Genomic DNA, 134,126 nt, shown 5'->3' on the forward strand with positions numbered 1-134,126 from the left:
CAGGGTGAAAGGAAAAGAGTTTTCCAGGAATCTGGTAAAAATCCTTGCATTATTTTGTATATTATTCACATTTTTTCTTTTTATTAAGATTTATATTACATATGAGGTTTATATGAGGTTTGATTATTCAATCAAAACAAATGGCTTATTAAAACTATATAAATTCAGATTTTATATCTTCTTTTTTCTTCACATCATTGGTTTTTTTAAATAATGCAAAAAGAGAGAGAAAATCTTACAGACCAACTGCTGCAGAATAGAATTTTCCTAGCACTTTGTATATCCCAAATATGAAACTTTTTAAGTACTTTCCAATTCGTGAAATTTGAGGCAAAATTTGCTCTGATTACTATAAATTGCATTGTTGATGTTCAATATGTCTCATATCAGTAATTTGGTGAGCAAGTGTTAATATATCTAAAAATAATAAGTGATTCCCTCTTAAAATAATTCCCACTCCAGCTATTTCCTCCTCCACCCAGTAAATCTCTGGGAGAGGAAAAGAGTATGAAAGGCAAATTCAAACAGAGTTATGGGCTAATTTCTACTCTGTTTTTTTGTTAATTCGAAGTAGCAGTGGCAATACAGATAGCATGGTAAAAATTACAATGGAATTGTGCCTTTCATTTTGCTTGTATCTTTTCCATTAATAAAAACAAGCAGAATTTGCAGGTCTATAAATATTTAGAATTTCATATATAAGAATATCATCTCAAAATGGTTGCAAAGGTTATCATATGGCTAAATATACAACATGAAAAGGCCTGGTCAAATATTCTTTGTATATACAAATTCTACGAAATTACACATATGCAAATTACAGCCATTTTTCCAATCCATAGTTATAATTGCAATAAGTTGTTTTATTTTCCCATTTGTAAAGTACAAACCATTTAAATGCTCTGTCTTTAAACTATGTTGAATTCCCATTGCCTGTAATAATTTAAACAGGCAATTGATTGAAAACAGGGGGGCGGGGTACAACCCACGGTTTACATCCAGCTCCCAAAGAGGACTGGGAAGGCCTCTATACTTTCCCCAGATGGTTCCTCCCCACTTTCCATTCCATCATACTATTGCCAATGCTGTACTTTCTTGTCCCTTTCTTCTCTCTTTTCCCTTTCCTGCTTAATCCACAATTCCATCTTGTTGGAATACAATGTTCATTTATTTTGTACAACTACAGAAGTAGCCAGTAGGTGACAATGTTTATAAATTTGCAGTTGTATCTACAGTATATATTCTATGTATTTTTTTCTGAATAAAAAAAAATTTCTGGCTTCTTTGTTGCAGTTAAGCAGAAAAGCACATATGGACTGTGCACTTTTTGCTCTGTAGAGCTGTTATGTAGAATTTCTAGCACATCTCACTGTTGTCTTGTTACTCTCCCCATGAAGAAGCAGAAGTTCTATTGTTTTTGCTGCAGCAGCAACAATGTTCAACCTCTTTCACTGGGAGGAATGGGAAACAACAATTGGACAATAAGTTAATTGCTGTACTTCCAGGGATTTTGTGAAGCTTTAGAGCAAGGGTCTTCAAACTTGGCAAGTTTAAGACTTGTGGACTTCAACTCCCAGAATTCCTAAGTTAACATGACTGGAGGAGGAATTCTGGGAGTTGAAGTCCACAAGTCTTAAACTTGCCAAGTTTGAAGACCCCTGCTTTAGAGAGAAGGAGTGGCTAAAAGGTATAGGGGTAGAGTTCCAGGAGATGCCTTGTTGCTGATATTTGAACAAGGTTCCCCCCCACCCCTGCATTTTTTATATACAGTAGTAATAGCCAATATCTGATATTTTTCTCTCTCTCCTGCATCTAAATCTCCTCCCAATATCTCCTTCCATTTCAAAATATTTGGAGAGTACTATCATATGTCATTTAGAAGTGATTCACATACATATGTGCATCGTGTGATGCACAAAGGCAACACAGTCACATAAATAAGAAGAGTCCCTTTAATACCTCCAACTTTGCCCCCAATAATCCAGGTTACCTTTGTCTGGAGAAAAAACTCTCCCAAGAACAGTCTTTAAGTGGAGGAAATTCAGTCCAAAAACAAAGCACATACAAATTGTAAATAAAAATCCACACAAACCACGCTGCAGCAATTGACTTGACAGGGCAGGATAAGGAATTGCAGACTTGAAAGGCCAACTAAACACACAGTTGGGAGGATTCCAGGAACCCAGATAAGCCTCAACAATAACAGATAACTCACGATTTGCTTCCAACAAGTTGCTGTGTGCAACTTTCCTTTTTAAACGCTGTGTTCCCAGCTGCAGCTAATAAAGGGAATCAGGGCCCTTTCCTCCCCCATAAGCCATGCAACTCACATTGTTCCCTTCTCCATTCCTCCCTGCGTGCCTTAGGATGAAGAGGGGGTGGGCCTGAATTCGGTCTTCCTCCGAATTCCCTCTGCCTTGCTCTACCTCTTCTCTGCTCTGCCCAGCCAGACTGTGCCCTTCCCCAGTTTCTTCCACAGCCAATGGACCCACACTCCCACTCCCTGTCAACTGCTCGGCCTCCCCCTTGGAATCAGATTTTGACAGGGGCATGACACATCACTTGATGACTGAAACTCTGAACAATAGACAACATTATGCTACTATTGTTGGAAATGCCCAGCCAGGCAGCAGGAGGAATCAAGCCAGGAATCAGCCCTGAATCATTGCACAGCTGCAAGAAATCCAGGACTGACCCCCCCCCCCCTCCCCGACTCCCAAACTCCATGGAACCTTATCTATCTGTTCCCAATGGAAGGCAAGCAGTCTAAGGAGACTTTTGTATTACAGGTAGAATACAGTAATTATCTCAAACTCTACCGGTAGATCTGGTTGCTTCCACCTGACATTCACTGATAAAATATTTGTTCCATCCTTGTCATCTTACCCACAATGTCTTCCCATTACATTTATTCACATTTCAATCACTATAGTAGTCATTAAGCAAGCAAGTGATGAGAAATAGTATGCACATTATAAATCAACACAGTAATTATAACTCTTAAGGTTTATAGTCCGGAAAGGCTTTTGCTATAACACATATATTAATTGTTATATATTGTAAGCCCATTGTTATTTTTTTTCCTGTAATAGATTATTGTAGAGTATTGTATTCTCTCTTTTCTGAAAATTTCAATGAACATGAATGTTTGAAAGCCTGAACTGAACTCCTTTCTTTGTATATTTTGTTCCTTTACTTAGGGATTGTCAGGTGTGAACAACCAGACCCAAATGCACAGAGTTGAAGCTAACTACTATATTATATTCTGCCTATAATATAGGAATCTCCCCAGGCTGGTAGCTAATTTTGGGAACAGTTAGATAAGACTCCAAGGAACCTAGGGAGAGGGTTCAGTCTCAGTCCTTTTGCAGTTATGCAGAGACTCCAGGCTAATTCCACACTTGATTCTTCCTCCCTGCCAGGCTGGGTGCTTCCCAACAGGGATGGCAAAATGTAGAGGGCATTTTTACCTCTTTGTGGGGTAAGGTAAGAGTTGAATGTTTTGAGAAGGTAACATGCCTTCAACTTGGTGTTGATTCTTAGTGACCACATAGAGGGATTTTCTATAGGATGATCTATATATCCAATCTGACCCTTTGAATGGCACACTCACTGCCATTGCAATAAAGTCCATTCCTTACATGTTTGGTTGTCCTTTTCTTCTCTTTCCTTCCACCTTTCCCAGGGTTATATCATTCGCAATAGATGACCCATGACTTAGCTTGTCTTTTCAAAAATATAAAAGTCTTTCCTTTAATTAAACATGTATGCCCTCTGTTTTATGAACAAAAATTACATGTTACCATCAGCCTATGGACAACTTATGCTTTCTTGTGGTGAAATTTATTTTCCCTTAGAATTAAATGTGTTGGAATTCTTGATAATAAGAACTCTTTGCAATAAGTTCAGTTACCTTTGGATCTTATAATCATATAATGTTTACTCTCTTGTAATTCCTTCCTCTCCAATCTCTCCACTTTGCAAGAGAACAAAACAACAGGTCAGGCAGAGGACAATGCATAATGACTGTAATGGTGATAATGTGATTGATGGATGCTGAGATGGCCATAAATATGGGCATTGGTCATAACGTTATTTTTCAGCACTACCGTAACTTCAAGTAGTTGCAGTCTATATAGGAAGGGTTAGATTTTCTGCTTTGATATGTTGTATAAACACCTAAATTGTTAGGTGTTCCCTCATTATATGTAAAATTCTCTGGGTTCTTTAGAAAGATAACTGGCTATAAAGTCATGAAAGGACTTGGTATACATACAAATGTCCTCAAATAGAACAGGGGTGTCAAACTTGATTTCATTGAGGGCTGCATCAGGGTTGTGTTTGACCTTGGAGGGCCGGGGGTGGGCATGGCCAGGTGGGCGTGGCCATGGTGGGGTGACACAGGACTTGTGTCAGGGGCACCTGTGGTGGCCAAGTGCTAAGGCAGGACTTTCCTGAGACCCTCCCTCACTTCTATTATAATCTTCCTTCCTTCCTTCCTTCCTTCCTTCCTTCCTTCCTTCCTTCCTTCCTTCCTTCCTTCCTTCCTTCCTTCCTTCCTTCCTTCCTTCCTTTTCTTCTTTTTCCTTCCCTCTTCATTTTCCTTTCTTCTTCCTTCCCCTCCTTCCTTATTTTTCCTTCCTTGCTTTCTTCCCATCTTCCCATCTTTTTCTTTGTCTTTCCTCTTTCCCTTTCTCCTTTTCCTGTCCCTTCTTGCATGCTCAAATGCAAAAGAAGAAACCTTTCTCCTTTTGTTTTGCTTTTAATCTGTTTTGATAGATAGCCCTCTGCCAGCGAAAACAGAACCCAGGGAGGCTGCATGCAGCATCCCTGCACCCCATTTTCAGCTGCGATGGCCTCCTGCAGTCCTCTGCTAGCAAAAATTGGGCATGGGGTGGTGATGCGTGCAGCCTCCCTCAAGCTCCATTTTCACTGGCAGAGGCACCATGGGCCGGTCCTTTGCTCTTTCCAGACCGGCCCCACAGGCCAGATCTAAGCATCCTGCAGGCTGGATATGGCCCATGGGCCTTGAGTTTGACACCCCTGAAATAGAACACTGATGGATTTCTGAAAACATTATCACGTTTATACTGCTACCAGCAGATGGCATCCATTGTAAGCAACCAGCTTTTCTTTATAAATGTTATGGCTAGAACTAGAACGAGGACTAGAACTAGAACATTCTCCAGGTTTCTAACTGATGTCTTTATCACTACAACACATTGGCTCTGATTGATGCCATACATAGATAATTAAGCAGTTTTAAGGGTTTTGCTAGTTAAGAGACATCAACTGCAATCCCAAATGCACTGACCACACTGGCCAAATCACACCAGATTTGATGTCATTTGGTAGGTGCTCAGGATCTTTTTGAATTTTTTCAAGAGAATTGTTTATTCATAAATCATAATTATGCATATAAAATTCTATTTTAAAAAAGAATCAATGCAAATTAACTTTTTTCTTAAAGCCAGTTTTTTTCATTACAAGAAGAGCTAAGCCAAATCCCCACCTTTTCCCAATTTCATCTTGACAAACTAGTTGTCTAGAAACCCTATGGCAGAGGACAGTGGTGGGATCTAACTTTTTTTTAACCACCGGTTCTGTGGGCATGGCTTGGTGGGCGTGCTTTGGGCGCATGTAGAGGATTTGATATTGACCTTCTCCTGCAATCCTGCACTCTCCCTAGTGTCTTCAACAGCTGACGCACGGCAATCTGCTGTGCTGCACGAAGCAGCTGAGCTTCAAAAGCAGGAAATAAAGGTCATATAGAGCCGAGGCGGATGGGAGGGCCCAGCAGCTTATTGTCAAAGGGAATCGGTTTGCTCACAGATGATCCTCGGAGCTACCGGTTTGGCTGAATCAGGCCAAACCAGTAGAATACCACCACTGGCAGAGGACACCAAGATATGAACATTGCTCATGTATGCAAACCCCAATCTCTGTCAGAGGTGGTCAAAACCAGGGGTGGGATTCTACCAGTTCGCACCTATTCGCTAGAACCGGTTGTTAACCTTCTAAGCAGTTTGGAAAACCAGTTGTTAGAAGAAATTACTGGCCTAATCCTGTAAGGAAGGCAGGAAGGAAACATTCTGGTGTTGCTTACAGAAACTGCCTCTCCACTAACCCTTATTACATTCTTGGCAGGACTAGACTTCCTGTCTCTGGAACATCTCTGGAGTTTTCCCCCCCTCTTTTGCTGGTACTTTGCTTGTGTGGAGTGACCATTGAAAAAAGTGACTTATGACCGTTTTTCACACTTACGACTGTTGCAGCATCCCCACAGTCATGAGAGGTCAGGCGAGGAGATGCATGCCTCGATTTGAGTGATGTTGAGTTGGCCACGCCCAGCCAGTAACATGACCATCAAGCCATGTCCACCCAGTCACAGGACTACCAAGCCACACCCCCCAACTAAGCCACACCCACAGAACCGGTTGTTTAAAAATTTGAATCCCACCCCTGGTCAAAACCTTTCTGCCCAATCTCTGACTAAGACAGCTGATCTAGCCAAGTGTTCTGACCAAGGCTTCCTGAGACGCCAACAAACATAAAATCTCAAACCCTTTTATTTTAGTTCAATGGCTATAAATTATCATCATTCACAGCCTAGAATGAGTTTCAACCAGTTATAAATAGTCCCAGGAATGTCTGCCAAAGCTCTTTGAAAGAATTCTGATAAGAATGCACCTTATCTGACTTGAAGTGCTGCCAACAAATAAAGTCCCAATTAGTCTTTCAAAACCAAAACAGAGAACAAATTAAACACGGAGCTTTCAGAGTCCAAACTGATCAGAGAGAATGATGTTGCTTCCTGCAAAGGTTTTCCTACCTTTGCACTTCCTTTATACCTTATGGGAGGGATAATCACCTCCAAGCCTTACTCCCGAGTTGCCCCTTTTGTCTTAGCTGCTCTTGCCTTCTGGCAGCTCTGTGCACATGTGCACTGGGAACAGGCTCCCCTTTTTCCTCTGCCTCGCTGCTGCCAGATTCTGGAGGCTCCGGAGTCAGCACATAACTCCCAGGTGGTCCTGGCCCCATCTCTGTATCTGATGCAGGACCCTCATCCGAGTCCTCCCCAGACTCCCAGACTGGTCCCTGTTCTTCCAATTCTGCTGCTGTCTGCACAGGCTGCCGGTAAACCACAACACCAAGGCAGGAGAAATATGTTTTGGACTTAGATGAGAAATGTGTGATAATTTAATAACAATGTTTTAAGAACCAAAATCAACTGACTAAATAACACTGATTGTCCTTGAATTCTATTTACCTGTTTTGAAGAACTTATGCACTATTTAAAAGGTGGATGTTTCTATTTTTCAAAAATAGAATTTCTCGAATGAATTTAGGAATATAAACTGGCATGATGGAATAAATGTAGCAAGACTCTGTGACACAGTATGACAACGCAAGACCTGTTATGACATTGCTTTGTAAGCTCTCCTTTGCTTTGATGTGTCATGATATCTCTCTGGATCAGTGTTTGTGTAATTAACATCAGCGTTAATGCTGCAAAAGCACAACTTGTTCCTTTCTTATTGGCAAAAGAAAGATTGGCCAGTTCAGATGGGTATTTTTTTTTGTTGGTAATTGCCAATTATTGTCTGAAAGCAGACTGGATGGAACCCCTGCTTTCCCTGTTTGTTTGTTTTCCTATCATGGAATAATTAAAGTGCCATTTTTACTTGATCTTTCTGTTTGATTATATTTTAAGAAAATATTTCTGGGAATCAAGTTATAACAATTTCAGGTGTTATTACGTAGAAACCCTTGCTACTATGAACTGCAAGTAGACAGGCCTGAGTTTAAACACTTGAACAATGTTTCAATATAGCAAAACGGTTGTTTATTTAATAATAAGATTTATAACTCTTGGCATGATATAGTTGTTATAACATTATTAGTTAGTCTCTCTCTCTCTCTCCCCATCCTTCCCCCTAGAATCTAGAGGCAAATTCCATGGCACCAAGTAAATGTATATCTGTTATTTGAGGATTTATGAGCAACAATTCATTTGGCAGGTATTAAAAATAAAACAAGGTTGTAGTATGTGCCTTAAGCAGTTTATTTAAATGTACAAGTATTTATTTTCTTGGATACAAAAGATGTTTGACTGCTTTAACCAGTTTTAAAATAATTGTAGTTGTGGAAGAAAGAGGAATCTAAAGGTCTAAAATGATCATAGATAACAAATGTATAAATATGTGGAAATAGAATTTAAATCTCTGGACCCCTCGCAGTCAAGTTTCAGGTCTGGAAATAGGATTGAAACAGCAACCTTTACAGGCAGTTCTCAACTTACAAACTTTTGTCTAGTGATATTGAAAGTTACAATGGCACACAAAAAAGTGACTTATGATCAATCCTTGAACTTATGACCATTGCAGCATCCTCATAATCATGTGATCAAAATTCAGGAGCTTGGCAACCAGCGTGTATTACAATGGTTGCAGTGTTGGGGAGTCATGTGATCATCATTTGTGACATTCAGGGCTGTACATTCAATGAGGGAGGCTGGATTCATTTAGCAACTGGGTGATTCACTTAACAGCTGCAGTGATTTGCTTAACAACCATGCCAAACAAGTTGTAAAATCGGGTGTGGTCAACCATATTGCTTAGCAATTGAAATTTTTAGTCCCAATTGTGGTTATAAGTCAAGGACTACCCATGTAGAAACCAAAATTTCATCATATACTGTTTATAGGACATTAAAGCCAACTAAAGTAGAAATGGTGAGAGTAGTTTAATTAACAATCTCAGGATTACGGAGTTTTGTATCAACAGGACACCACAAAAATAACACCTTGCTTACACTGCAGTCAGGCAGAGCAAATCTTTCACTTAGCACAATAAGATGCCCTATAACAGGGGTGTCAAACTCACATAATCATGGCGGTGTCATGTGATGTATCAGGACTTCCCCCACCATTCACTAAACTGGGTGGGGGCATGGCCAGTACATGACGCTGGGAGTTTGACAGCCTTGCCCTATAGCAGAGGTCTTCAAACTTGGCAACTTTGAGACTTGTGGACTTCAACTCCCAGCATAGCAGGTTGGAGAATTCTGGGAGTTGAAGTCCACAAATCTTAAAGTTGCCAAGTTTGGGGACTCCTGCCCAATAGCATTCCAAGACTTTATCAAAGTTTTTGTAGCCTTTTATTGTCATCAAAAACTTGACTTGTCATTCCAATATGTTATTATCCTCTTTCCCTACTGGTGATGCTTATACAGCAACCCATTTTGTCAAATTGACTTTACCAGAGGTTAGTAATATAGTTTTAAAGTGTGCACATGACATATGACTTACAAGGTGAGTCACTGCAAGCAATTTCATGTGTGTGCAGTTGATAAAATACCATTCATCCTTGGGAAGGACACAGGGATGCCCACAGAAATGGTCAAAATGTCATGACAGTGGTTATGATCATGCAATTGATAATAGATAGTCACGTCTGCCAAAGGGTGGAGCTTCAGTTGCATAGTTACAACTGCCATTTTGACTTTTTTGGTCATCCTTCATGGACTCTCTTGGAAGGACAGATCATCCTACATCTGTCATGCTGACCATTTCAGGAGAAAATCCAAGGGTGTATTTTCCTAATGTAGCCACAGCTGGTTCCAGCTTCTCATCTGCCACACTCCTCTTCTTTCAAGCAGAACCAAATCCTTTGTCTAAATCTGCACACTTTAGCCCTTATTGAGCACTCAGTCTATTCCCATGTCACTCTTTCGCTCATCTCAAAGGCTAGAAGGGTATTTAGAGTGCTTAAAACCCTCCGCTCCCAATAATGATCTAATGAAGGTAGTCCTCGCTTACTGACTGACAGTTTGGGAACTGTTCAAAGATACAACTGTGTAAGAAAACTTAGCTTTGTGACCAATCCTCACATTTATGACTGTTACAGAATTTTGTGATTATGTGATCACCATTTATGTGCTTCTCAACCAACTTTCACCAACCAGTTAACAGACAACGTGGAAGTAAAATCATAAGTCATGGCCAGGCAATGTTTCACTTAATGGCTGAATGGAAAGTGAGGTTGGAACCTTTTTGTGGTCATATGATTTTCTGCTTAGTGACTGTGGCACTTAGTGACTGAGTTGCTGGTCCCAATTGTGGTCACTAAGCAAGGACCACCTGTGAAGGTGCCATTATTCAAACTGCACAGTGCAATGGCCTCTCATTGCAAGTCCCCAGTTGTGGATTAAGGCTCACTGGCGCTCTAAGTACTGACAAATCTTGGTGCCCTCCTCCTTTGTATATACTGTACAAACGAAGCCATGTTCTCAACTTTGTGGTGCCCCCTTTTGGGCCTGGTGCCCTAGGCACGTGCTTAGTCTACTTAATGGTTAATACACCACTGATTGCCCCTCTGAAGTAGGCCAGGAAATGCTCAGGCTTCCTAAAATGGATTGACCAACCAGCACCAGGCCCCAGTGGGATTCCCTCAGGATAAACCTCAGCAATACAAAACAAAATTTAACTAGTTCAAATAAATCGATTAGATAACACCATTGAGTAGATCTAAGCAAAGTCCCACTTATGAGTACATTGAACATGTTATTTGACACTAATAAGGCCTTAGGATTGTCGAATTTGAACTGAATTGTGCTAATGTTTCAAAGGCCAGTTATTCTCAAAAAGTAATTGTTCTGTAGTATCTCATTAAAGATTTGGAAGCAAATTCTATAGTATTGCTGCTGGCTATGTCTGAACACACCTGGAGGTCACCAAATTATTTATCTACCTCTATGAGGGATATGGATGGTTGAAAAATGTGGCAAAATAAAGGAATAAAAATACATTTATGTAGCAGACCAGAGTAAGGACTTTGAGATCGGCAGCCATATAAACTGAAATCATAAATAAATAAATTAATTGGGGGACATGATTCATTTGTATTCTGAGTACTCCCTCTTCCTATCAAATGCTGAAAACTCCATGATAAACTTGTTGGCAACAGAGAACCCAGTTCTCCCTAAATCATAGACATAAAAAGATTCCCCCCTTCTAATCTACCCCATAAGATAGTTGCTGTGACAATAAAAATGAAGCAAGACCATATATACACTGAACTCCTTAGACCAGAGAGAGATTAAATGGTAATGAATTAAAATATATACAAGTATCAGACTGCATTTTCATATGGAAATTTCTATACAGGTAGTAGATAGCAAGTCTACTAACCTTATACTGGATCTCCAAAACCCAGTCCTCCACCCTAAAATGTTTCATATATTAACTCTATTCTTGGGTCTACGCTCTCTTTTTCCTGATTCTCTGACTTTCTGTCTCTGCAAACTGCAGAATGGGCCATATTTATGGTAGACTCAGCATAAAAATATAATCACTGACTGGATACTCTGACTTCATTCATATCTGACTATGTGGCAGCAGTCTAGCCTCAAATTAACCAAGATGATTACCTCAACAGGCTAAGGAAGAGAGGGAGGGAACTATGTTTCTGGAATTCAGAAAGAGGTGTGGTCATGAATCATGTTTTAAAACATCTTGTCTCCTTCAGTCAGGAGACTGTCAGTTGTGGATTTTATTGCTGTTTCCCATTCTCAGCTCCTGGAGTGAACTATATGCAATTGATACTACCATGGGTGCAAGGTCCAGTTCATTTGAGGTAAGAAAATCTCTTGTTTTTGTTTCTACTGTTGCTTTTGTCTCTACTGTTTTAGAAATGTCATGTAATATTTATGCTTCTTTTCCATTGAAAAGTTAGACAGACTATAGAAATCCTTACATACAGAATATAGAATAACAAAGTTGGAAGTGACCTTAGAGGCCATCTAGTCCAAACCTCTAATCAAGCAGCACAACCTATTATAGCATTCTGGACAAACGGCTGTCCAATATCTTCTTAAAAACCTTCAGTAATGGAGCCCCCACAAACAATATTAATGGGAAAATTGTGGTACTCATATGCAAGTAAATAATTGAAAAGGATCAAATGAGTATTTGAAATTAGTGTTTTAAATATATGTATTTTGGTTTTTCTTTAGGGCATAGCCAACATAGCCAACAATCGAGAAGAGCTGGAAAAGGTATGTACAAAATGGATGATTGCTGAGTTAAAAATGATCACAACTATATTTTGTAGTTCTCATTTAATTTTAAACAAAAATGCTTTGGGAAAAAGTGAATTACTCTGAAAAATGGACAGGCATGGATTGTTGTGTTTATATAGTAGATAATGGGTTCTGTGGATGTAACCTGTCTTTCACTGAACAATTGACATCTTCTTTGCAAGCATCCATTAAAGCTCAAGGCTAGGAATTGTCAGGAAACTCCTCTCTGTGTTCTTCTTCAAATCAGGAAGTACTTATACAGATAGGCAGAAAGACAGAGTGACGCAGAACCATGAAATTCAGGGACAGCAGCAATAACAGCAACTATAACAAAACTGCAATTGTAAGATTATTTTGAAATTTCTACTAAACTTTTGAAGTCCTCAGATCCTCTAAAGTAAGGTGACCAACTTTTTTACAATTAAAAGGAGGACACAAATAAATTGAAGAAAAAAACCAAAGTCACTTGTGCACGGCACACTTTTGCGCACGGTGAACTCTTGTGTGCGGCACACACTCTCAAAACAATTCTCCTGTGTGGAACGCATGCGTCTCATCATCGCGTCTCGCTGCACTGTACCGAGCCTTGATGAATTGTCATGTCAAATACAAATACGTCACATCACACACAATGGATCGGATCGGCATCAATCAAATACGGAGAATTACAGATTAGTCTTCAAATATCAAAAAAGGAGGACATGTAGGAGGACACTTTTCGAGAGAGGACAGAACTTACAAAAGGAGGACTGTCGTCCCTAAAGGAGGACGGTTGGTCACCTTATCTTAAGTAGGCAGAGTTGAAATTTTCAGTCCCATTTTTTGGTTAAGAGTTCAGGAGAATACAATAGGTGTGAATAGGTCCCTTAATCCTTTCAGATCATGAGTCATGAGCCATCACGAGCCACGAGCCCAAAGTAGGCTGATTTATAAATTAGTACTGTTTATATCAAGAGCATATATGGGGTCCCTAATCGTCAGTCTGCGGCCTGGTGCTGGGCTGCTACCCATTCAAAACTGGGCTATGGAAGTGGTGGGTAAGCATGTGTGTAAAATCATCCCCTTTCCCCCTGCCACTGCCACTGCCTCCACTTTTCCCAGTCCACTGAACTGGTTAAGTTGGAGACTACTGTCTTATAAGGTCCTTTTTTCTTTTCTTTTCATTTTTCTTTTATTTATAGGTGATTTCCTTCCCCCTCTTTATATACTTTTCTCATTCTCTTATTCTTAGCTTATTTCATGGATGTATGAGAATCTTTTAGGAAGATGTACAATGTACATTTCATTATATTTATGCACGTATCCCATCTCTTTGCCTCTCCATTTTCAGGTACTAGTTCTGGTGCACAAGTACAGAATGTGGTGTAGAACTGTACGGATGATACCCAAATTGTTCTTGAAATCTTGAGATCCACCTTGAAAATATATTTGCACTCAAAGTTACCTTTATTATAGGTACAAAAACTTTTGAATTGTTTTATATAAATAGCACATACCGCTGGACCAAAATAGCAATAAAGTAATAAAACCATTAAAGAATAAGTAAAAAATAGGCAAGTTTTGTTAGCACGCTCTGTTGGCCAATTAACATTAAATTAAATTAAATTAATTTTTCATCCTCCTTCCACACAGATTTTTAACTTCAGTTGATAGTGTCTTTTTGTTTTATGTGAACAGTAAATATCAGTGTCTGCTATTCATAAGAGTCTGCCTTATTTGACATATCTGACATATTGAAATTCACAAATGCCCATACTTCCAAATTCCAATTAGCACTAACTCTGTGCTCATCTGCAATGTTAAACCACAACAGAGTGTGATACATTGTGGTCAAATAGTCACCCAGATGGAGTGAAGAGACAACAAGCACATTCAGGTGCACTGCGGTATTCTATGTTTCTATTGGAGCCCCAGGTACTTAATTTCTATCTTTTCTGCTTGTTTTCTCTTGAAAGTGAACATTCCATATCCTTGGAATATGCATTGGATCTAATGAGTTATTTTGCTTTGCCCCTGTTGGAGTTTTTGTAAGTGCCAACTGAAAGCAACTACTACATGATCATGTATTGAATTAAATAACTGTTGTAATAGGTCTATGGAGATTCTCAGTCATCCAAGTCAAGGTAGTTCCAAAGGTGCTGTTTCAAGAGGTAACCAGACTTTCTGGTTTTCCTTTGAAGATGTTTATAACATCTTCAAAGAACATATAAACCCTTCCTTCTATTCTCCACCATCCAGCTGAAGAAGCTTCTTTGATGAGAAGCAAAATGTCTTCAAAGAACAACCAGAAAATCCAGTTGCCTCTTGAAGAACTTTTGGGACAACTGTTATAATTAGTTCTCCTATTTACTTTTGCTGAAACCATCATCTCCTTTCCTAGAGGTTTTTGCAAAGCAGCTAAGCTGGAACTTTGTAGAGGTTGTGTCTTACAGTCCCAGGCTGTAATTTCCAGGTTTAAAGACCCAAGGTGATATTTGATGACATGATCCTAAACATACCTGACAATGAACATGTGTCTTTGAATTAAACATTAGATGCACACAGGATTGCATCACAGACTTTTATAGTTGAATATCCATTCCCTGTGGCATGCTAGGAAAAATTATATTTGTTAAATGTTGTTCTGTCACAAAGCTGTTTAAAAAAAAGTCATTTCCACACATATAATTGATAGTGATTTATAGCATTTCCCATCCATCGCTGTTTCCAGACTGTGTATTGTCATCCTTGGTGCTGCTGTAAGACATTATAAATGTTTGGATAAAAATTACAATGCCACTTTGTCTCCTGCTTCCAGGGAAGTTTGTAAGGGTGTGCACATGTAAAAATGTGCACACAGTGTGTACATTGCACACTGATAAATTTATCTTCTTGAGAATATTTACTTTCTTGGCACTGTCCAACAGACAAACCATTTATGTATCTTTCACTTCAGAAGATTATTTTGGGGTAATATTTTTTTTTCAGTTTAATGAATCTGGTCATGATTTTCATAAATTTGTAGGCTAATTAGTTAATGAAGTTTCCCCTTTAAATCCTTTTCTGGGCTGCCATTCCACATTTGTTTGTTATTTGATGAGTCAAGGCATGATTTGCATTCAGCAAGAGGAGAAAATAGAGGAGTATACAAGGTGTGGTTAAAAAAAAAGTCAAGATTAGCACATGTGACACACATAATAACCAGTGGAGCTTCTCTATATTAATTGTAGCCACCACCTTGACTTTTTTATCACATCCTGTGGCATCCCTGAGAAATGATGTAATGGCATTGATTATGCTCATTTATCTTTCTGTTTGTTTGTCATAGCAATTCTTGCTTCATATGATGGCAGCTGCAGACAGAAACATTCAGGAAACACTAGATTAGAAAGACTGTTGAATTTTATAGGTGCTAATTGAGTCTCTTCAATTTGCTTTGTATATAGCTCTTTGATTATATAATTAATTCCATTCAAGTTTCAATCTGTAGTATAAGGCATGCTGTTTTTATACTTTTAATGGTCAGAGTTTAAATCTGAATTAATGCTAGTGTATGCCCCTTTTCTGCTTGTGGTTTTTCCAGAGGATGAGGTTAGTTGGCTACAATAATTTGATAATAATTGTTGTAATTTCTACATTTTATAATATGTGTTTTAATTTTCAAGTGGTGGTAATGTTTTTTCTTAAACCAGAAGCGTGATAATCTTCCTCCTTTAGCATTAAGTATTACTGAAGTAAATTAAACAAATATTTGCATTTCTTAATCTTGGACCTGACTTTGATTACATCATAGCCAGTAACTTGTAGCTGAAATGATTTGTAATAGCCAAAAACCCATCAATCTTATTTTCATTTTAAATCTTCTATTTTTTATTTCTTTGGAATATTATTTACCCCAGTGGAAATATCTAGCATCTTTTAGGGTCATTATTGTGGCAATAGTAAAATAGTGAGGACAGACTTTATATTATTTCAATAAAGGCTGAATGATGCAAATAGTTTTGGTCTTTCAGACTGGATTTTTGATAAATTTTGTACTTGATGTAAAGTAACCATGACAGCAGAATGGACAATGTGCTGTTAAAACACTGGGAGTGGTGTGCTCTAATGTTTTAAACAAAATAATATTTTGAAATATACTTTCTTTGACTGAGTTCACACACATTAAGTCATAGCATAGTTTATTCAAGTTTGTTTTAGTGTTACCAGTGGTGGGATTCAATTTTTTTTTACTACGGGTTCTGTGGGCGTGGCTTGGTGGGCATGGCAGGGGAAGGATGTTGTAAAATCCTCATTCCCTCCCCATCCCACTAATCTGCTTTCCAGCTCCGTTCTCTTGTGCAGGGCAACAAAAGAAGACCCAGCCAATCAGCTAGGACTTGGGAGGCAGAGAATAGATGGGGGTGGGGCCAGTCAGAGGTGGTATTTGCTGGTTCTCTGAACTACTCAAAATTTCTGTTACTGGTTTTCTGAACTACTCAAAATTTCCACTACCGGTTCTCCAGAACTGGTCCGAACTTGCTGAATACCACCTCTGGTTACCACCCATTATCACATATTGTATGATTTTAATGTTACCACACATTTTGTCTTATAATCCATGATGGAAGAAGTTATCTACTTGTAGTTTAATAAAAAAAGAACTGTTAAGCAAATCATGGGTTAGAGCAGGGCTGTCAAACTACTGGCCTGTGGGCCAGATGCATCATGCACTGGCCACGCCCATGCCCAGTTTAGCAAAGGGGAAGTCCCAATACATCACGTGACACCACCATGATGATGTGAGTTTGATACCCCTGGATTAGAGAAATGTATGTGCCAGGTCATTTTGTGAGTAGTTGGAATGGGAGGGCAGAAATTTTAATTACTCTTTTTTTTTAATGTAATATTTGAATAATAAAAATACATTGAGATAGTGACCACTGAATTACTGATTAATGGTTTACTTACTTGCAGATTCAGTGGCAATGAGCATGTCCAAAAACCATTTTATTGTGTTGGATCTTTACTCTTGTCTCCATATTTTGTTTCCCTCCATCTCTTTGTGGGAGGAATATACTCGACTACGATTGTTGAAACAGTCACCAGGAGTGTCTCTTCCTCCATTTCATACTATTGGTATCCATACATAAGCAATGTGATACAACTTGACATGGAAGCTGATTCACACAGTAATTTTCATATAGTTGGCTTTCCCCACGAGTTGGATGGGGAGTGCTAATTTCACCTTGTGAGGTCAGAATGGAATAATTTGATGTGATGTCTCATCATATCCTGGGCCAGCCCCAGTTTCCTACTATTCAGGATGTGTTTTGTTGTAATCACTACCACGCTGATTTCACAAGACCAGGGCACTTGGCCAGAATTCTTACTGCATAGCAAGTTCATCAAATTAACCTCTAGCCCACAAGAAGGCAACCACACTGCATCCAGTTTTGTTCACCACACTATAAAAAAGATGTTGAGACTCTAGAAAAAGTACAGAGAAGAGCAACCAGGATGATTAGGGGACTGGAGACTAAAACATATGGAGAACGGTTACAGGAACTGGGCATAGCTAGTCTAGTGAACAGAAGGACCAGAGGAGACATGATAGCAGTCTTCCAATATTTGAGGGGCTACCACAGAGAGGAAGGGGTCAAGCTTTTTTCTAAAGTGCTGTAGGCCAGACAAGGAATAATGGATAGAAACTGAACAAGGAGAGATTTAACCTGGAAATAAGGAGAAACTTTCTGACAGTGAGAACAATCAAGCAATGGAACAGCTTGCCATCAGAAGTTGTGGGAGCGCTATCACTTGAGACTTTCAAGAAGAGATTGGACTCCCATCTGTCAGAAATGGTGTAGGGTCTCCTGCTTGGGTAGGAGGTTGGACTAGATGACCTACAAGGTCCCTTCCAACTCTGATTATCTGTTATCTGTTATGTGAAGCAATTTATTCTGTACAGATTGCTTTGCATATTTCAATCCCAGGGAAGTCAGAATAGAACTGTGGCTATTTTGCATTTGTAGGGATTAGCATTTGTCATGGGAATATTGCCATTTTTGTCCTAATAGTTGCCGCTATTGGTTTGCTGCTGGCTGAGTTATTTTTTGGCTTGTAGATCAATAATATTCAAGAATGAGCAATTAATGATTTTTGGAGGATGGGGGATTCTATATACATGTTTATTCTGAACAGACCACTAGAGAAGCAGGAGAAATGATATCCCTTTTTATACAGTGTTCACAGCTGATGAAGCTGTTTGTTTATCATTACTGCAATTTGAATGTTCAGCCAAAGAACCCAGACATGGAATTGGACTGGCACTCCGATGTGAATACTACATGAATTGAATAAGTCTATGTGTGGTCGCATGCACACTTTTTTTTGCATTTGAGGACTATACTCTGATGGTTTCTGTTATGCAACACTACCAAGATTATCTAATAATATTCATATTTATATGTCTCCCTCCAGTAAATCTCCATGGCTGTGTCTTTGGGCTGAACATTCAAAATGCAATTTTGCTAGTGGTTTTCTCTGATTTTTTTTGCAGGGGTGTGTGTTGTTATCATATCTTCATAGAGGCTGTGGGACATACGTTACAAAATATGTTTTATGGTATCATAAGGCAAACATTGCCCCTCAAGTGTTTGTGTGCACCCATAAAAAAAATATTTTTAAGGAGAGACAAAGCTAACATCATGAAATCACACTAACTCTGCTCACTTTTAGGAAAATTGTTAAGATCTGGCTCTTCCTCCAGGCATTAGGGACCAATTGACACTGAGAGCCCCTTTGGTTATTTTGTTACTTTACTTGGTCACCATTATGCATTTTACATTTAGATATTATATATAGTTTGTGTTATATAGTGTGTGTATGTGTGTATGTGGGGTGTGGGGGGGAGGGAGTTGACTATTTGTTTAATGTTGTATGCCAGGCCAACCAGAGTCACACTGTTTGAACTGGAAAGCCTTATAAACCTTGTTAATAACGAAATATAAATATGTCATCTTGCTGTTATTGTGTTTAGAAGCATATGCCAATGTTACTAATAGAAAAACTAATATATAACAGCAATAGCTCATTAGGAGATTTTCCAGACATAAATAATAAACCCAGCAAGATGAGCCCCCTTATTAAACAATACACTATTTTAGTCAGGGACTGTCATGCCCTTGTTAGAGTCGGACTCTGAGGGAGAGGAGGAACAGCCGATAGGGAGTGAAGGTATGGCTCCGCAGGTTGTGGAGGAAGCTGGGGAAGGGCAGAGGCCGGCTGGGCAGTCAGAAGAAGAACCAGGCCCATCCCCTCTTCATCCTAGGACACGCAGGGAGGAACGGAGAAGGAAACAACTTGGCTTACGAGAGAGGAAGCGGCCATGATCCCCCTCATTGGTTGCAGCTGGGGAGAATAGTATATAAAAGAGATGGTTAAAACACAATGTTGCCAGAAACAAAGCATGTTTTATTTTGGGCTGAAGTTATCTTGGTTGGAGTCCTTCCAACAGAAAGTGCATTGTTATCTCCTTGAAGTTGGTAATTACTTATCCTGGTCTGTTGTGGAATTTCTTTCATTGTAGTTTGTTTTGGGTTTTTTAATTTCACCTCTACCTGCTCATTAAGTTCGGACTGTATTGCTTTCTTTTAAAGACTATTTTTGAATAAGTTTGATCTCCAACTGAGAATTATTGAATAGTGGGACCAAGTTGGAGGCATTAAAGGACATTTATTTACGTTTTGAATTTTGTTACATTTGTGTTACACTCCAGGTCATCACAGGGACATTCAGCTGCAAGCAACTTTGAAATATAATCCTGTTGGTCTGTTGTGTTTATGGACAGGAAAATGCACCTTCAAGGCAGTGAACACTTAAGAAGTGGTCCCTGTGCTTATTGGAGGGTTTTTGGGGTTCATCCCGTTCTTGCTTAGAAGGGTGCTGGTATATACTGAAGAGTTTCCAGCACAAGCCACACTAGGAACCTGAAAGACAGCACGTAGAACATAGGGAAAGGCTAGCAATTGAGTCTCTTTTATTTTAGTGAAGGGATAACAATTTAGACTTGCTGGGGGCAGCAAAACCAGTCACTCTGCTACTGATGTGCTTGAGGAATTCTTGGCCAGAAAGGCTGAGTGCTGGTTGTCTAGTGCAGTGGTAGCTAACCTTTTTGGGATCCTGTGCCAAAAATTGTGCATGCACCAGTGCGCACATACTCATGTGCCAGCACCCAGAATGCAATGTGTGCCCCCTCTGCCACGCCCCCTGCGCATGTGGGCGCAATCCCCCATGCCACCCCCTTACCTGCACTGCTACTCACAGCTGATTTTTCGGCTGGTTTGAGGCCTTTTTCGGCCTCCCAGAGGCTTGGAAAAAGCCTCTGCAAGGCTTCTCAGGCCGAATTATAGGTCCATTTTGTCACTTCCCGTTACAGGAACTGATGAAACAGGCCAATAATTCAGCCTGAAAAGCCTTGCAGAGGCTTTTTCTAAGCCTCTGCGAGGCCGAAAAAGGCCTCAAACCAACCCAAAATATTTTTAGCTGTGAGGAGCGTGCATGCGCAGTGAGGTAAGTTTGCCTGCGGCTGGCGTGCCAGCACAAATGGCTCTGCGTGTCACTTGTAGCACGCATGCCATAGGTTCGCCATCATGGGTCTAGTGCTTCTCTGTGAACTGTTGTCCAACAAATAAAAAGTGCCTGTGCTCATGCCATCTACACACCCAAATAAATATTAAAACAGTCCAAGCAGCCTGGGTCAATTCCAGGTAGGTTTTCAACATTTGCTCTGATACAAATTTTATAGGGTCTTACCTTATCTGGAGAGGGCACTCTGTAAACCAACTCTGGTTGCTATTAACTTTTATCCCGTTCTGACCGACCATTTGGATTGTGCCGAGCTTTAGAATGGAAGAAAAAAGGCTTTTTTGATGCAGCAACTCCTTAAAGTAGCTGTATCGGAAACTCCTCCGCATATTGCAGTGTGATCATTGGAAAGGATGCCTTTGAGCTTAAGACATTATTGGGACATGTTGGGTGCTATGTACGGTACTCAGGAGGGCCTTTACCCCTCTAACTCTGAAGCTTACATACAGTTTCTTCTCCGTCCCATTCGTAGTTCTCCATATCTCCAAATCTAAACACACAAATACTGACGTTTATATGTTGCTGTTGTTTTATTAACAGAGGGAAGAAACTCCATTCAGACTCCTCACAGTTAGAATATTGAGAGCCAGAAATATAAAGAAGGCAGACATACGTAAGTATCTCTGTTGTTGATGGAACCCCTATAACACTAGCTGGATCATTCTTTGTACACATAAATTACATTGACAAAGATACCTAAAACTTATGGAAGAAAGCAGAAGATACAATTCATAGTATAATTTCTTTATAACTGCCACTATAATGTTCAACAATATCGATTGAGATTCTCAGTCATCCAAGTCATGGTTGTCTAAAAAGATGCTTTTTCAAGAGGCAACTAGACTTTTTGGCTTTTCTTTGAAGACATTTCGCTTCTCATCCAAGAAGCTTCTCCAGCTCTGACTGGATGGTGGGGAATGAAAAGATTTATATTGGACAGGTCATTTGGGTTGGAAATTCTGTAGAACAGATGGAAAGGCATTTATTGGACAGTCAATCCTTACTCATATCTAGAAAGTTGTCTTGTACTGAATTGTTTATTTTGAATTTTGGGGTTTTATAGTATATTAATGAACAGGGAAAACTTTTACCTATACTTACCTGCTCAGAAGTCACTGTTGCAAAATGGATGGCCATATGGATGGGCATATAAATAAATGAAATAACTTGGGTGCCCGACCTATAACAATCCCATTTTAAAATGAAATATAATGCCAAATAAAATAATGGTATAATAATCACAGAATTAGTTATTTGGCATAAGCTAAAATAATCAGCTACTTATTTTAAATAAACTGAAAATGGAAGCTGAATGAAAGTAGTATTTTCTCTTCCAATGTTTGGTTACTGTTCTGGATTTGAAGAAACTGAACTGACAGAAGAGTCAGCAGAATACAGAATAACAGAGTTGGAAGGGACCTTGGAGGCCATCTAGTCCAACCTCCTGCCCAAGCAAAAGAGCCTATACTATTTTGGACAAATGGCTGTCCAATCTCTTCTTAAAAACTTCCAGTGTTGCAGCACCCACAACTTCTGAAGGCAAGTCAATTCCACTGATTAATTGTTCTAACTGTCAGGAAATTCTCCTTAGTTATATCTCTCCTTGGTAACTTTCCACCTGCTACTTCTTGTTGTCATGCCTCTGTCGGAGTCTGAATCTGAGGAAGAAGCCCGAACAGCTGACAGGGAATAGGAGTGTGGCTCCGTTTGGCTGTGGAGGAAACTGGGGAAGGGCAAAGTCTGGCTTGGCAGAGCAGGGGAGAGATAGAACAAGGGAGAAGGAGCTCAAAGGAAGACCCAGACCCACCCCCTCTTCATCCTAGGGCATGTAGGGTGGAATGGAGAAGAGAGCAATGTGGATTGCGTGGCTTAAGGGGGAGGAAAGGGACAGCTGGGAACACAGTTTATAAAAAAGGCAAGCTGTGTGCGGCAGGCTGTTGGGAGCAAACGTGACTTTATCTTGTATTGTTGTAGCTTATCTGTGTTCCTGGCATCTTCCCAACGGTGTGAGTTTTGCCATGCTTTCAAATCTGAAATTCTTGCTCCTGCCCTGTCAAACTAATTAACTTCAATTTGGCTTGTTTGGACATTCAGTTACAGTTTGGGTTTACCTTGTTTTGGACTGAATTTTCTGCAGTCAAAGGCTATTCCTGGGAGAATTTTTCTCCAGCCAGAAGGTAACCTGGACACTGGGGGCAAAGTTGGAGATAATGAAGGGACTCTTATTGCTTATCTGACGGTGTTGTCTTTGTGCCATGCCCTAAGTCATCACACTTGTCCCTGCCCTTAGCTGCTTTGGAGAATAGGTTTCCCCCGCCTTTGTGACAGCCTCTCAAATATTGCAAGGCTGCTATCATATCACCACTAGTCATGTCAGACTCTTAAGAGGCTTAAGACAATACATTTATGAGGAAATCCATGGTCCTGTTTATATTACATGTTTCAAGAAGATAGGGGAGAGAAGCCTGTGTGTTATGCAGATATGAGGGTCTCTCTAGAAATGCTCTATTTGTGGCCATTTTATTTTCATTCTCCTATATGTCCACTGGAAGGTGAAAAGGGAGAAGAATGCATGATAACTCACCAGACCCTGTCCAGTATGATGCTGGTTCCAGCTATACTAATATGCTGAGGTTCCTTCCCCAAGGGAGAAAAATTCAAAAAAAAAAGTGTGTGTGTTGGAGGGGGAAGTAAAGGCTAGAGAACTAAAATATAGCCAGCCAAATCAAAAACCCCTCAGTTTGTGATGACCACAGGTGAAAGTGAATGAATTGACTGAAGAAAAGATCATTAGGTTAATAGTTTCACGAGAAAAGGCTACTGATGTATTGGGAAAAGAAGAAGAATAAGCAAGGAACAAAAACCATGGCACATACTGTATGTATTGACTTTTTTAAAGAGAAAAGAGATCAATTCACAAAATCAAAATTCTAGGAGGACAAATTTCTCTCACATCATGGCTTCCCTTAAAATGGACCCTCTGGAAGATCCCAAATAGTAAGAAGAAATATTCTGAAATCCACTGCTTTCCTCAAATATTGCAAACGGTTATATTGAAAAATTGTATAATTTAATCCATTGCTGGACACTGAGAAATTAATCATGATTTATTATAGCCATTATGGAATTACTGTAATAATATCTATACAGTCCTTCAAGAACAAGATTCAAGAACAACACAAGAGCAAACAATAGATACAAACTCACAGTTAATCACACCAAACTTGACTGCAGGAAATACGACTTCGGCAACAGAGTGGTCAATGTCTGGCATACTCTACCTGACTCTGTGGTTTCTTCACCAAATCCCAAAAACTTTAACCTTAGACTGTCTACTATTGACCTCACCCCTTTCCTAAGAGGTTTGTAGGGGGCGTGCATAAATGCCCCAACGTGCCTACCGTCCTTGTCCTATTGATTCTTTTTATTTTTCTTATATATATCCATTCCATGTATTCATAACTATGTTTATACTTATACCTGTTATCTAATAATTGCTTGACTAAATAAATAAATAAATAAATAAATAAATAAATAAATAAATAAATAAATAAATAAATAAATAAATAAATATGATCTTAAGATGAAGGGAACCACACAATCAAAAAGGAAGTGAAGCAAATCAAACAATAGGAATGAGGTTGTATATTTTGTTCTGGAGAACTAGATTATTTGGTGTTTGAGCTGTCATTATTGATTTGTCTATGTCAAGGGTCTTCAAACTTGGCAAGTTTAAGACTCATGGACTTCAACTCCCAGAATTCCTGAGCTAACATGACTGGAGGAGGAATTCTGGGAGTTGAAGTCCATAAGTCTTAAAGCTGCCAAGTTTGAAGACCCCTGGTCTATGTAATGATACTTTGAACTAGGATTTTATCTTTTCCCTTCAAAGGCCCTTCTTTCCCAAGTGAAGGAATGATTTTCTATGTTATACATCAGCATAACAGCTCTTGGCAGAAGGAGAAAGCTATCTAACTATCTCAAGTGGCAGCTATTAGAAGACAGAGGAATTGGAAGGAAGAAGTTTGGATGCCATCTATGCTGCTATGAGCTCCCATCTATGCTGCTATGAGTCATCCTAAAGAGTGTGTAAAAGTTTTGTTTTGAAGCTCAAAATTTTGCAAAATGTCATATTTTGAGCTCAAAACAGTGCTTTGAAATGGGAAATCAGATCTGGAATCATGGTCTCTCTCAAGCTTGAGACACTTCAATGTGCTTGAAACCACCCCTTTTCACATGCAGGATTGCAATTTGTTACTCATGCAGGACACTGCAAAAGTTTAGCTTCAAATAGTTTGGAAACATGTACCGCACATCCTCAGTTATCCCACTTTTCTCAAATATGACAAATGATGCTGAAATAAAATTTAATTGTCACCCTGGCTTCATTGTTAGAAGTGTTGGTTGGGCTTTGACTATTGTATTTGCTAAGATTAACTGTGAGGTGGGTGGTGGAGAGAAGAAAACACTTTACGGAGTAAAAAGGCTGGTTTGCAGCTTGCAAAGGGATATTTTGCAAAGAGAGGCTTGACTATTTTGAACTACTTCTTCTTGACTTAATTCATTTGAAAAGCATACCATTCCTTTGTTTTAACTTAGCTGCAGATGCAAGCAAGAAGATTGCAATTTGCTGAGCCAGAGTAATTACCCTTCCAGGTGTGGTATTACAGACCACTTGAGACTTTCAAGAAGAGATTGGATTGCCATTTGTCAAGAATGGTGTAGGGTCTCCTGCTTGGGCAGGAGGTTGGACTAAGATGACCTACAAGGTTCCTTCCAACTCTGATGATCTGTTATCTGTTATCTGACTAAGTTAGTACAGAGGCTGCACTATAGTGGTCATGCCTGATGATCTTGATCTTGCATTTGAAGAAACCAGAACTTAGTCTCATTGTTGTCTTCTGTTGCAATGACTGTGATATGGAAACTAGATCTAGGGCAATTGGATCAATAAACATTTAATGAGTCTTTTGCCACCCTACAAACTTTCTGTTCTCAATTCATCTAAATTTGTGGAAAACATTTTTTTTCTTCCACTCATGCCTTTTGCAGTTTATGACTGATTCTTATATACACAATACAATTCATGTTCTAATTGTTTTGGTGTTAAAGGAACGCCGGTCACAATTTTCCCTTCTTATTCTATAGTTACAGAATCTGATTGCTATGTATCTCTTACACTACCAACTTCTTCAAGTGAAGTAGTTAAGACAGAAACTGTTCCCAATTCAAAAAATCCTGAGTGGAATCAAGCTTTCACCTATAGGATCGACAGCCGTATAAAGGTAAGATTATGTATTTTTCTTTTTGCCATAAATATGAACATTCAGACAGGTTTCACTCTCTCTCAGACCAATTTTTCTAGTGTGAAAACTTACCTAACGATTATGGAAGCATTCATTTTTTTTTCGTATAAATTTTTTATTTTCTCTTATTTACAAACATATCATTGTGTGGACAGTGTGGTACATTTTAAAACAAATATGACAATATTGTTCATATTCAATACAGTTGACAATCTTATAAATTTTCATATTAATACACATATATTCTTTGATTATTCACCATTTCAGTATCTTATTTTTATGTCAATCTCCATATTCTAAATATCCCCCCTCTTATTAATCATATTTGTAGTATTTAACAGGTTTATACGATTCCAATAATAATTCACCAATTTATATTGAGTTGATTATGGAAGCAATCATAAACAGTGGTAAAATGTCATTAGGTTTGAGGAGACTCTCGAAGATTTGCAAAAGTACAAAACTCTTTAGGAACAAAAAACCCTTATTGAAATCTCTTTCCCAAATCCTACCATGAATTATATAATGGATGAACATGAGATGCTTACCAATTATTGTAATGGAACAGTGGGTGAGGTATGTTTGTGGGGAGGGGGGGACCCATGTAAATCTGTGGTGACAACAAAGCTAAGTCTAATAGCACTTTTTTCTGATTAACAAAGTTTATTAAAAGGCTTAAGCTTTTGTGAGCTTCTGATATGTAGCATATTTGAGGATCTATGAATAAACACAGCTAGTAATACATAATTACTATTTGCTTGTAGTTTTAATTGCTACAATTATTTAACAAATGATATTTTTAGTCAAAACTAACAAATATCAGACTCCTGATTTTTAATATATTTGGGGATCTTTTGGAATACACTCAATTAATATGACATAATACCAAATTTGGTAATATTTACAAGAGAGGAATGGATAGTGAAGATTATGGAACTTACTGAGATTGCCAAATTGACTTCTTTTATTAGACAAAAAACAATATCTATGTAAATTTTGACTGTTGGAAAGGGACTTAGAGACTTTTTGGGTAAAAAAAAAAAGAAATATGATTTCTTATTTTGATAATTAGGATAGATTAGAGAAAAAGAGAGTTATGATGTAACTTTAGAGAAAGTGATACATTTATGATTGTACTTACAACTAGTATAAAGAAAATCAGAAGCAACTTTTTGATATCTTTTTCTTTTTCTCTTGCATTTTAGCTTTCTTTTTTGTTTTTACTTTTCTTTTTTCTTCCCTACACTGTTTCAGTTTGTATTAATTTGTATCTTTGTTTTAAAATCTTTTAATAAAACTATTTACAAAAGGAATGAACACAAGGCTATGAGTTCTACTCCTACTTTAGGCATGAAAGCCAGCTGGGTAACTTTGAGCTAGTCGCTCTCTCTCAGCTCAATGCACCTCACAGATTATTATTGTGAGGAAGCAGTATTATGTATATTTGCTGCCTTGAATTATTTATAAAATATGATACAGCTGAGATAAAAATAAACAAATTAAATTAATAATTGGTTCAGGCATGAGACATCCAACAGAGAGAGACTAGTACGGAGTACAGATTTATTTGCATGCAGTTAACCTAGATGACTGATCACTAACACACAGAGGGAAACATTTTTGCAATGCTCAGGTAAATAATTGAAATTCTTATTTGCTCATTATTATAATTTCTAGATCTCCACAGTAATTTTACCTGGAATGATAGGGCAAGCCCTGGTTAGCATTTGAATAGGAGACCTTCAGGGAATGTTAGAGTTGGATGTTGGAATGGGAAGTCAAACAATCATGAAGGCAGAGGAGAATCAGTCCCACATTATTCATAAAATCCCTTGAGTTAAGCTTGACTTAAAGGAGATCTTCTTCCGATTTCTAGCTCCATCTCAGTTACACTATTAATAAGATGATTTATAAAATTAAATCCAGATAATACAACTGGGTAAAGCAGCATAAATGCGCCATTCCAAATGTCTGGCAAATAATAATAAACCTATCACCATCTTCATCACTGCCTTGAGTTACTTGGCAGCCATAGAAATTGAATAAATAAATAAGTAAATAAATCTTTGTCATCATCCCTTCCAAGAAGCTAGCAAAGATTACAAGTGAATATTCTTAGAGCAATGTATTCATAGCTAGTGTAGATTAAGGGTTACACTGTATAGACCACCGAGTAGACTCATTTTAATTTTTATATATATCAAATTTAGAAACCACATACCTCCCTCACAGAGTGACTCCTTATGATGTACTGATTTTTAAGGCAGACAAATGAATCAACAAAATTAATTTTGAGGGGGGAAAAAACCTGTATGGGCAACATGATGATATACATGTCAAAGAATATATATTGCTTGGTAATATGTGCTGGTACTTAGCATGTCTAATTCTTGTAATGTCAGATGAGTGAACTGAAACAATATCTTATGACTGCAGAGAATCAGTATTTGTTTTCTGTCCAGGGCCTGGTCAAAAATTTCAGTAAATAATAGACGTTATTAACAGCTGGTTTCATATTTAGGCTGATTGTAATGCTCTTTTTCCCCCAATTTTTTTTATTTCAATCTACATATAACAACAATACATTAACAGTGTGGCATCAGTATATCATACATCTCTCACTGCATTATATTCATATTAATTCATACTTCTTCAATATTTATTTTCAACCTTATTCTGTCCAAATGCCTACCACCTTATCAATTAAACATACCTAATAATTCCATTATTCAATTTTCTCCCTGTTTTCATTTTATTTTTTTTAAATGAAAAATTCTCATTTGGCAAGCAGTGTGGTTCCAGGTTTCACTTCTCAATACAAACATGACCATAGTTACCTATTCATTTTATTTGTTTAATTTCATATTGCATCATTCTTGTCATTATTAAATATTAAGCTTATCTTATCCAATCCCAATTCATGTTCTTATATCTTATTTTTCGATATTATCTAAAATTCTTATCTCAATTCTATATTCATTTATTCAATTCCAAATCTAATATATCTCCTTTCATTTTTCTTAGTATATTCTCATATCTTATTTTACAATATTATCTAAAATTGTAATGCTCTTGTTTTGTACATTAAACACATTTAATGCTTTTGATATATAAGACAAGAAATTGATGATGAGGATGTAATGTCGTTGCTTGTTTTTTAACCTTAGTTATTAATAGATATAAAAGAAATTCTTGCAAGTAGCAGGTTTGAGGACTATTTGGTCGTTGAATTAGAAAAAACATTTTAGGCTGAATTAGGAAAAAACACGTAATACCTTTGACTTTAAAATTATGTTTAATCAAATTCTAATATCATTGCCTTTGGTTTTTTTAATCATTGAACTGTGATTGCTTTAGTATTTATATTTATGTAATTTAGTATCAAGGTTTCAGAACAAAGGATTTTGCCATGCAAGGCTTAGAAAATGTATCAGAAATCTAGACAAATTTTAACTGATTCTAACTAGGACCAGAGCTACTTAGGGATAAGATGCCACTTGTTAAGCTCCAATTCTCATCAACTCTGCACAGTATTGATAATAGTAAAAGGAAGATGGAAGTTGCAACTGAACATCTGGATAGACACATGTTGTCTATCTACAGATTTATTTTAAGGATGAGTAATACAGTATATTTTCTTCATTTTATATATTTTATTTGTGTACCTCAATCAGGAGTATAATGTAGATTTTAATCTATATCTCTCTTTTCGGGGTGTTTTAGAACTCATTCTCTGGCTTCAACATACAATATAATAGTTCATTTCTTTGCAAAATTATATTAAATAATATTATATTATCATTAGAACACTCTGCACTTGAAGCTCTGTGATGAAGATCAATATACCAAAGACGATCATCTTTACACAGTTCTCTTTGATGTTGGAAAACTCCGTACAGGACAAATTACTCGTGTGAGCTTCAAATTAAATCCTGAAGTAAGTGGAGAAATGGTGCTAAAAATATAAAAAGAAACAAATATAGATAGCAGTCAATTTACAACAGTTCATTTAGTGATCGTTCAATGTTACAATGGCACCGAAAAATGTGACATGATCATTTTTCATAGTTATGACCTTTGCAGCATCCCTAAGCTTTTATTATCAATTTTAGAAGAGAGATTTAAACAGAAACACAAAAGCGCAATATACCAAGCAAGATAGTAAGAAACCTCCCTTACGCTTTTAGGACCCCAATGACACAACAGTAGAGAGACTCTGAATTGGCCAAGTCACAGAGGGCCTAAGGCTAATTCTGTGTCAAAGTTCACAGCTTAAAGGGCAATACCAGGATCTTATTGAAACCTGATACCAAAACTTAATGAGCTTGTTTGCATGGTAACAAGATTGGCAGACCTGACTCTGGCTTTGTGTATCTGTTTCTCATGCAAATTTACAGAATGCTGGAATGTAAACAAAAGCCTGGGAACTATTCACAGATAAACCAGTGCCAACCTAAAAATCTTGAGGTCCTATCGCTGTGTGAAAATTCCTCCTTTTTCTTTACCAAGCAAGAGTGAAAAACAAGCAATAAGTCAGAATGAATACTAAGCTTCTAGAATCTTCTTAATATGAAGGTGAAATCAAAAGATATCATTACATTCTTTGAAATACATGCAATGCCATTACAATAAATTAATATTATTTGGAAAAGGAAAATTGTTCTTCATTGAGAATCATTCTTTTTCCTACTTTTTTATAGACAGAAGAAGAGCTGGATGTTGAATTTAAGTTGCAAAGCATGTGAGTACAACCTTTAATGCTATAGTATATCCCTTAGAGCTATAAGGTGTTATAGAGCAATTATAATTACTAGAAAAATAATTGGTATACATAGGGCATCATTCTGTATATAAGATAGAGAAATTTCTGCAGTCTAGTAAATTATCTTGTCAGTCACTCCAAAGGCATACTATAACAACTAGCAGTTGAAATCATACTACATAGAGAAACAACCTCTTGACTCAGTGGTGCTTCGGTCAGGAAGTTCACAGGCAAATGGACTTCTCAGGTAGAGACAGACAACAAAATTGATCAAAGGAAAACACTCAGGTAGAGACAGACAACAAAATTGGTCAAGGGGAAACATGAAAATTATGACCAAGGAAACCCATGTCAGTTGCTTGTGCTTGTACTTGCGCCAAATGACTGTACAGAGATTATAGGTATCACAATGTACAGGTAATTGAGCAGAAAATAAAAGTCATGAACTGAAAATAAATTATGTGGTTTCAAAGGCTGTGTCCAAATAAACTTTTAGAAATGCAATTCATAGTTAATTATGCAACTAATTAGGTGATTATGTGCAGCATCCATATGATACCTCTACTTACATACTTTTGTGTTGTGCAAAATGCTGGACTTGCAGAACTTCAGTTAAAAGAAAAACAAACCTAAAATGGATTTGCATGCGCTATTCAACCAATTAACAAATGGGTGATTAATTGGTTTGATTGCTAGGTGAGGGAACAGGGAAAAGATGACAGACTTTGGGTCAACGGATAAAGAGGAAGTGTCCTCTAAGGCAATATTGTAGTTGTACTCCTTTTTTTCAGTGGGCAACCTCTTTGCTAGTAATTACTGACATAGTCTATGTATAAACTCAGTGATCGTTTGAACTCACCTCAATTCAGTTTTGATTCAGTAGATGAAGTTATTTTTCACATCTGAAAATAAGAAGGAAACCAGAAAATATTTCTTGTTTGCCTGAGTCATATTTCAAATTTGAAAATTGTTGTGTTGCTGACCATATCAATAAGAGAGTTATTGTCCAAGTATCATATGCTATATTCACACACTACTTCTAAAGCTCCTCCACATTTCTATATCAGCGGCTCCAATCATACTACTTCCTTTCAGCCAAATCTTATCTCATGGTAATGGTAATGGTATTGGCAATGGCAATGGAAGCAACGATTATTCCTTCATATACTTGGAACAATGCAATGGCAAGAGTAAGAAGTCAGAAGATCTATCTGATCTTGGGGCTTCTTGAAAAAGTTAAGTTGGGTTGGACTTGATTAATGTTTGGATGAAAAACCACCAGGAAACTCCAGGATTGAAGACCAACCAAATCTGGAAGTTGAAAAACATTCTAAAAGAAAAAAAAACATCCCAAAGGAGCTGAAGAAGCTTCTTGGATGAGAAGTGAAACATCTTCAAAGAAAAACCAGATGTCCAATTACCTCTTGAAAAAGCACCTTTGAAATCCCAAAACAAAGCAGTGGAAAATAATTTTCACATTGTTGTCAAGAAAATATGAATATGAATATGTCTACATATTATGACTACATACATAAACACCAGGAATCAAGATTGTCTTGAAGGAAACATTAAGAAATCAATAGGGGTGTTAGGACACTGCCAGTCACGAAGCACATAAAAAACACAGCAACATGAAAAGCTCTGGTGTTTGGCTTTCCAGCATATTTCACATCTCCAGTGAGTACTTATTATATTCTGCATGTATTTGCTTTCTGAGTTAGAATCATAATGTGTAAGCTGAGTGTTAACATATGGGAAACTCATGTTTTGAACTTGGTAAATATGAATGTGACAATATCACTCAACCCAATGGACTGGTACTAACCACATGGAGCAACAATTCTCAGGATAGACATCCGTAGATGAATCAAGAGGCTTCATGTGTGGAGCCAGGCAATGAGTGAGAAGGTAAGTTACATTTTTATTTTGATTCTTCTCTAGTGTGTTTTTGTTTTCACATATTCATATGTTGGGTTTCATGAATAACAATACTTAATGCTCTTTCTATTTTCATAGGATTCAAAGACCACGTAATAGACCTGTTGTTAGTGCTGTTAGAAATCGTGAGACTCCACGTGATGGCATTCTTGCATTAGGATCTCGGTGGATCAGTTGGTTGCGTAGTATTGATATTCCTAAACCTCCTGGATTTTAAAAGATTAAAGGAGCTGAGATTAAAGGCCTTTTTTTGAATCCTGGAAAACACAATGGTACATTATATTGCTTGAATGTAAATATACTGTTTAGGTATATCTAAATAGGAAGGGATGTCCTGCTGACATCCTTTAGTAACACTTTTTACCTTACGATTCACAGTATTCATTTATTTAATTTATATAGCTGCTGCCCATCTCAATCCAACTGACTGGGTGGTGAACAATATCATAAAAATTAAAACCATAAAACACAAAAAACACTTACAAATAATGCATAGAGGCAATCAAGAATTATAATAATTACTAGGAGCCCTGTTGGCACAGTGGTCAGAATGAAGTATTGCAGGCTAACTCTGCCTACAGCCTGGAATTTGATCCTGACGGAGCTCAAGGTTGACTCAGCCTTCCACCCTTCTGAGATTGGTAAAATGAGGACTTAGATTCTTGGGAGCCATATGCTGAGAAGGCCATATGCCTCTGGGTCCTGCCAGCTAATGTTCCTTGGCTGACAGCAGCACCTGTAGCACCCCCAATCTACTAGACTAAATTTGACAGAAATTATTGGGAAGAGATGGCCCCTTAGGCAAACTGGTCCCAAGCCATGTAACTTTCACATAGAAATACACCAAGGACTCTAGATAGCTCAAACCTGAATTAGGATTATTGTGGTGAAAAATTAGAGGAGGGAACACTACATATGCCAGAACAAAAATAGAAAACGCCAGTCTAATATTAAGATCACATGAGGTAGTTGGTGCACAGTTTCTATAATTTCATTTTACAGAGAATCAAAATGAAGCCCTCTCCAGAGTCATCCTGATTCTCTGGATTGTAGTATCTGCCAGATTGAGAAGATTAATGTGTTGGTTACTTATAAAAAGTTATGAAACACATCTGTGTGAACAGGCTTTCAAATTTTGTTGGTTTAATTTTGATGATGAAGAAACTATATTAAGGCTTCTTTTTTTAGTCTATTTCATATGGCAACAAAATATTGACAAGAAAAAAATTAATGTTAGAGCACAAAATAGATGCATGGGAGCAAACTGGAATAAGAAATCCACACCATGCAGAGGAATGACCCACTGTATATTTTGCATTGAGCATTGAATTGATCCAAATTTAAAACATAGTAAGATTATGTCAATAGACAAGACATACTCAGCACAGAGAATTAGAAGAAATATGCAGAGAAGAATTTGTAGTAGTAATAGATTTTTGTCTCCCTAGAATTCAAAGGTATAGTAACTGTAATAATGAAATAAAGAGATACCTGCTCTTGGGAGAAAAACTATGACACTTCTATCATATAACACATATACATATAACACACACATATATATGTGTGTTATATACTGTGTAATATTAACATGTAGAGATACAACACACTTCATACTGTCACTGAAGGTACATATTGTCAAGGCTGTGGTCCAGTGGTGGGAGTCAAAACTTTTTACTACTGGTTTTGTGGGCTTGGTGGGCGTGGCTTGTTGGGTGTGGCAGGGGAAGGATACTGTAAAATCTCCATTCCCACCCCATTCCTGGGGGAAGGTTACTGCAAAATCCCATTCCCTCCCCACCCCAGTAACCTGCTTTCTAGCTCTGTTCTCCTGTGCAGGGCAACAAAAGAAGACCCAGCCAATCAGCTGGGACTCAGGAGGCAGAGAATAGATGGGGGCAGGGCCAGTCAGAGGTGGTATTTGCCAGTTCTCCGAACTACTCAAAATTTCCACTACTGGTTCTCCAGAACTGGTCAGAATCTGCTGAATACCACCTCTGCTGTGGTCTTCCCAGCTGCAAGCTACCCCTAATGAAAGCTAATGGTTAGGAAGCCTGAACAACTGATGTCTTTGATTGATTGCTTAGGTAAATTATTGAAAATATCTTGGATCGCAGGAAGAATTGAACTGAATTGAATTGAAGAATTGAACTGAACAATTACTCACTACTATTTGAAGGAAAACCAGATTGCTCACCAGCAACTCTAACCATTAAGCTTCAATTCCCTGTGGTATAATGCAAAAGAAAGAATCGTTGCTTTGAAAATTTGAGAACAATTGAAAAAGAGGTCGACAAAAGATAACACGTTATTACTGATAATGATGCAAACACAAACTTACAAAAACTTAAAGTAGTTACCAACATATATTTCCTCAGAGAAGCCAGACTGGATTATTTGACACCTTGAAGGCCAACTGTCCTGGGAAAGGCATGCACATAGGAGGACGGATGCCCGTGGACTGGAGATATTCCCAAAACATCTTCCTGGATGCCAATTGGATTCTGGTTGCCTGGCTACTAAGGGGTGGGCTCTGGGGTTAATTTCAGTTTTTCTTTTCAAGCATGTTTGCTTCTGACTTTGCCTGTCTGTTGCTGTTCTTTCCTAGTAAAAGTACCTTTTCTCTGAATCTATGGAATCAAGGGTTTTCTTTCCTAGGGATTGATTGGAGACAGTGGTCATGTGGCCAGTATGATTATACAACAAAGGTGTACAGACCACCTGGGTGGGATGCTACCGGCATAACAACCAGTCCAAACCAGTAGCATCCCACCCCTGTACCTTCCCACCGAAGTGATAGCTATTTATCTACTTGCATTTGCATGCTTTTGAACTGCTAGGTTACCAGAAGTGGGGCAAAAATGGGAGCTCACCCCATCACAAGGTGCTTGGGTCTCAAACTGCTAACCTTCCAGTTGACAAGCCCACCATCTTAACTGCAAGGCCACCATGCCCCCCCTCAAAGGTAAAACAGATCCCACAAACTAAAGCTCAGTAGAAGAGGAGCATAACCACAGAATTATTTTCAGTCTATACTACTTAAATTTCACTGTTTGTGTGGCACATCTGCACAGGACTAATTCAGAGCCCATTCTGTGATATCTGACATACTACAATGGCTTAATATTTTAAAAAATTGTTTGTTGCACTTTTTATGAAATGTTGCCTTTTTAAAAACTGGACCAAAATGCCAAGTTCAACTTACAGACTAAACCGGGATTTTTAATTTTAATTAATAAAGATAACTGGGATTTTTAACATTCTATCGTGGGCATCTATCATGTAAAATATTATGAAGGACTTACTATATACGGTATATGACAAAACCAGTCAAAACCAACAGCCAATACAACTTAGTGCTATTGGATAATCAGAAATGCTGCTTCTTACTTGCTTCACTAAGTAAGAAATTGAAACCCCACATTGTTAATATTAATTAGTCTGATAATCAAATGTCTGCAAGCAAACAAACTTAGTGAACATAAACAGAAGCCTGTTTAAACAAGAAGAGGAGGAATTGTTAAGAGAGGCTTTAGGCAAGTGGTTCCCAAACTTTCCATCTTTGTGGACCAGCAATGGTGACAGTATGGGGAGGGAAGAGATGGGATGGTTCTATGCAGGCAGTGGGCACGTGCACTTCTGCATGCAGCTTCATTTCTGTAAGTGGCAGGTGCATGCGCCTGCTGCCCACCCAGTAGAGCTTCACATACTATCACTGTGGATAAACGTATTAGGATCTATCCCAGTCAGAAACTCTGGATGACCAAAGAAGTCCAGCGCCTCTTGCATGACAGGACCAAGGCCTTAGGTCCGGTGATGGGGCAAGATACAGTATTGCCAGAGCTAATCTGAAGAAAGGTATTCGGAAGGCCAAGACTGATTACAAGAGGAAGATTGAGGATAATTTTTATAGCAATAACATGAGGCAGGTGTGGCGAGGGATTCAACAAATTACCAACCATCAACCGACCAATGTCATCCCTGCTGAGGGGGATGCTTCATTGGCAGAGGAACTGAATCATTTCTTTCTCGCTTTGAAGTGGAGACATCAGAGATGGCTAAAATACAACCACCAGCCAATTGTAGCCCCCACCTCATTGTGAAGGAACAGGAGGTGAGGAGCATTCTGAGGGCTGTGGACCTAGAAAGGCTGCTGGTCCTGAGGGTATCTCTGGCCAAGTGCTTAAAGACTTTGCTGATCAATTGGCTGGAGTCTTTACCAGGATCTTCAATCAGTCTTTATCTCAGTCCACTATTTCATCTTGTTTGAAGGCTTCCACCATTGTTCCACTGCCAAAGAATTCCCTATCAATAACCTCAACGATTACACACAAGTGGCACTCACTCCTATCATCATGAAGTGCTTTGAGAAATTGGTCTGCCGGCACATCATTTCTGGTCTTCCACATACATTTGATAAACAACAGTTTGCATACAGAAGAAATAGATCTACAGAGGACGCTATAACCATCACTCTTCACACTGCTCTGACTCATCTAGAACAGAGAGGAGGAGTATGTGAGGATGCTTTTTGTAGATTTTAGTTCTGCATTTAACATAATTCTTCCACATAGACTAGTGTCTAAACCTCTGGACCTTGGACTTTCTTATTCAATCTGCCCTTGGATTATGGATTTCCTGTCTGGCCATTCACAGAGGGTCAGATTAGGTAATCATACTTCTTCAGCCCTTATTCTTAACACTGGTACACCACAGGGTTGTGTGTTGAGTACCTTACTCTATACTCTTTATGCGCATGACTGCATTCTCACTCATGCTAGTAATACTATTATTAAATTTGCAGATGATACAACAGTGATGGGACTCATCTCTGGGGGGGAGGGAATGAGTCTGCCTACCGAGATGAGGTGGACTGGTTGCTTTCATGCTGTGGAGACAATAACTTGGTCCTCAACACCAATAAGACCAAGGAGCTTATAGTGGACTATAGAAGGAACAGATCAGACATCCAACCCTTGCTTATCAATGGAGACCAAGTGGAGCAAGTGCCAGTTTTAAGTTTCTGGGTGTTACTATAAAAGAGGACCTGACCTGGGGTGCTCACAACACTGGTCAAAAGGGCCCAGCAGAGATTATACTACCTGAGAATTCTCAGAAAACAACAACTGAATGAAAAACTGCTGGCGACTTTCTACTGCTACACCATAGAGAGTATCTTAACTTACTGCACCTCTGTATGGTTTGCCAGTTGCACAGTGGCAGATAAGAAAGCACTCCAGAGGGTTAATGTCATTGCCCAGAGGATCATTGGTTGCCCTCTCCCCTCTTTGGAAGAGCTTTATAGCTCCTGCTGCCTTAAGAATGTTCAAAACATTCTCAAAGATCCATTTCATCCCGGGCACCCTTTTTTTGAACTATTACCATCTGGCAGACAGTACAGAATAATAAAAACAAAGACAAATAGGCTGAAAAAAAAAAGCTTCTATCCCAGAGCAGTAGCTCTGTTGAATTCTACTGTATAGTACAGTGTTGGTGTGGTGTTGGAGGTTTTCAATTCAATGTGTGGAATGTGAAGGATGTGTGTTTGTGTTTATTTTCATGGTCATGGTCATGATGTGCACTGAAGATGGTGTTTGATTTCGTTGTACAAGGTGCAATGACAATAAACTAAACTAAACATGCAAACGTGCTCACCCACCCTTTGCACAACCCAATTCTGAATGGGCCACGGACTGGTACTGGGCTGCAGCCCAGGGATTAGGGACTCTTGCTTTAGGCCACATTGTATTGAAAGCTAAAAACTTGTCAGAGTAAGAGGGCAAGTTCATCCAATTCAAATGAAATAATGCAAATACATTTTTATTACTCATTTTGCTGGATGCTTATGTCTCTTTAGTCTAGGAATCTCAAGCAGAAGACTAACTAGTTTTGAAAACAATGAAACTCACTCTGTATATATTTACATGTACATCTGAATGTGAAGTCAGCTTTAAATTGTAAGCCATCTTGATTATTCATGCAAGTAAAATTGCAAGATACAAATAAAATCAATAAAAACAAAATAGTATGGATTATGCTTCTTTGAATACACGTTATGCAAAAACAATCAGGGCCTCTGAGAGCTGGAAAATGTAAGCTTTCTGTAACAGACTTGCAGCAAGAACAATGTAAAAAAAAAAACACCTTTTCCCAATCCTTATTCAAAAGTGGTTCTTTTTTTTTTTTAATAAATTTTTTATTAATTTTCAATAAACAAACATACACAAACAAAACACAAAACATGAAAACATAGAACTTCTTTTTGGAAAGCGGCTGTCCCGGGTTACATCTTTTTGTACAGACATAAATCAAATTCATGCTCACTTTATATACCATTTCATATTTTATTTACCATTCTACATTTTCTATATAGCTTCTCCCCTCTTTTCACTCTCTTAATTCTATTTTATTTATTTCATCTCAATTTAAATCATTATGCTTGCATCTTTTGTCTGTTCTATTTCAATTATCTATTATCTTTTCTCATTAACACAAAATTTCTCCTGTAATCACTGATTGAAGTATGACGCCTTTATACCTTTCCCCTAAATTTAACACTTAAAATAATATATAATTTTCATTTTGATTCTGCTTAGTACATTCTAAAGCTACGTACTATATTTTAAAATAGGAAAATAATAAGTTTATAATATAATTAAAACAATAATCCATAGCAAATTAAACTCTATCATTAAATCTTAAGCATTTTACACATTCCTTTTAATATTTTATCCCATTTTATAATCATATAATGTTCCAGTTTTCTAACATTATTTCAAATACAAATACAACAATACAGTCTTATGTACTTTTGCAGAATCTCTTTTTTAATTATATTTTTACCCATTATCTCTGAATAAATCCTGTTTCTTTACATCTTGTTTCAAACCTTTGTAACTTCTCTTCCCTTTTTCCCTTCCTTTCTTCTTCAATCTAACCTTTTTACCCCCCCCGTCTCTTGATCTCCACCCTCTTAATCTCCACCCTCTTCTGTATTCCTCTTTTCTGTTGCTTTCTGACATTGTATCGATTTTTCACCTTATTTTCCCCTTTTTTGGTTGTTTTTTTAAGTCTTAAATTCTCCATTCTCTTTCCCCTCTTTCCCTTTTCTTCCCCAGCTAGAGTTGTTTGTTCATTAAAGATGGCTTCTTCTTCATCCCAATCTTCTTGTTCTTGTAGTTTCTGATAGGTAGAAATCGCCATTTCTAAGAAATGAAAAACAGATCCAGAAGAGCCCTTCCCTTCTTGTTCCTCTTTTAGCTTTTTAAATTCCATTTTCAGTTCATCAACAAGTAATGCCATTGTGAACAATTTTTTAAACAACCCAAATGTTTTTAGTCTTTCAAATAATCGTTTCCAAAGGTCCCAAAGTCACCAAGCAATCCAAATACACACAAACTGTTTCATTTAGCACTTTCTTCTTTTTATACTTTCTCTTCCTGGGGTACAGTTCAGTTGCAAAGTTCCAAAATATATCTTTTAGAAGTCTTGTTACAATTTAACTCTAGTCTTATAAGTTCCAAGCAGCCTCCTCCAGCAAAATCTTAATATTAATTCTTTTCCTCTCCCTTCCCACTTATAGCAAAAAAATTTTTTTTTCCCAATGTTCAGAAATCTTTAATGTCCCCTTGGCTTTAATTTTCAAATTTAATTACCTGCTGATGCCAAAACGGGTTTTTCCGATTTCCATCTGGTATCACCATAAGGAAGGAGAGTGAGAAAAAACAAACTTTCCCTTTTTACTTTCATTCGCCGCTTTTTCCGATCTTCTTTGGGAGCGATGTATCTTTAATGAAATTTAAATTCCAGGGTATTTAAATGTTACTTATTATCCCGGTCAGCCAAAAACTTTCACTTCTCAGCTTCCTCCTGCACATTCTTATCCGGATGAAAGCTTCTTTGTGGCGGCCATTGCTGACCGCCGCTCCACCGCTTTTGGAAAAGGGAGTTAAGCCAGCTGAGGAGGGGGGTTGCGATTCCCCCGGACCCCTGCTGGATCTCCCCTGTCTTCAGTTACCTCTACGGGGTAACTATTAGCCCCCAAATCCGGCTGGATCGGGGGCACTCCAGCGGCGAGCGCAGCAGAAACCGCGCACGATCGCGGATTCCTGCCGCCGCCGAAGCCTTGCAAACCAGAAGTCCAAAAGTGGTTCTTGAGGATGCAGTTTCTAAAGAGTCAGGAAACTTGATTGTTGATAATGGCACTTAGGTCTTTCTTTTTTTAACAAAAAACAATGTAGTGAAGCTTACTGTATGATTTGGGGCCAGTCACTCTCCCTCAGTCCAACCTATTTCAGAGAATCATGAATGAAAAATGAAAAAATAATAATTAAAAATCCAGTACAGGTAATCCTTAAGGTACGACAGGCCATTTAATGAATGTTCGAAGTTACAATGCACACCCCAAAAGCTAAACATGAATCCGTTTCAAGGTTACAAACTTTGCAGCACTCCCTTACAACCAACCACAGAGACATTGCAGCATACCCACCCACTTATTTCTCTCCCATCCTGCCTGGCCAGGTCCTCAGAGGTACTGGGTCTGCTTTGCTAACATACTGGGTTGTATGCACTTCTCCCCACTCCCCCATCACCAATCACTTACTTTCCTTTTGATGAGCTCAGGAAGTCAGGGCAGAGAAGGCCATGCTGGGCTTTTTAATTTGTTTGACTTACGCACTGCCTTTCTATTCTACTAAGTAGTTAAAGTAATTCCCTAAAAGGTACTCCTTAGTAAGTACCATACTTGGGGTGTTGAGGATTGTGGGTTAACTCTAGGTGAGCCATCAGTAACACTTGTAGTTTAACATACAGAGTTTTAGCAGCTTTATAGCCTTAAATAATGGATAGTTGTGCCATTATGAGGTAAGTGATGGTTCACAGTAACACAGTAACTTGACAATCAAATACATCCAAACCAATAGAAGCTAATATATAGCAATATTCCTGATCTTTCCATTTCAGTTTCTTATTTGTCAAAAGGGATTGCAAATGATGATTTAATATGGAGTGAAAAAAAAGTACATAAAGGAATTTGTATCTAAATGAGCCACAGAGAAAATTTATATTTATGGAGATTTTCAGTCATCCAGGTCATGGTTATCCCAAAGGTGCTTTTTCAAAAGGCAACTGGACTTTGTTTTTCCTTAGAGAATTAAAAGAAAACAGATTATAACTCTTTGTCCTTTGATTTTGTTTTGTAGCCCAGATCATCCTGAAAACATCATTACAAACGGAGTATTGGTGGTAATCATGATTTATTTTTAAAGATATTTTCTAAAGTGATTGAATCCACAGCACCCATTAGAGAGCAAGAGTGAATCAGAAACCACAGGATTGTTTAATAGTTGCAACAACGTTATATGGACTGCAGCTGATATAGATTTGGCATGGCTTAGGACAGGCTGTCAAACTCCTGGCCCGTGGGCCAGATGTGTCACATGCTGGCCACACCCATGCCCAGTTTAGCAAAGGGGAAAAAAAGTCCCGATAGTCATGTGACGCCACTGTGATGATGTGAGTTTGACACCCTTGGCTTAGAACAAGGACTAATCATTAGGCAACCCATAGTTATCTGTTTCTCCAGTGCACCGCATTGGCCGGGACAAAGAGAAATGTAGTACGTCTTTTACAGTGAGAGCAATCAACCAATGGAACAGCTTGCCTTCAGAAGTTGTGGGAGCGTCATCATTGGAGGCTTTCAAGAAGAGACTGGACTGCCAGTCTGGACTGTCAGAAATGGTGTCGGGCAGAGGTCTCATTCTTGTGGCCCGCGGGCCAATTGCGGCCCGCAGGACAATATCCTGTGGCCCCCACCGTGATATGAAAGTATAATATTAGTGTATAATGTAAATATAAAGTATAATATAAAGTATATTATGCGGCCCAGCCTCACCCAGACTCTGCCTCCAGTGGCCCCCAGGTAAATTGTGTTTGAGACCCCTGGTGTAGGGTCTTCTGCTTGGGCAGGGGGGGTTGGACTAGATGACCTACAAGATCCCTTCCAACTTTGTAAATCTGTTAAATCTGTTTTACCAATACCCTGGATATGGAACAGGAGGTACAACTTTCACGCCAATCTTTGAAATGAGCTGGAACCTTAATCTTTGCAACAAATCAATCTTTGTGAAGAGCCGGAGCCTTTCCTTAATGGGAAGGCAAGGTTTAAAAATATTTGGAATGGACTCAGGGTGGCAATAAAAAAAATGAATATTCTAACTAAGAATATGCAGAAAATGTACAAAAACATTTTTAATTTAAAATGGATTGTTCAAACCATTCCGGTTCTGTTCTGAACTTGATATAGCACAGTTGCAATCCCACAACATTTCTGGAATTAGGGTAATACAGAAACTATGTTTTGAGTGTAAATCAGTCTGAATTCAAAATGTCTTGTGTTCTCTAAATTATAGCAATAACATTGACATGAAAAACAAAAATCCTGCATCATATCTAATCCAGCCATAAAATTAGGTGGAATTTCCTTGAACCCAAGATTAATCTCATTTAATCTCATACTGATAATGGGAGTTTAAGCAGGAGGGAATTGCCATGGCCGTAGATTCTTTTCATAACACTGATGGGATAGAGGTCTCTCTTCCTCAATCCCTCCCAATTATTTGAACCTCATTAGGTCTATCCCCTGCAGTCAACAGTGTTGGTAATGGACTTAGCTTGTCCATCAGCAAAATACAGTACATCATAGGGACTCATGGGCCATTTAGTTAAAGTTAAATGCTAAACTTATTCCTTTCAGCACCCAACCTTTTTATAGTATTGGTAAGATTTAATACAGCACACTTTTTCCAAGTCTCCTCCTTCTCCTTTATTGATCATCCCAACTTCAGTTGATTATTTTTTTCCTAACTATCATTGAAAACCTATGTGACAAAAATATTTGACTTAGAATAAGATTATAATTATGGCTATTTCATTCTCATTATAATCTAGAAATCATTAGAGTAATAAGAGATGCAGGTCACTTAATCGTGTGTGTCACAAGCACTGGCTATCCATGGTTGTTTAAAAAAATAGGATAATTTTTTAATTCATGAATCAGGCAGCTTACTCCAACTCATCAGGCATCTACTGTAGATGTGGGTCCAACAGCTTTAGTCATAGTTTAATAGTTCAGGATAAGTATTGTCTTGTGACAAAACCATGACTCAATAACATAGCACAGGTTTTGCAGACCAAAGATCTCATGTCTAATCCATAGCACCTGTGATGGAATGTGCAGTTGGAAGATTGGGGAAATGTCAGCAATACCTCTGTGGTTTCTCATGGATGAGACAGCACATTCTAGAAAGGTGCCCTAAACAACAGACTGCATAGTCCTAAACTTGATGATAGAAGGAGAAAAAGGTACCCTAGAATCTCGCAGGACATATCTGTTAGGTTAGAAGGTTATAGCTTCAGTCTAGCGAGATTTTGTCAATTAGATATAAAAAAATAAAGAAATGGACTTGACTGAATTGATGTTGTCCTTAGGTTGGGCCTGACAGTACCTCCACTTAAGGTAGCAAATGATAGATAATGGTAGGAAATGAGAGATCAGTGATTGCCAATCAGAATAGGCAATATAAGAGTACAATAAAAAATAATCTGACCTGGTATAAAACAGGCTCCTTTGCTCAAGATAGTATTAAATCTCAGGAATTATGTACCTATTTATGGTATGAGATATCATCTAGTGTCACAATGCATGGGAACATGCAAAATTACCAACTGATTTACAGGATTCTGAGGAGCAAAGGCATACCATATCCAGGCTGAAAAATCTGATGAACACTAGATGGCAGCAAAGAGACATAAAATCCCTAATTCTCAGCTGCTAGCTAGTGGTTGCTCACATGTTTCCAGCCTGGAGGAGGCACCATCTACAGATCACTATAGAAATGTCATGTATACGACAATTGATGTTTCTGATAGTGGTAACACATTTTTGAAGTATTTCCATTACTACCCACATATACGTGCACCATACTAATGAACTGATCTATAAAGTCATGAATCCCCAGTTCCAAATGGTTGAGAGAAAAAGAAAAAAGGAACAGGAAATTAGAGGAGCAAAAATCAATAGAATTTTTTGGGGGAAATATATCAGATGAAAAGAGACAGTAGCTGGAAAGTTAGAAACTTAGTAGGTCAAGTAAAGATTCTTGTATTAGCTTTGCATCTTTGTGTAACCTGATATCCATTGTTTTTACAGTCACGTGAAGTTTCATGTCTGGAAGTCAGAGTCAATACTGAGAAACTGAAGCAACAATTCACAAGTGAGGTCATTGCATTATGAATTGGTTCTGCCTGGGTTGCTTTGGGTTAGAACTAGGAAGACTAAAATGCTACGTGAAATGGGTGGCATATAGATTTAATAAATAAATAAGTAAAAATGACCCTTTAGTTATTTCAGCTTTCAATGGATGTATTCAGAACTGTATAGCATGTTACACTGTATGAATTTATCTTATAGCTCATTGTCCTTACCTGAATACAAACAATAACTCCTAAACCCACTCTGAAGGAATGATCATTTCTTACCACCCGCAATACCTCTGAAATGACACTAACATTGACAAAATGTCATTTCTGAGGCATTGGGAGAAAATGTGGTGCTTGCCAGCATGCTGATTTGGATCTCTATCACTGCAAGTACAGTGGACCAGTTTTTTAGAGAAAGATCATATATACAAGCTGCTCTGCCATTCGTGAAGGTAAACCGTCACGAATAGGGGGTGAATTTTTTTTTGAGAAACTGTTCTTGAACTAAGAAAAATATTACTTTTGTTTCCTCAGATTTATTTCTCATGAGGTGTTCCCTGACTTATGTTTTTAAAAAATTGTTAAAAGAAATGAATTTGCCTTGAAAATTCAGATTAGCAATATTCTTTCTACTCCAAAATTCCAGGAGTTGTATTAGCTGGAGCCTAAAAACAGCTATTATTAATATTGTTTGTTTTTTATTCTATCCACATAGAAGGTGATTTAACACTCACAGTTAAGGGTTCATTTGAAGAAACACAGAAGATTTTATTGGGTCCTGATTCCAGTCAGAATAGTAGTAACATCATTCAGTTTCACTGTATCAAGAATCATCAGTCCAACCTGGAGATCGAACTACCTACAAAAATGTATTGGTCAAAGGTATTATTATCATGGATAGTACTGCATCAATATGGCTGAAATAAATGAAGGGGGAAATATTTTGACAAATTCTGTTATCCTGAATCAGTGTTTCTTAGCCTCAGCAACTTTAAGATGTGTGGACTTCAGCTTAATGTGTAGGCTTCAGCTTAAAGCTACTGAAGTTGAGAAACTCAGTCCTGAACCCACTTGCTCAATTTGATTTGTTAGATTGAGAAAAAAGGATTGATTTTTTTCCCCAACATTTTTCCAGGACTAGTCTTTCCCAATTCGTCTCAAGGACGAGGGTTGCAAAATACAATCTAATTTTTGCACCACTTTTTTTTAAAGTCTAAATTTATATCCAATTAACCTTTTCCATCTGAGTAGGGAGCCAACCACTCTCTATTACGACTTGCCAAATATTGTAAAATCTATTTGTGAGAGCTAGGGCATCCTCTAGAGTAGATTTGGAGAAAGTGAATTAAGCTACTAGAGAGAGCAGAAGGTGGGAAAATTCTGACTGCAGAAGTGAATGCTGGCTTGCACTCTTCAGAAATATTTATTTTTTATAATAAATCTACCATCTATCTATCTATCTGTCTATCTATCTATCTATCTATCTATCTATCTATCTATCTATCTATCTATCTATCTATCTATCTATCTATCTATCTATCATCTAGTGTTAATCTGTGTTTCAGCATATAACATTTATGTAGTAAATGTTCACATTTTTTTCTTCTTTTAAGTGCTTTTATATATATATATATATATGTTTCTGTTTAGCTGGCTTCATTTGGAGGAAACTCAATATGTACTTCTACTGTGATTTTGCCTTTGACTGAACTTCCTTTACAAGAGAAAATAATGCTAGGAGAGGTGAGCTCTTTTTCTTAATGGAAACAATGCATTAATTAGAATCGATGAACTATGGAATATGACAGCTTGCAGAGATATTTATAAATAAATGGAGGTTTATAGATAAATGGAAATAAATGTATGTACACACATACTGTACTGCTCAGAACCTGTGTTCACATTTTGGGGATCCTCCTGGACTCCAGACTGCCAACATATACATACAGACATATATACTCAGTGAGACTTACTGAGTAAGTATGTATGTGTATATTTACAGTATCTATAGCCTGCCTCAACTCCTATGGACTTGAACTGCCAAAATTCTATGTCTACGATTGTAGAATGATCTGCCTCTAAAGTTACACTTTCTGAGTTCCTAATTATTGTTTCAAAAGAAGTTCCATAAAACAAAAAACACTATAGAAGGGGAATATTTTTGTGAATAGAAAATCTGTTGTTAACATCAGATATAATTTCAACTGTATAGTAGATCTAAAACTAAAGTTGATTTCATAACAAGATTGGGTTGTTCTTTATCCTTCCCTAATTATGAAGGCATAGAATAGTGAATGATATACCTGATAATCTGTTTATTCCCTTGATTTTCAGAATGAATCTTTTGATCTACACGTGAAGGCAAAAGAATGGTAAAATATCAGCTTTTTAAGATAATAAAGGAGGAACATCTTACATAATTTTATTTTAAATTAAGATTCTCTGATCTTTATTCAAGGAAAATTCATTTTAATGAGACTGAATACTTAAACTCTATTGAAATTAAGTAAGTAAAGCTAGTAATGTCATCAATTTTCAAAATTCCCAATATAAACAAAATGGGGATCTATTATTTCACCCTACTGCAACTGATTTCTGAGCAGTTGGGATATTTTTAACATACAATGTAATCCTTTCTCCATTGCTGTATCTTCCATTCCTTTAGAACATACTTCATCCTTCAAGTGCTACTGTATATTCCAATTGACTTACCAGGTCATCATTATACCTCTGATTCACATTTGCCTTCCTGTGCTAATAGTTCAAGCTCACTTTATTTCCTTTTCTCACGCTGATAATTAAATGATAGACAATGAAAGACAGTTATAGACAATTGAATACTGCATCCAGTTTTGGTCACCACCTTACAAAAAGATGTCGAGACTTTGGAAAAAGTGCAGAGAAGAGCAACTAAGAGGATGAAAGGCTTGGAGACTAAAACATATGAAGAACAGTTGCAGGATTTGGGTATGGCTAGTCTAGATAAAAGAAAGACTAGGGGTGATATGATAGCAGTGTTTCAGTATTCAAGGGGCTGCCACAAAGAAGAGGGGAATGAACAATTAACAGCTTGCCTTCAGAAGTTGTGGGTGCTTCATCACTGGAGACGTTATAGGGTCTCCTGCTTGAGCAGGGGTTGGACTAGAAGGCCTCCAAAATACCTTCCAGCTCTATTCTCATTAGATTAAAGCCATGAAATCAATAAACCATGTTCTCCCAGTCTTTTCTAATTGTACAGTGTAATAGGGCTTATTGTAGTAACACTTCAAACTTCTTTTGCAAAACACAAGCCTTAGTCCGAGGTTCGTACTCCTGAGGTTTGTTTTTGTCTTTTCCAACTCCACAACTCCCATCATGTTGATAATCCTAATCATATTTTGAGAAACAAAAAGGTCTTTAGTCATTCAAGCTGTAGTATTCTTCTTTCCTTTTCTAGTTCTCTTCCATGGACAGGAAATATGGATGAAAAAAACAACAACACCTGTGTTCTTGACCTTCCTCTTAGATGATCCAGGGAAGTTCTTCCTTGCAATGTTATATGCCCCCACATAAATTGGAAGAAGGATTATTTTTACTTATTCAATTACTTTCTATAGCTGCCCATTTCAATCCGTGACTTGCTTCTTCAGATCTTTTACTGAAGCTCTTGCTTTAAATCAGAACATAAATATAAGTTCAGAGGTTTCATTCAATTTCATCTTTGTTTCTTAAGGCGCCATCAGCCTAAGTCTTTATTTCTTTTTCCCTTTTCATATTCTCATTTTACTAAGCTTTGCCTTAAGAACACTTATTAAAGATTGCCCTTGAACTCCATCTGCTAAACCCAAGTGAGAAACACTTCTTAGATTTTCTCTATTCATTCAGTTACTATACATTCTGAAGATTGGATGCGTTATATTTACAGCCTTTGCTTTCTTAGCAAGAAATAGCCACTATCTCCTTCATGGTGGGCAATCAACATTTCTCAGGCTACAGTTTTTGTAATCCACTGTTCAGGAGATGAACTTCCTTCCCTCATACCTGAACATACCACATAACTTCTGTGATAATTTCCTTTTCTTTCCTGACTCTTTATCCTATAACATCATTAGCAAGCTCCTACTTTGGACATTGAGCAGACAATGCTTGATTTCCTTTAGCTTTTCAAAATAGGCCCAGTTAAGAAAAAGACATTCTAGAGATTCCAGGAAAGTTCTTTATTATCATGGGGTATAATAATTGATTCTATCCAAAACTTTACTGTCCCTGTAAGGAGGGCTATTCTGAATCTCTCTCTCATATCCTCTACTTTCCCACTTTTTAAATTCTAGTTAGGGTTTCTTAAAATGCCTGCTTAATGGTAAAAGTAAAATCAGTTTACCATAAAGGTAAAAACATTGAGATTGACTTACCTCTTGCCAGCTCATCTTATTATCTCTTTTTTGCTGTTCCAAACACTGGACTTTCTTACTTACTTACTTCCAATCATCTCAGGGTAGTTCCCAATCAATATACATAATGTATATGTAATATTAATCTGTCAGGTAAATCACCGTCATAAGATGGCGACTGTGGTAACCAAACATTAAGCAATTAATACAAATATTAATATTTAAGTTGCCCCCAAATCCATTTTTATTCTTATGCAACAAACTATTGTGATTCTACTTTTGTAAATAAACAGGAAGTTAATCTGAAGACTATTTAGTTAACTGATATGTTAATAAAGGATGGATTGCAAAATATAAATTATTATATTTTAGGCCTAAAGAACTAGATGAGCGCTTAGGGTATGATTTGTGTGCAGAAGAACAAGATTTCCTAAGGAAGAGAAGGAAATATGTCGCTGCTGCCATCAAGAAGACTCTTCAGCTACAAAAAGAACTGAAAGATGATGAGGTAGGCCAAGCAGGGACATATCCACTTTGTTTTGTTGCCCCAATAAGTTTATAAAAATTACTAATTCCATTTCTGAATTAGCATAATATATTCTGGGGCAAATTGCCATTAACAGCAAAAACACCCTTTTGTAGGTTCAACCATGTCAAACGTTAATGGGTGTGTAGAGAGAAGTCAAGAATAAAGGAGAGGTGTCAGTAATAAGGATATAGTGTTTCGTCTTTCAAGTGGAAGAAAATAAGTTAGTCATCTTGACTGCTAAAAGCATAATTAGAATATAAACTTATTTTTACAGCTGAGTACAAATGGTGTCAAAATTAGGTGAATTGGATGGACAATTTCTCAGAATGTCTACAGGGAAAGGACAACCTCTGCAACAGTTTCTCCAGGACAGGACACCTCCTTTGTTAGGCAAGCAATCATCGCTTAATCACTACCCTTTTCAGTGACCATTTGAAGATATGAAGGTCTTACCACTGGGTCTCACATGACTGTTGCAGAGTCCCCATGGTCACATGATTAGGATATGGATGCTTTGCAACTGGTGGGCATTTATGCCATCTTTGCATCCCATGGCCAAGTGTTCATCATTTGTGTCTGGCTCCTGAGAAGTAAAGTCAACGAAGAATCTAGCAGTAAAAATCACAAGTCACAATCATGTGATGTCACACTTAGCAACTGTGTTGTTCTATAACTATAACTAACTATAGTACTATCACTGAAAATAGCTTCATAGCACAAATTCTTTCTTGATGTCTTGCCTTTGATCTGAATTGAAATGTGGGAAGCTAAGGAAGCTGCCATGATTGACAAGCAATGTTGCTGGAGCGATGATTGTTCAATGAAGAATACAGCATTCACATGCATCACCATGCAACCTCATAGTTAAGTTGGTAGGAGGAACACTACCCTCCATTCACAAACATTTTCCAACCTATAAGCATTTATTTTCCTTCCCGATAAATCTAAAGTAACATTTCTTTCTTCAACTTGAATGAGAACTGATAGAAAAAATACAAGAGCATTTTCCCATATAATTTCTGTCAACGCCTACAATGAGAACTTGCCTATGGTACATTTGCTCAATCTTCTCAATCTTAAGATTTTTTTTTCTCCCGAAGCAATGATTAACAGCTTACTATTTGTCTCGCTCTGCCCTTTGGTGCTTAATAGGTACCAGTAATTGCAGTCATGACAACTGGTGGTGGAACCAGATCTTTTACAGCAATGTATGGAAGCCTTCTGGGTTTGCAGAAACTGAATCTATTAGACTGTCTTACATACCTTACGGGTTTATCTGGCACAACATGGTAAGAAGGATTTTCTTTTCATTTACTATCTTTCATGACCCATCCATTATATAGTGCATGTGGCATTATGTGTGTGGCATTACAAATATTTTTCTGTTGCAGAAAAAGTTCATAACAATATGGAAGTCCAGGATTTTAAAACTTTGCACACCGCAATCCCCTAAATTAAATATGAATTTATAGTATACAACCTCCACCTTTTCCATGAATAAAACTAATGATTTAATTGGGATGGGCTTGGGCAAGACATAAACATATCATTTTTACTTTAAAATTATTTTAAAATTAATATAATTAAATTTTAATCTTTTATCAAATGAACAATGCTAGAAGCTTACCACTTCATAAATAATGCTTCATTGGAATTAAGTGTTTTTTTTTTACTAGTTAGAGTTACGGTTAACAACAATTTGTAGTTGAGATGGATCTGCTACATGATGCTCAGTGTACATTCTTAGGGGCAAAATATTCAATAGAGAACCAATCACCTACTTCTTACATCATCTTCTCTTGATGATGGTTTTCCCCTCCCTGTTTTTTTTCTTCCATTTAATGGTCCAATAAATAGGAAATCTGTGGAAAAACCAAAATATTGAAATTTCAGTATAACTGATCACTATTATCAACTTAAATAAAAATACTATGACACTCATGGGACAATGTTATGTGGCATTTCAGATGCTATATTTTGAATGCTGCCCCTTCCACGTGGGAAGCCCTGCTACACTGTTCCCATTTCTCAGAAAGCCCTCTTGAGGAAGAAAAGCAGGGGAATATTATTGTATGTCATTATTAATATTATAATATCCCAAATTATATGTAAACCTAGCAATAGTGTTGCTGTTTCTGAAAGTAAGGTTTCCATGCTGTTAGTTCTGTGCTACTCTTACATTTTTTTTTATTATTATTTTCAATAAAAACTTAGGACCATGTGTAAATTATATGAAGATCCTGACTGGTCTCAGAAGTACCTGGAAGAAGCCATTAACAAAGCCCGAAGACAAGTGACCAAATCTAAATTTAACTGTTTTTCCAGTGAGAAATTGAAGTATTATTATAATGAGCTTAATCAAAAAATCAAAGAAGGACATAGCACTTCCTTTATAGACCTCTGGGGCCTCATCATTGAGTCCATGTTTCATGATGGGGTAATAAGCCTTCGTATTAATTAATGGGGAGTTACACACAATGGATGTATGTTTTGAAAAAGTAGTAGCCTAATAGGAAAGTCCTTCTTCATATACTGTTCAATTGTTTATGGAAGTTAAGTACGACATGTCACAAGCTGGGAGGGTTCTCAAAGTGGATAATAACAGATATATGAAAGATTCATCTCTCGGTGATTATTAGCCACATATACTTTATGTTCAGGATTAAAAGTTGCATGCATAGGCAGCGAGAGAAGGCAGATGACCTAAACATTCTGCTTTTGGACAACCTGGAAATATTCGCTTTTGGGGGGAACTGGAATGTTTTGTTAGATGATCTTTACATTTGACATAGCAAGGTTCTTTCAGTGTTCTTACATGAGGGTTAACGTAGATATGTAACTCATGTAAGTTCCTATACACAGGTAATTCTTCCCCTACCCCACTCCATCTTGCTTATGGTTTAGCAAACAGAGAAGGACTCTATGTATCCTTACTATGTTAAGATTCAAAGTGAGTTCTCTGATAAAACTGGGACATCTGTGGACATGTGTTGGTCAACATAAATATTTTTGTGCCTCTGTCAAAGAAAGACAATCACACCCTTTCTGATCAGCGCATGGCCGTGAATGAAGGTCAGAACCCTTTCCCTATTTACTTGGCAGTCAACCTAAAAGACAACTACAGTGCTCAAGATTTTAAAGGTAATGCTGTATTAAATGAACTATGATATATATTGAGTCATATTATTCTGTATTAACATTTTAATTGTTTAATACTAAAATGTAAATAGGTGAGCATTTTTTCACCTTAGAAGGGAACAAATTCTCAGAGAAGAACAAATTCCTGGAATAAGATAAAATTCCCACTTTCAGGGCAAAACAAAATAAAAAAAAGAAAGAACAGTATCAGCGTTCCAGAAGACCTCAACTCCAATAGATAACCCCGAAACAGACATGTTCTCAAAGTTTCCTTTTATTAGAATAGTAAACTGGCATATCTGGGAAATCCCGAATCTGAAAATTCTGGATTTCCCTCCAATAAGTAAAAAATTACAAATGCACCCCCTACACCCTTCATTGTATCACATGCCCCAATCACCATCTGTCTCACCTTGAGATATCCCCTCAAACATTCCTCACCCAGGTGCAGAAATAACATGACCTTGATTGTAAAGAAGAATGCTATTATGTCTAACCACATATGCTCCACAAAATTCCCCTCCCCCATTTTCCCAGACTCAAGAATGTGGCAGTGTGGAAGCTTCCGGTGCTAATATGGTTTCCAGAGCTAACAAACAGCTTATGTCCTTTGGTTACTTTTAGAGCCGGAAACAACTAGCACGTATGTGGGAGGGGAACCTTTACTTTTTAGGATGATATTAACGGTCATCTCGTGCTTCCAGAATGGCTAGAATTCACCCCTTATGAGGTGGGAAGTATGAAATATGGCGCCTATATTCGTTCAGAAGATTTTGGGAATGAATTTTTCATGGGACGACTGATGAAGAAGTTCCCAGAAATTCGGATCTGCTTCATGCAAGGTAAATAAATAAATAAATCATAATGTAAACAAAAGAAAGCTATTGTGCAATGTTGTAAATTGCCTACATTACTTTTTTTTCCAAGAAATTTATTTAAGTATTTATTTATGTATTTGTTAGATTTATATGGCCTTCCACTCATTCTCAATGACTCTGGGTGGCTTATAAGCAATAAAAAAGAATAAAAAACAGTAACCCCTGACTCCCCTTTCCCCCACAAGAGAAACTCCGTGTAAAGACTTTATTTAGAGGAGCCCAAACATTACTGCAGTGACTTGGAATAGCAGAAAAAGGAAATAGAGCATCTGTACACCACATTCCAACAAAATGGATATCCACGCAACTTTATCAAAAAATCCCTGACCGCTCAACCCAATACAGCAGAACCAACACCAACCTTAAATAGTATTACATTGCTGTACATCAAGAATATATCAGAAACCACCGACTATTACAGCCACATGGAATTAGCATAGCACATAAGCCAACTAAAGCTCTTCAAAATATCCTAAGCAAACCAAAAGACCCAACAACCCCAGAAGAAGAAAAAAAACGGAGTCATCTACAACGTACAATGCAAGGACTGCAACAACCACTACATAGGACAAACAGGCAGAAGACTGGCAGAACGCATCCATGAACACCAAGTAGCAGTCATAAGACATGATGAAAATTCTTTAATTTCAGAACATATAGACAGATTTAACCATAGTTTCATTTGGGAAAATGTGACCATCCTAGACCAAGCCAACTCCAAAAACACTGGGAAATTTCTAGAAGCTTAGCACTCTGACAAATCAGTCATCAATAGACACAGACATTAACAACATACACTGCTCAAAAAAAATAAAGGGAACACTTAAACAACACAATGTAACTCCAAGTCAATCACACTTCTGTGAAATCAAACTGTCCACTTAGGTAGCAACACTGATTGACAATTTCAATGCTGTTGTCCAAATGGAATAGACAAGAGGTGGAAAGCAGAGGCAGTTAGCAAGACATCCCCCAATAAAGGAGTGGTTCTGCAGGTGGTGACCACAGACCACTTCTCCGTTCCTATGCTTTCTGGCTGATGGTTTGGTCACTTTTGAATGCTGGCGGTGCTTTCACTCTAGTGGTAGCATGAGATGGAGTCTACAACCCACACAAGTGGCTGAGGTAGTGCAGCTCATCCAGGATGGCACATCAATGCGAGCTGTGGCAAGAAGGTTTGCTGTGTCTGTCAGCGTAGTGTCCAGAGCATGAAGGCACTACCAGGAGACAGGCCAATACATCAGGAGATGTGGAGGAGGCTGTAGGAGGGCAACAGCCCAGCATCAGGACCGCTACCTCTGCCTTTGTGCAAGGAGGGACAGGAGGAGCACTGCCAGAGCCCTGCAAAATGACCTCCAGCAGACCACAAATGTTCATGTGGCTGCTCAAATGGTCAGAAACAGACTCTATGAGGGTGGTATGAGGGCCCGACATCCACAGGTGGGGGTTGTGCTTATAGCCCAACACCGTGCAGGACGTTTGGCATTTGCCAGAGAACACCAAGATTGGCAAATTCGCCACTGGAACCCTGTGCGCTTCACAGATGAAAGCAGGTTCATACTGAGCACATGTGATAGACGTGACAGGGTCTGGAGATGCCGTGGAGAACGTTCTGCTGCCTGCAACATCCTCCAGCATGACTGGTTTGGCAGTGGGTCAGTAATGGTGTGGGGTGGCATTTCTTTAGGGGTCTGCACAGTGCTCCATGTGCTCGCCAGAGGTAGCCTGACTGCCATTAGATACCGAGATGAGATCTTCAGACCCCTTGTGAGACCATATGCTGGTGCGGTTGGCCCTGGGTTCCTCCTAATGCACAATAATGCTAGACCTCATTTGGCTGGAGTGTGTCAGCAGTTCCTGCAAGATGAAGGCATTGATGCTATGGACTGGCCCGCCCGTTCCCCAGACCTGAATCCAATTGAGCACATCTGGGACACCATGTCTCGTTCCATCCACCAACGCCACGTTGCACCACAGACTGTCCAGGAGTTGGGGGATGCTTTAGTCCAGGTGTGGGAGGAGATCCCTCAGGAGACCATCCGCCACCTCATCAGGAGCATGCTCAGGCATTGTAGGGAGGTCATACAGGCACGTGGAGGCCACACACACTACTGAGCCTCATTTTGACTTGTTTTAAGGACATTACATCAAAGTTGGATCAGCCTGTAGTGTTTTTTTCCACTTTAATTTTGAGTGTAAGTCCAAATCCATGGTTTGCTAAATTTGATTTCCATTGATAATTTTTGTGTGATTTTGTTGTCAGCACATTCAACTATGTAATGAACAAAATATTTAATAAGAATATTTCATTCATTCAGATCTAGGATGTCTTATTTTTGTGTTCCCTTTATTTTTTTGAGCAGTGTATATAGATTATGCAAAAGAGACTCACCCAGCCCCAAAAGGAGCAAAAAACCCAAGCACCTCTCCACTAGCAACCAGCACTCAGATCAGCATCAATCAAGAAACTGCCAAAGAAGCCAACAACCCAATCAAAGAATTTCTAAGACCACCCCCACCAACACTGACAGGCAAACCATTAGAATTATAAACTAACCGCAAACAGCATTCCTTGCTATCACTGATGATGTTACCTAGTTTGGGTAATGAAACATCTGCAAGAAAACAAGCAAGCTCAGAGAGCACCAAGGACCCTTCATGTCAACCCTGAGCTACAAATATTTATTAGACCCCACTTCACAAGTCATTAAAAAAAATCTTGGGTTTCACCATAGTTGTATTTTATTATCTCTACTCTGCTTCCTATAAATTTCATACAAAATATTTAATGTGATTTCACTTTTGATGGGAGACCAATTTTTTTTCATGATCACTTGACCAAGCACTCAAAATGTGAATTATCAACAGGGTGAGTGATAAATGTGCATGAGATTAAAAGAAATTCTTGTACATTTTATAGCTATATAGATGATGATATTTTGGCAGATATCACCCAATGCAGAACTTAGTAAATTCATCTTAGTTGATCAGCTAATCTCCCTTAGAGTACATTCGGAATAAAATAATACTTGCCTGCTCTTTGGAAGAAGGGGGCATGATGGCTCAGCAGTTAAAGACCCTGACTTTGTCAGCTGGAAAGCTAACAGCCTAGGTTCAAGACCCAAATGCCACACAAAGGGGTGAGCTTCCCAGTTTGAGAGTGTGCAAAAGCAAGTAGATAAATAGGTTCCGCTTTCATGGGAAGCAGATGTGGTATTCAGCAGGTTCTGACCTGTTCTGGAGAACTGGTAGCAGAAATTTTGAGTAGTTTGGAGAACCTCTGACTGGCCCCGCCCCCATCTATTCTCTGCCTCCCAAGTCCCAGCTGATTGGCTGGATCTTCTTTTGTTGCCCTGCACAGGAGAATGGAGCTGAAAAGCAGGTTAGTGGGGTGGGGAGGGAATGAGATTTTGCAGTACCCTTCCCCCAGGAGTGGGAAGGGAATGGGGATTTTGCAGTATCCTTCCCCTGCCGTGCCCACCAAGCCACACCCACTAAGCCATGCCACACCCACCAAGCCATGCCCACACAACGGTAATAATTTTTTTTGAATCCCATCACTGGTGGGAAGGTAACAGCATTCTGTGAGTTTCAGCATATAATCATGCTGGCCACATCACCCCAGAAAGGTCTTTGGATAACACTGGCTCCCTCTGCTAAGAAACTGAGAGGAGCATCACCCCCTAGAATCAGGGACAGGGGAAACTTTTACCTTTGCTCTTTGGAAAGTTTTCTGCCAGTGTATTAATTGGTACCTGTGCTTGAATACTATTCTGTGTGTAATTGCATGCCTATACTTGGAAACTCTTCATTCAGGACTCCACAAATGATATTTGGGTTTTATAGTGAAACATGGCTATAGAAAAAAAAAATACTTCTGTACACAGGCTGAACACTTTTTCCTTTTCCAAGAATGTGAGTCCTGAGGTAATGCATAGATTTATTGTTTTCTAGCTGTTTTCAGTAGTTTTTCATAGGTATCTGAAGCAGTTACAACGATCATTTTTTCTAATTGATCAAGTTATAAAGTCTTTATGGTTATCTAAAATATATTTGTGTAACCTAACAATTCTTGATTAGAAATATCTAGAAAACTCAGAATGAGGGTAAAAGCTGCAAGCTGAAATTTTAAGTGCAGTGGAAATGAAACAATTTCATTTTGACACCATCAATTTAAGACTTCATTTACATTTATTAAACCAATTATTTAAATATATTTGACAGGTATGTGGAGCAGTATATTTTCTTTGGATTTAATCTATTTCTGGAATGTAGCTAATGACTCAGAAGAATTCTGGCATAGGTGGACAAGAGACAGAATACAAGACATTGGTAAGGTGATTTCCTTTTTCCCTTCTTGTTTTCCCTGGTTTGTAAATTTTGTTATTGTTCTTCTACCTTTATTAAGATTAATGAGTTCATCCCAGTAAGAAGGGACATGTTTCTGTATGTAGTTACTGATCTGAATTTAGATAAGTTTTAAAATTCTTGCAAAGTTCTCTTCATTATTTTGTTAAGTAGAGTGAAATACCCAATCCTTTTCATGCCTAACCCATAATGATGTTTTTAAATTCTCTTTTGTTTTTACCTCCAGATATGGTCAGAATACATGAGACCATTGCTTTTTTGAAATATGTTGTTTAAATTAGCTTTTCTCAACCAGATGCTTTCCATGCAGTCTGGAATTCTGAAAACTAAGTCCCAACACACTTGGAAAATAATGCTCCATAGAAAGAAACTGTTTGATATATACCTGTATACGTCTTTGCAATGGTGGTTGTTAGCCAAATATATCTTGGATTTTATTCCCAAGTCATTACAGTTAAGATATAGGCCTTTCATCAGCCAGTAATAAACTATGGTTTGCCAAGGTTTTGAGACAGTCTTTTCCAACTTGTCTCTTTGATCATGCATCTTAACTGGATATGCTGGATATGCTAAAGACCCCTTCTTTTCATAATGCATGCCTGCTAGAAAAGGTATGTTCATCTAGTAATGCTACTTTACAGGCTCTGTTTTCTAGAGATGCCATTGTCAAACTATCAGGAATTTGGCAATGAAGTCACAGTCTGGCTGGTCACTTTAGAAAGCTGTAATAACAATAGTCCCTAACACCTCCACATCTATCTTTCTCTGTGAAAGTCCATGACTGCCTGGTTTTTATATATGTTATATAGTTATTGTTTTGCCACTAGAATATTTATTATTCAAATAAATATACAAATATTTAAATGTAAACATTGAGAACCCTCGTTCTGCACAAAACTTTGCCACAAGCTGTTGAACCTCCTATAAGTTTATTGGTGCCCACATTCAAAAGCCTGAGAATAGTCAAAAGGCATGAATGGTTCTTTCTGTCTTTTACAGATGATTCTCTTCTACCTTCAAAGCCACATGAGCTGAACTCTCGCCTACTCACTTGCCAAAGCCAGCTTTCCTCTTCTATCCGAGATGTCTTAACTAGACGCCCAACAATAGCAGAATATCCTAATTTCCTGAGGGGCTTTCAGTTTCATGATGAATACTTGAAGAACGTCCATTTTTCTGCATGGAAAGGCACAGTAATAAACTTACATTTGTGGTTTATCTTGGCTTCAGAAAGTGTTCTTGGTATCATATTTAATTAGCATGTAGCTAGCCAGTTCCATACTTGTGAATGATGATCTTTTCTTTCCACATGTCACTAAGGATAATGGACTTAGAGCTAAAGATCTACTAATTCATTTTAGTTCTGCTTCATTTCACAAAGAGGACTGTGGAAGGGATGTTTCAATCTGAACCTGACTACTTGCTCCATTAAAGACATTTTGGAAGTGGAATGGCAGACTATACATTTTGTTTTAAATGCAAAATAAGTTGAGCACCTTTTGCTGCTTCTGTTTGGATGATATAGTACTTTTCTTGCATATGTTGTTTGTGGCCACATTTGTGCTTCGTGGGAATATCTGTACAGTATGATTTAAAAAGTCAAGTTGGCCACCATGATGGTGCAACACAAAAAGCTAGATGCAGCTCCCAGTCCACTGTAATAGCTGCCATCTTACATTTTGGATTTGGTACTTTTTTTAAAAAGTAAAAGTTTTTTATTTTTTATTTATTTTTACACATCTCTTCACGTGAGCAACATGATTCCAGATTATAACACTTGTACATAGTCATACTTTCATTTCCATTAATCTTATATAATATCATCTCATATCATTATCCATTTCACTCATCTTTAAATAAATCTTTAAATAAATTTGCATTTCATATTTCAGTTTATTAGTTCAATATCAATATCATTTCATCCACACATAGGTTTTCAATTCTTTATCCCCTATTATTTCCATTTTCAGCCTACCATCTATTTTATTTTACATTACACATCATTATTATCCTTAATTTTCTCTAAGCCAGTATATAATAAACAATAAAAAAAGTAAAAGTAAAATAAAGCCAATGTATTTAGGATCCACATGGTGTTTTCCATTCCCCTACTTTAAAGATAATAACATATTCTCATTATACACTTCTAATATCCATTAAATAATCAACTGTATATTTTAAAATGTATATATTTTAAGATATCCCCCCCAAAAAATCATTAGAGTAACTTCTTAATATGTCTCATTTTATCTTCACTTTACTTATAATCTTTAATAATCATGTTTTTTCTTCCTTTCCCCTTAGCCAAAGTTTGTCAATATATTTTAATTCATTTCCATTCCCCTGTTTTTAATCCTCCAAAGAAAGGGTTCATAACAGCATAATTCATATATAATTCATATATATATATATATATATATATATATATATATATATATATATATATATATATATATATATATATATATATATATATATTTGTTTTCTTAAGTTTTCGGTACTTACATGTATGGTGTTCGGCTTGGTTGGGTATTTTCCCACGTCATTGTAGTTCTTTTAAAGTTTCTTAAAACACAATACAGAAGCCTGATGATGGCAGATGAGATTCTGCTGAAACGTTGCTACAACTTTAAAAGAACTACAATGACGTGGGAAAATACTCGAACTAAGCCGCAACATATATATATATATAATATATATATATATATATATATATATATATATATATATATATATATATATATACATACACACACACACACACACACACACACACACACACACATACATACATACAAATTATACAGTCCTAAAATATTTCCCAGCAAGTTTTAAACTAAGTACCAATATACAGTACATATCCATGTGGTATCCTGGGTTTGGTACTTTTAACGACAACAACAACAAACCCTCTAGTACTTTAAATTTCTTTTCAATATTGGAAACAGATGCTTATGCCATCACAGCATTTGAAAACAATATATATTTTCTACAAAACCCTTTTCCAATTTTTCAGGATTGAAAATATTTCTGCTAGTTAATTTTCTTTCATTTGAAAAACGGAGTAAAAAAGTTTCAAAATAAATAATTGGAACTCAAGCACTAGATGTAATTTACAAATAGTATATTAATGTTATGAAATGGAAGCGTCATTTATGAAACAAACTGATATCAGTAAAAATATCCAGTTGTCCTCCAAGAAAGTTAATATATAAGAACCTTTGGGATATAGAAGTACATAAATAATTCTCTGGTATTTTTAGGCAGGGCTGCAAACTCTTGTTTAAAATCTTGGAGAACCTCTACTGGTTGATATCCATATCATCAACAGATGAATCAATTATCTGATTTACTAATGCACCATTTCCTGTATTCATACATGCACAAATTCCATTGGGCTGGCAGATAATTATGTTTGCTGAATTGTATTTGACTTAGGGCATAATTTTCTGAGCTTCAGAACTCAACTCTAAGGCTAAATTTCTGGGATTAAAAAACCCCAGATGGCTATTCAGTAAGGAGTTTAATATTTTATTTGTCAAATTTAGAAACCACATATCTCCCTTACATTTATCTCTTCGTTACCATCTAGATGCGGCCATCTAGATTTTTGCATCCCATTTCTGGTCTTTACAAATCCAATCCAAACCCTACCAGTAAATTAAATTAGGTTTCCTTCATGTCCAGCTGCAGTAGAAAACTGTGCTTTATTATGAGAGCTGAAATAAAATTTCATTTGGCTTCTAGATGTAGTGTAGAACAGGAAGTACTATTTTGTTCTTCAAATCTGGTAGCAAAACTGAAGATTTTTCTAACTAATACTGTAATTCTATGTAGTTAGAATAGAGATAAAAGACAGTTATTTGCGACTTAGAAATCTATTGACCCTTGCTCAAGTATTAACTAATACTGTAGATGCTTTTAGGTTCTTCAAGAGTGTTTTAAGGCCTATAAAGGACTATAGCTGAGTTGACTGATTCTATCTTACCTCCTTCAGGTACCTGCTTTAATCAAGCTCCATTTGCTTTAATAACAACATGCTATCATGCTATTAGTAAACAAATGGACAGAATAACTTATGGGTTTGTTGTGTTCCTCTTTAAAAGGAGTTATTCTTTAAGAAACATGGTTGTTTAAAATTACAGGACTTGGGATCTGCAAAAGAAAGCTAGTAAATATGAAATTTGGAAGCTAGGAGAGGGAATATTTCAAACATCTATTTCATACAGGGACTTTCTAGAACAAAGGTAGACAACTTGGAGGCTCAGAAGCATATGACAGTCATAAAAAAGTATGTCCCTGATAAACATTTAAGCTTCTTAAATTTGGGGGGTGCATCCTCTGTAGATCTTCAGATGTTCTTTCCCTTCCTGCAGTGTTAAATATATATGTTATTAAATATAAATGTTATTTAAAAGAGGGGTCACCAATCTTTTGGACCTCAGGGGCCACCAAACTCATAATTTTAGATCCCAGGGACCACTAACTGGTTCTGTGGGCATGGCCTAATTTGTGGGTGTGGCTTGGTGGTCATGTGACTGGCTGGGCATGGCTTATATGTCAATATTATAAATATTGATATAAATATTGATATTTTATAAAAAAGAGCAACTTTTACCCAAAATCAGGCAAAGCAGGCAGATTGAGTTGCTCATAGAATCACAGATTCATTCAGAGATCTATCTATCTGCCATTGGCTAGCTCAGTCTGTCACATCAAATTTGATTGCAAACAAACTCATAAAATTAACTCACAACACACCATGAATGTAAATATTGATTTTTTTATAAAAAAAAGAGCAACTTTTACCCCAAATCAGGCAAAGCAGGCAGATTGAGTTGCTCACAGACTCATTCAGTGATCTATCTATCTGCCATTGGCTAGCTCAGTCTCTCAAATTTGCTTGCCGTGAGTCTGCACTGAATTTGCTTGCAAGCAAACCTTCAGTCCTAAGGGAGGTTCGTCTGTGCTGAGCTGAAGATCTGAAGACTAGCTAGAAAGCAAGAAATCAACTATTTCCTGCTTCCTAGCTAATCTAAATCTCCTGGCACAGCAGAACAGATGATGGTTGGAAAAAGGAAAAATAGCAATTTAGCAGGAAAGTTTACCGGTTAAGGAGTGAATGGGCGGGGAGGGTTCCCATGGGCCATGTGGGCGGCGCAGCCTTGTGTTTCTGTGCAGCTTGGATTAATTGCTTTGTGGGGGTGCTCTGGGGATAAGATTCCTCTGCAGCCCACCAAGATTTTCTCACAGCCCACCAGTGGGCCGCGGCCCACCAGTTGGCGGCTGCTGATTTAAAACATACTAGAAAAAAACTGCACTTACTGTACTATAATGAATTTTAAGGTATAAGTATAAACAAAATGAAGTTGTTGTCTTACCACTCCTGCTACTTTTTAGTATATTTTTGAGCACTCCTTGAATATTACATTCAGCCAAAGGCCCAAGAGAAATTGTGTACTCCTGCTAGAGAATATTGACTGGAAAACTCTGCTTTTCAGATTCTGTGCTGGACTCTCAACCTAACCTGCTGATGGAAACAGCAGAGCAACCTTTGTCTCTGGTGGATACTGGATTTTTCATCAATACAAGCTACCCACCTCTTTTAAAACCAGAAAGAAGAGTGGATGTTATACTACATTTAAATTATAGTGGAGGAGCACAGACTTTTGTAAGAGACAATCCTACCTTTAATTTTTTTTTTTTGCATTTCAGTCAACTCTGAACTATTTCAAGAGCACCTTATTTCCAGAAGAGATATATTTGTCTCTTTTGTACTAACAAATTAGCATAAGTTATATATGTTTTTATTACTTTGGATTCTTGTTGATTTTGGGAAAGATTAATGATTTTAATGAAGAATGTGGCTAGCCCAGAGTATGTTAATTTTGAATAGGATAGTTTTTTTCCTGTTGAATTTTATGAGTTGGAATTTCTATGGAACTTGATTTTTGTGGGTGTGATAAGTACTGTTGAGAAAGCTCTATAGTATTCCGGATTGTAAGCAGTGCATTGCAATTTATCATCTGCTTTTCTTCTGTTACTATATTGTAACTTTATCAGTTTCCTATCTGTTAAATATGGACTAGATATATCAGTTATTATTCCTACAAATGGTACAAATATTGCAGGTGTCCACTATGGACTGTATATATTTGAAAATGTTGAGAAATATTCAAGTTTAGACTTTTTGAGGTCTTCAATAAGGATGTTCCACAAAGTTATGATGTTACCGTTTTTCTTAATATTTGACTTTGATGCTTTTTGAAAATTTATTCACATAGAATTTGGACCAGTTTTCAAAATATGCCTCTGAGCTGGGAGTCCCATTCCCCAAGACAGAGATCAGCGAGGAAGACAAAAACAACCTGAAGGAATGTTATGTTTTTGAAGACACAGAAAACGCAGCTGCCCCTTTAGTGCTATTTTTCCCCCTGACTAATGATACTTTCAAAGCATTTGAAGCACCTGGTATGTTCTGAAAGAATATTTTGGTTCCCAGCATGGAATAATAAGTTAGTTATTACCTTCCTAAGATAATTCAAACCTATTTGTTACTCATATTGTGATCACTATATCTAAAAGATGAATTGACTATGTGTCACCTGCATTTAAGCAGGTAATAAAATAATTGTTTTTGGCTTCATTGGTTTCATTATGCAGCCAATCTTCCAATTAATAATGTCCATAGTGGTACACAATATGACTTTATGTATCATGCTAAATCATGCTTTGTTTTATCTATAGTTTTGTTGAATAGGCGAAGTCATCATGTTAAGTCATAAGCTGTGCTTGGTAAATGATAATACTCAGATATCATTCTAAACTTAACATCGCCTTAAATTTAATTGCAAATGAAGCAAGTCTTTTTCATTTCTCACTTTTTGTTCCTAATTCTTCATTGATTGATGTAATGACAAAGAAAAACCTCTTGAAAATGAAGAAGGTACAAAATTCCATATTGGTAAAGCAAAATATTTTGCATTATCAGGCTGTATCCATTTAAGAATTTTCTTGGATGCTTGAAGTTTATTATCTCAAATATTAGCATTGTTGAGTTGAATATTTTCTCTCCATACATGCTTCTTTACTTCTGTCATTTCAAGGTGTCACATTCTGCTGTGATTATAGCATGAAAAATATATCCAAAAGTCTAAGGTGACTATTTTTGCTACTGTAGACTGAAGCAATTATGCCTTAAGCTTTAGACATTGAGTAAACTGTTTATATTATACAATGATACATACATAACTTTAACCCTAACCCTCTAAGCAATAAATGTAGCATCTCATGGTGACCTCCTTCTTTTTCCTCCTTCATTAAAAGACCTGCAAAAGGGTTCCATTTTCAAATCTTTCCAAAAATTGTAAGGGAAGTTACCATCCATATTTCTGGAGATACAAAGCTGTTCTGTGTCTTGGAAATTAGAAAAACACCCATTCCCTTTCCCTCCTGTATTACTCTTAGGGAGATATTTTCAGCATCACCATTCTGGCTAAATGTACTGGCAGAATTGGTTTTACTTGTAGTCCTTCAAATACCCAAGTATCATGGAATTTTCTGGGAACAGGAACAGTAGCTTCAAAATATTACAAGGCCTAGAATATCTTATCAGTCAAATGGATAGCAATATCTCCCCAACATAAAAGGCAGTTGGATCAAAGGCATCAAAGAGACCTGTCTTAATGTATGTCCTGATAATTAGGGTATTAAACAAGAGAGTTCTTGTTCCCTGGATTCTATTACCTAACCTCTTTATTTTCAATAAATCTCACTAATGAAATTCTATGAGAAGTTAGTGTTATTGGTTATGAGTTACATGCTCAACAACAGAGACTAGGTGCCACCAGTGATCATTGTGGATGAGTTTTGATGTGATTTCATAGTTTTGTGTGCTCTTACAGAAAATGAATTTATAAGGATCCCAATATTATATTTGTATAAGAGAACTAAATAGTAGGCAGTGTTTAAATAAGATCACAATGGTATAAACCTATCAGAGTCAAGTGACTGGTTTGACTGAATCTTCGCAATCATGTCCTAGATCAACCTTCCCTGAGCAGGAATAAAATTTAAATGCAATAATCTGAAAGGTACCAGATTGGAAACCCCTATCTTAAACCTATGCTTTATTGATGGAAGTGTTGTTGTTTTTTAAAAAAAATAGGTGTGGAACGTCTGTCTACTAATATGGAAGAGGGCAATGTGGATGTCTCCAGCTTCTTTTCCCCATTTGGTACAAGGGAGGTGAGCTTCTCTGAGGACAATTTTGACAAACTGGTGAAATTAGCAGAATACAATATCCTCAACAATGAAGACAAGATCATTGAAGCCTTTCATGCTGCAGTGCGGAGGAAAAAACATCAGAAGAACCAGAAATGATAGATATCAGTAATACAAGTTGTGGTGCAGTTCCAAGATATTAAGACAGTTCCAAGATATTAACCCCTATTAATTTAGAAGTAAATATAATGTCTAATATAATTATGTTAATGATTGTAACAGGTAGACTTCTAAATAAAATGCATTTTATTTTTTTAAAAAGAGCTTCTGATTGAATTATTTAGCTGAGATTGAAGGTCATGCTGCCTTTTTAGTTGCATAGATCTGACATTTCCTTTCTGTTTTTGACCAATGTTCTTTTCCTTCCTGTTTCTATTTGCAGTTAGCAGAGGTTACTCTGGACTGCTTTGATATTTATTTAATTGAATTCATATTCGGATGTAGTCTCACAGCCTCCAATGGCTTTACAAGATATGCAGAGAGATTAAAATGTCCATAATCATACCAAAAATAAAAATGAGCCAGTTTGGTGTAGTAGTTAAGGCATCAAGCTAGAAACCAGAGGATTGTGAGTTCCAGTCCTGCTTTAGGCACAAAGTCAGCTGGGTGATCTTTGGCCAGTCCCTTTCTCTCAATCCAAGTAGGAGATAATGGCAAACCACTTCTGAAAAGCCTTGCCAAGTAAACTGATGGATTTCTCCAGGCAGTCTCTGAGAATCAGACATGATTGAACTGAATAAATTAAATACTATATCATACAAAATAATCAAAGAATTAACAACCACGTATAGCATAAAAATAACATGCAAAAAAGGGGGCAGCGCGTAAGTGTCACTGGAATTTGTGCTGGAAAAGCTCAGATTTTAACAACCTTCAAAATGGTATCAAGTATGATTCTAGTCTGATCTCCATAGGGGGACCGTTCTACAGTTTGGGACTGCCACTGAAAGTCTGCCTTCTGACTTCAACTCTCCTCACTTCCTAGAAGGGTGTGTGTGCAAGATTTCTCCCTCAAAGGTCTAGTGGGTCAGGCTGATTCAGACTGGAGAAAAGGGGCCTGCAGATGCCCAGGTACTAAGATATAAAGAGCTTTATATAACAAAATCAGCCCTCTGTCCAGAAGTGAATTAGTAATCAAGGCAAGGTCTGAAGTATTGCTCTGACATGCTGCCAGTTTTTGGAGCCTCTTAACACAGAGGCCAAAATGTTCTGGACCAGCCCAAAGGTTGTGAATTACTGTAATTGGACTTCCTGTACCAGGTAAAGCCACAATTGGTGTGCCAGCCGAAACGGGTAAAGCCACAATGAGCACATCTGCAGAAGCCAATTCTTACATGTGGTGTTCAGACAGGATCTGTGAATCTCAAAATTGTAAGCCTGCTCTTTCACAGACAACACTTGCCTGCCCAGAAATAAGTTCTCATTCACTAGAACCTTCCATTGAAGAAGAACTGAAACACTATAAGACATTGCCATATATCCATAACTCCAGAAGATGGTCCAGAAACAAAGTCACTTTAAATGGTATCAAAAAACATTTAGAGATAAAAGAAGACTAGGAGAGTACAGCATTCCATCAAGGTCTTGACAAAGATCACCCAGGAGAAAGCTAAAACTATCTCAGTTTGATATTTGGGCCTAATAAAAAAGAATCAGTTAATCCACTTTTTCTAGGGTGCTGTAGAGCTTATCTGCCACCAATGTCTCATCCCTTCCACCCCAGTCTAGTGGTTCTCAATTAGATCAGGATATGATTTGATCATAGCAAAAGGGTAGTGGAAATTCCTTTTCTCTCCAAATCATAGAACTCAGCTACACACACACACACACACACACACACACACGCACACACACACACACACACACACACAAGATAAGATGTAACATGTGACCTTCATTTATCAGGCTTGGATGTTATCAGAATCATGTCCCCAAAATATAGAGGGAGAAGCTCTTTAGGAAAAAAACACTAACCCAGAGACCATCTCCAGCAATCCATGAAGAGTTCTGTCAGGCAACTAGATGGTTGGTACACCAACAGAATCTCAACTTTGTCTTTACAACCCAACCTATCATATAGACATTTACATTATGTATGGCGGGAGCAGAGTAATTGACCACGGAGTTCTGGTATGTGTTACTATATCCTACCAATTTCTGTTGAGCCTGCTGAAGGATTTGATACACAGTTGGGCAGATTTCAGGCAAGGCAACATCATAGCCATTGCCCACCCAGATTTTGGTAATGCATGCCAGCTCTGCAATCATGGATAGAGGGGGTCTTGTTACAAACAAACCTGGCATTAAACACCAGTATCTTAAGGCCAAGCTCTCCAGCAAATTGGCAACCTGTTTCTAGAATGGAGCTGTAGGGTGGGAAGTCAAGATAACCAGCCACTAAATTGGAGGTCACCCTGTTCTCATAGTGGCCACCCTAATGAATGCCAAATGATGGTATACATCTCCACAACTAGTATCAAGGACAGGAAAACCAAGTGCATGGCACCTGCAGATGCAGGAATATTAATATTAAGGATTTCTAGACAGGGGCACTATGCCTTATGTTTTTATTTTATTAGGAAATGATATTTAGAAATATGTCTCCTAAGACACCATCTTGCAAAGCTAAAAGGACATATTATCCAGGAAGCAACAATTTTATTGCCTCTTTTGAAAAACAACACATGAGAATACTGACTCTGATCAGATATAAGTAACTATGCTGTCACCTAGTGATTGGTGTATGTAATGACACTATCCACCAGGATATTTTCATCCCACTGTCATTTTTCATACAACTTGTTTAGCAGGTTTTTCAAACAACTCCAAACTTCAAAACAAACAAGGTACAAACACAAGAGAAAGTGAAGGCATTTTCCTACTGTTATTCTATCTTCAGCTCTGTGAAAAAGTAATCCTCTATTTCCAGTCTGGAGGGGGAAAAAACCAGGACAAAGTCTTTCAGGCTAGGTACAACCCAATCTTTGCTGCAATCTTTTCTAATTTTCAGAAGGCTACTTGTATTTTTCACCTGTATTCTTTGTTTTAACCAAAATTTTTACTTTCTTTTACCTACAATGAAACAAGCCTTTCACACCTTTGATTCTAGTTTCCATAATTTGTATGGGCAAGAATGTGCCACGCATATCATTAGAGTTCTTTGCCTGGATACACTGTCTAGAATTCCATTCTTAGGTTAAAGAAAATCATCACCCTCTATCTATTGTAGCTATGTTCCAACTGATTTTGGGTATATGAAATGAGAAAGATAGTTTTGTATGTTGTTTCTTTGTTCAGTCTCTAAGCTGTGTCTGACTTCCTGTGACCCCATGGATCACAGCACATCAGGCTGCCTGTCTTCCACAGTCTCCTGGAATCTACCCAAACTCACGCCCACTGTGTCGATGACAATATCTAACATCTAGTCTAGTGAAAAGAAGGACCAGGGGTGACATGATAGCAGTGTTCCAATATTTGAGGGGCTAACACAGAGAGGAGTGGGTCAAGCTGTCTTCCAAAGTACCTGTAGTTTAGACAAGGAATAATGGATGGAAACTGAACAAGGAGAGATTCAACCTGGAAATAAGGAGAAATTTTCTGTCAGTAAGATGAATCGACCAATGGAACAATTTGCCTTCAGAAGTTGTGGGAGCTTCATCACTGGAAGCTTTAAAGAAGAGACTGGACTGTTATGTGTCAGAAATGGTGTAGGGTCTCCTGCTTAGGTGGGGGTGGGTTACTAGATGACCTACAAGGTCCCTTCCAACTCTGTTAATCTGAATCTGTATCTCATCTTTTGCTGTCTCTTTCTCCTTTTTCTTTCTATTTTTCCCAACATCATAGTCATTTCCAACGATGCTTTATACGACATTGCACAAATGTCTGTTTGATGAAGCCTCTGATTGCTACATGGCCTTCCTGTGTAGTCCTATTTCTTCTGTACATTTGAACTTTATTTGCATTGTTGTTGAATGAAATAAGTGGGAAGGAACCCAAGGCAGGAGAAAGGGGGTGAAACAACATACCATCTCTATGGTATAAAAAGTAAACCAGTTTCTAGATTTCTATTTCCTGATTTCTTGAAAGCTATCTAGAGGTATCTAGAATAGAATAGTCTAGGTTACTTTATGCCACAGACTTGGACCTAGACAACTTAGAAATACGCCGCCTATGGTCTGACCTAAGCTTAGCACACAAAATTGTCTGCTACAACATCCTACCTGTCAATGACTACTTCAGCTTCAACCACAATAACACATGGGCAAACAATAGATACAAACTCAAAGTAAACTGCTCCAAACTTGATTGCAGAAAAGATAACTTCAGTAACAGAGTGGTCAATGCCTGGAACTCACTATCTGACTCTGTTGTTACATCCTCAGACCCCCCCAAAACTTTAACCTTAAACTGTCTACCATTCCTAAGAGGTCTGTAAGGGGGCATGCATAAGCACACCAGCACTTTTAAACAAATAAGTAATCAAAGGAAGTCAAATAAAGAAAGCTGTTGTGTGGTACAGGAGGTCTGTCCCTTTTGTCATTTATTGTATCCTTGAGTGTGCATATGAAAGGGATGGAACTTGCATCATGATGGTGTGATGCTGCTATCGTCATTTTGAAGAAAGAATTGGACCCTTTTGTCACCTCTGAGCTAATATTGGCAGCCTTCCTGAAGCATATGTAAGTTCTAAAATGTCTAAGTTACTTAATGTGTTACCCAACCTGGTCACCAATACCACCGATGCTTATCAGAAATTATGATGAAATAATATACAATGTAAGAGTGCATTGACATAAGTATGAAGAATAGGGATGTTCATCCTCTCTTTGAACTGACTTCATGAAGAACCAACCAGGCCTCCTCTTCTAGCAAGCTATCCACTTCTACCATCTTCTGAAGTTAGTTGGGGTAGGTTTTGCCTTTTCTGTACTATCTTGATTTTTCTGCTTTTTTATTATCATGTTTTCTTCGATTGCTTTATATAGTTAGGAGCACATTCAAATAAAGTTGCATGTGTTAAAATTTTTATTTAGCCTGGTTAAGGTTAACTAGTTCAACATTAAAAGGTCACAGCTTCCTTCACTAATGTTATTAATTCCGTTATGATCATCATTGTTTTTGTCATCAATTTTATTTATGTTGTACTTTTCTGACCTGTGTCGGTGAAGCTGCAAGTGGATGTCTGGTATGCTGCTTCATTGCTCTTAGCATAATAGTTTAATGAAAGCGATTGCTTCACTTTTATGAGAATTAAGTGGGGGTGGAGCTGTGAGCTAGATTGTAAAATACCTGTTCATCAACTCCTGAACTTAAAGAGCACACATTTGTTTTATCCATCACTGTCTGCTGGGAAACTGTTGTGGGATCTGTCAGACAAGGGACACAATGGGATTATTTCAAAGTAAACAGCAGGTAAGTTGCTTGAGAAAGCCAGTTGAACTCAAGTTTGTCACTAGCTCTTTAGGAGTTTTTACTAAAGTATTATATATCATACAGTAATGATAATTCAATGCAGAATTTTTTGACATCTTCAGTTTTATAGAATATTTATTTTTAAGCAGTTGACTGACATAGGTAGATAGATAGATAGATAGATAGATAGATAGATAGATAGATAGATAGATAGATAGATAGATTTTGACATCTTCAGTTTTATAGAATATTTATTTTTAAGCAGTTGACTGACATATATATATGTAGTTTTATGCACCTGGGTATTGAAAGTCATGAGAATGTTCATATTCAGCTAAGATACTGGCTGGCTGAAAGCAAAGGAAGCTTTAAAATCCTTGGCATACTGGTGCTGTCTTAATTTGTCAGCTAGAATGTAGATTATGTACCTGTGCTGAAATATTGACATGGCTCTGATCTGTGGCCAGCTGTAGTCTATGGTTCCTCCTGTGCCTCCAGTGTTATGGTAGAGGGGGTATTCTGTTGATGCTAATAACTAGCTAGTCCATGCTGTTAAGTCTATGTTTGCTGAAAGAGATTCAGACTTTCAGGCTTATTTACTTTTCAGAGCTGAAACGTAACTTTAAAGTAGGAAAGGTAGATGGGTAGACTTTGCATTTATTTATTTATCTTTTTTATATTGCTGCTTATTCGCTCATTTTTGCTTTGTACAATTTGCATTGTATAGGAAAACATCAAAAACAGGAGTTTTGTATAGACATGTCAGCAGTTATACAGAGACATTTTACAAATATGTTTTGGCATTCATAACCCTCTTTTTAAAAATGGTACATCTGTTGAAATTCACTGGCAAAAGAAGGACTCAGAATTAGAATGTTCAACAAGCTTTTGATCATTATTTTTTTAAAAAAATGCAAGCAAGGTAATTAATTTTGTTCCTGATGTATAAAACTAATATTTTCAGCATTATTAAACAAAATAATTACAAGTAATGACTTGGGACTGAAGCTTCAGAGGTATATCATTTATCCTGATTTAATTAGTTTATTTTTCTCTGTGTCTCCTGTATTCATACGAAACTCTCCGTAGTCCTAGCATAAAAACCTATTATATGCCATTACCTAATCTTATAATCCTCCAAGTGCATAATGCACATAAAATGTAATTTTTGGAGAATCCAAGCCTTATCGATAAATAATTCTGTCAAATTCAGAATACTAGCAAAATCTTTTAGTCCAAACCAAAAAGATGTAGAAGAGCCATTTTCAAGTGCTTTTTGCTTAGAAATGATTCAGGGCAATCTGAACAATAATTAAATAATGAATTACTACCATGCAGAAAAATGGCCTTGGTAAGCTGATTTAATCAGGAGGCAGGGGAATATATTTGAATGTTCAATTTTATTGTTTAGATAGCTTATCAAGGATTATGAATGGCAAGAACTCTATTGGGTCCACATTGCTGGCCCAGATAAATAATTATATTTATATATCCTGAATTTTAGCCCATTGGCAGATAGCAAAGTTTAAAAGCTTGTTCAAAGGTAAAGTTACACCAATGCAATGATCTATGAAAGCCCAGTCTTTCCAGCTCATCCTCATGTTAACAGTAAAATAAGAGTTTTGCATATGGCTTCAGTTTTCAAAGTTTACTAGTGCCTCCAACTCAAGGTAATCACAGTAAACATATTTCATGGAATATTTGGAGTTTTGATAAAGTGATGATCAAGAAAGAAGTTGAGTGTCTATAGGCTATTTGAAGGTAGATGGGAAGCATTACAGTATTGGTACTTTAGTACAATCATTCTGATAGGAAACACCCAGCCAGACAGCGGGGGAGTTGTCAAATGGGGAATTAGCCTTGACTCCTTGCACAGTCACAAGGAATCCAAAACTGATCCCCTCTAATCTCCATAGAGCCTTATCTACCTGTTCCCATGGGAAAGATGACAGTCTGGAGAGATTCCCGTATAATTGTCAGAATATAATAAAGTATTTAGCTTGAAGTCCACAGGTGTGGATTTGGTTCCTTGTGCATGACACATTCCTAGGCAAGGACAAAATGCCGACTAGGTGTCAGCCTTACCAGACAGGAAACACAACCAGATAAGCCAATTCTATTTTATTGTAAAGCTACGTTAATGGAAATTTGCCACTGACATTCTCCCGCTGTCTCTTTTGCAGTCCAAAAAACCAGGGATGGTCCCTTCTGAGTATCTTGTTCTAACTGTCCAGCTGTGGGCTACACTGTTTCTTATCTGACTATTCGCTAGGCAGCATCTCTTCATCTCATCTCTCAAGATCTTTTGCATATACATCACATTGGGTTACATAACAGGATTGGTCCTACCCTGAGACTGAGTGAGGTGGTTGGTGCTGGAAGGCAGAAGCAAGACATCAGGAAGAATGCCCTCCATGAGTTCTTAGCACAGCGTGCATCTTTTAGAGGTGCAGTGGAAACTGCTACCTCATTCTATTATTGGAACAAATTGGAAAGAAAAAAATTAACTGCCATGCCAATTGAAAATTGTACACCGAACTGCCTGAATTGAAAATAATAATAATAATAAATTGGCAGGAGACCTCAATTATGCTAGGTTAAAACAATGCCTATTTCTAAGATCAAAGTTTCCCATTTTGTAATTTTTAGTCTTATTGACTAACCTACCTAAGTAGATAGGGACTGTAAATACTTTTAGTCATCCTCGTGATCAGTGGTGGGATTCAATTTTTTTTTTTTTACTACCGATTCTGTGGGCTTGGCTTGGTGGGCATTTAAGGGGAAGGATACTGTAAAATCTCCAGTCAGAGGTGGTATTTGCCGATTCTCCAAACTATCAAAATTTCCGCTACCAGTTCGCCAGAACTGGCCATGATCCATCTAGCTCAGGATTCTGCCAAATCATCCCCATTAGACTCTAATAATGTTAACATTACAATGTGATGACCCAGAGCGTAACACAAACGTAACAAAATCTAAAACGTAAATAAATGTCCTTTAATGCCTCCAACTTAGCCCCACTGTTCAATAATTCTCAGTTGGAGGTAAAACGTACTCAAAAATAGTCTTCAAAAGAAAGCAATACAGTCCGAATTTAATGAGCAGATAGAGGTGAAAATAAAAACCAAACAAACTACAATGATGAAATTTCCACAACGGAACAGGACAAGTATTTACCAAATTCAAGGAGATAACAAGGCACAGTCTGTTGGAAGGATGCCAACCAAGATAACCTCAAACCAAAATAAAACACGCTTTGTCTCCAGCGTTTGCCAGAATGCAGGTCCAAACTCTTATGCAGTTCTCACACCTACAGCCCATGAAGAGGATCGAGACCCTCTCCTCCCGAGTAGACCACATCTCTCCCTTAGCCTCTCCTCCCTGAGTGCCCTAGGATGGATACGGGATGGGCTTGGGTCCTCCTCTGACTGCTCAGCCAGCCTCTGCCCTTCCCCAGCCTCCTCCACAACCTCCAGAGCCACACTTCCACTCCCTGTCAGCCGTTCCTCCTCTCCCTCAGAGTCAGTCTCCACCAGGGGCATGACATACAAGTAGTAATTTCTAAGACCAAACAGGTGGAAGGATACAAGGAAGTACTGAAAGATACTGGTTATTTCCTTTCTTAGTGCAATAACCCATGATACAGCAGCCATCGATAACACAATTAAGCCTCTACAATTTAAAGAAGTAACAAAAAGAACTTAATAAGGGTGGCAAAAGTCTTTGAAGTTTCATGATAACATTTCCTAAGGTGGGCTGTGAGGCATATCATTATACTGCAGTAGCAACAGAGTTGATGGGGACAACTATCTATGCAGTTTTGAATGGTTGAGAACTATTAGGGCTACAAGGTTTGGTATAATTCTATCCACATTGTATGTAGTTTAGTACTAATACATAGTGTAGTACAGCTGCACGATATAGTACCATTGTGGATCAAAGCAAAATTCAAGAATCAGCACTTCTTCAGGGATTCTGAAGAAACAGAAAATTCTCAGAGGAAACATGGACATTCTCTCATCCCGAAAAGAAAAGAATATTTCTTGAAATACTTGCAATTCATTCTGGTTGCAGATTCATTGTTTGCTCCAGGATGGGATTTCAGAATTTCACTGGTAACATTGTCTGAAAGAACATTATCCTGAGAGAAACATGGATTCTACATCTTTGAAGCCTTGCATTTGGATGTTTGCTTGGAAATAATAGTGGAGCAATTTTTTTGTCTGTTTGAGGATTTTTCATTTAGTGTTGCATGTTTTGGTTTGCATGTTTTTCATAGTATATTTGTAGGGATTATAGCTGCCACTTTAGGTAGGAATACAAAAGGAAATCAAGAGTGATAACACATCCTGTACGCCTTCCTACCCTGCTTTTCTACTTAAAATAATGAACACAGTACTTTTTAAAAAAATTGCATATCTGGTTGAACTGGAAATGATAATTCTCTAGAGGTAGATATGCTTGACTTTGTGGTCCCAGTGAGCAGTCCCTTATCAGTTGCATGTTTGAGCTAAAGTAAAAGATGTAATCAATTCAACTTTATTGCAAAATATCAATGAAGAAAGGACTGAGTATCCTATCCTTGGCAAAGTCTTGTGCAGCCGTGCAAACAGATGCATTAATTTACCAGTATCGGCACAAGGCAACCTGGTGCCTGAGGTACCAGAATACACACAGGTTCCTCCCTGCCGGGTTTTACCTGATTTGCAAATTCTTTTAATTAAAGAGTAGACTAAATGTGGAGCTGTCAGCCACATCTATTTTTCCAAGACTGCACTTTCCAAACTCCAAGTATTTTCCATAAGTTAACAAAAGGTGATGGCTGCAATTCAGTGGTTCATTTGTAAAAGTGTTCATCTCTCTGGAGGAAAAATATAGACGATCAAGAGGGAAATCTGCAACAGTCTGGGTATTTTGTGACTGTCCACGACACACACCCCCCACCGGGAGGCAAGTACTCCATGATAGAGAATTTACAATTGACTTTTTCAAATTTGATTACATGATGTAATATACTTCCAAATTTAAAATGTGCTGAGAGGCCAAGGAAGAAAGAAAGAAAGATAGAAAGATAGAAAGATAGAAAGAAAGAAAGAAAGAAAGAAAGAAAGAAAGAAAGAAAGAAAGAAAGAAAGAAAGAAAGAAAGAAAGAAAGAAAGAAAGAAAGAAAGAAAGAAAGAAAGAAATACAGGCAGGCAAGCAGGCAGGCAGGCAACAATTGGTCATAGGCACAGGTTCAGCCTGACATTGCATGTGCTCTATTTCAGAGCAACAATCCTTGTCTGGAAGAACAGACTATTGATTGTCTTGGGAGTGGAAGAATATAATTTTATTGTTGCCTTTTTGCTTAAGGATATAAAGAATAGCAGCCACCCAGATATAAACTGTAAAATGGGTGCACCGAAGGAAGAGGCACGACCGTAGGATGCAGGAAAACTCTTTATTAGAGGTTTGGAACAAAAAGCATGAACTGCAACAGGCACTGGCTTTTATAGCCGGCACTGTCCAACATTTCAGTCACTGATGGCGCTTTATTATTCCCATCAATGGCTGGATCAATGAGTGGAGTCTGACATCAGACTCCACTCTACTTACAACGTACATGTATATTAATAAGGCATCATTGAATATTTAACACAAACTCTTCTATCAACTCTTTGAGGGAGATTGGTGGTTAAGAAGTTTATCTCTATCTCATCTATCTATCATCTATCTATCTATCTATCTATCTATCTATCTATCTATCTATCTATCTATCTATCTATCATCTCTCTCTCTCTCCTCTATCCCTCGATCTTTCTATATCTTTCTACTTCCAACACCATGTGTCCATGTCCATCATGTTCCATGTCTATGTCTATAAATAAACTAAATATTAATTGAAATTTTCTATTTATTTTCATTCTATAGACGGAACCAGCTCCTTGTAGCCTCCTCACGGTAAAGATCATAAAAATCAAGAACCTCCGGAAAGCAGATCTATGTGAGTTCTTCAACTTACCATTTGGTTAGAATCATAAGGGAGTAAAGGATCGCAAGGAGGTTGAAATAGAGTATAAGATAAACCAGCAGTTTTTTTCAATGCTAAATCTGCATGACTAGGCCAATGATTATTTCTACTTTTGGAAATCTCATATGAAGATTATGTATGCAAATGTTAAAAAATGATGGGATTAGTACCGGTATGACATGTCATGACATGTTGTAAGTTCATGACATTTCAACCATTGAGGCAATCTATAACCTATGTTTATCAATATCATTAAAAATGAATAGCAAATATTTATGAAATATTTATTTTTACAATATTTATTGTGCATCCTAATCCTAATGGATTCTGGGGTAAACAATAAAGTTAGAAACAAATGCAATAAACACATATATAAATAATAGAAACTGTAAAGAGTAAAACTACTAGAAGATCATAGACACCACTTAACACGTAACATCTGGAGGATGAGTCAATGTTAACTGATAATAAATCACAATAATATTAACCTGAAACCATCAATTTCATGTCATCATCTCACACATTGCTTTACAATGTCTGATGCAAGTAGGTAAGTTACGTTGCTTGTATAATGATATCATGCCACATATTATTTGTTTAATAACTTTCTGTAGATGCCTATCATAGGTAACATTTTCCCATCAATCTGTACATTTTCATTTTTCATTAAACTGCAAAGGACAAAGTAGTTTTTTTTAATGCTTCACTGTTTTATAAGATTTTGGGGAAATGGACAATAAATCCACCTCAAGATTCATAATGAGAGGTGTTGGATAAGTGTTTCCAATTTCCTCCAAAAATTTTAACACCAAAAGTAATAAATAACATGGTCAACTAAAGCACTAATATGTACACACAATGGATTAGAAGAAAAATGTATACAATAAATGCACTGTTTATTTTACTAAATCATTTAGTAAACAAAAAACAATATCTTAAATTTTATTTTAAATATATTATGGGGTGCCATGTACAAATACATCAAGTATCTCTGTGTGCCATGCTACCAATTCTTCATGAGACATGCAATTTAGCAGAAATGCTACTATAACGAATGCTTAAGCCATAAATGCCTTAAGCAAATAGCACTTAATAGTTTCCCCCCCATTTATTCTTAAATTAATCTAAGGATAAATCACACTGCCCATGCTGACAGAATCTAATAGCTATCAACTCCTAATATTAGATTGTAATGGCCAATCACACTTAAGTTGGTCAAAGAATTAGGGTGTTTGATGAATACCAAAAAAATGTAGGCCTCTAAGAATCGCAAAACTGTGACTAAATGAATTCCTCCAGCTGACTATGGAGAGGGATTAAAAAAAAAAATTAACACGTGGCTGCTAGGACAGAAAAGAATTGCTAATGCTATTTCATAAACAGTTGTTGCCTGAATGTTCTGGATCTTCTACTTTACTTCAATCAGTCCCTTGGAGAGCATGGGACAAAGGCAAAAAAGAAAAAAAGACAGGGACAGGTAATTTCCCCAAATCTGTCTGGGATAACCTCTATTCCAATACCAGCACTGCAAATATTTTTTCTTCAAAATTCCTCCAACCTCCCAAGAAAGGAAAAGAAAAGAAAATGCACTAATCCAGGAAGTGATGATCTCGCAGCCAACCTTGTGATATCTGGGAAGCTCTCAGAAATGTTTGACCGAGGCACATGTGATTATGAGCAGGCAAGAGGCTTACTGGGTCGGTCATGTCATGTGCATAAAGTTATTATCTCCTAGTGATGTAATAATGGCATTTCTGCACGAAAGCTAATTTGTCCTTAATTAAACAAACACTGTTGAATAGACAAGAAAGGATGGCATATAAACACCTACAGTATATGTCTGGAACATAATTATGAGTCTGCCACTGAAAATACCAATATATCCAGTTTTCCATTAAACCAATAACTAAAGACAACAAAAATGTCACTGATACCTGGTCCCGAAAAGCTTGACAAATTGCAACAAGAAGGCAGGTAACATTCTGACCTGGTGTACATTTTAAAGGACTTATTGAAGTACATTTTCCTGTGGGAAAATTGCTTACAAGCATAAACATGTTATTTAGAAAAGTCCCTAAAACAATGCATACCTTTGGAGCACTAAGGAAAGGTATTTTTATGCAAACTTTTTCTGCGAAGTTTGTAAATAGGCATGAATGAGAACAAATGATCAGTCAGGTAGGACATTCAGTGAGAAGCACATTAGACAGATCCACCCATCCATATGGAAATCTACGCTTCCATGACTAAGTATAATTTTTTTCCTGTATGTAATCATTCTATGTGGAAACAGATTTTGATGCGGCTTGCATTAAAAGAAGTGCTGGCTCCACCCAAATATGTTTTGTGGTGTTATTGGCACTTAACGAAACATCGTGCTCACCTGAATATCTGAATCAGCTGTCTCTAGGATTAACTAATCTTTGTATACATATTTCAACTTGGCTCTATTAAACATTTGATAGCATTTTGGCAAATAGATATATTTGTGATTTTTCTGTTTAAGACAGCCAAGTTGAAACACACACACACACACACACACACACACACACACACACACACTATTAATAAACTATTTTTTCAGCATTCCCTGCTGAAAGTATTGAAATTGCATTTGGAATTTAAAATATAGGTTGCATTTTGAATATTAGGCTATTTTTCTTACAATAAGAGCCAGGAAGGCTCTTATTATAATGTCAACCATTTGATCATTATGTGACATAAGCTATGCTTCTCTAAGCCTTTTAAAATTCGCAGTGTTTGTGAAAATTATACAGATTCAAGCCATTAAACTGACTTAAGTGACTGAATTGACTTAAAGAATGGGTCCAAAATCCAAGACCCATTATTCCCATGGGACTGAAATTTGGCAAAGTTGTAGCTGTTGCAGAGCAGCTGTGCCACTACCCGGCCATGGAAAGTCACAGTTGTGTGATTGTTCTTTCTAAATTCACAAGATGGAGGGGCATAACCCTGCCCTTTTGGTAAAATTTGAAATTGCTTAACTGTGGAGTTGATGAAGAAAATATGAGGAAGGGACTTGGATGTCTAGTAGCAAGACAGAGATAGCTAGGGGCTGGGTACCGGAAGTCGCTGGGTGAGCGCTGGAGGAAGGGGCCTCTTAAGATCATATTGGGATGCAGAATGGGGGTGCAATGCAAGTGTTTGAAGGATTTTGCTTCTTACAGTAGACTGATAGTCCATAAGTTGTCTTTGATCAATCGCTAAGCCAGTCAAAACTACCTTTATACAAAGACTTGCCATTTCACTGCTTAATTTAGAAATGATACCCTGTGATTCTACTTGGGGAATGCTACTTTTCAATTCCTGTGGTAGTTGGAAGTTACAAGATTGATTGGATTCATCTATTACTTACATAAATTATGTAAGATGATATTGATCATTTCCTGCTCCTCAATGCATGAGGAAAGAATATTCCTCCCTACATCCTACCTACTTGTCCCTACCTATCTTCCCTTCTCATAAATAAACAATGAATGTAAAATAAGTTTGTTTCCTTTCCACAAACATGTAACAAATAATAAGTTGCATCTTTCTGTTGTGATAGAATAATGTTAGGATTGAAATGAAAAGGAATGATGAGTTTTACAAGTTTTAACTGGACAGGAAAAGAACCAGGGTACAGAAATGGAGGGGAACACTTTGGTTACATAGCAAATGTATTTCTTTGGTCAGGATATGGAAATGAAGTTCACCCAAGTAGGCTTAATGAGGTGGCAGGTAATCCATAGGAGCCCTGGTGACACAGTGGTTAAAGTACAGTATCGCAGGCAAACTCTGCCCAAAGCTAGGAGTTCGATTAGGGCTGGTTCCAGATTGACTCAGCCTTCCATCTTTCTGAAGTTGGTAAAATGAGGACCCAGATGATTGAGGAAAATATGCAAATAATGCTTCTACATTGTAAACCACCTAGAGAGTACTGAAAATTGATATGGGATGGTATATAAGCCTAAATGCAAATGCTATTGCTATCTTCAGACTTAACAATTGCCCTACCTACTGATTTCCTTTTTGAAACTTAAAAATACCCTTGTCCTTTCTTTTCTTTCCCAATTTTTCATAGAGATACACATTGGTTCATGGGAAAGTTTCTTTAAACTTCATCCATAGTATGAGGATGCTGCTGTGTATATTTTGTGAAAGGATGAACACTAACCTAAAAACTATTTTGTGCTTAGGATATCCTCTAAAATTCCATTTGCTCCTACTGGCTCAAGACATTTCTCAGATCCCTGAGAGCTTAGTGGGTGCAACAATTATATATCCCTGATGGTAACTCAATTCTACTATTAGAGCTTGGCATAATATATATGCTTCTTCTGATTCTTGACCTACATACTTCAATTCACCCCTGCAACTCTAAGCCTGGGTGGTGAGGAAACAGAGAATTCCATGTGATCCGACTTGATTAAGGAGTGACACATAATTAGGAAACAGAGATGACACAATATTAAAGTGAGCCGTGGAGGCAGATGGATGGACAGGTTATGCTTGCAGGATCTCAACAGGATCAATTATTAACATGCTTGAAAAGTAGGAAAGAATTCCATCTCACATTCCATCTCAGAAGATTATTTGAATTTTCACTTCTCTCACCTTTCTTTTCAGGATACGGCAAAACCAGTTTGCTTTCACACCTGCCTTTTAAATCTAGAGCTTAACTTATAGGTCTATTTGGAAATATATGGTGCATCTTATTTTTTCTAGGTATGTTGGAAATATCATAGGACCCTTTCCCCAACCAACAAGAGTCACTGAGTGAAATGGAAAGTGCCTAAATTTGATAAAAGCAAATGAATGAATGAATGAATGAATGAATGAATGAATAAATAAATAAATAAATAAATAAATAAATATTTTCCTTAACCCTTTCACATATTTTTCCTCCCTATCAATCTGCTGAACCTCACTTCTGAAACTATTCGCATTTGATTTGTGGATAGAATGTCCAACATATATACACACAGATATTGTGGCTGATTCATGGATTTTATTTTGGATTTAACTTCTACTGTTTAGGCCAGGGGTCTTCAAACTTGACAGCTTTAAGACTTGTGGACTTTAACTCCCAGAGTTCCTCCTCCAGTCATGTTAGCTCAGGAATTCTGGGAGTTGAAATCCACAAGTCTTAAACTTGCCAAGTTTGAAGACCCTTGGTTTAGGCTGATATATCACTAAGCTGATAACCCATTCAAACATTCTGGAGGGTCAGCACTTTTATTATTTTTTAGAATTATATAACATCTTCATGAATGAATGTGGTGTTCTGTGATTTGAAACTATCAGAATTTTTTCTTCCCACTAAAATTTTCCTTCCTCTGGGTATCACTCCTTCAACAGAGCAGGGTTATTTGTTATTTGTCCATGAGTGATGTATCCACTGCTTCTAGATTCCTTTCCAGATTCTCTATCGCTAACCAAGTTCATGCTTACTCACATTCATGAAGGGATGACCAATGAACGAAAGATTAGACACACAGAGAGATTTCTCATATTAAGAAATAACGTAGTAATAGCTCTCCATATAAATCTTCTGGAGTAGATAGAAATTGGCAGTCGTATTTAAGGATGCTCCAAATTCAGCTAATTCTGAAGTGTTAGATTGGGTTTTTCATGATGATACAAATTGTGTTAGAATATTTTTAGCATGTCACCAAGTATGATATGGCTTTTCCAGAAAATTAGAGCAAGTTTAATTTCTCTGTTTGGTTAATATAAAATGGGTGAAAGCAGAGGAGCCTCATAATCAGCATGCCAGCATGTGTAATTCCATGATGTACTAAAAATCCTAATTCAAATTAATATGTGTTTTATCATCGATTTTTTTTATTAGTCCATTTTTTTAAAAAAATGTCCATCTCAGGTTCAAGGAACCAGAAAGGGCACGATGAACCGTTCAGATTTGTATATTTTTTTATGCTCATCTAGAGAGAGGAATCTTGCCAGACCGAAGCACACACTACACAAATACTAGATAAATTCTGTAAAGTTTAGGAAGGGTCTCCCTTTAGCCTCTTACTCCCCACAAAGGATTCAAGGCTATTCAATTTCACTCTTTTCAAAAACTCAGTGTCAGATTCCACCACAGTTCCTCTAAGAAAATAGAGCTATTATGGAGCAAGTATATTGCTGTTGAAACATGATGTATGACAAAAGGATTGTCATCTGAATGTTTTTGCTTTTGTGTTTCTGGTTAGGCAACACAATTAAGCCCCAGCCTTGCCAGTAGGAGTGATAATTAGCACTTTGTTTAATAGTCTTAGTTAAATGTCTGTGAGGCCATAAACTATAAGCCACTCAGCTTTGTGCATTGTATTGCCCAAGAATGATCCTAAGGTTGTGATGGTAATTTATGTTCATGAAAGAATATCTTTCTATAGGGGATATGAACCATCCCTACCTGACATATGGGAAAAACCTCTCTCTTTTGTATATTGTATAAAGTCTGAGAAGACTAGTGTCCATTTTGCATTTCCATGCAAGTGTGTTTCTCCATTAATTTTCTTCTTTTTATATATATATTAAAATAGCTCTCCAACTTACAAATATTAAGTTTATCATGCCTAGTATTAAAGTATGATGTTGAGTCCCTATCTTTAATATCTATTTTATTTTGTTCTATCCAAGAAGACTGTATGCAAACATTCTTGTTTGAAAACACAGGAGCTTGCTTAGGCATCTGGTCTCTCGTATTCACATTGAGTTGTGCTTTAATTTATAAGTGTTGACAGATTCTTAGCACCTTAGCTCAAGAATCCCCTTTTTTGTAATTGTTCCAGAAATAAGAGCTAGCTACATGACAACTTTACTAATTTATGTGTATCCTTCTCTGATTCATTTAAAGCAAAATTAGTCATGAGGATAGAAGTAGGCATTTGCTTGATTGTAAAGCCAAATCCAGTCATTTATCTCACAACAACTTAGTGTAAAACTAGCCAAGGCATAAAGTTGGCCCAATTTTGAAAGATGCCACTCAAAAGATAAATAGACTAGTATAAATTTGCTTGTGTGGTTAGGCCTGAAAAAAAAGTTATACTACTCCCCCTGGTGCACAGTAGCATCCCTGTTTATACTTCTTTCTTTTCTTTTTATATAATTTTGATATTATATTTGATTTATTTTTGGGTGGATTTATTTATTGACATTTTAGATCATGAATCCACTATGAAAATGTCGACAATACTTTTTTTTCCAGCTAGAGTACTTTTCTATTCTAGATTGGTTCATTACCTCAAGGAAGTTCATAATTATTGTTCTGCAATCTACTAATAATGTATTTTAAATCCATACATCATGGACTAGCCATGTCTGTCCTGTGTCTTCTGACTCCAAACCCTTTTTCTCCTGCTATTCTCTATTTGAATCTATGGCTGAGTCAACTGACGTGACTAAATAACTTTACATATTGAGAAACTGATAGGACGTTGTATGTAATCATGATACATTGCTACATTGCTACTTTATTAGTAAAGTTCCATGTCTTTTGGTACAGTAACCCAGTCTGACTGCTATGTGAGTTTATACTTACCTACCGCTTCAGTGAAAAGGATGAAGACACAGACCATCAAAGATTCTAAGGATCCTGTGTGGAATGAAACTTTTCACTTCAGAATTCAGAATAAAGTAAAGGTAAGGTAATTCTTGGAGCTGTGTTCTAACACATTTACAAAGTACCAAGTGTGACAGGCTGTCCTTGTTTGGGTGGAGGAATAAAGTCAAGATGGTAGCTGTGATTGTGCAATTGAAACCCTGCCCCCTTTTATCTCTGACACATTTTAAGAAAGGGTGGGGCTTTGATCATGTGATCATGGATGCCATATTGATTATTTTTACATCCCTCTTCTTTCCAATCAAATGCCATTGAAGGCCCAACTTCTATGTTGAAATTCTCAGGTGTTTTTTTGGGGGGGATCCCTTTTATACTCAATAATGTAGAGAGGCTAAAACTATGAAATGAGAGTTTTGAAAAATTTGTGCCTGACTGCATACTTTTAAAATAATATCTCCCAATATTTTAAGTTCTGCTTGCCATTCACCAGTCACTTCAAGTAACCATAAAACTAGAGCAAACAAAAGGACTGTGGACCAATCCATCCAACAAGATATGAATTACCAATGGTAGTCAAGAATCAGACCTGAGGCAAGAGACAATGCAACAGTGGAAATTTGCCATTTTGTTTCCCTTGTTTCCTCACAACAAACAACAATGAAACACACACCTGATGCATCTTTCACTCATCTTTCAAGCATTTCAAACAGCATTTGAAAATACTCAAACTGTGTGGTGCACCTACTTGCAAAATTTTCTCTATTGCCTCCACATGTCTGTTCAAGCACAGCAACTTTATTCCACTAATAGACACAGTAGGAGAGTTCTCTATGCAAATCTACTGAGACCAAAACAGCTGTGGGGGGGGAAACCCTCAAGGCAGAGTAGGCCTAACTTCTCCTCATTTCTTACTTGTAAGAAATGTTTGTTCCCTGGATCAATAGCAGTTATGGATAAATTGCCTGGAGTCACTAGGAGTTGGGAGAAAACAAACAAACGAATAAAATCTTGCTCCTTTTGCATTTTTAAAAAGTTTCATGGAAAACTCTACAAATCCATATGGATTCCCATATGTAATTTCATGTTAATAAAATAGAACTTTTCCATGACTACGCTGTAGTATGTGCAACAGGGCCCTGGGGCTACTGGGCTAAGCTTCACCTGGATTTCTACAATAACTCACATCTTGTCATTTTAATGGCAAGGAAGTCCTGTTATGTGGAAAGCTACTATTGTTTGATGGATTGTATAAACAATAACAATAAATATTTATGTAGTCAGGATCTACAGTTAGAAATAAAAACAAAGTCGCCTACAGGAGCTGCGGTTGTTTATTTATTTATTTATTTATTTTTATTTGTCAATTGCTTACAAGATAATAGATATAAGTAAAAACATAGTTATGAATACATGGATGCATATAAGAAAAAATAAAAAATATATAAAAGAAACAATAGGACAGGGACGGTAGGCACCTTGGTGCGCTTATGCACACCCCCTACAGACCTCTTAGGAAAGGGGTGAGGTCAATAGTAGACAGTCTAAGGTTAAAGTTTTTGGGGTTTGGGGAAGAAACTACAGAGTCAGGTAGAGTATTCCAGACATTGACCACTCTGTTGCTGAAGTCGTATTTCCTGCAATCAAGTTTGGTGCGATTAACCTTGAGTTTGTATCTATTGTGTGCTCTTGTGTTGTTATGGTTGAAGCTGAAGTATTCATTGACAGGTAGGACATTGCAATGTATGATTGTGCAGTGGTTAGAATGCAGTATTGCAGACTAACTTACTGCTCACTGCCAGGAGTTCAATTCTGACTGGCTCAGCATTGATTCAGCCTTCCTTCAGTTTGAAGTTCATAAAATGAGGGCCCAGATTGTTGGGAGCTGTGTATTGTAAACTGCTTAGAGAGGACTGTAAAGCACTACAAAGCAGTATATCAATCAATCAGAATAGAGTTGGTAGGGACCTTGGAGATCTTCTAGTCCAACCCCCTGCTCAAGCAGGAAACCTATACCATTTCAGACAGGTGGCTATCCAGTGTTTACAGTGATGAAGAAGCTATAACTTCTGAAGGCAAGCTGTTCATTGGTTAATTGTTCTCACTGTTAGGAAGTTTCTCCTTAAAATAATAGAAAATACACTGCTCAGGATTTAGATTTTAAGCAGTGGTTTGCTTTCCAAGCTTGTTTCAATTTAATTTCTGAATGTTTCGTTACCAGAGTAGGTAACATCAGCAACATGATTTTCTTGTTTGATTCTCCTTAGCTGATAAATGTCTTGTGGTTAGTTGATCATGTGATTAGTTGTTCGTGTGGAGCTATATTTAAATTCTGAGCAGCTGATTGGTTCTCTTGTTGATTGGTCATTATACGTAAAAAATCCAAAACCATTCAAATGACCAATCATTTATAAGCTAAGGAGAATAAGACAAAAAAAAAAATCCTGCTGATGATGTTACCTAGTCTGGTAACAAAACATTCAGAAATTAAATTAAAACAAGCTTGGAGTGCAAGCTACTGCCAAAAGTTTCTCCTTCTCTCCTTAGTTTCTATCCATTGTTTCTTGTCTTGCCTTCTGATGCTTTGGAAAATAAATTGATCCCCTCTTCTTTGTGGAGGCCCCTCAAATACAGAAATATTGCTATCAGGTCACCCCTAGTCCTTCTTTTCTCTAGTTATATCCAGGGGTGGGATTCTACCAGTTCGCACCTATTTGCTAGAACCGGTTGTTAACATTCTAAGCAGTTCGGAGAACCAGTTGTTAGAAGAAATTACTGGCCTAATCCTGTAAGGAAGGCAGGAAGGAAACATTCTGGTGTTGCTTACAGAAACTGCCTTTCCGTTAACCCTTATTACATTCTTGGCAGGACTAGACTTCCTATCTCAGGAACGTCTCTGGAGTTTTTTCCCCCTCCTTTGCTGGTACTTTGCTTGTGTGGAGTGACCATTCAAAGTTACAATGGCACTGAAAAAAGTGACTTACGACCATTTTTCACACTTACGACTGTTGCAGCATCCCCATAGTCATGAGAGGCCAGGCGAGGAGATGCGTGCCTCGATGTGAAGGATATTGAGTTGGCCACACCCAGCCAATAACCACCAAGCCATGTCCACCCAGTCACATAACCACCAAGCCATGTCCACTACCTAAGCCATGCCCACAGAACCGGTTGTTAAAATTTTTGAATCCCACCCCTGGTTATACCCAATTCATGCAACTGTTCTTCATATGTTTTTGTCTCTAGGCCTTTAATCATCTTAGTTGCTCTTCTTTGCACTTTCCCCAAACTCTCAATGCTATTGCCATGTGCTAAACTAAGCTAAATTAAGCTGAGCTGAGCTAAGCTACGCTACGCTAAACTAAAGTAAACTAAGCTAAACTAAGCTATTGCTAAGTACTAATAGCACTAACTGCCAAGTGTTGTTCCTAAATGCTATTGTTACATCCAGTATAATTGCTCCATTATTTTTTGCAAAGAAATGTTCACTCTTTTGTTGTCTAAACACAATGAAACATCAAGGGGGGTGGGGAATAATCTGAGACAGGATGCTAGCCTAAATCACGTATAGAACTCTGAAGTTCTTTTCGTTGTTTTTTCTCCAGAATATTTTAGAATTTAATGTCTACGATGAAGACACAATTACAGAAGATGACCACCTCCTCACTGTTATGTTTGATGTATCTAAAATCCAACTTGGAGAAACCGTTCCCCTGAGCTTTCAGCTGAATCCAAAGGTGACTGCTCAACTTAACAAGCCTGCTTCTTCCACGGGGTGGAAAAGACACGTTTTCTCTTAGTTTTCACAACATTCTCGCTCTGCTAATGTGGAGCCATATTAAAAGTAGACATTTGGCCTGCAGAAGATAGTATTTTTCATATCAAATATGTAACTTTGAGCTGCAGCTAGTCACCAATAGTTTTTTGGATTATTTTTTTTTTGTGAGCTAAAAAAAGTCTTTGAATTTGTACAATGTAGGAAAGATTCTCGATTTTTCAAGGGCAGAACTTCCCTTTAGTGATAACAGTAAAGCCCCCATAGCTTTCCCCTGGGATTTAATGGAAGCATGGGCAGACAGGGTAGCTACAGGCCATCAGACAGGTGACTAAACAATGAGAAACAAGACATTCAAATAAATCCAGAAACATCAAAATTAACTCCTAATCAATTACAAATACATATAAATCCAACACTTTTTACAGCAGTCTAAATGAGGACTGATAGAAGATAAATGCAGAATTTTCTCTAATAGAAGAAAAACTCAAGAGATTTTTCTTCACAGTATTGCTTCACAGTAATGCGAGCCGTGTCCATTCTCCTATAAATATTTCGGTCTGGAGTTGAGAAGTTTTAGAAAAATCAGAGATATGGACACCAATGTCACTCCAAAGTGATAGCCACATGAATAGCCTTTAAATTAATTAATAATTTAAAGATTAATAATAAACTATTTCCATATTTATTTCCATTTCTTCTTTCATTTTGGATGGCAGATCCTTTATCAGGAGCATAGACACACAGATGAGACAAGTAATAACATGTGTGCCACAATGTCTTTGTGCAAATGATACAAATGACATGCAAATTGGATGTTTTTATTTGATTTGCTGTGATGTCTGTAACAACACTGTGGCTTCTACTGGATGCCTCTGGTTTTTTTTACAAAAAAAATTACAAGAAATATTTGTTTTGTTTTTACTTTTCTACTTCTTAGGTATGTTCATCACACTATCTGTAAAAATATTCAGTAAATATTGTACATAAGAGGCAATGCATTACCTTGTTGAGTTATATCGGTTTCCCTGAATTAGTCATCTATATTTAACTTGTGGGTGTTGGAGGCAGTAGTACTGATGGGGAAAAGACCTGGTTGGATTGCATGTTTCTGCAAAGGAACCTTATTTAAGCATTAAAAGGGCTTATTACTAAAGGAATGTGCAGAAATGTATAAAAATATGAAATATTGCATTTATTTTATATTTTCAGGGCAATGAGGAACTAGAAGTTGAATTCACAATGGAGAGCTGGTAAGAGCAAAAATGGAAAGGTGAACCATACAAGAGAATTGCCAGCATAGACAGCTTGCTTTAGACCTTACCTACTAGATACTACTGTCAATATGCATCCAGATTTAACACATCTGGCAATAATAGAAAAGTATCATTTTCCTCAGTGATCACAGTATCAGGATTCCGGCAGTTACTCCAATTAAATCATGAGTCTCAAGCCAAACTTCCAAAACTTCAAAAGGATTTATTGGGAGTTAACATGTCCGGCACTGCCTGGGTGTAGCCGACTCTGAGACACATAATTCATTGTCACCCTTGACCCTGGTTTCCCCCTACCCCCTGGGTGTATCATAATTCATATTCTCCAATGGGACACATCCATACCCAAGAATCATCAATCATGTTCTCCAGTTAGAATTTTGCGTGGCAGAAACTTCAGTCACCTAGTTACTATCTTTGAAAACTATTTATGGAATGCACTTTCAGTTTCCAAGCTGCCTCACTGCTCTTTCAAACTCTTCCCCCCCTCCCTTTCTGTTGGCAACTCTAAAAAGACCATAGAAATATTTTATAAGTTGACACATAGTAGTTCTAGCAGCCCTTCTATCTTGCTTCCATTTTTTTCTGGAAAGAATACCATATAAAGGGCTTTTGAGTTAAAAACCTAGATACTCCTTGATGGAGACAATGAGACCATGTTCCTCCTCGTTAAGTCCAATGAATATCTAGTTTGAGCAGTCAAGCTATGGAGTTGACGCATGGAAGTTTATAAGCATGTCAGAAGGAATATTGTCCTGGCTTCTTAAAACATTGACTGAAATAGTGTATATTTTTTTCCCTTTTCAGCCCTGATGTTCCAGAAAAAATTCTTACCAATGGAGTCTTAGTGGTAATTTTTTATTCTACTCTAGCTCTTGAATTGAATAGCTGGTGAAGGGAAGGGTCTTAAACTGAGGATGCTCAGCTTCCGCCCATCTTAACATTCCTCTGGGTAGAAATTGTTCACTTGGACAATTTACTGACATATTTGTCTTGGAACAAGCCTGGGCTAGAAGACACATTCTCAGTGCCAACTTCTACATCAGATCTTCCTCAATCTTGAGAGCTTAGAAAACAGCAAATATTTGTACTGCATTATTTTTTTTTTTATATTGGTATGGAGATCGCTATCAAGAAATTGCACTCAGATCAAGTTTTGCATCTCAACATATTCTATGCATTTATCCATTATAAAAATATATTGTTACATTTATAAATATTTGCCCATGATAGCCTGTTCTAAGGCTTAAATAGGTTAGGACAAGAGATTGTATTACAAAATCTGGATGAAACTTTTCCCCCCTATTGTTCAAAAGATAATACCTAGCTGGAAAATTGAGCAATGTGTTGCCAGGTGTGGCTATACAATCTTGTATTCAGGAGGAATGATGCTGCAAATAACAACAGCTCCACAGTTATAAAAGATAACTGTGTCACAATGAAAAAAAAAATCCTGAATTCTGAATTTGGTGCAATTAGCTGAATTAGAACTAGTGTGTAAAATTGTACTTCTCCAAATTTATCAAGCAAAACAGTAACCAGTAGAAAGAAAGGCAGGAAGCAAAGCATGCACACAAGAGTAAAAAAGAAACAAACATAAAAATTAAGATGAATCAAATATTAAATATAATCTGACTAGTATGGGCCAGACACACTCTCTCAGCCCAGCCCAAGGTATGACAGGAGGTGGAAGGTGTAGTATGTATGTGCACCACTTTGAGTTACCTAGAAAGTAATAACAAGGGATAATTTTTAACAACAACAAAAACAACAAAACAACAACAGTAATAATTTCTGGCAGCAACCTGTATCAAGCATCAATGCCAGTCAATGATATTTGTGATACATTTTTAAATGTTTAGTTGACTGAGTTTCATGTTTAAGAGAATAAAAGAGATGATGATGATGATAATAATAATAATAATAATAATAATAATAATAATAATAATAATAATAATAATAATAATAATAATAATAATAATGATGTACTTGGTTGATAACTAGGATGCTGGCAGCAACCCGTATCAACCATTAGCACCAGTCAAGTAATATTTGTGATGCATTTTGGAATGTTCAGTTGACTAAATGAATAAAGTATATAATAATAACAACAACAATAATAATTAACATATAAATTAGGCTATCTTAGATATTGAAATGATTCAAATTGTCCCAGAATGAATAAAAATGAGTAATTGAGTGGATTAAAATGGATAATTGAAAAATGATTTACAAGTTAAACCCCACACTTCCGAAAGTATAAAATCCAGGAATCTCCTTCTGTTTCTATTATTTCTAAGACATACAGGTACTTTGGAAGACAGAAAACAAGCAGATGAGCTGGACATACTTTTAGATGTTGTAGTATCTGATCCCCCAGTCTGGGGGAAGGAGAAATAATGATGGTTTTGCTAGCCTTTCACACCTACTAGGGCTGCTTAAATCCTGTGGAAGGATTTACTCAAATACTTGTAAATTTAAATTCTAAACTTAGACAAGTCAAGCCTAAAGCATATTTTGCAATCTGGAAGCAAATGAAAATTCACTAGAAAGTAGAAAGGGAAACCGTTTCAAAAAATGAAAAGACCATGATTAATTATTCCTTCACGTGCTTCATTTGTGCATATTCTTAGCACAGTGCTTATAAATAAATTCAGTGCTTAAAACCTGATGTCTTATGTACCATTTTAATTTCATGTCATTCTGCATAACAGACTCATGGGATAGAAGTATAAAAAAATGTAACTTTGCCCAATACAACATCTTTTATTATTGCATTTTTAAAATAACACATCTTATACAGTCTCGTGAAGTTGCCTGTTTAGAAGTTCAAGTGAATGGGGGAAGAAGAAACGGTATCTTACCAGGTAAATTACAACTTTTTATTTTTATATTATGCAAGAAGGACTGATTAGTATTTTGTTTTTTTCTCTGCAAGCTGTTCCCTTCACGATCCATATTGAACCGCTATGAATTTATGGAATATTTAAAAACATTTTCATTTCATTAGTAACATTTCAGAAAAGTAAAATGTTGACAAACAGTGCATCTTCTGTCAGCAAAATTCAGAATTAATTTGGATTAAATGGGGGAAAAGGCATGCGTGAAACCTAGCAAAGAGGTTTTGACTTTTATTAAAAAGTGTTGACAAACTTAAGTCAACAATTTTGGGCCTTATCATTCAAAGCATTTTGGATAATTGCTGAACTGAACACATAATTAATACATTTTGTCATTTTAGCAATTTATTTTAGACATCCCCTTCTCCATTTAATTTTAAATGTAAATTTTTAAAGGCTTCTATAAGACAGTTGACTATATTAAATCTAGAAAGATTTTTCTGCTGATGGATTATCTAGTGGGATCAGAAAAAGGGCAATTATTTTCCCATGACAATCCATCATACACTTTCAAAAGTCCTACAATACATATATAAAATATGCCAGTATATGTATCAATTTATTTTTGTCTATTTCTATAATGGGACATCTTTATTAAAATGGATTTATTTGGATTTAAATATGCAACTGAAATTTAAAAAACTGCATGTAACATTTATCTAACAGTTGCAACCATGTCCATTAAAATAGTGAAATTGTTACTACATTTCTGAAAGGAAAGTAAATGTTATTCCTATTACTACAGAGGAGGGAATCTACTCTAAGTTTATGTACTGAATGTATGGTTCAGATGAAATACAAAAATGTAAAGTAAGATTCATAGTTCACCTACAAGATTCATCAGAGACATATAAAACAACATCAAGTCTATTCATTGTGAACTGTGGCCTATCCCCAGCTTCATAGAACATTTTGTGTTTGTGTTTGTAACGCCCAACATTTAGCAAAACTCGCTATAAACAGTGGGGTGCTGCCTATGGTTGTGCAGATTTGGTGAAATCCATAGAAAAAGATCTGATCTACCTGTATCTCATGGAAAAAGATCAGATCTGTATCTGTCTTCATTTTATCATTCCTTCCCAAAGATGTTATAAAGAATTGCTTTTGTGAAATGCAATAAAGGATGTAACACCTCGTGAAATTTAAAACCCCTTTTGATCTGAAATGCCAAGTAGTTACAATATTTAATTGCATCCTAATATAGCAAACATTCTTAATAATTCATATTTTGCACCCTAGAACTATGCTGAAGTCTGTTACTTAAGACAGGGACAATATTATCTTACCTTTTCAGGGGTACAGGGCAATAAAATGAGAGAATCTGGAGCGGCCTATGAAAATAAGATGCCCAAAGCAAAGAATCACATGACATCTCCTTCCTCTTGGCAGTTGTATGTTATTTCAATACCAGAACAATACCCTTCAATATTCCTCCTGGGGTGGCTGGCCGGACACTAAAGGAGCAGTCTGCTTCCATATATGTCATCTTACTCTATCTTGCGGCAATGGCTAATTGTGAAGATGGTTATTCATTCTTTGATATTTGACCACTGTTTTCAATATCTAGATTTGGTCTGTTACATGTGCTCTTAGATACATTTTTTTTAAATATCTCTCAAAACCATTTTGCATGTTTTGATATTCTTCATATTCTAAAGGGACCACTAAATATGTTATGCTGGAATCCACATATCAACAGAATATAAATTTGATTTATGCTGCTCTCCAATCTAATGATTGAATCAAGTGATCAGGGAATGAAGTTCTACTTACAGAAAGAAGTGTGTGTGGGGATTAATTCCCTTGGTTCTTGTTAAGTTCTGCTGGGGATTAAAGTGGGATTAAAGATCTCTTCTCTTCTCTTCTCTTCTCTTCTCTTCTCTTCTCTTCTCTTCTCTTCTCTTCTCTTCTCTTCTCTTCTCTTCTCTTCCCTTCCCTTCCCTTCCCTTCCCTTCCCTTCCCTTCTCTTCCTTCCTTTAAGAAACTTTTCATTAATCAAGGAATCTAAATGGCGTCTTCAATGTTTGAGCATATTTTATAGGATCATTAATTAATCACAATCTTGTTTTGTCTTTCCTTTAGAAAGAACTTTTACTCTTTCAGTGAATGGATCCTATGAAGAAGCTGAAAATCTCACTTTAGGTTACTGGCTTTGTCCTGCTTCTCCTGCTAAATTTCACTATATCAAATACAACCAATCAGACCTTAACATTGAATTTCCAAGAAGACAGTTCTGTGCAGTAAGTTGCTTGTCTCCACATGCTCATAGCCTGTACCTATCTGAGAGTTTGTTGCATAGCTGTGTTTCCACAACTTTGTTGGGCCAGGGAGGCCTCCAGTAGCTGAGTCACTTCTCTTTCAACGGCTGCTCCAGGGGAAAATTTGCAACTAAATTCTTAATACTGTTCCCCAATCCTGACTGCTAGATTTAAAGCACAGCTTAGTGTCTTTAATGCCAATACCTATTTTTACTCCACCCCATAAAACAAACCTGACATGGCAATTTTGAGGTAGGACTGGGGCAGTAGTTGGAGAATCATTTTTTTTTTTTGTATAACCTCATTGGAGGGAATGGAAGTAAGAGGCATGGTGGCTCAAGTGGCTTAATGACTCTGGAGATGATCTCAGCTCCACAGATCGAGCCCAAGCACTGCACGGCAGGATGAACTCCTGCCACTTGCTTCACCTTCTGTCCACCTAACAGTTCAAAATCATGTTCTATGCAAGTAGATAGATAGGTACCACTTTGGTGGGGAGAGAACTGGTGTTCTGTGCATGTAGTCTGATTCCTGATGGCTCTGAACCTTCCTTGTTGCGGCGCCCACTTGTGAAGCAGCTCCAGGAAAGGGGACCTTGAGGGATGCTTCAGGAAGAGCCACACTTTCTCTCTTGTGTGAAGCCAGCTCGCCCTCTTGTGTTGTACCTGGGAAAGCGCACAAGTGTGTCCTATAACAGGGGTGGTACCTTGGCAAACTACTACTCTACAATTGCATTGTGCTCTCCTGGATACTGTAACAACACCATATGATGATGATGATAATGATTGGAAGGAGGGCACATTGTTCAATTTCTTGGCATCTGTGATGAGAATGCTTACCAGTCAGTACAAATGTGACTTTGGGGCTGGATGGAAATGCCTTATAATTCTTAGTAGTTTGATGGGGGAGGAAACAAACATTTAGGCTGAGCAATGGACTGCCATCAAAGAACACTCATTAGTAGTCAATCAAGAACACTTCCAAAAACCAGAACAAGGCCAAAGTTGCTTAAATAGCCGGAAAAGAATTAGTGGTGAGCCAACCAGTGGTCATTCCACTTCCTGGCTATCAAATATTCCTTCATGATCACTACAGCTATTGTAGCCCCAGCCAATTCCTTGTCACACTTTTTCCTAGCAGAAATTTATTTATTGAACTTCAAATAACTTCATCACAGTCATTAACCAGCAGCACTTATGTATTTTATATGCAGATTTCCAGAGGAAGCAATGAATCAACGACTGTTCCTTTGAACTCACTTCCAATAAATGACAAAGTGATGATAACACCAGTAAGAATCAGCTATTACCTTTTTAGGACAAAAATATGCAAATATACTTTTAGTTCAAAGAGATAATATGAAAACATGCTTACCAAGGTTGGGCAAAGGTTGGGCAAAGAGGGCCAGTGTTTTCACTGTATGTGACTATATCATAATACTCAATGTTATTGGCTTCTAACATGCCACTTGTACTGTCATCTTCATAGGAATATTTTTTCTTTCTTATTATTCCTGTTGTTTGATGTAACTTTTAACCATAGTCCAGAGTATGCTAGCCTTTGTCGCATTATGCAGCACCGGGGGGGAAGGAGGATATAATTGAGTAAAGAGTTTCAGATATTACCAACTTTTCTTTATAACTTAGTATTTCAGCTAAGCTTCTCTTATTGCATTGTGATTTGGGTTCAATAGTTCTTTTGATCACTAGTCAGTCATGAAGTAAATCTCGCATTTTCATTTGCCTAATTTAAATTTAAAAAATTAATAAGAAACAAATAAAGATCTACAATATAGTTATGAACCTACATGATCTTGTTAGATGGCTTTTCTAATGTCTATACAAATTTATATCAGGTAAATCTGACTGGATCTTTAATTATTTATTTAATTATTATATCAAACTTATAATTATTATGTTAAAATTTAGATCTGGGGGAATATATGTGAGGGTTAATCTATCCAATTTTGAGAGAAAGTTTCCAATTAGCAACACTGTAAGATGAAGGCAATTGCTTGTGCCTAATTCTTTGCACATTGAGACTCTTACTGAGCCACAAAGATATTGAGAAAGTAGAATGTATTCTAAAACTGAAAGAAATGAAAGCATAAACATCCTCTAGCATTTAACCTCCGTTTATTTCTTACCTTTTTTCAAAGGACAAAATAATTGATTTGAGCGTGAAGGCAAAGGAATGGTAAGGAGGCATTTTATAATCCTGAACTATAATTTCACACATATTGTCTAATTCTTTTGGTCTTAATATGTCTTGCTTTAATGTAGTACCAACCTAATGTGATTTTATTATGAAAAGTAATTTTAACCAGCTGACAATATGTTGCCTAGAAGAGTGAATAGCAGGACTCATAAAAGCCATAAACCAACCGATACACTATCCGCAAATTTATGAAGAATGATGATGTTTTTATGTTATGTCTTATGTTATGTTTTATGTGTTTTTGTTTGTTGTTAAAATCAATAAAACTTTTACCAAAAAAAAAAAAAAAAAGTAACCATGAGCAAGCAATTAAAATTTAATCCCATTTTTTAAAACATGTAACACATTAAAAAGGGAAGTAGGCTTTGACTTCATGGTATTGGCTGCCATATTCACTGTCGATACTTCTGTGGATAAACCTGCTATTGTCATTTATGAGGGAATCATAATTGGCAGCACTTTCCAAGAGGTATACCTACAGAAGTAAATGGTAGGTTTCCCTGAATGTCACATTTGAAATGTGTTTATTTGCTCTTTGTTTGGATATGAATATGTGGATATTGCCTTTCTCCTTGTTTAGAAAAATCAATGTATTCCTCAAAGAGTTAGAAAAAATAAGCATACTTAAAATTAAATTGCAGTTAATTTCTTCATACCACTTCGTTAGGCATAGTAAAAAGTATCTCTGAAATACAGTTCTTCAAAAATAAACAAAGAAAATTGTTTACGTTTGTAGATATACTCTGCCACAGAAGGTTGAGTAGAAGTAATTTGTTTCTTTATGTTCGGAATATTTGTTTTCAATCACATTTTTATCTTAATGCACTCAGACCTAAGGAAAAGGATCTGTCTAGACCAGGGGTGTCAAACTGGCACCATCACGGAATCATCACATGATGTATCAGAATTCCCCCCTTCATTAAACTGGATGGGGGCGGGGCCAGCACATGACGCATCCAACCTGCGGACCATGAGTTTGACACCCCTGGTCTAGACAGAGGCAGAATCAAATAGGTTAAGAAAAGAAGGAATAATTTTGTTCCTAGAAATGCAGATAAAATGCCCAGGTAAAGTGTTATAACACAAACAAACAAACAAAAAAGTAGGGGGAATTCTTGTTAAGTGGTTAAGGTGTTTCCCTAGGTCTGGAAGGACTGGAGCTATCCATGAAAGTTTAGTGAGTGATTTAAGGCCAGTCATTCTCTCTCAGATCAAAGCATCCCACAGAGTTGTAACTGTGTGAAAAATTGGAGAAGGCGTTGCTATATATGCTGCCTGAGCTGCTGGAGAAAATGAAGGATGTACAGTAATTCTGTTGATTATTATTAATAATATATTGCATGGTTTCCTGTCTTAAATGTTAAAAAACAGTTTTCCTATTTCCAAATGATTCTAGTTGTTTCCTACTGTACTGACTCACATGGTCTTAAGTCTAAATCCAACTTATCCTTTTGGGGGAGGGGTTGCCTTTTTTCTTCCAAAACAGCCCAAAACTTCACAAAATGTTATCATATGATCCCAGAATGCTACGAGTCATAAATACAAGAGCCTGAAATATAACCATGTGACCATGGTGGTGGTGTGGCAGTCGTAATTTCAAAGATGGGTCATACACAACATTTTTCGAATCCATTGTAACCAGGGGTGGGATTCAAATTTTTTAACAACCAGTTATGTGGGCGTGGCTTAGTTATTGGTCATGGCTTGGTGGTCATGTGACTGGGTGGGCATGGCTTGGTGGTCATGTTATTGGCTGGGCATGACCAACTCAATATCACTCACATCGAGGCACGCATCTCCTTGCCTGGTCTCTCGTGACTGTGGGGATGCTGCAACAGTCATAAGTGTGAAAAATGGTCATAAGTCACTTTTTTCAGTGTCATTGTAACTTTGAATGGTCACTCCACACAAGCAATGTACCAACAAAGAAGGGGAAAAAAACTCAAGAGAAGTTCTTGAGACAGGAAGTCTAGTCCTGCCAAGAATGTAATAAGGGTTAACGGAGAGGCAGTTTCTGTAAGCAACACCAGAATGTTTCCTTCCTGCCTTCCTTACAGGATTAGGCCAGTAATTTCTTCTAACAACCAATTCTCTGAACTGCTTAGAATGTTAACAACCGGTTCTAGCGAATAAGTGCGAACTGGTAGAATCCCACCCCTGATTGTAACAATCATTCAGATTGTTAAACACCTGGTTGTAAGTTGAGGACTGTCTATTTTATGTACATATGCATCTATCTTCCTGCTTAAATGCAGAAACTAACATTTCACACAACTGAATAACACTTTGTTGGATAGGCTCAATTGATCAAGAAGGAGGCAATGGTCTACTTTATCCAATGCCTTAGCAAAATTTAAGTGATTGTAGTAGTCCCTTGGTCCATCAGTCTGATCACATTGTCTAAGGAAGCCATAAGATTTGTTTTACATGACCCATTTTAATGAATCCATGTTGGCTTCTAGTCATTTCCCTGTTTCTTTCTATATCTCTGATTAATTGTCTGCCCAAGTAGTTGTCATGGTCCTGATGCTACAATGTTTCACAATGAAGCTATTTGTTCTTTCCAAGGCTCTTGATAGGTTGATACAATGAGTTGTATATGGTTAGTCCTCCCACAGATTAATAAATGATCTTTACTAGATTTAAGCCAATAAGATACAGCAACATTTATAATGAATTTCCTGTCTACCTTAGGACCCAGGGGCTGTTTAGAAGACCAAAAGCTGTTGATGTGCGCCTAGGATATGGTCTGTGCTCAGATGAAAATAATTTCCTGCAGAAACGAAAGAAAGTGGTTGCTGCAGCTCTGAAAAGTATTCTTCCTTTGGGGCAAGGCCTGAATGACCATGAAGTAAGTGGATAACAGAATAACAGAGTTGGAAGGGATCTTGGAGGTCTTCTAGTCCAACCCCAGTATCACCCTCATTCCCTCCAAAATGTATATATTAAACTGGTATAAATTTACGGGCCTCTGTTTACAGACTTTTTGTATGAAAAAAAAGAACTTATGATTTGTACATTTGGATGATTAAAAAACACACACGAGATAATACTGCAGAGTAAGATACAATTTTATAAACCTAGTTGTATTTGCTGTAAAAAAATATTTAAAAGCACGTCTTCGTATTTTTTTTACCTTTTCTTTTTGTAGTTGACTCTTTTTTGCAGTCATGTGCTTTGTAATTTGGGCACTTGGCAACTGGTTCATATTTTCAACTGGTTGCCGCATCCTGCAGTCATGATATCATGATTTGTGATCTTTTTTCCCTAATTTCTGCCAAAAATGCTCATTGAGAAAACTGGATTCACTTAATGATCACAATTAGCTTAATTACTGCTGTAATTCGCTTACTGTAAAAATTGTTGTAAAATTGGGTCTGATTCAATTTATAACATTATGTTATAGTATTTGTATTTGGCTATTTTGGCATTTTTGAACTCAAGATTCTTTCTTTAATCTCCTCTGTTTAAACGTGTGCATACAGTTTTGTCTATTATATTTATGTAAGGTGTTTTTTTTAATATTAATCCATCTATTTTTTCTCATACACATTCTAGTCTAATATTGCATTTGATGAAATACAATCCTATAATGAGAACTTATGACAAATTAAATACGTTAATTTGAAAGATTTTGATGGAATTCTTTGAGGACTTTTTAAATCTATAGAATAGAATAGAATAGAATAGAATAGAATAGAATAGAATAGAATAGGGTAGGGTAGGGTAGGGTAGGGTAGAGTAGAATAGAATAGAATAGAATAGAATAGAATACTTTATTGGCCAAGTGTGATTGGACACACAAGGAATTTGTCTTGGAGCAAATGATCTCAGTGTACATAAAAGAAAAGATACATTCGTCAAGAGTCAAGAATCATAAGGTACAACACTTAATGATAGTCATAGGGTACAATAAGTAATAAAATCATACCAGGAAAGAGTCAATATAAATCATAAGGATACAAGCGACAAAGTCATATTCTCAGCTACTCTTTGGCACAAATGCAGGGAGAAAATAAGACACTCTTCGCTTCAGTATTTAGTAACACAAAAGCTTATTGTTTATTCCTTCCTCCAAAGAGTCTGAGATAATAGCTAAGCAAACAAAATAAAGTTGGATCTAACCCGAGTTTCCTGGGATTCGATATTTATAATAATTTCCCCTCATTACCCTTCATTACCCCTGATTACCCTTATCACCCATGATTATCATTTTTAATAATAATTATTCGTATGAACTCAATCACATGAATCATGGTTAATGCGTAGAGCTTCACCTCACAGCATTTTACATAGACCGCGCAATTATTATGATACAGAGTTTATTCTGATGAAGAGGAATGCCATCCTTCAGGTCGCTGTGGCTTCGATTCAAATGCATGTGTTGCGTAGTAATGACACATATAGTCAGAAGTGGGAGGGGATGGGTGATAAGGAGTGATGAGAAAATTAATAGTAATAGTAGTGCAGACTTTGTAAATAGTTGGACAGTGTTGAGGGAATTATTTGTTTAGCAGAGTGATGGCGTTCAGGAAAAAACTGTTCTTGTGTCTAGTTGTTATGGTTTATAGTACTCTGAGCACCATTTTGAGGGAAGGAGTTGCAACAGTTTATGTCTGGGATGCGAGGGGTCTGTAAATATTTTCACAGCCCTCTTTTTGACTCGTGCAGTTTACCGGTCCTTGATTGAAGGCAGGTTGGTAGTAATAAATTGTGAGTATGAAATCCATAATGATTGCAAAAAATAATAAAGAATAAAGAAACCATTAGGCAGCATTTCACTGAGGCAGCTGTCATTGGCGCCATCTTGGAAGGAAAGGCTTCATGATCATAACATGTTCTTTTCTTTCATTGAACAGGTACCAGTAGTTGCTATGACAACAACAGGAGCCGGGATGAGAGCATTAACAGCTCTTTATGGCACTCTTTGGGGTCTCCAGAGAACGAAGCTTTTGGACTGTATTTCATATATAACTGGATCATCTGGAACCACATGGTAACAGACTGTTTTTATTTGGAGTTTCTTTCAATTGCTTAGATCCTAAAGAATCTCAATGAAGCTTTTATTCTCATCACTTATAGTTATATTCCACCTTTTGTTCAAGAGCTAAAGGTAGAATATACTACATAGAATTCTATACAACCATATAATTAAAGCAAATTGAGGTAGAAAAAGAAGATATTTAGGGACATAGATTCTGATGGCAGAACTCAAATGTGAAATTATGAACAATCTAGCAAAGTATGTCACATTCAAATTCTCTCACTTCCAGAGGATAGGAAGGTAATTAATTTTTTAAAAGATGGTAGGCCAATGTATGTGCACATAACATTTGTTTCAGGGAAATTGATAGAAACAGTAATCAAAGAAAAATAATAACTTGATATATAGAGGAACAAACCATCTTAAAGAAAAAGCAGCAGAAAGGTGTTTTTTTTTAAAAAAAATCTTTTTTTAAAGTAAACCTAGCTTCATTCCTCATCTTGGAGTGTGGCCAGAATGTGGATGACTCCAATAACTGTGTATATTCTGGTTTGCAAAAAGTCTCTGATAGTCAAAGGGTATTAGGGAAACTATAGTTGAAGAATAATAGTCTCTTCTTTTTATGAACAGTTATTTAGTTAAAATAGAAAGCAAAGCGTGGGAAATTTTGGCCTTAGACAACTTAGAACTACACCGCCTTTGGTCTGACCTAAGCGTAGTACATAAAATTATCTGCTACAATGTCCTACCTGTCAATGACTACTTCAGCTTCAACCACAACAATACATGAGCACACAATAGATACAAACTTAAGGTAAACCGCTCCAAACTTAGTTGCAGAAAATACGACTTCATCAACAGAGTTATCAATGCCTAGAATGCACTACCTGACTCTGTGGTTTCTTCCCCAAACTCCCCAAACTTTAACTTTAGACTGTCTACTGTTGACCTTACCCCATTCCTAAGAGGTCTGTAAGGGGCGTGCATAAGTGCACCAGCATGCCTACTGTCCCTGTCCTAATTTTCCCCTTTTATTTGTACCCATTTCATGTAATCATGATCATGTTCTAATTATAACTGTTATCTAATACATGCTTGAGAAATAAAATAAATACCCTGTTTCTCCAACAATACGGCCTCCCCCAATAGGAAGTCCCAGCATGTTTTATAGGCATGAAATGAAATTAAGCCCCTCCCCCCCAATTAAGGCCTATATTAAAACATGCGAAATGGGGGGGGAATGGTGGGGGGGCTTGCCGTTAGGAAGTACTTTTGTTGCACACCCGGATATGGTGCTGCCTGCATTGACCCCGATACGAAGTGCCCCACCAACGCCGAGGTCAACATCCAAGCCGTTGCCGCCTGCCCGAAGATGCAAGGGGGGGAATTAAGTCACCCCCGAAAAGACAGCCTAGCCATTTTTTCGGGGCTCAAAAAAAAAATAAGACCCGGCCTTATTATATGAGAAACACGGTATATAAACATATAATTGGGCAACTTTCTCAACAGAGGGAAATCCTACATGGATCAGTGTTGAAACCTCTACTATGTAATATTTTATTAAAAATTGATTTATGCAGTGAGAATAGAATAGAATAGAATAGAATGGAATGGAATGGAATACAAGACAAGACAAGACAAGACAAGACAAGACAAGACTGTGTTTGGGCAAGTGTGATTAGACAGACAAAAAAATATCTCTGGTGCAAAAGCTTTCAGTGTACATGAACAACAATAACAATGACAACCAAAAAATATCAACAATGGCAACAATAATAATACCAATAAGAGGGGGTAGTAAATAATAATAATAATAATAATAATAATAATAATAATAATAATAATAATAATAATAATAATAATAATACTGCAGCCATACAACATAATAATTATACATAGACATTAGACATTACGCAGATATTTGTGAATGATACTAACCTATTCTAGAAGATAAAAAGCTATTCTTTTAAAATCTGTTTATGTAAATATTGTATTATGTTTTGAAATATTGTATGTCCCCTTCCAGAAGTTAGTAGAAATGTAGGGCTATTCTCCCAGATCATAAACTTGGAAAATGTTCATCAGTAAAATCATATAGGAAAAACATTGTCTGCATTATTTAATAATTTAGATATGTGAACATATCTTAACAATTAATAATGGTTTTATTTCCAAATTTCCTTCAGGAGTTATCTGCCTCTGGTCTTAGGTGGGAGAAGAACGACCTTTAATAAATACAAAACTTGAAATTTATATTGTATGTATTGTATGTATTTTAGGACCATGACAAAATTGTATGAAGATAGCAACTGGTCAAATAAAGATCTTGGGGAAATCATTTTGCAAGCTCGGAAGCAAGCAGCCAAATCTAAGAGGGGTGCCTTTTCCTTGCAAAATCTGAAGTCTTACCATAAGGAGTTGGCTGAGCGGACCATCGCAGGATATAAATCTTCTTTCATAGATCTTTGGGGACTCATGATTGAAGCTATGCTGAATAATGCGGTATGCAAAAGGGTTTTTTCTGCGTCCCCCTATATTTTTTCTTAGCTTCTGGGATATGAATGGTATTCTGTAATGAATATGCTTTCTTATTTAGTTCAGCAGGGTTTATACCAGAGGTCTCATTCTCGTGGCCCGCGGGCCAATTGCGGCCCACAGGACGATATCCTGTGGCCCCCACTGTGATATGAAAGTATAATATTAGTGTATAATATAAATATAAAGTATAATATAAAGTATAATATTATGCGGCCCAGCCTCACCCAGCCTCTGCCTCCAGCGGCCCCCAGGTAAATTGTGTTTGAGACCCCTGGTTTATACTGTAGATAAACCAATATCTGCTCTTTTTAGCTTTGTCCTCTGCCCGAAAAATATAATTTGTCTCTTCCTAGGATCCTTTGTTGTAAACTGAATAAGGGAGCATGGAAGAAACCATAGTCAAATGAAAATCAGAAGCAGTCATGGGGAAAAGAGAAGAGATGAAAAAAAAAATTAACATTCCTGAGGCATTTGAAAAAAAGAAATATCTTTTATGGGTACCTATAAAAAGGCCAATGCATGAATTATAAAATACCAAACTACAAAATGAAATAGTCTAAAGCATTCTTGTGTCTAGCAGGACCTGATTTCAAAATTATATTCAACAACTATCTAATGAAACTCTATGCCGAAAAACTTTTCTAAATCTAAACAATAAGCCATTGTGGATTAATGAGATGAATTAGATTTCAATCAAAAAGAATATCTGTAGCTCAGGGTTTAACTGTGGAATCCTTGGTACTCTTTGAGTTTGGTAGCTTGCTTGCAGACATTTCATTTCCCAACTAAGAAACTTCATCAGAGGGAGCAAGTTTGGGGTTTGCTTGCTGTTTTTTTATAGTAGCTTGCCCTACCAGGGTTGCCTATCTTAATCCCATGAATTAGATTTGTAAATCTTTCTGTACAATGATTGTTGTTCCTAACCACTGTTTTCTCAGTATATAAGGATTAATAGAACTCAAATTATCCACCACCATCATCTTTGGCATTTGTTTGTGCAGTAAATAATATATTGCCTAATGAATAACATCTGTTGAAATAAACACAACAAAATAATGTAAAATAAAATTATTTACTAAATTGTACCCCATCAGGAGGCAGCACCTAGCTAATTTTAGCTAATCTGAAAAGCTGAATTAGGATATACACTTTGACAGATCTGCAAGTCCCAGCTCTATAAGGGCATTGAAAAAATATTGACAAAGATAATGGGGCAACCAACTTTTATTTTAGCATTTACCACAAGTCAAGCTCACCTTGAAAGAGTATTTTTGAACAGCCCTCGTTCAAATATACTTGCTACTCAAGAGAGTACACAAGAGAATAATCTACCATATTTTTCACACATCTGTTCCCCCATGTTCACCATCCAACAAAAGTTAAGAAAGAAGGTAAGCCTTCCTGTTCAGATGCTAAATTTGTCATACCTTCACTTGGGACCATTCCTATAAATTCCAAACTTTTCAAAGAACCAGCATTTTGAATCGATAAATAATAAAATCTATTGATAAGCTCCATCCCACCAGTCTTTCTTGTGATACTTAGCTTGTCATTTGGAACCATCTGAAATATTCAAATACTTTTCAAAGTAAGCCAATGCAGAATTAGTTACTAAGATACACACTGAGGACAGATCCTCACAATAAAAGCCTCCTGCTTTTATCTGAATCAGAATGATAAAACTATCCAGGCTTTTAACTACAGTATCTCTGGTTCAGAACATGTCTATGACACTGCAATGCATGGACAAAAGGCACAAGGCTTGAGGAATGATGCCACAGTGCTTTTGTTAGTCAACCCCCCACTTCATCTACCAAAGTCTCCAAAAACCACATACCCCCTGCATACCTTATTAAGTAGAGAAGAGTTGTTGCAGAGAAGCACAACAAAGATGATTAGGGGACTGGAGGCTAAAACATATGAAGAACGGCTGCAGGAACTGGGCATGGCTAGTCTAATGAAAAGAAGGACTGGGGGACTAGCCGCCTTCCTATATCTCAGGGGCTGCCAGAAAGAAGAGGGAATCAAGCTATTTTCCAAAGCACCTGAGGACAGGACAAGAAGCAATGGATGGAAACTAATCAAGGAGAGAAGCAACTTAGAACTAAGGAGAAATTTCCTGACAGTTAGAACAATTAACCAATGGAACAACTTGCCTCCAGAAGTTGTGAATGCTCCAACACTGGAAGTTTTTAAAAACATGTTGGATAACCATCTGTCTGAAGTGGTGTAGGGTTTCCTGTCTAAGCAGGGGGTTGAACTAGAAGACCTCCAAGGTCCCTTCCAACTCTGTTATTCTATTCTATTCTATTCTATTCTATTCTATTCTATTCTATTCTATTCTATTCTATTCTATTCTATTCTATTCTATTCTATTCTATTCTATTCTACTCTACTCTACTCTACTCTACTCTATTCTACTGTTTCTGCACACATTCATGCTTTCAGTTCAAAGAAAGCCCTTCTTACCTCATTCATTGAAAGCTTATTATGCATCTTAGTGGCAGTCTTGCCAAATTCAGTTGTGACACAACCTTGTTCTCTGATAGCACTTGTCAAGCTGAGTCTCTACAGCTTCCCATTGTTTAGGGCTTTATCATATCTACATCTGGCCCTGCTACTGAGATCAAACAGCATGACAGTGCAGTATGTTTTGAAAGAGAAACATTTTGAAACTACTACTAGAGGATTTAGGGAATCAAAAATGTCAAGATTGCAGATTATTTATTTATGTGCTTCAATCAGGTGGCTACTGTGATTGTATTGCCTTTTATTTTAACCTATCCACCTCAGACACTCTAACTACAATTATTTGCTATGGTTTCCCATGCTGATTGTGATTATATTCAGCTAGATCACAGGTGTCAAACTCGCTGCGTCACATTGCCATCACATGATGCATTATGACATTTTTTCCCCTTCATGGAGCTGGGGTGGGCGTGGCCTGCATGTGACACATCTGGCCCGCGGGCCACCAGTTTGACACCCCTGAGCTAGATGAAGCTCTAATCTGGATGAGAAGTTTAGGGAAAGGGGATTAATCTTTTTTGTCTGTGTTACAACACTTTGGAAGTCAATCCTACACAGCTATTATTTGTCATATTATCCCTCCTTATCCAGTATTCCATTTTCTTTATCCTTCCTTCCCACACATTTTACCATGTGTTGTGAAAAATAATGTGGTTGGTGTTTAAACTGTAAATTGATCCTTAAATTGGTTTTCTGCATGGATATGAGGCCTAGGTGAACAAATCAGATTTAATTTCTATTTCACTTAAATTACAATGCACTTCTATTATTATTTTCTTCACCAAATACAGAATAATCATCATAAACTCTCAGAGCAACGACGGGCAGTAAACAAAGGTCAGAACCCACTGCCAATCTACCTGGCACTCAACGTGAAAGACAACATCACCACAAAGGATTTTAGAGGTGTGTTCTGGTGGCTTTCATATACAAATGTTTAACCCACAACATTTGCAACCTATTGGTAACAAACTTTAATTGATTGTAGAAAAAACTAAGCACGGTTAGACTTGGTCTAGACTTCAGATGGGAGTGCATGGGGAAATCCAAGGACTATAGGCTACATTGGGAAATAGGGGGGAAAACTATCAAGGAGGAAGACATTGGCAACTCACTTCAGTTTTGTGCCAAAACATTACATGGATATGTCCACCCAAAAATTGAGGACTTTTCATCCATATGCATATAGTTCCTCAATATTGATATTAAAAACAAGCCATTCATATTATGATAATCACACACACACAGACACAATTTCAGCTCAAGTACAAGATCACTAGCTTATCTGGTTAGCCTCTTTGTGTTATACTTCCTTTACATGGTACCATTGTGCTAAGAAAACACTTGGATTCTGTCAATGCTTTATCGATATGAATTGCCTGCTACAAACACTTTCTCAAAATCAGAACAGCAAAGGTTTTTTGGGGGGGGTGGGGGGGAAATCTAAAGAAGCATGACTCTTAGGTTTTAATTCTTTCTTTGGCAGTTTGGAAACACTATACTGTATGTGTTGTGGCTCCGGGTTGGGATTCTGCTCCTGTGGCAGATATGAGTTCAAGTGATGAGGACATGGCAGCAAAATATGAGCCGGCATTGCTTAGTGATTGGGATAGTAACCAGGATGAGGAGATGGATGTAACAAGGGAAGATAGACCTGAAGTAATAGAGTTGGCAGGACCTTCGACCTCCTCTGGTTCTTTATCTGATCAGCAGCCGGGAATGGCTGACAGGAAGGCATGAGAGAGTTTTCCAGCGGAGATGAAAATTTGGAGAACTTATGGTTAGGCGTCAGAAACAGAAGGAGGCTGAGAAGACAAACTCAGTTAGAAAGAAAGCGTCGAGCTAGTCATTAATTAGGGAAATTAGCACGCTTCATAAGTGAATAAAAGGACACGGCTGGGCTGGTGGAATTCGCCAGAAGCAAAGTGACTAATTGGGAGTGAAGACATGCAGCAAACTCTCTGAGGCTTGTGATTTACTGCCACGCCAGGATTGCCGGACACAGTGTGGATTTATTGCTGTGTATTGGAATTTACTCTTGTGGGGGTTTGTTTTTGATTTGAATTAATTCTGAAACGGCTGCTTTTTGTTTTGCTTGCCTGCAATTAAAGGGGAGACATAACATGTATGTATCCATGTTCAGAGACTATATTTATATATGTATATCTTGTATGTTTAGGTATATATACACCCAGATATACATGCCACCGATGATCAAAAACATATCTGAGCAAAGAGAAGGGCAAAAAGCACAAAGTACAGAGTTATCTTTTCTAAATAATTTTTAAGTGTTTTTAATTCTTTGTAGCATAGATTTTAATTCTTTGTAGCATAGATAATAGATAATTCTTTGTAGCATAGCTTAATAAATGTAATGGACCCTCTGAAATGTTTATCCGTATGCTGAAAGCTGCTTTCTTTCATTTACTTCAGGTGTAAGAACTAACAATGGATTTGGAAAATATTGAAATGTTGGATTATTGTTGATTTTCATGTATTATCAAGGTCAGGCCAGGCCACGTTGAAAAGACATGTAATTCCTTGCACATAATGTATTTGGTAGTTTTACCAGAGAAAGCATCCCTTTCCTGTATAGGGAAGGTATGATACCAAATGTGTTCTTGTTGACCTTCATTACAGAGTGGTTAGAATTCACACCATATGAAGTAGGATTTCCGAAATATGGAGCTTTTGTTCCTGCTGAAGATTTTGGAAGCGAGTTTTACATGGGGCGCATAATGAAGAAACTCCCAGAATCAAGGATATGTTTTATGCAAGGTGACTTTTTTTTCTACTTCAAGAAGAAAGAGAGTGGGGTGGGATTTCCCCTTGTTGAAGATACCAACGGTATCTATGGGGTTTTCACAAGAACTGGACTCACTTTGTAGCCGGATTCTCAGCTGAACACATCTAATACTATATTAGAGAAACGTGGTCTCCCTTCCTCCTGATGGATGATCATTATTTAAAGAACCTAGAACTCTATTATCATACAAATAGTATGTAAAATGGGCAGGAAAAGATGGTTCTCTCTCTCTCTCTTTCTCTCTCTCTCCCTCCTTCCCTCCCTCTCCCTCGTCTCTCTTTCTGTCTCCCCAGAATGTGATGATATGCTTAATTAAATTAAATTAAAATAGTACGGTAGTACTTTGTTATTTGTCATTAACTATTCCAAGACAAGCAACTGAAAAATACAAGCTATAAATACTTCAAAGATAGCTGTGATTAGAATATAGCTTCAATTCTGACTGTATTTTAATAGTAATACTTAACTATGGTTTTCTGGGGAATTCATGAACCAATATTGCTAGATGCAATTATTCTCTTATACTCTATAAGTATAACTAGTAGATTAACAGCTAATTCCACTGAATTGGGGAGATTTATTTTTAGTTCCAGAATATAGATGTCCTCAGCCAAGCTTTCTGGGTGGCCATTGGTTGAATAAACAGAATCCTAGAATATGTTGGTTGTTCTAGGTTGTGATCAAGGCAAAATCTAGAGGCAAGAAGGACTAAGTTGGTCCTTCTATGCATGGCTTGAGGGTTACTTCACTAATTTCTAAAGTTCCTTCCTTTTTCCTACTTTCCCGTAACTAGCATCACATGCTGACATCATTTTTGAATACAAGCACAATCTATCAGCAAGAGAGAAGAGGGCAGGTTGGGTATCTGGTGCCTGGCTTCAAGGCTGGCAGCTGAGGTAGGGAAAGTAAGACACTAGAAAGGTTGGAGTAGAGTTGGGAGAGCTGCTGTCACACATTAACAATTTAACTTGGCATATCCAACTGGGCGACTCCCTCCCTCCCATGATCTTTCCAGCACTTTCTTTTCCCCACCTCATCTTAGTTGCCACCACAATCACTGGCCATAGCTTTTCCACAAAGTACCTAATCAAAATCATGCATGTTCTGGATCCATGCCCAGCCCTAGTACAAAATATGTACGTTTCTGTGCAGACATGGACTTCCCAAAACTGCCTGTTGTGTGTACAGAACAGTTCATGCCCAGAACATTGTTTCTGTCTCTATCTCAACAATAAAATAAAATTTCAAGGAGAAAAATTCTTTAACTTCATTGATCTCTTCCTTTCAAAGGATTGTGGAGTAGTGTATTTTCCAAGAATCTATTAGATGCTTGGCATGCGGCAGACAATTCAGAAGATTTCTGGAACAGGTGGACCCAAGATACTGTCACAGAGATTGGTAAGCTCTGAAAAGTTGTTCCAAAATTAGAATTCAGAATTTAACTGGCTGACACTTTTTATATTTACCATATTTATCTGTCTTGTCTGTACAAACTGAAAGTTCGGATAACTTCATACCGAGGAATATGTATTCAGACCACAAAAGAGGGAAGAAATACTGTATAATTTGATCTTATTAAGTACAATGTATTATTTCATAATTACATTGGGTACCATTACACTATGTACTGTTATATACATAATCTACACCTAATAATGTACTGTTTGGACTACCCCTACATTTCCAGCAAAAATACATTTATTTAATGCAAACTAAAATAATATTTTGTAAAAAGGAAACGATCATTTTGTAAGTCTTTAGTGGTGGAGCTGATCTTATATTGCTATGAACTATTTTTTTTATTTGCTTCCCTCTTTCTGCATTACTTGATTTTAATTTTTTACCTCTAATTTTATATCCAATTTACTCTATTTGTGTGATATAGTTCCCTCCCCCTTTTTACCTGCAACTTACTCTTGGAATAACACACTAATTTGATTTTTTAAAACAAATTATTTTACTAGATGCTTATCTGAAAGAAAAATTGTCATGTGACCCATTAAGAGAGCAAAGGTTAATTTTGGCTAATGGTTTGTTGGTGCTCCAAAGGACAAAGCCACTTTTATGTCTTTTCAAACACATGATATAAGAATACTTTTTCTATACCTTGTTTATTCTATATGACACTGCTTCACACTAGTTAGTTTAGCTAAAGCTACAGCAGAGCAACTAGCTCCAGTTAAACTTTAAATGTTACCCATCATTATCTTTGCAATATGAAAATACCACTTGCTTATTATTATACCTCACAGTTCAACATCATGGGTTCAGTTTGGTTCACAAAGCTATTCAACTCTTTTATGGAGCCTTCTCATGCCTTTGTAGTCCCAAAGACTATTCGCTTGGTAAATATTCATGCACGGGTGAAACATTTCAATAGCGGATATAAATGTAAAATTGTTCTACTCCCATAAGTGCCAGCAAGCATTGCCAATTACTGTATAAGGGACTTCAGAAATTGTGATGCAAAGCATCTGAAGAGAATCTTGCTTTGGTGTAATAAACACTGAAATAAAATTCAGGAATTAATTATGCAACCTAGGCTTTTGTATGTTGGCCTACTGAAATTTAAACTCACACTCAATATAGAGTTTAAAATGGATATAGACGTGTGAGAGAAAGAAAAACTACTCACGCCACCAGTCAATTGTTCACCTTTGGGTATCATCTGAACCGCATCATATACTAGTACACAAGATTCTTATTCATTATTTAAATGAAGTTTATTTCTGCTGTTTGTATTTAGATGAAGTGCCTGATATATTGGAGAGACCCCATGAGATGCCAACTCGCATGTTCACTCCTGCAGGAGGTCTTTCCAGTACTCTAAGGGGTATTTTAACGGATCGTCCAGCAGTGTCCAAGTATAATAATTTTTTAAAAGGACTCCAGATGCATAATGAATATGTACAGCATCAACAATTTACTAAATGGAAAGGTATCACAGCAGGATTTGATTGTTTTTATGTATTATTGACATCCACAATTGTCCAGTTGACTGCATTTTTCTCTACAAACGAAATGTTTGCTCTAATGGTTAAAGCACCAGGCTAGAAAGCAGGAGTCCATGAGTCCTGCCTTAGTCCTGCCATGAAAACCAGCTAGGTGACCTTGAGCCAGTCACTCTCTCAGCTCAATTTCCTCACAGGGTTGTTGTTGAGGGACAACAGGAGGAGGAAGTTGTGTGGGATATGTTTGCCACCTTCAGTTATTTGTACAAATAATAAAGGTGGAATACAAAAATTTACAAACAAATAAATACAAATTATTATTTTTTCTAAATGTCACTAGATAACTGATCTAGGACTCTACTGATATATGGTTTAGAAGATAAATTGGTCCTTAGAATGGAATGCATGGGAATCATGGAAGTTGAACTTGCTCTCTGTGATAAGAAAAAGACAGTTTCCAATTACTCATCTATACCATAAGTAGTGTTCTCTTCATTAGGGCAGGAGATTAAAAGAAATTGGCCATAGATCCTGATGAGAATGAATTGTATGTTGAAGCAAGTAGCTCCATGGTGGGATGGGTATTGGCAAGAAGGAAATTTATGAGCATTTGTCTTCGTCTGATGATGACCTATGGGTATTGATTTTACTTTTGTAATGTATGTTATAGATACAATGCTTGATGAATCCCCCAATCAACTGAAAGATTCTACAGACCATTTGGAGCTTGTAGATACAGCCTTCTTCTTTGATACCAGTTGCCCTCCGCTTCTCAGACCAGAGAGAAAAGTGGATGTCATTCTGCATTTCAATTATACTGGAGGGTCACAAACCAAGGTTAGAAGAGATAATGCAGATTTTATCTGTAATAAAATAATGATTCTTTGCATTGTATAAAAATAATAGCAATTGACTATCTATAACACAATACTTCTAAACATTGCCACATCAATCTTTTCTCAAAGCTAAATATGTCTCATTTCTTCAATCTCTTGTAAATTTTAGTTTTCAGTCCTCCAAAATCTTCCTTGTTGCCATTCTTTGATTCTATTTCAGTTTTTCTGAAATGTCCTAAAACTGCAGTTTCGAGAACCAGACACAGTGCCAGAAATAGGTTGCAATCCTTTGAAATCTGTTTCACAGATTATTTTCTCAAGTCAGATATTCCTCAAGCTATACTAGTACTTCTGTGTTTTTCTTTCCCAAAGTAAATTGCTATTAGCTTTGATCCAGTTATTTTCAGCCCATTTCCACCTAGACTATTTAAAATCATGTTTCTGTTTTTCTAAAGTATTGGCCTGGAAAACATTCCCAATATTGTTGAATTTCAGATCTGATAATAACCAATTATTAATAACCAGTATTAGCCAGCACAAAGAAAGGAAGTGGGGATTTTAAAGACTGGTTTCATTCTAAGAATTACCATTGTACTTTGTGTTTATTACATTATGGTTTCAAATCAATGCCTGCATTAAATATCCTGTTTGGGTGTCTTTTTGCACTTGCTAACATTGGCTGTTACTGTGTTTTTTTAAGCCTCTGGAACATTCCTCCACATATTTCTCAGCACAAGGAATCCCATTCCCCAAGATCGTGCTAAGTGAGGAAGAAAAGAAAAATCTAAAAGAATGCTACGTCTTTGAAGATACAAACAATCCTGAAGCCCCCATCCTGCTATATTTCCCACTAGTGAATGATACCTTCCAAAGATATATTGCACCTGGTGAGTTAATAGTACAGTACAATTCTAGTAGGTGTTTAATCTTACACAGATTTAAATACTGCTTGATCCAGGACAAACTCATTGATCAAAGAATTGAAATAGCTCATCTGACAGGAAAAATGATCAGTTGAATTCTTTTAGTTAAAAAAAGTAAAATAAGAAAAAAATTATTGTGTGGAGAAAACAAAAAAATCAGTTTCATGTTTGGAACACTAGAACCTGGCTCATCCAATTAAGCTGAATGGTGCAAGAATTCAGAACATATGAAAGGACAACACATCATTAACCTGTACAATTTTCTGCTTTAGTATAGAAACCTGGGTTCATACATATATTACACAATACCCTAGTATGATTTCATACATTGTATGAAACTAGTTATTGTAAACTATAAATCCTAGTTGCAGTGCAAACTGCAAAATTATTAACAACAATTATTAAACAGTGACTTAGAGTGATGTATGAAACAGATTCTAGAGATGACTATCAAACTGAATAGTTTTAAAAAGTGATTAGATCAATATATGAAGAAATTGTTATTAATACTTCATCCTTCTTAGAGAACAGGAATGTAAGGGCTTTAGATTATGTTATGTCCTCTGGTGGGTTTCTGATTGGTGTTAGTTTGGTCAATTAAAGAGCACAATACAATACAATACAATACAATACAATATAATCTTTAGTCCCATGTCATATTTTTATACGTAACTAATGTATCTTCTTTTCTTCTGCAGGCATAGAACGTAATGCAGCTCAATTGCCACAAGGCAATGTCGATGTTTCAAGTGCCTTTTCACCATATTCTACAAGGCAGGTCTCACTGCAGGAGGAGGAGTTTAACAGGCTGTTAAATCTAACCAATTATAATGTTCAGAATAATGCAAACACAATCTTGAGGGTTTTGCACAAGGTGGTAGAACAGAAAAAACAGGCTCAATTATCTCAGTCATCTTCATGAAATTGCCTTCTATGACTTGTAAAAGGAAACATGCACATAAGAACTCCAAGCTCTGATTCAAAAAAAAAAAAAAAAAAAAGGACAGCTAATGTAAAATAATTTCAGTTGGTTGAATTGTACTATAGTCTTAAATTACTATTTAATATAGTTGCATATTTGGATCATGTCATATATAGTGTCTTCCATTTATTCAGATTTCTGATATTTAAAAAATTGCCTGTTAGTTACAAAAATAATTATAATAAACAGGAATCTTTACTCCACACAATCTCATTTAAATAAATATGTTATAAATTGCAACCTGTTGTATTTTTGTCTAAGCTACAGTGACTCAAATAAGTTTATTAAATTAATTGTTAAAAAGTTATAAAATCTTGATTTAAATATTGCTAAGGTAAACTGATATGGGTACCTATAAAATAAGCAGTACATGAAGTTGCAAATGCATAATATATATCATAATTGCATAAAGCCATTTTGCTTTATGGACTTGTTTTACTTTATAGACTTGCCAGTGGTATAGTAGTTAAAGCAGGAAGCTAGAAACCTGGAAACTGTCAGTTGCAATCCTACCTTAGCACTAAAGCCTTAGCTCTGAGTGATCTTGGGCCAGTCACTTTTCTCAGTCCTAGGAAGATAGCAATGGAACCCTACTTCCAGAAAAAAAAGTTGCTAAGAAAACTGCAAGGGGCAGTCAGCAAGAATCAAAACTGACTCAAAGGCACAAATTGAATTCTATACTCTTAATGCTAGTTCAAAAAGTCATAGCTATTATTTCTGTACCTATTAGGATCTTCTACTCATTAAACCCTTGTATTAAGAACTCGCTTTCTGTGTGGTGCTTTCTATATGGTAGCAATTTGAAAATGTTATTAAGTAATCAACATTTATAGGGAAATACACCAAAGCCGAATTCATGAAAAACAACTGCAAAATTGTATCAAGAGCCTGTTTCATGTAGTGATTAAGGCATTTGGCTAGAAAATGAGAAGCTATGAGTTCTAATCTCACGGTACACAAAATCATCTGGGGGGGCCTCAAGGCATTCACATGCTCTCAGACCAAATCACTTCCAAAAAACATTGCCAAGAAAATTGCAAGGATTAGCCTAGACAATTGATTTAAAGCTCTGTGCATGCAGGCACGCACACACACACGCACGCACACATACACACACACACACACACACACACAATTTACTTTTTTTTAAAAAAAAAAGATAGCATCACATTGAGATTATTATAATAATATAATAATTATAATATGTTCAACATGGGCTGTCCTTTGAATTCATTCAGAAAACCATTTCTAAGAAAATCTCTGCACCTTGATTGGCAAAATGCCCAGAGACAGGAATGACTCTTCCACTAGTTATTTTTAAGAATGGTATTTCAGTAGCCTAATTGTTATATTTGCCTGACATACCAGATATCACCAGTTGGATATTCGACAGATTTTTAATAAACAACTTATTTTTCTTACCCTCAACTCCCTACTATTCTGCTGAGCTATAATAATAATAAACTTAGATCCTTGGGAATTAGTCAATATGTGCATGAAAATGTCAAATCCAGTCTGAACATCTGGCTGACTGTGCAATGAACCAAAAAGAATAGAAAAGAGACAAGGTAAGACAAAGTATTACATGACTGTAATAGCATGCAAAGCAGATAATAACAAGACCCTGGCAATGACTAAGAGCAGGAAAATTGAAGAAAGAAACAGAGAGGCTAATTCTGGCTGCACAAGACCAATCCTTAAGAAGAAATGCTTACAAAGCCAGAATCAAGAAAATAACAACAAACAGCAAATGCATGGCAAAGTAGCAACAATGATGCACTGGAATATCTGCAAGAAACACTATTTGCCTGCAAGCAAAAACTGGTGGGACTACAAAATAGGCAAAGTAATAGAAAATGAAGACGTTAAAGTGCTCTGGGACTTTAGAATTCAAATAGGCAAAAGCACCTGCCCCATAACACCCCAGATTTAATAATTGTTGATAGGAAAACCAAAAAGCTTGAATGATACAACTGACTGTACCTGGAGACAGTGGAAGAGAAGAGAAAGAACGGAAGAAAATCACAAAATATAAAGTGCAACAAATAGAATGTGGAAAAAAAAATGCAAAGACAGTACCAATAGTAATAGATATCTTGGATACCACCCCAAAACATCTGGAAGACTACTTGAATACCATTGGCATTGACAAAATCACCATCAGTCAATTGCAAAAGGCAGCTTTATGTAGAACAGCTTACATCTTGTGATACCTTAATACCATCAAACAATAACATCTGCCTATGCCTGTTTTTGAGAAGGGCAGATAAAAACATCAAATCCAAAATTTCAGAAGTTCCAAGAAGATTCCACACCCATTTGCACTACTCAGGTGACCCTGACATCACAGATAAACCTCCAAGTGGCCTCAATGAGTCTCTAAAAGAATGCAAATGACCAGCTGTCTGCAAGGAATCTAAATCCTTCCATTCCCCACCATCCAGTCTGAGTGTTGTGGCCCATCAGCGGTCAGCAGAGCTGGCGGCAGACTTGGACAGTGAGGAGGTTTGGGAGGAACTGGCGTCTGGGGAAGGCTCTGACAAGTGCTCTGTGTCAAAGGCAGAGATGGGACCAGGGCCGTCGGACAGTTATCAGCTGCCTTCAGAGTCAGAGATCAGTGGGGCAGAAGAACAGCTGGAGCCTGTTCCCAGTGTGCACATGCACAGAGCTGCTAGGAGAAGGGAACAGTTAAGGAACAAGGGTCAACTCGGGAGTAAAGGCTCAGGTGAACGGTGAATGGCCCCTCCCATAGGGAATAAAGAGGAAATGGGAGTGGTGTTTGCAGGAGACAATTAGTTCAATTCATTAGGGTGAAAATCTGTTCCTGACTTCTTGTCAAGCAATTGTTGCTACAGAGTGGCATTTGGAAGATATCGGCCTGGCAACTCTCCAAGCCTGATAAAGGTCTATAGTTGTGAAATCTCATGAAAGACTGTTTGCCGGGACTTTGCTGGAGAGGAATTCCCTTTAACCTCAATAAAAAGGGTTTTATTGGGCCAAGGAATCTGCTTCATGATCTTGGGAAGCCTAGGTGAGAACACAGAGCTGAAAAAGCATCTTGGATGAGAAGTCTTCAAAGAAAAAAAGGAAGTCCAGTACAGGGGTGGGATGCTACCGGTTTGGCCGGTTCTATAGAACCGGTAGCTCTGAAGAGCAACAGACACTGAACTGGTTCACTGCAACAACCTTTTGTTCATCTGTTTGGCCTACCCGACTGCCCGGGCTCTTGGCTATTCTTTATTTCCTGCTTTTTCAACCTCAGTTGCTTTGCATGGCACAGCTGAGGTTGAAAAAGCAGGAAAGAAGAGGCTTTTCAAACGCTGTGCACCTGCGCACAGTGCTTTTCAACTGTCCGGGCGGCACAGCTGAGGTTTTTGGAAATGCTTTGCGCGTGCGCGCAAAACGCATTCTCACCGAACCAGTAGTAACACCAGTTGAATCCCATCCCTGGTCCAGTAGCCTCTTGAAAAAGCACCTTTTACAGTCAGTTGAGATAGATGGATTTTCCCCAAGCTTGCAAATAGCCCAAATGAATTGGAAGATAGATTGCTCAAGGAAAGAAGTAGCTTCATAGATTCTGTGTACATTGCAACTCAGGAACCAATGAGTTTACAATAACTAAGATGGTGCTCCAGCCTTATTCTAGACTTTCTTCTTGAAATGGTAAGAAGCCTTGATAGCTTCAAATTTAGTTTAGTTTATAGTTTTGATGAATGAAATGGTCATATCAACTAAAAAAGGATAAAATAGCACAGTGCATTGAAATATGTAAGTATATTCAGCAGAATAATCGATAAGATCATCCTCCTGGCATCTGATCTTGATAGAAAACTCTCAGTTGGACTATAACTCTCAGTTATACTATACATTTGACAGTCTGTCTTATTGCCTATGTAACTTGGAGGAAGTAAAACAGCCTGCTAATGATCTCAGTGGGCTGTACAGTCAGTTAATGACTTTAAATGCTGTGCTCTAACTGAAACATATAGTTAGCAGTTCAGAGGACGTGAATGATCTCCTCTATTTGCAGCATGCCAAATATACATATCATCTCTGGGTAAAGATATTTGATGAAATCACCTGTGTTCTACCATAACATCCAGGAGCTTAAATCTTACTTTGATGAGGGCTGGTCTTTGGTCTTGTGTCACATCCCTAGTTAGGTATTCTTTATGTGAAGTGAAAAGGCATATATGTTCTGGGCTAACCATTTAGGGATTTTATATTATCAAGTGTCTCTATATCAAGGATATTGAATACTAATATCCAGGATCCTCTGTTTGAACATGTCCTTGGTTTGGTGGTCAATTCAGATTAAATATGGAATTTTAAAATCCATGGAGCAAGGTGGCCTTGGTAAACTGATCCAGCTATGTGACAGGGAGGGATTTCCCAGATTGTTCAATGAGATACCAGCTTCAAATGAACAGTATAATCCGAAAGGGATCAGAAAATCAAGACATTATGTTCAGAGGTTAATTGCATTTGAAATATTTATAAAGCATGACATTTTCAAAGGCTTATGTCTAGTTCAAAGCACATTTTTGCTGTTGAGACTATTATTGCTTGCCAAGGAAGGGTGGGAGGAAGGACGAACAGTATAATCAAATGAACAGTATAATCTTAAAGGGATTAGAAAACCAAGACATTATGTTCAGAAGTTAATTGCATTTGAAATACTTATAAAACCTCACAGAACATTTTCAAGTTCAAAGCGCGTTTTTGCTGTTGCGACCATTATCGTTTGCCAAGGCATGAGAGCAAAGGACACTTCAGCAGGTGTTTGCCAAAACCAAACACTTTTTCTCATAACAATACAATGACATTCAATTGGACAACGTGACCTGCACTAATAGGGAGAGGAAGAATCCTATACTTGAATTAGGTGGGTTTGCGCAGGAATTAGCTAGATCTGGTTTTGCCCTCATCAGTGCCGAAATAATGTACTTAATAAAGTTTTGCATTCAGAGATTGAGGTTGAGATCAAGATCGTCTTGACTGTGCCTGCTTTGGTTGGGTTTGTCAGTTGGAACATTGACAGCTTATATCTAAATTGGTTCTGAAATATGATTCAGAGACTAAACATGTTAAAAATTGCATGATCAAATGGATGCTGAACCTAAACAGAATATTATTCAACAATGGAAAACAGACATATTTGCTGTGTAAGAAAAAAATCCAGTACTAATTATTAAAATGGATGATACAAATTCAGAAAATTATTCAAAACATAAAAAGCAAGTTGGAATATTTTCGCATATCTGGAGGCTATATCATAAAGCTTACCTATTTTGCAGGATGAACATTGCAGAGTGAAACAAAACCTGCATGTTAACTTTCTTTGTCTACAAAGTATTTTTCTGTTTAGCATCACTGAATCTTATATACTTACAAAATACACTGATCAAGTCTTATATAGGTTATGTCATTTGATCACATTTGATCATATAACCACCACAGAAATATCTGTTTAAGTTAGCCAAAAGACACTTTACAAGATCTGTTTTCAAGCCAGAAAGCTGTCTGTCCCAGTAAAGTTATCTTTTCATGTAATTAAAAATAAAAAAATAGTAGGTAGGACTGAACAATAATTAATTACTGACCCTAAATTTTCATTTTAAATGGGTTAAGGAATTTGTGTGTGTGTGTGTGTGTGTGTGTGTGTGTGTGTGTGTGAGAGAGAGAGAGAGAGAGAGAGAGAGAGAGACAGACAGACAGACAGACAGACAGACAGACAGACAGACTGGACAACATGTAACTCCTCATTATATGAACTATTCAGTTCTAAGTCATAACACATGTTTGAGGAAAAAGCTTAGAATGCAATTTGTTTGCAAAAAAATAAAAAGCAGGGATGTCCTGCGAATGTGTGCATTGAAGCTACAGATCATTTTTTGGAATTTATCTTTAAAAATATTTTGTTTTACCTCAGTTTGGTACAACAGGATATTGGTTATCTTCAGTTCCATCTGAATGTATTTTGAAATTCAGCTCCATATTTACATTATTAACATGTTTCACATTTCCCTCCCTTGTATCCTACTCATTCCAGACAACTATTAAGTTAACAACTGGTTTGTTACTATATTATTGATTGTACTGTATTACCATATTAATGAAAACCCACTTCAATTTATTTTACCTCATATTTGTAACAAATGCCACTCCCACATTTTACATGGTCTTGTCAAGCCTAGGAACTATTCCTGTTCTTAAACAATTACCCCTTAAAAGCTTTCTAGCTCAAAAGAAAGAAATGTTACTCATTTCAACACAAGCAGGATAAAATTGACCAGACTGCAGAGAATCAGCCCATGCAAAGGAAATAATATAATTTGACAAAATTGCAGGCCAAGTAAGGGCACACACCTAATTTCATAAGTATTCCAGTGCTTGTTGAGAAAAAGCTATGGCTATTTCCAGCACTGGCACCACCTCAGATAAACGTGGTTTCACAAACAATAAACACAGCTCCTTTTGCATAAACTAAGAATAATCTGGGTCCTTTCCTCTGGTCTTGAAATCAGAACAGCCAATCAGAGCCCTAGAATAGAGTTATCATGCAAATGGGAGACATATAGATGTAATATGTAAATAAATAAGAAACAATTAAGAATTTACCATTCTATAGTTCCAAAAATATCAAAACATTTTATCCCTCTATTCTGTCAGCTGGAACTAACAATCATTGCTTTAATAAAATGTGTGTTCTTCCTACTCGGAATTCCTTTTTTGGCCATCAGTTTGCATTTATGCGCAGTAGGGGTATTTCTTTATTATTTCAATACCCAGATTGCCTATTTTTGTACTAAGCAGAAGAAAATATATTTTTGTGTATGTGGTTGTGGCTATTGTTGTTTACCGTCTACATACCCATGTGTAAAGAAGTCCAAATTAATGCTGATGAAATGATTCAGAAATTTTTGAAAGGAGAAAAATCTTTGGGCTGTGTGTGTGGATTCCATTCAGAAGAAATGACATCACTGCATTGGTTGAGACTGCTTTTTAGGATGAATTTACAGTGCTGTTAAAGTCAAACATTTCTTTAAGTCTTTGGTTTCATCAATACACAGTGGTAAAGAAGATAGAATAGTAGTTCTAAGCTATGGCATATGTTTTTCAAAATATTTGAAACGTCTGTGTTTGTTTTCTGGTGCATCCAACCATGCTTCTGGTTATAAAACAGAGTTGTTATGTAGAGTTGTTTTCTTTTAATTCCTGAAATGTTTTTCTCTTTTAATATGGCAATAAAAAGAATTTACTTTATTTTAGAAGTGTATCACAACACCAGATTTCAAACGAAAAGTCCCTTCCTGCTCAGATAGCTTACAAATCATTTTAAATTTGTGCCTCACTGACAAATATCTTTATAAGCACGGAAGTTAGAAATTGAGATTATTTATTTATTTATAAATAAATGATGCAATAGAAATGACTACATACCAACAGTGTAGTTAGTACAATGATGGTTATACAGTAAAAAATAAAAGACCCAACATATCTTATAGTACTTAATATAAAGAAAACATAAATATAAAGAAAAGGAGAAGATAAAAGAATAAATTTTTATTTAATGCAAATATGGAGTTAATTCCAGTCTGAAACTGTCATTATATCTAGTCTGCATAGAAACACATTACCTGATCTTCTCATTTTTACAATATAAGGATTTTGAAAAATAGATAATTTATTCATTTCCTGAATCTATTCCTCTGTATTTATGTATATGTTTATATATTTATGTATTTATACAACACTGAATGCATATCTGTGGTATGTATACATACCTCAATTACCATTTTAGTTTCAAAGTGTAGCATATATTAATAAAACTAGCTGGTTATTAGGGCAGAGAACTGGTTGTTAAATTATTTGAATCCCACCACTGGATTAGGATATTGATGGAATTTGGTTTCTGTCTTTTGTCCTGCATTGATAGATAAATTGAGTATTTTACCTGATGTCTTTGCTCTTTAATGAGACTGAAATGCGGGACTTCCGGTTTGAGCTTCTTCGGCGACAGACTGAAGCCTCATCTCTGTGAGGTTTCGATCCGTGCTTGCCGGCTGGTTTCGGGGCTAAGCCACCCTGTAGAGGTGGTGAAGAAGGGGGAGACTGCCTGCAGGGTTGAGGAGAGCCGCATCTCTCCTCCCCAGCTGGCCATTACTCCCTTTCCCAAAGGCGGTTGTAGTGGTGGTCAGAAATGGCCACAACAAAGAAGAACTTGACCGGAAAAGAATGTGCAGGAGGAAGATAAGAAGAGAAAGTTTTGGTTGACTGGGTCAAACAGCAAAAGCAACAAAGAAGGTACCCTGGAATTGAAACTATTAAAAAAAAACAATAACATTGTTCCCTAAGAAGTTTTTTAAGCTGCGAAGGAGAGAGAAAAGGGAAAAGATTTGGGGTTTTTTTCTCCTTTTCCTATACTGACAGCTAAGAGACTTAACCAAGAAATTGGAAAAAAATCCACTTTGACATTAATAGGCATTTAATGCTGAAAATAAAAGTCAAAGGGATAATAAAGATTTCTGGATAATCAAAAGCTTTTGAAAACAGGAAAGGAGAGAAAAAGAATAAAAGGGCAGGATCTGGAAGGGAGGAGACTATCTGGAATTAAAAAGAACTTACAGCAAAATCTCAACAAGACTTCCAAAAGATACATTTTAACTGAAACATCGCAACAAAAACCCCAGGAAGAGAAAGTAGAAAAAGAAATAAGAAAAAACAGCTTGGGACTATTTGGATTACTTGATGATCTCTGGATTTTTGGTTATTGTATTTGAATGACTAAAATCAATCAGGTGGTTGTTTAAAACTGTTTAAAATGGCTCCACTTTTAGAAGAACTGAAAATGGAACTTAAAAAGTATAAAGAAGATGCACAAGAAGGGAGAGGTTCTTTTGGCTTCATATTTCAGTTCTTAGAAATGGAGATTTGGAACTATGAGAAACAACAAGAAATACCTGCAGAACAAGAAGATTGCAACAAAGAAGAATCCATCTTTAATGAACAAGTAATCTTAGGTGGGGGAAAAAAGGAAAGGGGGGGGGAAAGAGAATGGAAAGTTTAAGATTGGGAAAAACAACCCCCAAAAAAAAATAGAGTGAAAAATAAGTATAAAATCAGAAAGCAACAGAAGAGGGAAATGCAGAAGAGAGAATTAGAAGTAGAGAGACAAGGGGGTAAAAAGGGGAGGGAGAAGATGAGAGGGAAGAAAGGAAGGAAAAGGAGTTATAAAGGACAGAAACAAAATATAGAGAAACAGGGCCTATTTAGAGATAATGGGTGAAAATTTAATGGAAAAAGGGATTCTGCAAAGGTACATAAGATAGTATTGTTATATTAGAAATAGAAATAATTTTAGAAAATATGAAACAATATATGATCAAAATGTTTGGTAAAATAGCTATCGTAATTCAGTGGAATGCTTGTCAATAAATAAATGTAACAAAATGAATATTTAATGATTTACAAAACATATGTGAAGAGAAATAAGGGAAAAATTAATTATGGAGATTATACATGTCTTTAAGGAAGTATGATATTTAATCAAAAAGAAAGTGTTAAAGATGTTAAGATTTTAATGATTATTAATGATAGAACTGAATTGGAATGGAATGAGGGTTTATAATTACATATATTTATAATCCCTTTTTTAAAAAAGAATATAGTGTGTATTATAAGAATGTACCAAGCAGAATTCAATTGGAAGTTATATATTATGTATTATATTGAAGGTCATAACGTTAAGGTATATATTGAAGTTTAAATAAGAGTTGAATGGATGTAATTAAAAGATATAAAGGTGTCATACTCCAATTAGTAATTACAGGAGAAAATTTGTTTAATGAGAAAAGATAATATGAAATTGAAACAGAACAGACAAAAGTATAAATATAATGATTTGAATTGAGATGAGATAATCAAAATAAAATTGAGAAAATTAAACGAGGGGAAAAACTATATAGAAAATGTAGAATAGTATAAGATATGGAATAGAACACAAAAAGGAGCATGAAATTGAGTTTTGTGTCTGTATAAAGAAGCTCAACCTGGGACCATACTATTTTCAAAAAAGATGTTTTACTTGTATTTTGTATGTGTGAAATGCTGTAATGGGCCAATTCCATTGTGTGCCAAGCCTCACGTGAGCAACCTCAATAGTTCCAGTACATGCCAGGTCTCACGTAGGCTGAAAGCAGGTACTAGGAACAAGGCCATTAACACGTCACAAGGGCAGTTAACTGAAATGCAGGCATTGGTTTGCTAGTTTAAATTGACCATGGCATTGTGATTGGAAGATACGATACATCCACTAACATTCCTACGCATGTAACATAATGATTGGATGGAGCTCACCTCTTTTGTATGTTCTTAATAAAAAGAGTTCCCCTAACTCTGATCGGGGCAGCTCACCCAAGATAGAACTTGCGTTGGTGTCTTTCTTGATGCATTCGACCACCCAGTGAGAAGTCTTCCATATGCGGAGCAAAGCCGCAATTGGTGACCCCGACGTGATCCATTAAAAGAAATGGGTGCGTTTATCTTTGACTGCTTATCTCACCCGGCCGGACGAGCCAGTTGCAACTCAGGGACGCCATCTCGTGTCACGGATCCCTCCCCAGGAATCTTCCTTAAAGAAGACATCCTCCCTTCAGGTGAGTATGGGCGGAAAGTTCTCCAAAAAGCAGATAGCATATTTGCAGGAATTAGGAGAACTAACGAAGAGCTCAATTCGTATTCTTAGGAATCAGGGCAAAAAGCTCCCGGTTCCAACTAAAAAGGACCTTATCACCCTTTTGACTTACATTTACACACAATGCCCAGCTTATCCGGAGAAAGGGTCCTTGAAAGTCTCCACATGGCAACGTTTGGGTGATTATTTTCATGATAACCCCAGGGCTCTGCCAAAGATTCTGACCACATGGAGAATAGTCCTGGAATGTTTAAAAATCCATGATTTAGCACTCACCAAAGCCCCCCCCCCGTCCTCCTCCTTATACAGCTGAAACCAAAACAAAGGACGCTCTCCCATTAGAAGCTTCATCTCCCACAGCTCCTAAACCCATAAATCCTCCTAACTCAAATTCAGCGGAGGATCAAAAACCCATGGGAGCGATCGCGCAAGCAGGGAGGGCTCTCTTACCCTGGAGGAGCTCTCTCTCTCTGTCCTGTTGAATATATAGGGGGATGGAGCCGGAAATATGGTGCCTAGACTTGAACCCTTACCCATGAAATTAATCAGAGATTTAAAACAAGCCGTGGCCATGTACGTCATCCAGGCATCATATGTCAGAGGCTTCATTAACAACATCAGCCTTATGCCGAGTTCATAGAGGAGCTTCAGAAAGCCATTCATAGGCAAATCTCTAATGAAGAAGCTTCTGTTAAAACTGGCTGTTGAAAATGCAAATGAGGATTGCAAGAGGATTCTGCAGCCTCTATCTGCCCGAGGGGGGGCTTCCCTCTCGGACTATATGTTTGAAAGTAAACAAGAAAGCAGCAAGGAAAAAAGAAATGGGAGGGCGACCCCTAGTGGGCTGGCCTTTCCAGAGAACACAGATTGATTTCACCGAAGTACTAACTCCATACGCATATCTGGGCTATAAAATGCTTTCAACTACTGCCTATCCTTCACTTCCCTCTCTGTCTCTGTCTTCTCAACCCACCTTGGTTCAACTTCAGCAATATCTGGGTACCATTAACTGGGCCCGACCTTTCCTGTCTTTAACCACTGATATTCTTTCTCCATTGTTTGAGGCCCTTACCTGGGGGAAAAAGCCTGCTGACATAATATCCTTGCAGCAACCTCAGCTTCAAGCAATAACTCTCATAGAAGAGAATATCCGAAAAATATGGGTAGACAGAGCTGCTGCCAATACTCCTTTATATATGGTCATTTTGGCCACCCCGAGGCTTATGACCGCGGCAGTAACTCAAAAGGACCAAAAACTCCACATCATAGAGTGGATCCATCTTTCCCACACGCCACGATGCTCCATCACTTCCAAATCAGCTCAATTGGCTCAATTGATCATAAAAGGTAGGAGTCGTGCAAAATTACTTATGGGAATAGATGTCTCCACACTTTTCATCCCTTTTTCACTGCAAATATGGGAACCTCTATTCCAGAACTCCCAAGAAATCCAGTTTGCCTTAGCCGACTGGCCTGGACTAGTTTCCTGCCACCCGCCCGCTGATCCACGTTTTCAAATCATTCGGACAATACCCATTTCCTTCTCCTCTCCCATCAGCAAAAGGCCTCTGGTCAACGCCTTGACTATTTTTGCTGATGGCAGTAGGGAACGAGGGGCATGCGCTTGGCAAAGGAATGGGGTGTGGCACACTAAAACCACCCCTGTGCAAACATCACCACAAAGGGCTGAGCTTGCTGCAACCATATTAGTCTTCCGGAATTTTAACGAACCCATCAACTTGATTTTAGACAGCCTATATGTTACCCAAATAGTCTCTACTATCCACGATTCTTACCTCTCTCCTGCTATTGATAAAAACCTCCTCTCTCTTTTTGTTACATTACAACACCTTGTTGCACAGCGTCAACACCCTTTCTTTGTAGCACACATCCGCAGCCACCAACCCTTCCCAGGAATCCTCCAGGAAGGCAATAATATGGCTGATCAAGCGGCTGCAGGCATCATGACATCACACACATTGACTCCTTGGGAGAGCCATTCTTATTTCCATCAAAACACCAAAGCTCTCATGAAACATTTCAACCTCATTATGGCCGAAGCCTCAGCCATTAGACAGCAGTGCCCCACCTGTAGTCAACAAGCCCATTCCATTCCCTTAGGGGTAAATCCCCGTGGGTTGAAAGCCTGTGAAATATGGCAGATGGACGTTACTCAGTTTCCTTCATTTGCCCCCTGGAAGTATCTGCATGTTACAATTGATACTTATTCAGGGTTTATAATGGCGACTCCGCAAAGAGGAGAAGCCTCCAAACATGTCATCAATCATTGCATTCGCACTTTTGCATCGTTGGGACGCCCAAATGAAATAAAAACAGATAATGGTCCTGCATACACTAGCACAGCTATGTCAGAATTTTGCGCTAAGTGGCAAATTACCCACAAATTTGGGATTCCTTATAACAGCCAGGGACAAGCCCTGGTAGAGAGAGCTAACTTAACGCTAAAAACAGCATTAGAACGACATTTGATCAAAGGGAAAAGAACCCCTAGCCTCCCGGCGATGCAAGACACCCTTAATATCTGTCTTTATACACTCAACTTCCTCAACCTCTCTGGCACCCCTGCTATGACAGCAGCGGAGCGACATTTTTCCTCCCCCACTCCCCTGATTCTCCCAAACCACAGGTATACTACCGCCAACTGCCAGACCCTACTTGGAAGGGTCCTGCTGCTCTCCTCACCTGGGGTCGTGGCTACGCAGCCATCCAGCTTCCAGATCGTGTCCTGTGGGTTCCTGGACGGCACATCAGACCATACCACCCCAAGGTAGAAAAGTCACCACCTGCAGACATATCAACATGATTCGTCCCGTTGCCTTGCCAACCCTCTTCCTCCTTCTTGCCGCACATGCCTCCAAGGTCTCCATTCCGTCTCAAGTGACATACTTCACGCCAGGCCTGCACCGCATCTGGGGACATCTTTCCCCCCTACCTCAGATGGTCAACGCTCCCTAAGCCGTGGCCCCACATCTCCAGCAATGCTTCCTTCCAGGTCAACACTTTTGAACGTCCCCCTCGAACTACACTCCTCATACTTCGCCCCACTGCCACCACCTATTATTGCTCCGGTCGACGCCTCTATGATTCCATAAGCAACATTTATGAATCCTGGACAGTCCTTAGACCCCGTTCACCTCGTCATTATCACAGACAATTCTCAAGTCAGCCTGACATTTATGCTCAGGCCACCCCTTTTCTACATCGGATTAAGAGATCGCAGAACTCTGCCAGCGCATCAGATGGTTGCACCTCCTGCCTGACCAAAACCACGCAGGCAGGCTCCACTCAACTAACTCTCATCTACCATACCCAACAACCGCAGAAGTGCCTTCCTACGGGAAAAACTTGCCAAAACAATGGGACCATGTACCATCTATGCAAAAGGAACTCAAAAACTATTTGCTACGATCCCAAGACAGCTGTACGTCTCAACGTCACCTTATGGGCGGGACTTCCAAGAACCTCTGGCAGATCCGATCCTGAGGGGGAAGGAAAAGTTTATTACCTAAACCACACCACCGTGCTCAAGGACGGTACTAACCCAATTGTTTTAATCTTTGATGTTTGTGTTGATTGTTCTAAACCAGGGGGACATTCATGCGGGTCGGATGACTGGAAATCAACGTACGCCCACAATCATAAATACTTGTGTCATACGCCCATTAACTGGGCCATGGGGAACCCCAACCAATGGACCCCTATTGGAGGTTCCATTGAGTGCTCGGGTTGGTCTTGTGTCTGTGATTATACCGGGGGAGGGTACTCAGGTTGCAATCATCTGTCACATTTCAAACGAATATCAGGGTCTACCACAGACAATAAGGTAGAAATCACTATCTCCAGGCAACACACTGCCTTGGAAACTTATGGTATAGGGATTGATGGCACAGGAATAGACCCAAATACTTACATTACCATAAAAACTGAAATAATTTGTAAAGGCAAGGAAACATCATTAGGCTGGTCAGTATATAATAATTTAAGGAAATTAGAAAAAGCCCCTGATACCAGCATTATTGCAAAAAACTTGTTCATGGATATGGCAGAAAAAATTGCAAAACAACTTGCAGTAACCAATTGTTTTGTCTGTGGGGGAACCATCACAGGAGAACAATGGCCGTGGCAAGCCTTAGAAGCCTCGCCATCTCTGTTTAATAACATGTCTTCTGTAGGAAACATAACAGCTAGAATAGCTTCCGATCCACTTATCTGGACAATTACCACTAACTTAATTGGTAGAAACTGTTCTTCCCGAAATGGGTCCACTCCAGTAGGACACCTCCTTTGCTTAGGTACATGGGATAACTCCTACCAGACTTGGACAGCACCTGACAATGCTACCACCACACCTGCCAAATTCAACACCTCCTTCCTACCTTATCTCTATGACACAACATCCTCCCAAATTTGGACAGCTCCAAATAACATGTATTGGATTTGTGGTAACCTAGCCTATCCGTCCCTTCCAGCAGATTGGCAAGGGTCATGTGTATTGGGGTGGATAAGACCTTCCTTTTTCCTCCTACCGATCTCCATTAAGCAAGAACTGGGCATCCCTGTGTATGATACATTATCCCGCAGGAAAAGAAACACTGATAATGCCTTTGCAGGTTTCCCCTGTCAATCAGAATATGAAGGGGACACCTGGACCTCAGAAAGAATAGTCTGCACCTACAACATTGCTAGTTGGGCCCAAGACGGGTCCTGGGGGTACAGAACCCCCATATACATGATTAATAGAATTATTCGTTTACAAGCTGTTTTAGATTTAGCAGGTCAACGTATAAACAAGGCTCTAAACACTCTAGCGACTGCTACGGACAAATTACGCACAGCTGTCTACCAAAATTGTTTAGCTTTAGACTACATACTAGCCAAAGAAGGAGGGGTATGTGGCAGGTTCAATCTTACGAACTGTTGTCTTCAAATTGACAAAGTTGGCAAAGTAGTAGCATAATTAACAACTGAGATGTGACAATTAACCTACAATCCTAATCAAGTATGGCAAGGTATTGATTTTAAGAATATTTTTAGTTCTTGGTTCCCTAAACTACCAGGATTACAAGCCATAGTAGCTCTCATAGGTATGATTGCTGCAGGATGCGTTATTCTTCCATGTGTGTTACCAATATTTGTTCGTACCATCTCCAATAGTCTGTCTTTATTAGCTGAAAAGCGCGCCATTGCACAGGTTAATGCCCTCTGGGAAAAAGAACCTCTGTACAAAGTCATACCCTCAGAAGACCCTGATGTGTGCGTTCGCACAAGTTTTTGCATGGGTAGTGACGAAGATCCAGAATAATTTCCTCCATATAAAACTAAAACAGAGGAGATGCTGTAATGGGCCAATTCCATTGTGTGCCAAGCCTCACGTGAGCAACCTCAATAGTTCCAGTACATGCCAGGTCTCACGTAGGCTGAAAGCAGGTACTAGGAACAAGGCCATTAACACGTCACAAGGGCAGTTAACTGAAATGCAGGCGTTGGTTTGCTAGTTTAAATTGACCATGGCATTGTGATTGGAAGATACGATACATCCACTAACATTCCTACGCATGTAACATAATGATTGGATGGAGCTCACCTCTTTTGTATGTTCTTAATAAAAAGAGTTCCCCTAACTCTGATCGGGGCAGCTCACCCAAGATAGAACTTGCGTTGGTGTCTTTCTTGATGCATTCGACCACCCAGTGAGAAGCCTTCCATATGCGGAGCAAAGCCGCAGTGAAAACCCAAATAAAACTTTATTTTAAAAAATGAGACTGAAATGCAAATAATATTGCAATTAAATCTAAGGGAAATGAAACCCATTTTTGTTTCATCTTTTTTTTAACAGGTAGCACATTACTTGGCGTTCCTGGTTATAAAATAAAAATGTTACACCTGACATACCTGCTATTTAAAATACTGCCACACTTATTAAGGCAAACCAAGTGTTTGTATGGTTGTGTTGAAGATAAATCACCAGAAACAACAGTTTAAATGGTTTGAGATGATGCAGAATATGCAAATCAACAGCCCTTTCCTGTTCTGCCTGGTTCAGGAATATGATGTCACAGTAAAAAGAGAAAGCAGAGCTATAAGTGGAAGCTCAGCTGCTATATTAGAACTCATTCAAGGTAGCAGTTGACGTGGGTCAAGCTAATGAGGTAAGTACCAATTGTTTCTTCCTTAGCATGATCGAAGTACATATTTAAGAAGGCTAAAAGTAGGGAGTGGGGAGAGAGAGAGAGAGAGAGAAGATGAAGATGAAGAAGATAGCTATCAAACTGAAATGAGAAAAATTGCCAACTACATTGCAAACAATAATGTGGACTGTTGGGAAGTAATAGATGTTTTTGATAGTTTCACCTCCTGAATCCCTTTTGCTTAAAAATCCAAGGAAAGTTCTAAATGTGAAGAACATTGTGGGGTAGTTGACTAGATAGAAGGATTACATTGTGACAAATCAGGTGGGAAGATCTTGGACTTACATTTTATTTGCAAGCTGTGTAATTTGGTATAAAGGTTGTCATCGGTAAGCACTGTAATAATTTCTATATAAATAACACCTTGTATCATTTTACATATTATCTCCTTTATTAATGATGCTTTTGAATATTTTACAGTGTTATAGAAATCTGTTATTAGCATATCATGCATTTTCCTTGACTGATAGTCTGCAATATATATTTAAATATATATGAAATATATAACATGTTCTGCAGCTTTTTGTTATGATTTTTGGCTCTGGGTTTGTTTATTCAAACAATTCTGTTTTTTTTTATGTGAAACGTAATAAGCTGTCTCACAGAATACAAAGAATATTCATATGTAAAAAACTCAATCACAAACCAATAAAGGCAAAAATCAGGAGATTAAAAATAGGAAGAAGGGAACTAGCCAAAACAGCAGGAAAAAAATCTTTTTATAAGCCCAAACCTTCTTAAAGA

At 37.4% G+C, this 134,126-nt stretch overlaps 2 protein-coding genes across 2 annotated transcripts; both read left to right on the top strand.

The window, feature by feature from the left end:
- The first annotated feature begins 11,544 nt into the window (after window positions 1-11,544).
- PLA2G4E (phospholipase A2 group IVE) lies at window positions 11,545-66,776 on the top strand. The gene is made up of 21 exons (XM_087951668.1): window positions 11,545-11,636; window positions 12,016-12,057; window positions 21,226-21,298; window positions 25,834-25,970; window positions 29,797-29,928; window positions 30,692-30,732; window positions 41,892-41,934; window positions 44,900-44,963; window positions 45,665-45,831; window positions 46,600-46,692; window positions 47,284-47,321; window positions 49,692-49,827; window positions 51,001-51,137; window positions 52,063-52,285; window positions 52,875-52,989; window positions 53,691-53,828; window positions 58,089-58,196; window positions 59,232-59,420; window positions 63,734-63,903; window positions 64,517-64,703; window positions 66,400-66,776. Exons 1-21 carry the CDS (start codon window positions 11,610-11,612, stop codon window positions 66,612-66,614), a joined length of 2,475 nt encoding a protein of 824 aa, XP_087807794.1. The 5' UTR covers window positions 11,545-11,609; the 3' UTR covers window positions 66,615-66,776.
- Window positions 66,777-71,839: 5,063 nt separating this feature from the next.
- On the top strand, window positions 71,840-117,244 carry LOC113414236 (cytosolic phospholipase A2 epsilon-like). The gene is made up of 20 exons (XM_026671007.2): window positions 71,840-71,927; window positions 77,838-77,910; window positions 85,451-85,587; window positions 89,110-89,241; window positions 90,492-90,532; window positions 91,361-91,403; window positions 93,357-93,420; window positions 95,536-95,693; window positions 96,925-97,002; window positions 97,870-97,907; window positions 100,623-100,779; window positions 102,788-102,924; window positions 105,192-105,414; window positions 108,771-108,885; window positions 110,620-110,757; window positions 112,076-112,183; window positions 113,532-113,723; window positions 114,407-114,573; window positions 115,273-115,459; window positions 116,194-117,244. Exons 1-20 carry the CDS (start codon window positions 71,901-71,903, stop codon window positions 116,415-116,417), a joined length of 2,439 nt encoding a protein of 812 aa, XP_026526792.2. The 5' UTR covers window positions 71,840-71,900; the 3' UTR covers window positions 116,418-117,244.
- The last annotated feature ends 16,882 nt before the right edge of the window (window positions 117,245-134,126 follow it).

The sequence above is a fragment of the Notechis scutatus genome, chromosome 1 (genome assembly GCF_049901735.1).
Source record: "Notechis scutatus isolate UNSWTSFEM ecotype Mainland chromosome 1, rNotScu1.2, whole genome shotgun sequence".
Lineage (NCBI taxonomy): Eukaryota > Metazoa > Chordata > Lepidosauria > Squamata > Elapidae > Notechis > Notechis scutatus.

Excerpts from the sequence above, each read along its gene's own strand:
- PLA2G4E (XM_087951668.1), top strand. The coding sequence starts at position 11,610 with ATGGGTGCAAGGTCCAGTTCATTTGAG. Across the intron at positions 25,971-29,796 it reads GGATCGACAGCCGTATAAAG|AACACTCTGCACTTGAAGCT; the intron begins GTAAGATTATGT and ends TATTATCATTAG. Across the intron at positions 30,733-41,891 it reads GAATTTAAGTTGCAAAGCAT|CCCAGATCATCCTGAAAACA; the intron begins GTGAGTACAACC and ends TTTGTTTTGTAG.
- LOC113414236 (XM_026671007.2), top strand. The coding sequence starts at position 71,901 with ATGGGATTATTTCAAAGTAAACAGCAG. Across the intron at positions 77,911-85,450 it reads CCTCCGGAAAGCAGATCTAT|TAACCCAGTCTGACTGCTAT; the intron begins GTGAGTTCTTCA and ends CTTTTGGTACAG. Across the intron at positions 90,533-91,360 it reads GAATTCACAATGGAGAGCTG|CCCTGATGTTCCAGAAAAAA; the intron begins GTAAGAGCAAAA and ends TTCCCTTTTCAG.